Source organism: Lactuca sativa, chromosome 7, assembly GCF_002870075.4.
Source record: "Lactuca sativa cultivar Salinas chromosome 7, Lsat_Salinas_v11, whole genome shotgun sequence".
In the NCBI taxonomy this organism is placed as follows: domain Eukaryota; kingdom Viridiplantae; phylum Streptophyta; class Magnoliopsida; order Asterales; family Asteraceae; genus Lactuca; species Lactuca sativa.
The window spans coordinates 114,593,089-114,737,267 of NC_056629.2; positions in this window are offsets into that span (position 1 = coordinate 114,593,089).

A 144,179-nucleotide genomic window follows, 5' to 3' on the forward strand; every position below is an offset into this window, starting at 1 on the left:
CCACATTAAAAGTCTATGCAATTTAGTTCAATAAGCATTGTTTAATTCTTGAGTAGCTCAATAAAACTCGTCTTCGCAATTTAGGAAAGGTTTGAAGAGCATTGTTTAATTATCGAGTTACACAATAGAAGTCTATACATTTGAAGCAAAGCTCTAATGAGCATTGTTTCATTCTTGAGTTCCACCTTAGAAGTCTATGCAATTTAGCAAAGATTTCATGAGCGTTGTTTAATTCGTGAGTTCCACAACAGAAGTAGTCTTCGCGATTTAGCAAAGCTTTGATAAGCATGGTTTAATTCTTAAGTTCCACAATAGAAGTCTATGCAATTTAAGCAAGGCATTGACAAGAATTATTTCATTCTTTAGTTCCACATTAAAAGACAACACAATTTAGTTCAATAAGCATTGTTTAATTCTTGAGTACCTGAAGAAAAGTCGTCTTCACAATTTAGCAATGCTTTGAAGAGCATTGTTTAATTCTTGAGTTCCACAGTAGAAGTCTATACAATTTAAGCAAAGCTTGGATGAGCATTGTTTCATTCTTGAGTTCCACATTAGAAGTCTATGCAGTTTAGAAAAGATTTGATGAGCGTTGTTTGATTCTTAAATTCCATAATAGAAGTAATCTTTGCAATTTAGTAAAGCTTTGATGAGCATTTCTTTATTCTTGAGTTCCATAATAGAAGTCTACGCAATTTAAGCAAAGCTTTGACGAGCATTGTTTGATTTTTGAGTTCCACAATATAAGTCTATGCACTTTAAGAAAAGCATTGATGAGCATTGTTTAATTCTTGAGTTCCACAATAGAAGTAGTCTTTGCAATTTAACAAAGCTTTGATGAGAATTGCTTAAGTCTTGAGTTCCACAACAGAAGTGTCTGCAATTTATGCAAAGCTTTGTTGAGCATTGTTTCATTCTTGAGTTCCACATTAGAAGTCTATGCAATTTAGCAAAGCTTTGTTATGCATTGTTTTTTGAGTTCCACAATACAAGTAGTCTTCACAATTTAGCAAAGCTTTGATAAGCATTGTTTAATTCTTAAGTTCCATAATAGAAGTCTATGCAACTTAAGCAAGGCATTGATAAGAATTATTTCATTCTTTAGTTCCACATTAAAAGTCTATGCAATTTAGTTCAATAAGCATTGTTTAATTCTTGAGTAGCTCAATAAAACTCGTCTTCGCAATTTAGGAAAGGTTTGAAGAGCATTGTTTAATTATCGAGTTACACAATAGAAGTCTATACATTTGAAGCAAAGCTCTAATGAGCATTGTTTCATTCTTGAGTTCCACCTTAGAAGTCTATGCAATTTAGCAAAGATTTCATGAGCGTTGTTTAATTCGTGAGTTCCACAACAGAAGTAGTCTTCGCGATTTAGCAAAGCTTTGATAAGCATGGTTTAATTCTTAAGTTCCACAATAGAAGTCTATGCAATTTAAGCAAGGCATTGACAAGAATTATTTCATTCTTTAGTTCCACATTAAAAGACAACACAATTTAGTTCAATAAGCATTGTTTAATTCTTGAGTACCTGAAGAAAAGTCGTCTTCACAATTTAGCAATGCTTTGAAGAGCATTGTTTAATTCTTGAGTTCCACAGTAGAAGTCTATACAATTTAAGCAAAGCTTGGATGAGCATTGTTTCATTCTTGAGTTCCACATTAGAAGTCTATGCAGTTTAGAAAAGCTTTGATGAGCGTTGTTTGATTCTTAATTTCCATAATAGAAGTAATCTTTGCAATTTAGTAAAGCTTTGATGAGCATTTCTTTATTCTTGAGTTCCATAATAGAAGTCTACGCAATTTAAGCAAAGCTTTGACGAGCATTGTTTGATTTTTGAGTTCCACAATATAAGTCTATTCACTTTAAGAAAAGCATTGATGAGCATTGTTTAATTCTTGAGTTCCACAATAGAAGTAGTCTTTGCAATTTAACAAAGCTTTGATGAGAATTGCTTAAGTCTTGAGTTCCACAACAGAAGTGTCTGCAATTTATGCAAAGCTTTGTTGAGCATTGTTTCATTCTTGAGTTCCACATTAGAAGTCTATGCAATTTAGCAAAGCTTTGTTATGCATTGTTTTTTGAGTTCCACAATACAAGTAGTCTTCACAATTTAGCAAAGCTTTGATAAGCATTGTTTAATTCTTAAGTTCCATAATAGAAGTCTATGCAATTTAAGCAAGGCATTGATAAGAATTATTTCATTCTTTAGTTCCACATTAAAAGTCTATGCAATTTAGTTCAATAAGCATTGTTTAATTCTTGAGTAGCTCAATAAAACTCGTCTTCGCAATTTAGGAAAGGTTTGAAGAGCATTGTTTAATTATCGAGTTACACAATAGAAGTCTATACATTTGAAGCAAAGCTCTAATGAGCATTGTTTCATTCTTGAGTTCCACCTTAGAAGTCTATGCAATTTAGCAAAGATTTCATGAGCGTTGTTTAATTCGTGAGTTCCACAACAGAAGTAGTCTTCGCGATTTAGCAAAGCTTTGATAAGCATGGTTTAATTCTTAAGTTCCACAATAGAAGTCTATGCAATTTAAGCAAGGCATTGACAAGAATTATTTCATTCTTTAGTTCCACATTAAAAGACAACACAATTTAGTTCAATAAGCATTGTTTAATTCTTGAGTACCTGAAGAAAAGTCGTCTTCACAATTTAGCAATGCTTTGAAGAGCATTGTTTAATTCTTGAGTTCCACAGTAGAAGTCTATACAATTTAAGCAAAGCTTGGATGAGCATTGTTTCATTCTTGAGTTCCACATTAGAAGTCTATGCAGTTTAGAAAAGCTTTGATGAGCATTTCTTTATTCTTGAGTTCCATAATAGAAGTCTACGCAATTTAAGCAAAGCTTTGACGAGCATTGTTTGATTTTTGAGTTCCACAATATAAGTCTATTCACTTTAAGAAAAGCATTGATGAGCATTGTTTAATTCTTGAGTTCCACAATAGAAGTAGTCTTTGCAATTTAACAAAGCTTTGATGAGAATTGCTTAAGTCTTGAGTTCCACAACAGAAGTGTCTGCAATTTATGCAAAGCTTTGTTGAGCATTGTTTCATTCTTGAGTTCCACATTAGAAGTCTATGCAATTTAGCAAAGCTTTGTTATGCATTGTTTTTTGAGTTCCACAATACAAGTAGTCTTCACAATTTAGCAAAGCTTTGATAAGCATTGTTTAATTCTTAAGTTCCATAATAGAAGTCTATGCAATTTAAGCAAGGCATTGATAAGAATTATTTCATTCTTTAGTTCCACATTAAAAGTCTATGCAATTTAGTTCAATAAGCATTGTTTAATTCTTGAGTAGCTCAATAAAACTCGTCTTCGCAATTTAGGAAAGGTTTGAAGAGCATTGTTTAATTATCGAGTTACACAATAGAAGTCTATACATTTGAAGCAAAGCTCTAATGAGCATTGTTTCATTCTTGAGTTCCACCTTAGAAGTCTATGCAATTTAGCAAAGATTTCATGAGCGTTGTTTAATTCGTGAGTTCCACAACAGAAATAGTCTTCGCGATTTAGCAAAGCTTTGATAAGCATGGTTTAATTCTTAAGTTCCACAATAGAAGTCTATGCAATTTAAGCAAGGCATTGACAAGAATTATTTCATTCTTTAGTTCCACATTAAAAGACAACACAATTTAGTTCAATAAGCATTGTTTAATTCTTGAGTACCTGAAGAAAAGTCGTCTTCACAATTTAGCAATGCTTTGAAGAGCATTGTTTAATTCTTGAGTTCCACAGTAGAAGTCTATACAATTTAAGCAAAGCTTGGATGAGCATTGTTTCATTCTTGAGTTCCACATTAGAAGTCTATGCAGTTTAGAAAAGCTTTGATGAGCGTTGTTTGATTCTTAAATTCCATAATAGAAGTAATCTTTGCAATTTAGTAAAGCTTTGATGAGCATTTCTTTATTCTTGAGTTCCATAATAGAAGTCTACGCAATTTAAGCAAAGCTTTGACGAGCATTGTTTGATTTTTGAGTTCCACAATATAAGTCTATTCACTTTAAGAAAAGCATTGATGAGCATTGTTTAATTCTTGAGTTCCACAATAGAAGTAGTCTTTGCAATTTAACAAAGCTTTGATGAGAATTGCTTAAGTCTTGAGTTCCACAACAGAAGTGTCTGCAATTTATGCAAAGCTTTGTTGAGCATTGTTTCATTCTTGAGTTCCACATTAGAAGTCTATGCAATTTAGCAAAGCTTTGTTATGCATTGTTTTTTGAGTTCCACAATACAAGTAGTCTTCACAATTTAGCAAAGCTTTGATAAGCATTGTTTAATTCTTAAGTTCCATAATAGAAGTCTATGCAATTTAAGCAAGGCATTGATAAGAATTATTTCATTCTTTAGTTCCACATTAAAAGTCTATGCAATTTAGTTCAATAAGCATTGTTTAATTCTTGAGTAGCTCAATAAAACTCGTCTTCGCAATTTAGGAAAGGTTTGAAGAGCATTGTTTAATTATCGAGTTACACAATAGAAGTCTATACATTTGAAGCAAAGCTCTAATGAGCATTGTTTCATTCTTGAGTTCCACCTTAGAAGTCTATGCAATTTAGCAAAGATTTCATGAGCGTTGTTTAATTCGTGAGTTCCACAACAGAAGTAGTCTTCGCGATTTAGCAAAGCTTTGATAAGCATGGTTTAATTCTTAAGTTCCACAATAGAAGTCTATGCAATTTAAGCAAGGCATTGACAAGAATTATTTCATTCTTTAGTTCCACATTAAAAGACAACACAATTTAGTTCAATAAGCATTGTTTAATTCTTGAGTACCTGAAGAAAAGTCGTCTTCACAATTTAGCAATGCTTTGAAGAGCATTGTTTAATTCTTGAGTTCCACAGTAGAAGTCTATACAATTTAAGCAAAGCTTGGATGAGCATTGTTTCATTCTTGAGTTCCACATTAGAAGTCTATGCAGTTTAGAAAAGCTTTGATGAGCGTTGTTTGATTCTTAAATTCCATAATAGAAGTAATCTTTGCAATTTAGTAAAGCTTTGATGAGCATTTCTTTATTCTTGAGTTCCATAATAGAAGTCTACGCAATTTAAGCAAAGCTTTGACGAGCATTGTTTGATTTTTGAGTTCCACAATATAAGTCTATTCACTTTAAGAAAAGCATTGATGAGCATTGTTTAATTCTTGAGTTCCACAATAGAAGTAGTCTTTGCAATTTAACAAAGCTTTGATGAGAATTGCTTAAGTCTTGAGTTCCACAACAGAAGTGTCTGCAATTTATGCAAAGCTTTGTTGAGCATTGTTTCATTCTTGAGTTCCACATTAGAAGTCTATGCAATTTAGCAAAGCTTTGTTATGCATTGTTTTTTGAGTTCCACAATACAAGTAGTCTTCACAATTTAGCAAAGCTTTGATAAGCATTGTTTAATTCTTAAGTTCCATAATAGAAGTCTATGCAATTTAAGCAAGGCATTGATAAGAATTATTTCATTCTTTAGTTCCACATTAAAAGTCTATGCAATTTAGTTCAATAAGCATTGTTTAATTCTTGAGTAGCTCAATAAAACTCGTCTTCGCAATTTAGGAAAGGTTTGAAGAGCATTGTTTAATTATCGAGTTACACAATAGAAGTCTATACATTTGAAGCAAAGCTCTAATGAGCATTGTTTCATTCTTGAGTTCCACCTTAGAAGTCTATGCAATTTAGCAAAGATTTCATGAGCGTTGTTTAATTCGTGAGTTCCACAACAGAAGTAGTCTTCGCGATTTAGCAAAGCTTTGATAAGCATGGTTTAATTCTTAAGTTCCACAATAGAAGTCTATGCAATTTAAGCAAGGCATTGACAAGAATTATTTCATTCTTTAGTTCCACATTAAAAGACAACACAATTTAGTTCAATAAGCATTGTTTAATTCTTGAGTACCTGAAGAAAAGTCGTCTTCACAATTTAGCAATGCTTTGAAGAGCATTGTTTAATTCTTGAGTTCCACAGTAGAAGTCTATACAATTTAAGCAAAGCTTGGATGAGCATTGTTTCATTCTTGAGTTCCACATTAGAAGTCTATGCAGTTTAGAAAAGCTTTGATGAGCGTTGTTTGATTCTTAAATTCCATAATAGAAGTAATCTTTGCAATTTAGTAAAGCTTTGATGAGCATTTCTTTATTCTTGAGTTCCATAATAGAAGTCTACGCAATTTAAGCAAAGCTTTGACGAGCATTGTTTGATTTTTGAGTTCCACAATATAAGTCTATGCACTTTAAGAAAAGCATTGATGAGCATTGTTTAATTCTTGAGTTCCACAATAGAAGTAGTCTTTGCAATTTAACAAAGCTTTGATGAGAATTGCTTAAGTCTTGAGTTCCACAACAGAAGTGTCTGCAATTTATGCAAAGCTTTGTTGAGCATTGTTTCATTCTTGAGTTCCACATTAGAAGTCTATGCAATTTAGCAAAGCTTTGTTATGCATTGTTTTTTGAGTTCCACAATACAAGTAGTCTTCACAATTTAGCAAAGCTTTGATAAGCATTGTTTAATTCTTAAGTTCCATAATAGAAGTCTATGCAATTTAAGCAAGGCATTGATAAGAATTATTTCATTCTTTAGTTCCACATTAAAAGTCTATGCAATTTAGTTCAATAAGCATTGTTTAATTCTTGAGTAGCTCAATAAAACTCGTCTTCGCAATTTAGGAAAGGTTTGAAGAGCATTGTTTAATTATCGAGTTACACAATAGAAGTCTATACATTTGAAGCAAAGCTCTAATGAGCATTGTTTCATTCTTGAGTTCCACCTTAGAAGTCTATGCAATTTAGCAAAGATTTCATGAGCGTTGTTTAATTCGTGAGTTCCACAACAGAAGTAGTCTTCGCGATTTAGCAAAGCTTTGATAAGCATGGTTTAATTCTTAAGTTCCACAATAGAAGTCTATGCAATTTAAGCAAGGCATTGACAAGAATTATTTCATTCTTTAGTTCCACATTAAAAGACAACACAATTTAGTTCAATAAGCATTGTTTAATTCTTGAGTACCTGAAGAAAAGTCGTCTTCACAATTTAGCAATGCTTTGAAGAGCATTGTTTAATTCTTGAGTTCCACAGTAGAAGTCTATACAATTTAAGCAAAGCTTGGATGAGCATTGTTTCATTCTTGAGTTCCACATTAGAAGTCTATGCAGTTTAGAAAAGCTTTGATGAGCGTTGTTTGATTCTTAAATTCCATAATAGAAGTAATCTTTGCAATTTAGTAAAGCTTTGATGAGCATTTCTTTATTCTTGAGTTCCATAATAGAAGTCTACGCAATTTAAGCAAAGCTTTGACGAGCATTGTTTGATTTTTGAGTTCCACAATATAAGTCTATGCACTTTAAGAAAAGCATTGATGAGCATTGTTTAATTCTTGAGTTCCACAATAGAAGTAGTCTTTGCAATTTAACAAAGCTTTGATGAGAATTGCTTAAGTCTTGAGTTCCACAACAGAAGTGTCTGCAATTTATGCAAAGCTTTGTTGAGCATTGTTTCATTCTTGAGTTCCACATTAGAAGTCTATGCAATTTAGCAAAGCTTTGTTATGCATTGTTTTTTGAGTTCCACAATACAAGTAGTCTTCACAATTTAGCAAAGCTTTGATAAGCATTGTTTAATTCTTAAGTTCCATAATAGAAGTCTATGCAATTTAAGCAAGGCATTGATAAGAATTATTTCATTCTTTAGTTCCACATTAAAAGTCTATGCAATTTAGTTCAATAAGCATTGTTTAATTCTTGAGTAGCTCAATAAAACTCGTCTTCGCAATTTAGGAAAGGTTTGAAGAGCATTGTTTAATTATCGAGTTACACAATAGAAGTCTATACATTTGAAGCAAAGCTCTAATGAGCATTGTTTCATTCTTGAGTTCCACCTTAGAAGTCTATGCAATTTAGCAAAGATTTCATGAGCGTTGTTTAATTCGTGAGTTCCACAACAGAAGTAGTCTTCGCGATTTAGCAAAGCTTTGATAAGCATGGTTTAATTCTTAAGTTCCACAATAGAAGTCTATGCAATTTAAGCAAGGCATTGACAAGAATTATTTCATTCTTTAGTTCCACATTAAAAGACAACACAATTTAGTTCAATAAGCATTGTTTAATTCTTGAGTACCTGAAGAAAAGTCGTCTTCACAATTTAGCAATGCTTTGAAGAGCATTGTTTAATTCTTGAGTTCCACAGTAGAAGTCTATACAATTTAAGCAAAGCTTGGATGAGCATTGTTTCATTCTTGAGTTCCACATTAGAAGTCTATGCAGTTTAGAAAAGCTTTGATGAGCGTTGTTTGATTCTTAAATTCCATAATAGAAGTAATCTTTGCAATTTAGTAAAGCTTTGATGAGCATTTCTTTATTCTTGAGTTCCATAATAGAAGTCTACGCAATTTAAGCAAAGCTTTGACGAGCATTGTTTGATTTTTGAGTTCCACAATATAAGTCTATGCACTTTAAGAAAAGCATTGATGAGCATTGTTTAATTCTTGAGTTCCACAATAGAAGTAGTCTTTGCAATTTAACAAAGCTTTGATGAGAATTGCTTAAGTCTTGAGTTCCACAACAGAAGTGTCTGCAATTTATGCAAAGCTTTGTTGAGCATTGTTTCATTCTTGAGTTCCACATTAGAAGTCTATGCAATTTAGCAAAGCTTTGTTATGCATTGTTTTTTGAGTTCCACAATACAAGTAGTCTTCACAATTTAGCAAAGCTTTGATAAGCATTGTTTAATTCTTAAGTTCCATAATAGAAGTCTATGCAATTTAAGCAAGGCATTGATAAGAATTATTTCATTCTTTAGTTCCACATTAAAAGTCTATGCAATTTAGTTCAATAAGCATTGTTTAATTCTTGAGTAGCTCAATAAAACTCGTCTTCGCAATTTAGGAAAGGTTTGAAGAGCATTGTTTAATTATCGAGTTACACAATAGAAGTCTATACATTTGAAGCAAAGCTCTAATGAGCATTGTTTCATTCTTGAGTTCCACCTTAGAAGTCTATGCAATTTAGCAAAGATTTCATGAGCGTTGTTTAATTCGTGAGTTCCACAACAGAAGTAGTCTTCGCGATTTAGCAAAGCTTTGATAAGCATGGTTTAATTCTTTTTTTTTTTTTTTTTTTTTTTTTTTTTGAAAGAGCCAAAGCTCAGCAAACTTTATTAAAAAGAATAAAAGAATACAAACACCAATTTTCAATCAAATAACAAAAATATCCAGCCTATCCATAACCAACTACCAAACCACTTCCTAAGAATAAGAACTAACCACTCACAACCCCAATAAACCCTAAAATCCTTAAAGTTAGCCCTAGGACTTATTGAATGAGGGAAAAAAGGTAACTTCACCCCCTTGCACCTCCAAAAACTCCGATAACCATAAAAAAAATAGCAAGGGGTAAGGCCCTTAAAAAAACCCTCAGTCCAAAGACTAAACTTTAACGAAAATCCAATTAAGACCAAAATTCTCAACCAACAAATCACAAATAGAATCCAAACATAATTAAGACTATTAACCAAAATAACAATGCAATCCCAATTAATCTCCAATAGCTGATCAAATTTGCTTCTTCTGTCTCTTTTCCAATTCTTCTTTCTCCTCTTGAATTTCAGCAAGAAACTCCCATCCTTCTTATCACTAATGTCCATCTTCATCCACTGCAAAAGATTCCTGCAAAGAATACAAATCCCAACGAACCAAAAACCAATACCGAGACTCCAGAAATTCAGAATAAGTTTCAGACTTGACATGGCATCAATCACATGTCTAGGATTTTCAATTTGAATAATCTCACAAAGGATCATATCCAAATTAAAAATCCCATTGGTACAAGTCAAATGATTAGAGAGAGAACTCCCCAACCATAGACAATTTCCGTCAATTCCTTTGTAAAACCACTTATTCCAAAATTGCCCCCAGCTAAAACCAATACAAAGAATAAACTCAAAATAATTTCTCCACTGCCAACCCCAACTAAAGAACACTTCAACCGTCAACTTCCCAAATCTGATCCAGTAATTCATCTTTTATGTTTGTCCTTTCCATAAATGCCCCAATCCTTATAGATTCTTTTATTAATCAAATTATTATTATTCCTTAAATCCAACAGCTTTAATCTGATTTCATTCTCAATACAAGCTATCACTCCTTCAGCTGTTAGACTCTTCTTGTTAAAAATCCTAGCATTCCTTTCCTTCCAAATATGTGCTACACAACTCGCAAGAATACATTTATTAATTAAACTCTCACCTGTATCCTTGTACCACAGGTTACAGCACTTCAGAATCGTCTCATTCCAGCCACCCATCACCAATTTAATTCTCATCTTACCACAAAAATGTCTCCAAATACTTTGTGAAAATTCACAATTAAAGAAGAGATGATCATGAGAATCAGGTATAAGATTACAAAAAGGACAGAGGAGAATTCCTGTGGTTTCCCAAACTCTAACACGATCCTGAGTTTTCAATCTATTCAAGATAGCCATCCATAAAATGAAAGAATTTCTAGGAATGCCCTTACCATACCAAACGATATCCTTCCATGGCACCTTATTCCCAAAGTTGTTAATATCTCTCCACACTTGATTACACGAAAATTGCTTGTAATTACCCTCCTTATCTCTCCATCCAGCACCATCTCTCATATTAGGATCAATACAAAACATAGGAGCATCTTTTAGACCTGAAAATTTATCAACCCAATTTACAGGCCAACAATAAGTATCATAATCAAGCACATCACTAACCAAAGAAAAATCATTAAATCCATAGCTAAACCATTCTCTTCTTGGGATGATAGTGCTTAAAATACCTAAAGGATGCCACCAATCATGCCATAAAGAGGTGTTCCTCCCATTTCCCACACAAGCAACAATATGAGGTCTAACAATTTTTCTAATTTCCAAAAATCTCTTCCAGGTCCAGCTCATGCTTTTCTTTTGCATTATATCCCAAAAATTTCTCTTTCCAATGTAATAAGCTTTCACCCATTGCACCCATAAAGAATTTTTATTATTAACAACATTCCACACATGTTTTGCAAGTAAAGCATCATTCCATTTCCTTAAATTCTTAATCCCCAATCCTCCATAATCTTTAGGTTTACAAACATCATCCCATTTGACTTTAGCTTTCCCATTAACTTTTTCACCATTAGCCCATAAGAAGCTTCTACACATCTTTTCAATCTCTTTTATAGTTGCAATGGGGATTTTAAAAATTGAAGCCCAATACACATGAATAGAAGTCAACACAGAATTAATGAGCTGTAATCTTCCAGCAAACGATAATGTTTTGCATTTCCAGTTGAAAATTCTCATTCTAATCTTTTCTAACAACTTCTTGCAATCTCTTTCAAAAAGTTTAGTAACACACATAGGAACACCCAAGTATTTAAAAGGAAATTTCCCAACATCAAAAGGAAGAATTCCCAAAATTATTCTCCTCATATTCGGTTTAACACAACTGAAATAGATCTGGCTCTTTTCCATGCTAACCTTCAGCCCAGAAATATTTTTGAAATCATCAAGAGCTTCCCTTATGATTCTAGCCGAGTTCCCATTACCATAAGAAAAAACCAGAAGATCATCAGCAAAACATAAATGAGAAATGCTAAGCACCTCACACTTATTGTGATATTTAAAATTATGGCTGTCTTCTATTTTCTTACCAAGAATCTTATTGAAAACTTCCATCACTATAGTAAATAAGTAAGGTGATAGAGGATCACCCTGCCTAAGCCCCCTCTTTCCTTCAAAATACCCATGGTCTTCTCCATTAAAATTGATCATAAACCACGGGGAAGACACACAAGCCATAATCCATTGAATCATAATCGGATGAAATCCAAACCCTTTAAGACTTCTCTTAAGAAACTCCCAATCCACTGTATCATATGCTTTTTGAATATCAATTTTTAAGGTGCACTTTGGAACTCCCCTCTTGTTATTATATCCCACCATCAATTCCTGCGCAAGAAGTATATTATCCAAGATCGATCTTCCAGGAATGAAAGCAGATTGATTCTTACTAACAATTTTCCCCAAACAGCTTCTAATTCTATTCACTATAACCTTACTAATACATTTATACAAAGTATTGCAGCAGGCTATAGGTCTAAAATCAGCAACCTTCCTCGGCATATCCACTTTAGGAATTAAAATAACTCTCGTAGCATTTATCCCTTTAAGAAGCTTCCCTGTCCAAAAAAATTCTCTCACTGCTTTGCAAACCTCCGATCCAATAAAATTCCAGGCACTCTTGAAAAATTTTGAAGAATAACCATCAGGTCCTGGAGCTCGATTGTCATCAATTTCAAACATGGCAGCTTTAATTTCTTCATCAGTCACCACTCTGATCATATTAATAGCATCAGAACTGTCTAACCTGTTATTGAAAAGATCTTCATTTAATTCCGGTATAACAGTATCATCCTTACACCCCAAGAAAATTTTAAAATACGAAACAAATTTATCCTTCAAAGCAATTCCACTAACCCATCTTCCATCTTCATCCAAAACCCTCATAATTCTATTTTTATTGCCCCTACTCTTCACAATACTATGAAAAAATTTAGTATTATTATCACCTTCCTGAATCCATTTAATTTTAGCTCTTTGGAATAAAAGCTTCTCTTCATCATTACAAGCTTCATTAAATTTGAGCAATAGATCAGCATGCTCATTCCTAATCTTATGATCAAAAGGATTACAATCAATCTCCATTTGTTTACTTTCCAGATTTTTCCTTAGCTCCTGTATTCGCTTCCCATATCCTCTGTAGCTGTTACAAAGATCCCTACAATGTTTTTTAAGAATCTTCAATTTCTGACAAACCTTAAACATATAAAATCCTTCAATGTTTTCATCCCAAACTTTCTTGACCATAGGTAAAAATTCTTCCTTCTCAGTAATAAAATTAGCAAATCTGAAAGAAGGTCGCCATCTCATTTTACTCAATGGTATATTAAGAACAGCCGGACAGTGATCTGAAATTCGATAAGGCTTGAATATAGCATGAGCCAAAGGATAATCTGAAACAAACTTCAAATTAGTCATCACTCTATCCAATTTCTTCAGGAGACCCATACTTCCAGCAGGAGTTTTGTTCCAAGTAAATTGGAAACCAGTCGAATTCAGGTCCTCAATATCTAAACAGTTAATACATTCAATAAAGTCTTCAACACCTTTAGGAAAACTAGAACATCCTTCAGAATATTCCGAATGTTTTAAAGCCACATTGAAATCTCCTAAAAGTCCCCAAGCATCCTCTTTAACCACCATTTTATGTTTCTTCAGATTCTCCCATAAATCTCTTCTATCCAGATAATTGGAAGCAGCATAAATAAAAGACAAATACATGCTATAATTAGATTCACAGAATCTAACATAACAGTGAATAACTTGTCTAGATTGAGAAATCACCATCACATCCACAATTCTAGGATTCCATCCAACTATGATCCTAGTTCCAGCCTCGCAACAACTATTATTAGAAACCCAATCCCAATGTCCAAAAGTTTTAGCACAAACACTCTTGAGATTTAATATTTTGACATGGGTTTCAAGCACAGCACATATCCCCAGATTATTCTCCTTAATAACATCAATAACCTCTTTTTGCTTAACTCTTTTATTCAACCCTCTGATATTCCAAACACCTATCGACATCATTGGATAACAACATTATTCTTGACATTTACCACCTCAAATGCCTGAGAAAACTCACCTTTGCTGCTGCTTTTATTATCCCTTATGCTATCTATCTTATTTTCATTGTTAACCAATTCTAAATCTTCTTTTCTAATCCCCATAGAATGAATCAAATCATTATTCAAACCACTATCATCAAAAGTAGTTTGAACACAAGTCTGATTTTCAGAAATAACACCATTCTTATCTCCTCTATCATCCTCTTCCATTCCAATTATAACTTCCTCATCAAACACCCCCAAAATTTCAAAACTGTTTACATTGCTATTATCAGCTTTCTTAACCATCTTTTTATTCTCCTCTTTTTCGATAACATTCTTTTCACTTACTCCCTGTTTAATTCCTCCCTTATAGCTCCTATCATTATTATCATATTGCCCAGTTACCTTCTCGTATCTTTTATTTTTCTCCATATTCCAGTGACTTACCCCTTTATTGTTCACATACCCATTTTGCCCCCGTCCATTTCCACCTCTATTCCAATTTTGTCCCCTGAATTTATTTCCCGCTCTAGAAATATTATTCCTCCCATTGTATTTTTGATTAACATTATTAACTGAATTCATCAATGTTTTACTAGTACCTTCTCCATCTTTGACATTCTTATTTCTTTTATTCACAACTTCAATATACCCTTCATTATCAATCACAGATTTCCCTTTATCCTCCTTATTAATTCCATTATTCCCATTTTGTGCTGAATTACTACCCTTCATACTTGCCATACATATCTTGTCCATATGTCCATAAACCTTGCAATGGCTGCATCTAGAAGGCACCCAAGCATACTCCACTTCAAATCTTTGAATAACAGCCATATTAGTAACAAAATCCCAAGTTGAAACATCAATACTTTTCTTCCATTCTTTTCCAGCCGACATTTCAATTAAGATTCTAGCATAGGCATTCCTTCCCTTATGTTCCAAGCACATCTCTTCAGTAAATGAATCAAAAGCAAGAGGGATTCCCAATTTACTAGCAATAATACACAGATTCTCTCCACTCCATACTTCCAAAGGTAAATCATATATTTTGACCCAAACAGGAATCTTATCATGACTATTCTTAGTTAAAGTCAACCCTGGTCTCCACCTTTGAAGAAAAAGTGGCATATTATTGAACATTAGCCATGGACTCTCTTCCAAAACAGACAACATTCCCTGTTCATCACTAAATTTAAAGAAAAAAAATCCTTTATTATTCATAAACACCTCTTCAAGTCCCACATTCTTCCATAATCTTCTGACTTCTTTTTGTATCACTGGGAAAGCCAATTTCTTATCAATCATATACCCATAAAGAGTATTCACGAAAGGTATACTAGCACTCTTAAGATTTTCAATTGGGATAATAACAGGATCATCTTCATTACCTATTTCCCCAGGCATATATCTCACATCTATTTTACCTTTGTGTCTATTCCCCTTTAAAACACCAGCATAAGAATTCTCTAATTTCCCCTGCATATCACTTTCCTCCTTTTTGCCTTTATTAGCAGCTCCCAAAATAGAAGGAAGAGTACTAATACTATTGATTACAGTACCAGCCTCCACCTTCCCTTTATCTATAATATTACTCTTCTCTTTAGTCTCCTCTTCCATCATTATTTCCTCATCTTCACTGGACTCCTCTTCACTTGTTTCAACTTCCCCTTCCTCTTCAGAATTGCTGTCATCTTCATTAATGCCTTCATCCATATCAATTTGTTTAATCAAATTTGAAGTATCCATATCCATATTCTGTTTCATCCCATTATCATCTTCTTTCCCCACAGCCTTATCCTCCTTCAATTTACTAAGAAATTGAAACCCAACCCCTGGAATGAATTCTTCATTGTCAATGATACCCTTATCAACATCAGATCTAGATTCCCCAATTTTTTTATCATTCAAATTAGAACTGAATTGATTAGAATCATCACAGACGATAATGTTAGAATTAACTCTCAACATTTCATTTGTGACATTCTTCAAATCCGAAACATGATTCAATATTTCATCACTCGCTTTTGATCCATCCCAATTCTTCATAAGGTTAGCAGTATTACCTGAAGGAATATTACCCATGAATGATCCAATTGTCTGCATCTCTTCAGAACCTCCATTCTTCATTCCCTTTATAGAACTATCATTCCCAGTCAAAGAAATCTTAGAATCCACCTCCCACACTTTTACAGAATCCAAATCAACTTCAGTTTCTTCTTCTGAATCTTCCTCATCAAAGTACTCTTCAGCATCCATCGGAGATATCCCATCCACAATTTTCCGAGCTCTATTCTTAACTCTGAAAGCTTTCCCCTCCATTTTCCACTCAGCTTTACCAATTCCTGACGCAACAGCTCCAGAGACACTAGGCTTACGACGAGCTTTATAGATCGTAGCTGAAGATTGCTCAATAATTCCAGGCGGAACTAGATCCTTCACATCCACTTCAGTCTTAGTGTACCGAACAGTAGCACTTTTATCCGGAGGTTTAACCTTCACTTCCTTCAATCGATCCGATTTGGATGATGCTCCCATTAAGACAATGGAAATAGAAGAGAAATTGCTTCACCTAAATAAATGAAATACGTCGGAAAAGCAGCACCGATGAATCGAAACTAGATCGCACCACCGTCAGAAAGAATCAAGGGTAGAGAGAGAAAGTAGAGAGAGAAAGCGAAAAAGTTCAGCATGGTTTAATTCTTAAGTTCCACAATAGAAGTCTATGCAATTTAAGCAAGGCATTGACAAGAATTATTTCATTCTTTAGTTCCACATTAAAAGACAACACAATTTAGTTCAATAAGCATTGTTTAATTCTTGAGTACTTGAAGAAAAGTCGTCTTCACAATTTAGCAATGCTTTGAAGAGCATTGTTTAATTCTTGAGTTCCACAGTAGAAGTCTATACAATTTAAGCAAAGCTTGGATGAGCATTGTTTCATTCTTGAGTTCCACATTAGAAGTCTATGCAGTTTAGAAAAGATTTGATGAGCGTTGTTTGATTCTTAAATTCCATAATAGAAGTAATCTTTGCAATTTAGTAAAGCTTTGATGAGCATTTCTTTATTCTTGAGTTCCATAATAGAAGTCTACGCAATTTAAGCAAAGCTTTGACGAGCATTGTTTGATTTTTGAGTTCCACAATATAAGTCTATGCACTTTAAGAAAAGCATTGATGAGCATTGTTTAATTCTTGAGTTCCACAATAGAAGTAGTCTTTGCAATTTAACAAAGCTTTGATGAGAATTGCTTAAGTCTTGAGTTCCACAACAGAAGTGTCTGCAATTTATGCAAAGCTTTGTTGAGCATTGTTTCATTCTTGAGTTCCACATTAGAAGTCTATGCAATTTAGCAAAGCTTTGTTATGCATTGTTTTTTGAGTTCCACAATACAAGTAGTCTTCACAATTTAGCAAAGCTTTGATAAGCATTGTTTAATTCTTAAGTTCCATAATAGAAGTCTATGCAATTTAAGCAAGGCATTGATAAGAATTATTTCATTCTTTAGTTCCACATTAAAAGTCTATGCAATTTAGTTCAATAAGCATTGTTTAATTCTTGAGTAGCTCAATAAAACTCGTCTTCGCAATTTAGGAAAGGTTTGAAGAGCATTGTTTAATTATCGAGTTACACAATAGAAGTCTATACATTTGAAGCAAAGCTCTAATGAGCATTGTTTCATTCTTGAGTTCCACCTTAGAAGTCTATGCAATTTAGCAAAGATTTCATAAGCGTTGTTTAATTCGTGAGTTCCACAACAGAAGTAGTCTTCGCGATTTAGCAAAGCTTTGATAAGCATGGTTTAATTCTTAAGTTCCACAATAGAAGTCTATGCAATTTAAGCAAGGCATTGACAAGAATTATTTCATTCTTTAGTTCCACATTAAAAGACAACACAATTTAGTTCAATAAGCATTGTTTAATTCCTGAGTACCTGAAGAAAAGTCGTCTTCACAATTTAGCAATGCTTTGAAGAGCATTGTTTAATTCTTGAGTTCCACAGTAGAAGTCTATACAATTTAAGCAAAGCTTGGATGAGCATTGTTTCATTCTTGAGTTCCACATTAGAAGTCTATGCAGTTTAGAAAAGATTTGATGAGCGTTGTTTGATTCTTAAATTCCATAATAGAAGTAATCTTTGCAATTTAGTAAAGCTTTGATGAGCATTTCTTTATTCTTGAGTTCCATAATAGAAGTCTACGCAATTTAAGCAAAGCTTTGACGAGCATTGTTTGATTTTTGAGTTCCACAATATAAGTCTATGCACTTTAAGAAAAGCATTGATGAGCATTGTTTAATTCTTGAGTTCCACAATAGAAGTAGTCTTTGCAATTTAACAAAGCTTTGATGAGAATTGCTTAAGTCTTGAGTTCCACAACAGAAGTGTCTGCAATTTATGCAAAGCTTTGTTGAGCATTGTTTCATTCTTGAGTTCCACATTAGAAGTCTATGCAATTTAGCAAAGCTTTGTTATGCATTGTTTTTTGAGTTCCACAATACAAGTAGTCTTCACAATTTAGCAAAGCTTTGATAAGCATTGTTTAATTCTTAAGTTCCATAATAGAAGTCTATGCAATTTAAGCAAGGCATTGATAAGAATTATTTCATTCTTTAGTTCCACATTAAAAGTCTATGCAATTTAGTTCAATAAGCATTGTTTAATTCTTGAGTAGCTCAATAAAACTCGTCTTCGCAATTTAGGAAAGGTTTGAAGAGCATTGTTTAATTATCGAGTTACACAATAGAAGTCTATACATTTGAAGCAAAGCTCTAATGAGCATTGTTTCATTCTTGAGTTCCACCTTAGAAGTCTATGCAATTTAGCAAAGATTTCATGAGCGTTGTTTAATTCGTGAGTTCCACAACAGAAGTAGTCTTCGCGATTTAGCAAAGCTTTGATAAGCATGGTTTAATTCTTAAGTTCCACAATAGAAGTCTATGCAATTTAAGCAAGGCATTGACAAGAATTATTTCATTCTTTAGTTCCACATTAAAAGACAACACAATTTAGTTCAATAAGCATTGTTTAATTCTTGAGTACCTGAAGAAAAGTCGTCTTCACAATTTAGCAATGCTTTGAAGAGCATTGTTTAATTCTTGAGTTCCACAGTAGAAGTCTATACAATTTAAGCAAAGCTTGGATGAGCATTGTTTCATTCTTGAGTTCCACATTAGAAGTCTATGCAGTTTAGAAAAGATTTGATGAGCGTTGTTTGATTCTTAAATTCCATAATAGAAGTAATCTTTGCAATTTAGTAAAGCTTTGATGAGCATTTCTTTATTCTTGAGTTCCATAATAGAAGTCTACGCAATTTAAGCAAAGCTTTGACGAGCATTGTTTGATTTTTGAGTTCCACAATATAAGTCTATGCACTTTAAGAAAAGCATTGATGAGCATTGTTTAATTCTTGAGTTCCACAATAGAAGTAGTCTTTGCAATTTAACAAAGCTTTGATGAGAATTGCTTAAGTCTTGAGTTCCACAACAGAAGTGTCTGCAATTTATGCAAAGCTTTGTTGAGCATTGTTTCATTCTTGAGTTCCACATTAGAAGTCTATGCAATTTAGCAAAGCTTTGTTATGCATTGTTTTTTGAGTTCCACAATACAAGTAGTCTTCACAATTTAGCAAAGCTTTGATAAGCATTGTTTAATTCTTAAGTTCCATAATAGAAGTCTATGCAATTTAAGCAAGGCATTGATAAGAATTATTTCATTCTTTAGTTCCACATTAAAAGTCTATGCAATTTAGTTCAATAAGCATTGTTTAATTCTTGAGTAGCTCAATAAAACTCGTCTTCGCAATTTAGGAAAGGTTTGAAGAGCATTGTTTAATTATCGAGTTACACAATAGAAGTCTATACATTTGAAGCAAAGCTCTAATGAGCATTGTTTCATTCTTGAGTTCCACCTTAGAAGTCTATGCAATTTAGCAAAGATTTCATGAGCGTTGTTTAATTCGTGAGTTCCACAACAGAAGTAGTCTTCGCGATTTAGCAAAGCTTTGATAAGCATGGTTTAATTCTTAAGTTCCACAATAGAAGTCTATGCAATTTAAGCAAGGCATTGACAAGAATTATTTCATTCTTTAGTTCCACATTAAAAGACAACACAATTTAGTTCAATAAGCATTGTTTAATTCCTGAGTACCTGAAGAAAAGTCGTCTTCACAATTTAGCAATGCTTTGAAGAGCATTGTTTAATTCTTGAGTTCCACAGTAGAAGTCTATACAATTTAAGCAAAGCTTGGATGAGCATTGTTTCATTCTTGAGTTCCACATTAGAAGTCTATGCAGTTTAGAAAAGATTTGATGAGCGTTGTTTGATTCTTAAATTCCATAATAGAAGTAATCTTTGCAATTTAGTAAAGCTTTGATGAGCATTTCTTTATTCTTGAGTTCCATAATAGAAGTCTACGCAATTTAAGCAAAGCTTTGACGAGCATTGTTTGATTTTTGAGTTCCACAATATAAGTCTATGCACTTTAAGAAAAGCATTGATGAGCATTGTTTAATTCTTGAGTTCCACAATAGAAGTAGTCTTTGCAATTTAACAAAGCTTTGATGAGAATTGCTAAAGTCTTGAGTTCCACAACAGAAGTGTCTGCAATTTATGCAAAGCTTTGTTGAGCATTGTTTCATTCTTGAGTTCCACATTAGAAGTCTATGCAATTTAGCAAAGCTTTGTTATGCATTGTTTTTTGAGTTCCACAATACAAGTAGTCTTCACAATTTAGCAAAGCTTTGATAAGCATTGTTTAATTCTTAAGTTCCATAATAGAAGTCTATGCAATTTAAGCAAGGCATTGATAAGAATTATTTCATTCTTTAGTTCCACATTAAAAGTCTATGCAATTTAGTTCAATAAGCATTGTTTAATTCTTGAGTAGCTCAATAAAACTCGTCTTCGCAATTTAGGAAAGGTTTGAAGAGCATTGTTTAATTATCGAGTTACACAATAGAAGTCTATACATTTGAAGCAAAGCTCTAATGAGCATTGTTTCATTCTTGAGTTCCACCTTAGAAGTCTATGCAATTTAGCAAAGATTTCATGAGCGTTGTTTAATTCGTGAGTTCCACAACAGAAGTAGTCTTCGCGATTTAGCAAAGCTTTGATAAGCATGGTTTAATTCTTAAGTTCCACAATAGAAGTCTATGCAATTTAAGCAAGGCATTGACAAGAATTATTTCATTCTTTAGTTCCACATTAAAAGACAACACAATTTAGTTCAATAAGCATTGTTTAATTCCTGAGTACCTGAAGAAAAGTCGTCTTCACAATTTAGCAATGCTTTGAAGAGCATTGTTTAATTCTTGAGTTCCACAGTAGAAGTCTATACAATTTAAGCAAAGCTTGGATGAGCATTGTTTCATTCTTGAGTTCCACATTAGAAGTCTATGCAGTTTAGAAAAGATTTGATGAGCGTTGTTTGATTCTTAAATTCCATAATAGAAGTAATCTTTGTAATTTAGTAAAGCTTTGATGAGCATTTCTTTATTCTTGAGTTCCATAATAGAAGTCTACGCAATTTAAGCAAAGCTTTGACGAGCATTGTTTGATTTTTGAGTTCCACAATATAAGTCTATGCACTTTAAGAAAAGCATTGATGAGCATTGTTTAATTCTTGAGTTCCACAATAGAAGTAGTCTTTGCAATTTAACAAAGCTTTGATGAGAATTGCTTAAGTCTTGAGTTCCACAACAGAAGTGTCTGCAATTTATGCAAAGCTTTGTTGAGCATTGTTTCATTCTTGAGTTCCACATTAGAAGTCTATGCAATTTAGCAAAGCTTTGTTATGCATTGTTTTTTGAGTTCCACAATACAAGTAGTCTTCACAATTTAGCAAAGCTTTGATAAGCATTGTTTAATTCTTAAGTTCCATAATAGAAGTCTATGCAATTTAAGCAAGGCATTGATAAGAATTATTTCATTCTTTAGTTCCACATTAAAAGTCTATGCAATTTAGTTCAATAAGGATTGTTTAATTCTTGAGTAGCTCAATAAAACTCGTCTTCGCAATTTAGGAAAGGTTTGAAGAGCATTGTTTAATTATCGAGTTACACAATAGAAGTCTATACATTTGAAGCAAAGCTCTAATGAGCATTGTTTCATTCTTGAGTTCCACCTTAGAAGTCTATGCAATTTAGCAAAGATTTCATGAGCGTTGTTTAATTCGTGAGTTCCACAACAGAAGTAGTCTTCGCGATTTAGCAAAGCTTTGATAAGCATGGTTTAATTCTTTTTTTTTTTTTTTGAAAGAGCCAAAGCTCAGCAAACTTTATTAAAAAGAATAAAAGAATACAAACACCAATTTTCAATCAAATAACAAAAATATCCAGCCTATCCATAACCAACTACCAAACCACTTCCTAAGAATAAGAACTAACCACTCACAACCCCAATAAACCCTAAAATCCTTAAAGTTAGCCCTAGGACTTATTGAATGAGGGAAAAAAGGTAACTTCACCCCCTTGCACCTCCAAAAACTCCGATAACCATAAAAAAAATAGCAAGGGGTAAGGCCCTTAAAAAAACCCTCAGTCTAAAGACTAAACTTTAACGAAAATCCAATTAAGACCAAAATTCTCAACCAACAAATCACAAATAGAATCCAAACATAATTAAGACTATTAACCAAAATAACAATGCAATCCCAATTAATCTCCAATAGCTGATCAAATTTGCTTCTTCTGTCTCTTTTCCAATTCTTCTTTCTCCTCTTGAATTTCAGCAAGAAACTCCCATCCTTCTTATCACTAATGTCCATCTTCATCCACTGCAAAAGATTCCTGCAAAGAATACAAATCCCAACGAACCAAAAACCAATACCGAGACTCCAGAAATTCAGAATAAGTTTCAGACTTGACATGGCATCAATCACATGTCTAGGATTTTCAATTTGAATAATCTCACAAAGGATCATATCCAAATTAAAAATCCCATTGGTACAAGTCAAATGATTAGAGAGAGAACTCCCCAACCATAGACAATTTCCGTCAATTCCTTTGTAAAACCACTTATTCCAAAATTGCCCCCAGCTAAAACCAATACAAAGAATAAACTCAAAATAATTTCTCCACTGCCAACCCCAACTAAAGAACACTTCAACCGTCAACTTCCCAAATCTGATCCAGTAATTCATCTTTTATGTTTGTCCTTTCCATAAATGCCCCAATCCTTATAGATTCTTTTATTAATCAAATTATTATTATTCCTTAAATCCAACAGCTTTAATCTGATTTCATTCTCAATACAAGCTATCACTCCTTCAGCTGTTAGACTCTTCTTGTTAAAAATCCTAGCATTCCTTTCCTTCCAAATATGTGCTACACAACTCGCAAGAATACATTTATTAATTAAACTCTCACCTGTATCCTTGTACCACAGGTTACAGCACTTCAGAATCGTCTCATTCCAGCCACCCATCACCAATTTAATTCTCATCTTACCACAAAAATGTCTCCAAATACTTTGTGAAAATTCACAATTAAAGAAGAGATGATCATGAGAATCAGGTATAAGATTACAAAAAGGACAGAGGAGAATTCCTGTGGTTTCCCAAACTCTAACACGATCCTGAGTTTTCAATCTATTCAAGATAGCCATCCATAAAATGAAAGAATTTCTAGGAATGCCCTTACCATACCAAACGATATCCTTCCATGGCACCTTATTCCCAAAGTTGTTAATATCTCTCCACACTTGATTACACGAAAATTGCTTGTAATTACCCTCCTTATCTCTCCATCCAGCACCATCTCTCATATTAGGATCAATACAAAACATAGGAGCATCTTTTAGACCTGAAAATTTATCAACCCAATTTACAGGCCAACAATAAGTATCATAATCAAGCACATCACTAACCAAAGAAAAATCATTAAATCCATAGCTAAACCATTCTCTTCTTGGGATGATAGTGCTTAAAATACCTAAAGGATGCCACCAATCATGCCATAAAGAGGTGTTCCTCCCATTTCCCACACAAGCAACAATATGAGGTCTAACAATTTTTCTAATTTCCAAAAATCTCTTCCAGGTCCAGCTCATGCTTTTCTTTTGCATTATATCCCAAAAATTTCTCTTTCCAATGTAATAAGCTTTCACCCATTGCACCCATAAAGAATTTTTATTATTAACAACATTCCACACATGTTTTGCAAGTAAAGCATCATTCCATTTCCTTAAATTCTTAATCCCCAATCCTCCATAATCTTTAGGTTTACAAACATCATCCCATTTGACTTTAGCTTTCCCATTAACTTTTTCACCATTAGCCCATAAGAAGCTTCTACACATCTTTTCAATCTCTTTTATAGTTGCAATGGGGATTTTAAAAATTGAAGCCCAATACACATGAATAGAAGTCAACACAGAATTAATGAGCTGTAATCTTCCAGCAAACGATAATGTTTTGCATTTCCAGTTGAAAATTCTCATTCTAATCTTTTCTAACAACTTCTTGCAATCTCTTTCAAAAAGTTTAGTAACACACATAGGAACACCCAAGTATTTAAAAGGAAATTTCCCAACATCAAAAGGAAGAATTCCCAAAATTATTCTCCTCATATTCGGTTTAACACAACTGAAATAGATCTGGCTCTTTTCCATGCTAACCTTCAGCCCAGAAATATTTTTGAAATCATCAAGAGCTTCCCTTATGATTCTAGCCGAGTTCCCATTACCATAAGAAAAAACCAGAAGATCATCAGCAAAACATAAATGAGAAATGCTAAGCACCTCACACTTATTGTGATATTTAAAATTATGGCTGTCTTCTATTTTCTTACCAAGAATCTTATTGAAAACTTCCATCACTATAGTAAATAAGTAAGGTGATAGAGGATCACCCTGCCTAAGCCCCCTCTTTCCTTCAAAATACCCATGGTCTTCTCCATTAAAATTGATCATAAACCACGGGGAAGACACACAAGCCATAATCCATTGAATCATAATCGGATGAAATCCAAACCCTTTAAGACTTCTCTTAAGAAACTCCCAATCCACTGTATCATATGCTTTTTGAATATCAATTTTTAAGGTGCACTTTGGAACTCCCCTCTTGTTATTATATCCCACCATCAATTCCTGCGCAAGAAGTATATTATCCAAGATCGATCTTCCAGGAATGAAAGCAGATTGATTCTTACTAACAATTTTCCCCAAACAGCTTCTAATTCTATTCACTATAACCTTACTAATACATTTATACAAAGTATTGCAGCAGGCTATAGGTCTAAAATCAGCAACCTTCCTCGGCATATCCACTTTAGGAATTAAAATAACTCTCGTAGCATTTATCCCTTTAAGAAGCTTCCCTGTCCAAAAAAATTCTCTCACTGCTTTGCAAACCTCCGATCCAATAATATTCCAGGCACTCTTGAAAAATTTTGAAGAATAACCATCAGGTCCTGGAGCTCGATTGTCATCAATTTCAAACATGGCAGCTTTAATTTCTTCATCAGTCACCACTCTGATCATATTAATAGCATCAGAACTGTCTAACCTGTTATTGAAAAGATCTTCATTTAATTCCGGTATAACAGTATCATCCTTACACCCCAAGAAAATTTTAAAATACGAAACAAATTTATCCTTCAAAGCAATTCCACTAACCCATCTTCCATCTTCATCCAAAACCCTCATAATTCTATTTTTATTGCCCCTACTCTTCACAATACTATGAAAAAATTTAGTATTATTATCACCTTCCTGAATCCATTTAATTTTAGCTCTTTGGAATAAAAGCTTCTCTTCATCATTACAAGCTTCATTAAATTTGAGCAATAGATCAGCATGCTCATTCCTAATCTTATGATCAAAAGGATTACAATCAATCTCCATTTGTTTACTTTCCAGATTTTTCCTTAGCTCCTGTATTCGCTTCCCATATCCTCTGTAGCTGTTACAAAGATCCCTACAATGTTTTTTAAGAATCTTCAATTTCTGACAAACCTTAAACATATAAAATCCTTCAATGTTTTCATCCCAAACTTTCTTGACCATAGGTAAAAATTCTTCCTTCTCAGTAATAAAATTAGCAAATCTGAAAGAAGGTCGCCATCTCATTTTACTCAATGGTATATTAAGAACAGCCGGACAGTGATCTGAAATTCGATAAGGCTTGAATATAGCATGAGCCAAAGGATAATCTGAAACAAACTTCAAATTAGTCATCACTCTATCCAATTTCTTCAGGAGACCCATACTTCCAGCAGGTGTTTTGTTCCAAGTAAATTGGAAACCAGTCGAATTCAGGTCCTCAATATCTAAACAGTTAATACATTCAATAAAGTCTTCAACACCTTTAGGAAAACTAGAACATCCTTCAGAATATTCCGAATGTTTTAAAGCCACATTGAAATCTCCTAAAAGTCCCCAAGCATCCTCTTTAACCACCATTTTATGTTTCTTCAGATTCTCCCATAAATCTCTTCTATCCAGATAATTGGAAGCAGCATAAATAAAAGACAAATACATGCTATAATTAGATTCACAGAATCTAACATAACAGTGAATAACTTGTCTAGATTGAGAAATCACCATCACATCCACAATTCTAGGATTCCATCCAACTATGATCCTAGTTCCAGCCTCGCAACAACTATTATTAGAAACCCAATCCCAATGTCCAAAAGTTTTAGCACAAACACTCTTGAGATTTAATATTTTGACATGGGTTTCAAGCACAGCACATATCCCCAGATTATTCTCCTTAATAACATCAATAACCTCTTTTTGCTTAACTCCTTTATTCAACCCTCTGATATTCCAAACACCTATCGACATCATTGGATAACAACATTATTCTTGACATTTACCACCTCAAATGCCTGAGAAAACTCACCTTTGCTGCTGCTTTTATTATCCCTTATGCTATCTATCTTATTTTCATTGTTAACCAATTCTAAATCTTCTTTTCTAATCCCCATAGAATGAATCAAATCATTATTCAAACCACTATCATCAAAAGTAGTTTGAACACAAGTCTGATTTTCAGAAATAACACCATTCTTATCTCCTCTATCATCCTCTTCCATTCCAATTATAACTTCCTCATCAAACACCCCCAAAATTTCAAAACTGTTTACATTGCTATTATCAGCTTTCTTAACCATCTTTTTATTCTCCTCTTTTTCGATAACATTCTTTTCACTTACTCCCTGTTTAATTCCTCCCTTATAGCTCCTATCATTATTATCATATTGCCCAGATACCTTCTCGTATCTTTTATTTTTCTCCATATTCCAGTGACTTACCCCTTTATTGTTCACATACCCATTTTGCCCCCGTCCATTTCCACCTCTATTCCAATTTTGTCCCCTGAATTTATTTCCCGCTCTAGAAATATTATTCCTCCCATTGTATTTTTGATTAACATTATTAACTGAATTCATCAATGTTTTACTAGTACCTTCTCCATCTTTGACATTCTTATTTCTTTTATTCACAACTTCAATATACCCTTCATTATCAATCACAGATTTCCCTTTATCCTCCTTATTAATTCCATTATTCCCATTTTGTGCTGAATTACTACCCTTCATACTTGCCATACATATCTTGTCCATATGTCCATAAACCTTGCAATGGCTGCATCTAGAAGGCACCCAAGCCTACTCCACTTCAAATCTTTGAATAACAGCCATATTAGTAACAAAATCCCAAGTTGAAACATCAATACTTTTCTTCCATTCTTTTCCAGCCGACATTTCAATTAAGATTCTAGCATAGGCATTCCTTCCCTTATGTTCCAAGCACATCTCTTCAGTAAATGAATCAAAAGCAAGAGGGATTCCCAATTTACTAGCAATAATACACAGATTCTCTCCACTCCATACTTCCAAAGGTAAATCATATATTTTGACCCAAACAGGAATCTTATCATGACTATTCTTAGTTAAAGTCAACCCTGGTCTCCATCTTTGAAGAAAAAGTGGCATATTATTGAACATTAGCCATGGACTCTCTTCCAAAACAGACAACATCCCCTGTTCATCACTAAATTTAAAGAAAAAAAATCCTTTATTATTCATAAACACCTCTTCAAGTCCCACATTCTTCCATAATCTTCTGACTTCTTTTTGTATCACTGGGAAAGCCAATTTCTTATCAATCATATACCCATAAAGAGTATTCACGAAAGGTATACTAGCACTCTTAAGATTTTCAATTGGGATAATAACAGGATCATCTTCATTACCTATTTCCCCAGGCATATATCTCACATCTATTTTACCTTTGTGTCTATTCCCCTTTAAAACACCAGCATAAGAATTCTCTAATTTCCCCTGCATATCACTTTCCTCCTTTTTGCCTTTATTAGCAGCTCCCAAAATAGAAGGAAGAGTACTAATACTATTGATTACAGTACCAGCCTCCACCTTCCCTTTATCTATAATATTACTCTTCTCTTTAGTCTCCTCTTCCATCATTATTTCCTCATCTTCACTGGACTCCTCTTCACTTGTTTCAACTTCCCCTTCCTCTTCAGAATTGCTGTCATCTTCATTAATGCCTTCATCCATATCAATTTGTTTAATCAAATTTGAAGTATCCATATCCATATTCTGTTTCATCCCATTATCATCTTCTTTCCCCACAGCCTTATCCTCCTTCAATTTACTAAGAAATTGAAACCCAACCCCTGGAATGAATTCTTCATTGTCAATGATACCCTTATCAACATCAGATCTAGATTCCCCAATTTTTTTATCATTCAAATTAGAACTGAATTGATTAGAATCATCACAGACGATAATGTTAGAATTAACTCTCAACATTTCATTTGTGACATTCTTCAAATCCGAAACATGATTCAATATTTCATCACTCGCTTTTGATCCATCCCAATTCTTCATTAGGTTAGCAGTATTACCTGAAGGAATATTACCCATGAATGATCCAATTGTCTGCATCTCTTCAGAACCTCCATTCTTCATTCCCTTTATAGAACTATCATTCCCAGTCAAAGAAATCTTAGAATCCACCTCCCACACTTTTACAGAATCCAAATCAACTTCAGTTTCTTCTTCTGAATCTTCCTCATCAAAGTACTCTTCAGCATCCATCGGAGATATCCCATCCACAATTTTCCGAGCTCTATTCTTAACTCTGAAAGCTTTCCCCTCCATTTTCCACTCAGCTTTACCAATTCCTGACGCAACAGCTCCAGAGACACTAGGCTTACGACGAGCTTTATAGATCGTAGCTGAAGATTGCTCAATAATTCCAGGCGGAACTAGATCCTTCACATCCACTTCAGTCTTAGTGTACCGAACAGTAGCACTTTTATCCGGAGGTTTAACCTTCACTTCCTTCAATCGATCCGATTTGGATGATGCTCCCATTAAGACAATGGAAATAGAAGAGAAATTGCTTCACCAAAATAAATGAAATACGTCGGAAAAGCAGCACCGATGAATCGAAACTAGATCGCACCACCGTCAGAAAGAATCAAGGGTAGAGAGAGAAAGTAGAGAGAGAAAGCGAAAAAGTTAGCAGCATGGTTTAATTCTTAAGTTCCACAATAGAAGTCTATGCAATTTAAGCAAGGCATTGACAAGAATTATTTCATTCTTTAGTTCCACATTAAAAGACAACACAATTTAGTTCAATAAGCATTGTTTAATTCTTGAGTACCTGAAGAAAAGTCGTCTTCACAATTTAGCAATGCTTTGAAGAGCATTGTTTAATTCTTGAGTTCCACAGTAGAAGTCTATACAATTTAAGCAAAGCTTGGATGAGCATTGTTTCATTCTTGAGTTCCACATTAGAAGTCTATGCAGTTTAGAAAAGATTTGATGAGCGTTGTTTGATTCTTAAATTCCATAATAGAAGTAATCTTTGCAATTTAGTAAAGCTTTGATGAGCATTTCTTTATTCTTGAGTTCCATAATAGAAGTCTACGCAATTTAAGCAAAGCTTTGACGAGCATTGTTTGATTTTTGAGTTCCACAATATAAGTCTATGCACTTTAAGAAAAGCATTGATGAGCATTGTTTAATTCTTGAGTTCCACAATAGAAGTAGTCTTTGCAATTTAACAAAGCTTTGATGAGAATTGCTTAAGTCTTGAGTTCCACAACAGAAGTGTCTGCAATTTATGCAAAGCTTTGTTGAGCATTGTTTCATTCTTGAGTTCCACATTAGAAGTCTATGCAATTTAGCAAAGCTTTGTTATGCATTGTTTTTTGAGTTCCACAATACAAGTAGTCTTCACAATTTAGCAAAGCTTTGATAAGCATTGTTTAATTCTTAAGTTCCATAATAGAAGTCTATGCAATTTAAGCAAGGCATTGATAAGAATTATTTCATTCTTTAGTTCCACATTAAAAGTCTATGCAATTTAGTTCAATAAGCATTGTTTAATTCTTGAGTAGCTCAATAAAACTCGTCTTCGCAATTTAGGAAAGGTTTGAAGAGCATTGTTTAATTATCGAGTTACACAATAGAAGTCTATACATTTGAAGCAAAGCTCTAATGAGCATTGTTTCATTCTTGAGTTCCACCTTAGAAGTCTATGCAATTTAGCAAAGATTTCATGAGCGTTGTTTAATTCGTGAGTTCCACAACAGAAGTAGTCTTCGCGATTTAGCAAAGCTTTGATAAGCATGGTTTAATTCTTAAGTTCCACAATAGAAGTCTATGCAATTTAAGCAAGGCATTGACAAGAATTATTTCATTCTTTAGTTCCACATTAAAAGACAACACAATTTAGTTCAATAAGCATTGTTTAATTCCTGAGTACCTGAAGAAAAGTCGTCTTCACAATTTAGCAATGCTTTGAAGAGCATTGTTTAATTCTTGAGTTCCACAGTAGAAGTCTATACAATTTAAGCAAAGCTTGGATGAGCATTGTTTCATTCTTGAGTTCCACATTAGAAGTCTATGCAGTTTAGAAAAGATTTGATGAGCGTTGTTTGATTCTTAAATTCCATAATAGAAGTAATCTTTGCAATTTAGTAAAGCTTTGATGAGCATTTCTTTATTCTTGAGTTCCATAATAGAAGTCTACGCAATTTAAGCAAAGCTTTGACGAGCATTGTTTGATTTTTGAGTTCCACAATATAAGTCTATGCACTTTAAGAAAAGCATTGATGAGCATTGTTTAATTCTTGAGTTCCACAATAGAAGTAGTCTTTGCAATTTAACAAAGCTTTGATGAGAATTGCTTAAGTCTTGAGTTCCACAACAGAAGTGTCTGCAATTTATGCAAAGCTTTGTTGAGCATTGTTTCATTCTTGAGTTCCACATTAGAAGTCTATGCAATTTAGCAAAGCTTTGTTATGCATTGTTTTTTGAGTTCCACAATACAAGTAGTCTTCACAATTTAGCAAAGCTTTGATAAGCATTGTTTAATTCTTAAGTTCCATAATAGAAGTCTATGCAATTTAAGCAAGGCATTGATAAGAATTATTTCATTCTTTAGTTCCACATTAAAAGTCTATGCAATTTAGTTCAATAAGCATTGTTTAATTCTTGAGTAGCTCAATAAAACTCGTCTTCGCAATTTAGGAAAGGTTTGAAGAGCATTGTTTAATTATCGAGTTACACAATAGAAGTCTATACATTTGAAGCAAAGCTCTAATGAGCATTGTTTCATTCTTGAGTTCCACCTTAGAAGTCTATGCAATTTAGCAAAGATTTCATGAGCGTTGTTTAATTCGTGAGTTCCACAACAGAAGTAGTCTTCGCGATTTAGCAAAGCTTTGATAAGCATGGTTTAATTCTTAAGTTCCACAATAGAAGTCTATGCAATTTAAGCAAGGCATTGACAAGAATTATTTCATTCTTTAGTTCCACATTAAAAGACAACACAATTTAGTTCAATAAGCATTGTTTAATTCCTGAGTACCTGAAGAAAAGTCGTCTTCACAATTTAGCAATGCTTTGAAGAGCATTGTTTAATTCTTGAGTTCCACAGTAGAAGTCTATACAATTTAAGCAAAGCTTGGATGAGCATTGTTTCATTCTTGAGTTCCACATTAGAAGTCTATGCAGTTTAGAAAAGATTTGATGAGCGTTGTTTGATTCTTAAATTCCATAATAGAAGTAATCTTTGCAATTTAGTAAAGCTTTGATGAGCATTTCTTTATTCTTGAGTTCCATAATAGAAGTCTACGCAATTTAAGCAAAGCTTTGACGAGCATTGTTTGATTTTTGAGTTCCACAATATAAGTCTATGCACTTTAAGAAAAGCATTGATGAGCATTGTTTAATTCTTGAGTTCCACAATAGAAGTAGTCTTTGCAATTTAACAAAGCTTTGATGAGAATTGCTTAAGTCTTGAGTTCCACAACAGAAGTGTCTGCAATTTATGCAAAGCTTTGTTGAGCATTGTTTCATTCTTGAGTTCCACATTAGAAGTCTATGCAATTTAGCAAAGCTTTGTTATGCATTGTTTTTTGAGTTCCACAATACAAGTAGTCTTCACAATTTAGCAAAGCTTTGATAAGCATTGTTTAATTCTTAAGTTCCATAATAGAAGTCTATGCAATTTAAGCAAGGCATTGATAAGAATTATTTCATTCTTTAGTTCCACATTAAAAGTCTATGCAATTTAGTTCAATAAGCATTGTTTAATTCTTGAGTAGCTCAATAAAACTCGTCTTCGCAATTTAGGAAAGGTTTGAAGAGCATTGTTTAATTATCGAGTTACACAATAGAAGTCTATACATTTGAAGCAAAGCTCTAATGAGCATTGTTTCATTCTTGAGTTCCACCTTAGAAGTCTATGCAATTTAGCAAAGATTTCATGAGCGTTGTTTAATTCGTGAGTTCCACAACAGAAGTAGTCTTCGCGATTTAGCAAAGCTTTGATAAGCATGGTTTAATTCTTAAGTTCCACAATAGAAGTCTATGCAATTTAAGCAAGGCATTGACAAGAATTATTTCATTCTTTAGTTCCACATTAAAAGACAACACAATTTAGTTCAATAAGCATTGTTTAATTCCTGAGTACCTGAAGAAAAGTCGTCTTCACAATTTAGCAATGCTTTGAAGAGCATTGTTTAATTCTTGAGTTCCACAGTAGAAGTCTATACAATTTAAGCAAAGCTTGGATGAGCATTGTTTCATTCTTGAGTTCCACATTAGAAGTCTATGCAGTTTAGAAAAGATTTGATGAGCGTTGTTTGATTCTTAAATTCCATAATAGAAGTAATCTTTGTAATTTAGTAAAGCTTTGATGAGCATTTCTTTATTCTTGAGTTCCATAATAGAAGTCTACGCAATTTAAGCAAAGCTTTGACGAGCATTGTTTGATTTTTGAGTTCCACAATATAAGTCTATGCACTTTAAGAAAAGCATTGATGAGCATTGTTTAATTCTTGAGTTCCACAATAGAAGTAGTCTTTGCAATTTAACAAAGCTTTGATGAGAATTGCTTAAGTCTTGAGTTCCACAACAGAAGTGTCTGCAATTTATGCAAAGCTTTGTTGAGCATTGTTTCATTCTTGAGTTCCACATTAGAAGTCTATGCAATTTAGCAAAGCTTTGTTATGCATTGTTTTTTGAGTTCCACAATACAAGTAGTCTTCACAATTTAGCAAAGCTTTGATAAGCATTGTTTAATTCTTAAGTTCCATAATAGAAGTCTATGCAATTTAAGCAAGGCATTGATAAGAATTATTTCATTCTTTAGTTCCACATTAAAAGTCTATGCAATTTAGTTCAATAAGCATTGTTTAATTCTTGAGTAGCTCAATAAAACTCGTCTTCGCAATTTAGGAAAGGTTTGAAGAGCATTGTTTAATTATCGAGTTACACAATAGAAGTCTATACATTTGAAGCAAAGCTCTAATGAGCATTGTTTCATTCTTGAGTTCCACCTTAGAAGTCTATGCAATTTAGCAAAGATTTCATGAGCGTTGTTTAATTCGTGAGTTCCACAACAGAAGTAGTCTTCGCGATTTAGCAAAGCTTTGATAAGCATGGTTTAATTCTTAAGTTCCACAATAGAAGTCTATGCAATTTAAGCAAGGCATTGACAAGAATTATTTCATTCTTTAGTTCCACATTAAAAGACAACACAATTTAGTTCAATAAGCATTGTTTAATTCTTGAGTACCTGAAGAAAAGTCGTCTTCACAATTTAGCAATGCTTTGAAGAGCATTGTTTAATTCTTGAGTTCCACAGTAGAAGTCTATACAATTTAAGCAAAGCTTGGATGAGCATTGTTTCATTCTTGAGTTCCACATTAGAAGTCTATGCAGTTTAGAAAAGATTTGATGAGCGTTGTTTGATTCTTAAATTCCATAATAGAAGTAATCTTTGCAATTTAGTAAAGCTTTGATGAGCATTTCTTTATTCTTGAGTTCCATAATAGAAGTCTACGCAATTTAAGCAAAGCTTTGACGAGCATTGTTTGATTTTTGAGTTCCACAATATAAGTCTATGCACTTTAAGAAAAGCATTGATGAGCATTGTTTAATTCTTGAGTTCCACAATAGAAGTAGTCTTTGCAATTTAACAAAGCTTTGATGAGAATTGCTTAAGTCTTGAGTTCCACAACAGAAGTGTCTGCAATTTATGCAAAGCTTTGTTGAGCATTGTTTCATTCTTGAGTTCCACATTAGAAGTCTATGCAATTTAGCAAAGCTTTGTTATGCATTGTTTTTTGAGTTCCACAATACAAGTAGTCTTCACAATTTAGCAAAGCTTTGATAAGCATTGTTTAATTCTTAAGTTCCATAATAGAAGTCTATGCAATTTAAGCAAGGCATTGATAAGAATTATTTCATTCTTTAGTTCCACATTAAAAGTCTAAGCAATTTAGTTCAATAAGCATTGTTTAATTCTTGAGTAGCTCAATAAAACTCGTCTTCGCAATTTAGGAAAGGTTTGAAGAGCATTGTTTAATTATCGAGTTACACAATAGAAGTCTATACATTTGAAGCAAAGCTCTAATGAGCATTGTTTCATTCTTGAGTTCCACCTTAGAAGTCTATGCAATTTAGCAAAGATTTCATGAGCGTTGTTTAATTCGTGAGTTCCACAACAGAAGTAGTCTTCGCGATTTAGCAAAGCTTTGATAAGCATGGTTTAATTCTTAAGTTCCACAATAGAAGTCTATGCAATTTAAGCAAGGCATTGACAAGAATTATTTCATTCTTTAGTTCCACATTAAAAGACAACACAATTTAGTTCAATAAGCATTGTTTAATTCCTGAGTACCTGAAGAAAAGTCGTCTTCACAATTTAGCAATGCTTTGAAGAGCATTGTTTAATTCTTGAGTTCCACAGTAGAAGTCTATACAATTTAAGCAAAGCTTGGATGAGCATTGTTTCATTCTTGAGTTCCACATTAGAAGTCTATGCAGTTTAGAAAAGATTTGATGAGCGTTGTTTGATTCTTAAATTCCATAATAGAAGTAATCTTTGCAATTTAGTAAAGCTTTGATGAGCATTTCTTTATTCTTGAGTTCCATAATAGAAGTCTACGCAATTTAAGCAAAGCTTTGACGAGCATTGTTTGATTTTTGAGTTCCACAATATAAGTCTATGCACTTTAAGAAAAGCATTGATGAGCATTGTTTAATTCTTGAGTTCCACAATAGAAGTAGTCTTTGCAATTTAACAAAGCTTTGATGAGAATTGCTTAAGTCTTGAGTTCCACAACAGAAGTGTCTGCAATTTATGCAAAGCTTTGTTGAGCATTGTTTCATTCTTGAGTTCCACATTAGAAGTCTATGCAATTTAGCAAAGCTTTGTTATGCATTGTTTTTTGAGTTCCACAATACAAGTAGTCTTCACAATTTAGCAAAGCTTTGATAAGCATTGTTTAATTCTTAAGTTCCATAATAGAAGTCTATGCAATTTAAGCAAGGCATTGATAAGAATTATTTCATTCTTTAGTTCCACATTAAAAGTCTATGCAATTTAGTTCAATAAGCATTGTTTAATTCTTGAGTAGCTCAATAAAACTCGTCTTCGCAATTTAGGAAAGGTTTGAAGAGCATTGTTTAATTATCGAGTTACACAATAGAAGTCTATACATTTGAAGCAAAGCTCTAATGAGCATTGTTTCATTCTTGAGTTCCACCTTAGAAGTCTATGCAATTTAGCAAAGATTTCATGAGCGTTGTTTAATTCATGAGTTCCACAACAGAAGTAGTCTTCGCGATTTAGCAAAGCTTTGATAAGCATGGTTTAATTCTTAAGTTCCACAATAGAAGTCTATGCAATTTAAGCAAGGCATTGACAAGAATTATTTCATTCTTTAGTTCCACATTAAAAGACAACACAATTTAGTTCAATAAGCATTGTTTAATTCTTGAGTACCTGAAGAAAAGTCGTCTTCACAATTTAGCAATGCTTTGAAGAGCATTGTTTAATTCTTGAGTTCCACAGTAGAAGTCTATACAATTTAAGCAAAGCTTGGATGAGCATTGTTTCATTCTTGAGTTCCACATTAGAAGTCTATGCAGTTTAGAAAAGATTTGATGAGCGTTGTTTGATTCTTAAATTCCATAATAGAAGTAATCTTTGCAATTTAGTAAAGCTTTGATGAGCATTTCTTTATTCTTGAGTTCCATAATAGAAGTCTACGCAATTTAAGCAAAGCTTTGACGAGCATTGTTTGATTTTTGAGTTCCACAATATAAGTCTATGCACTTTAAGAAAAGCATTGATGAGCATTGTTTAATTCTTGAGTTCCACAATAGAAGTAGTCTTTGCAATTTAACAAAGCTTTGATGAGAATTGCTTAAGTCTTGAGTTCCACAACAGAAGTGTCTGCAATTTATGCAAAGCTTTGTTGAGCATTGTTTCATTCTTGAGTTCCACATTAGAAGTCTATGCAATTTAGCAAAGCTTTGTTATGCATTGTTTTTTGAGTTCCACAATACAAGTAGTCTTCACAATTTAGCAAAGCTTTGATAAGCATTGTTTAATTCTTAAGTTCCATAATAGAAGTCTATGCAATTTAAGCAAGGCATTGATAAGAATTATTTCATTCTTTAGTTCCACATTAAAAGTCTATGCAATTTAGTTCAATAAGCATTGTTTAATTCTTGAGTAGCTCAATAAAACTCGTCTTCGCAATTTAGGAAAGGTTTGAAGAGCATTGTTTAATTATCGAGTTACACAATAGAAGTCTATACATTTGAAGCAAAGCTCTAATGAGCATTGTTTCATTCTTGAGTTCCACCTTAGAAGTCTATGCAATTTAGCAAAGATTTCATGAGCGTTGTTTAATTCGTGAGTTCCACAACAGAAGTAGTCTTCGCGATTTAGCAAAGCTTTGATAAGCATGGTTTAATTCTTTTTTTTTTTTTGAAAGAGCCAAAGCTCAGCAAACTTTATTAAAAAGAATAAAAGAATACAAACACCAAAAATTCAAACAAAGTACAATAATAACCAGCCTATCCATAACCAACTACCAAACCACTTCCTAATACTAAGAACTAACCACTCACAACCCCAATAATCCCTAAATTCCTTAAAGTTAGCCCAAGGACTTATTGAAAGAGGGAAAAAAGGTAACTTCACCCCCTTGCTCCAACCAAACCTCCAAAAGATAAAGAAACCAAAGCAAGGGGTAAGGCCTTTAAAAAAACCCTCAGTCCATAAGCTAACCTTTAAGAAAAAAAACCTCAAGTTCAAAACCCACAAATCACAAATAACAAGGAAATCCCTATAAACTAATCCACAAAAAAACATAACATCACGGATAAAACAGGAATGCCCCAAACAACAAATAGACCCAAAGCTCCTGTCGCGACCCTTGTCCATAACATCCTTCAAAGTCTTCAACAGGAAATCCATAATCTCTCCACAACTATTGCCCACCACCAAACTTTGCTTCGCCTTTCTGCACCACAAACTCAAATAGAAACACAAAAAAATAATTCCAAAACACCAGTGAATCAAATTAAGTTTCATACTAGACATGGCATCAATCACATGTCTAGGATTCACTATTTGGATAATCTCAATTAAGATCATATCCAAACAGCAAATCCCATAGGTACAAGTCACATGATTAAAGAGTAAACTCTCCAACCAGCGACATATTCCGTCAATTCCTTTGTGCATATTTTTATTCCCAAAAAACCCCCACCAAATACCATTAATAACATCATCCTTATTTAACTGCCACCACTGCCAAACCCAAAACCATAACCAACCACACTCAAAACAGCAAAACCAGAAATTGATCTTCATTATTCAACATTCTCAATTCCCGAAATACCCCAGATCAAATAAACCTTATTATTGATCATTTTAACTCTTTTCTTTAATCCCATCAGCTTCAAACGAATCTCATTCTCAATTCTAGCTATAACCCCCTCAACTGATATTCTGCTGGAACCAAAAAGTCTAGCATTTCTCTCTCTCCAAATATTAGACACACAGCTAGCAAACATACATTTAATGATCAAATTCTCACCTGTCTTCATTTTAAGCATTCTGTTCAACATTAAAATAAGATCATTCCATTCAACCCTTTTCAAATTTAGCCCCACTTTACTGCAGAAATATTTCCAGATTCTAGAGGAATACTCACAATTAAAGAATAAATGGCTATGCGAATCAGGAACATTATCACAAAAAGGACACAGCAAATTACCAGCCAATTCCCATCCTCTAACCCTATCCTGAGTTTTTAATCTGTTCAGGACAGCCAGCCATAAAATAAAAGAGTTGCGAGGAATGCAATTATTATACCAAACAAGATTAAACCAAGGCACAATATCCCCAAAATTATTCAAATCATTCCACACCTGTTTGCAAGAGAATTTTCTGCATATACCTCCCTTATCCCTCCATCCAATAACATCATTCAAATTAGAATCAATACAAAACATAGGAGCTTCAGTCAATCCAGGGTACTTATTAACCCACTCAACCGGCCAAGAATACGACTCCAACTCAAGAACATCACAAACTAAAGCAGAATCACTAAGCCCATTACTAATCCACTCTCTCCTAGGAATAATGGCGCAAAGAATACCAATAGGATGCCACCAATCATGCCATAAAGAAGTGTTCCTCCCATTACCCACACAAGAAATAACATGAGGCCTAACAGTATTCCTTATCTCCAAAAATCTCTTCCATGTCCAGTTCATACTCTTTTTCTGCAGAATATCCCAAAAATTCCTGCTGCCAATATAATTGATTCTCACCCACTGCACCCACAGGGAATTTTTGTTATTAACCACATTCCAAACATGTTTAGCAAGTAAAGCATCATTCCATTTCCTCAAATTCTTTATTCCCAGCCCACCATACTCCTTAGGTTTACAAATATCAAGCCATTTAACTTTAGCTTTCCCTTTAACTATCTCACCATTAGCCCATAAAAAACTCCTGCACATCTTTTCAATCTCATTAATAGTAGCAATTGGAATTTTAAAAATAGAGGCCCAATAAACATGAATAGAAGTTAAAACCGAATTAATGAGTTGCAATCTGCCAGCAAAAGATAAGGTTTTACACTTCCAATTGAAAATTCTCAACTTAATCTTTTCAATCAACTTTTTACAATCTCTATCAAACAGTTTAGTAACACACATAGGAACCCCCAAATATTTAAATGGAAATTTCCCAACTTCATAAGGAAGAATACCCAAAATAATCCTTCTCATATTAGGCTTAACACAACTGAAATAAATCTGACTTTTTTCCATACTAACCTTCAGCCCTGAAATCTTATTGAAATCATCAAGGGCCTTCCTTATAATTCTGGCCGAATTCCCATTACCATAAGAAAAAATTAACAAATCATCAGCAAAACATAAATGGGAAATTCTGAGGCTCAAACACTTACTATGGAACTTAAAATTCAAAGAATCTTCAATAAGTTTACCCATAATAATATTGAAAACCTCCATAACTATAGTAAATAGGTAAGGAGATAAAGGATCTCCCTGCCTAAGCCCACGCTTTCCTTCAAAATACCCATGATCTTCACCATTAAAATTAAGCATGAACCACGGGGAAGAAACACAAGCCATAATCCATTTAACCATGACTGGATGAAACCCAAATCCCTGCAGAACTCTATTAAGAAAATCCCAATCCACCGTATCATAAGCCTTTTGTATATCAATCTTTATCGTACATTTAGGGGTACCTCTCTTTTTTTTGTACCCCACCATCAACTCCTGAGCAAGAAGAATATTGTCCAAAATAGATCTACCAGGAATAAAAGTTGATTGGTTATTACTAACAATATCACCCAAGCAATTTCTAATTCTATTTACTATAATCTTACTGATACACTTATAAAAAGTGTTACAGCAAGCTATAGGTCTAAAATCAGAAACTTTCCTCGGAACTTCAACTTTAGGGACCAGAACAATTCTCGTGGCATTAATCCCATTCAACAATTTACCAGTCCAAAAAAATTCTCTCACAGCCTTACACACATCTGGACCAACAATACTCCAAGCACTTTTAAAGAATTTCGAAGAATACCCATCAGGCCCAGGGGCACGATTGTCATCTATGTCAAACATCGCCAATTTAATTTCTTCATCAGTAACCACTCTAATCATATCAACAGCCACCCTACTGTCCAATTTTTTAGGAAAAAACTCATCATTTAAGCCTGATAAATCAGTATCATCCTTACATCCCAAAAACTTATTAAAATGAGACACAAATTTCTCTATCATAGCCTTCCCACTCACCCAACGACCATCTTCATTCAGAACCATCTGAATACGATTATTGATACCTCTACTTTTAACAATTTTGTGGAAGAATTTAGAGTTATTGTCCCCATCCTGTAACCATTTGATTTTAGCACGCTGAGCAAGAATCTTTTCTTCATCAATACAAGCAATATTAAAATCTAAGAGAATATTAGCATGCTCTTCCCTAATCTTGCAATCAAAAGGATTATTGTCAATATCTTGTTGTTTACACTCCAAATCCTTTCTTAACTTCTGTATTCTTTTTCCAGCTCCCCAATATTTATTACACATCTCCCTGCAATGTTTTTTGAGAATCTTCAACTTTTGTGTCACTTTAAACATAAAATACCCATCAATATTCTTATCCCAAACCTCCTTAACCAAAGGGAGAAATTCCTCCTTCTCAGAGATAAAATTCGCAAATCTAAAAGAAGGCTTCCACTTAACTTTGTTACCAGGAAAATTTAAGATAGCAGGGCAATGATCCGAATTTCTGTATGGTTTAAAGACAGCATGAGCAAGAGGATGGTTCAACATAAATTTTTGATTAACCATAACTCTATCAAGCTTCTTTAACAGCCCCATAAAGACAGCATGGTTTAATTCTTAAGTTCCACAATAGAAGTCTATGCAATTTAAGCAAGGCATTGACAAGAATTATTTCATTCTTTAGTTCCACATTAAAAGACAACACAATTTAGTTCAATAAGCATTGTTTAATTCCTGAGTACCTGAAGAAAAGTCGTCTTCACAATTTAGCAATGCTTTGAAGAGCATTGTTTAATTCTTGAGTTCCACAGTAGAAGTCTATACAATTTAAGCAAAGCTTGGATGAGCATTGTTTCATTCTTGAGTTCCACATTAGAAGTCTATGCAGTTTAGAAAAGATTTGATGAGCGTTGTTTGATTCTTAAATTCCATAATAGAAGTAATCTTTGCAATTTAGTAAAGCTTTGATGAGCATTTCTTTATTCTTGAGTTCCATAATAGAAGTCTACGCAATTTAAGCAAAGCTTTGACGAGCATTGTTTGATTTTTGAGTTCCACAATATAAGTCTATGCACTTTAAGAAAAGCATTGATGAGCATTGTTTAATTCTTGAGTTCCACAATAGAAGTAGTCTTTGCAATTTAACAAAGCTTTGATGAGAATTGCTTAAGTCTTGAGTTCCACAACAGAAGTGTCTGCAATTTATGCAAAGCTTTGTTGAGCATTGTTTCATTCTTGAGTTCCACATTAGAAGTCTATGCAATTTAGCAAAGCTTTGTTATGCATTGTTTTTTGAGTTCCACAATACAAGTAGTCTTCACAATTTAGCAAAGCTTTGATAAGCATTGTTTAATTCTTAAGTTCCATAATAGAAGTCTATGCAATTTAAGCAAGGCATTGATAAGAATTATTTCATTCTTTAGTTCCACATTAAAAGTCTATGCAATTTAGTTCAATAAGCATTGTTTAATTCTTGAGTAGCTCAATAAAACTCGTCTTCGCAATTTAGGAAAGGTTTGAAGAGCATTGTTTAATTATCGAGTTACACAATAGAAGTCTATACATTTGAAGCAAAGCTCTAATGAGCATTGTTTCATTCTTGAGTTCCACCTTAGAAGTCTATGCAATTTAGCAAAGATTTCATGAGCGTTGTTTAATTCGTGAGTTCCACAACAGAAGTAGTCTTCGCGATTTAGCAAAGCTTTGATAAGCATGGTTTAATTCTTAAGTTCCACAATAGAAGTCTATGCAATTTAAGCAAGGCATTGACAAGAATTATTTCATTCTTTAGTTCCACATTAAAAGACAACACAATTTAGTTCAATAAGCATTGTTTAATTCCTGAGTACCTGAAGAAAAGTCGTCTTCACAATTTAGCAATGCTTTGAAGAGCATTGTTTAATTCTTGAGTTCCATAGTAGAAGTCTATACAATTTAAGCAAAGCTTGGATGAACATTGTTTCATTCTTGAGTTCCACATTAGAAGTCTATGCAGTTTAGAAAAGCTTTGATGAGCGTTGTTTGATTCTTAAATTCCATAATAGAAGTAATCTTTGCAATTTAGTAAAGCTTTGATGAGCATTTCTTTATTCTTGAGTTCCATAATAGAAGTCTACGCAATTTAAGCAAACCTTTGACGAGCATTGTTTGATTTTTGAGTTCCACAATATAAGTCTATGCACTTTAAGAAAAGCATTGATGAGCATTGTTTAATTCTTGAGTTCCACAATAGAAGTAGTCTTTGCAATTTAACAAAGCTTTGATGAGAATTGCTTAAGTCTTGAGTTCCACAACAGAAGTGTCTGCAATTTATGCAAAGCTTTGTTGAGCATTGTTTCATTCTTGAGTTCCACATTAGAAGTCTATGCAATTTAGCAAAGCTTTGTTATGCATTGTTTTTTGAGTTCCACAATACAAGTAGTCTTCACAATTTAGCAAAGCTTTGATAAGCATTGTTTAATTCTTAAGTTCCATAATAGAAGTCTATGCAATTTAAGCAAGGCATTGATAAGAATTATTTCATTCTTTAGTTCCACATTAAAAGTCTATGCAATTTAGTTCAATAAGCATTGTTTAATTCTTGAGTAGCTCAATAAAACTCGTCTTCGCAATTTAGGAAAGGTTTGAAGAGCATTGTTTAATTATCGAGTTACACAATAGAAGTCTATACATTTGAAGCAAAGCTCTAATGAGCATTGTTTCATTCTTGAGTTCCACCTTAGAAGTCTATGCAATTTAGCAAAGATTTCATGAGCGTTGTTTAATTCGTGAGTTCCACAACAGAAGTAGTCTTCGCGATTTAGCAAAGCTTTGATAAGCATGGTTTAATTCTTAAGTTCCACAATAGAAGTCTATGCAATTTAAGCAAGGCATTGACAAGAATTATTTCATTCTTTAGTTCCACATTAAAAGACAACACAATTTAGTTCAATAAGCATTGTTTAATTCCTGAGTACCTGAAGAAAAGTCGTCTTCACAATTTAGCAATGCTTTGAAGAGCATTGTTTAATTCTTGAGTTCCATAGTAGAAGTCTATACAATTTAAGCAAAGCTTGGATGAGCATTGTTTCATTCTTGAGTTCCACATTAGAAGTCTATGCAGTTTAGAAAAGCTTTGATGAACGTTGTTTGATTCTTAAATTCCATAATAGAAGTAATCTTTGCAATTTAGTAAAGCTTTGATGAGCATTTCTTTATTCTTGAGTTCCATAATAGAAGTCTACGCAATTTAAGCAAAGCTTTGACGAGCATTGTTTGATTTTTGAGTTCCACAATATAAGTCTATGCACTTTAAGAAAAGCATTGATGAGCATTGTTTAATTCTTGAGTTCCACAATAGAAGTAGTCTTTGCAATTTAACAAAGCTTTGATGAGAATTGCTTAAGTCTTGAGTTCCACAACAGAAGTGTCTGCAATTTATGCAAAGCTTTGTTGAGCATTGTTTCATTCTTGAGTTCCACATTAGAAGTCTATGCAATTTAGCAAAGCTTTGTTATGCATTGTTTTTTGAGTTCCACAATACAAGTAGTCTTCACAATTTAGCAAAGCTTTGATAAGCATTGTTTAATTCTTAAGTTCCATAATAGAAGTCTATGCAATTTAAGCAAGGCATTGATAAGAATTATTTCATTCTTTAGTTCCACATTAAAAGTCTATGCAATTTAGTTCAATAAGCATTGTTTAATTCTTGAGTAGCTCAATAAAACTCGTCTTCGCAATTTAGGAAAGGTTTGAAGAGCATTGTTTAATTATCGAGTTACACAATAGAAGTCTATACATTTGAAGCAAAGCTCTAATGAGCATTGTTTCATTCTTGAGTTCCACCTTAGAAGTCTATGCAATTTAGCAAAGATTTCATGAGCGTTGTTTAATTCGTGAGTTCCACAACAGAAGTAGTCTTCGCGATTTAGCAAAGCTTTGATAAGCATGGTTTAATTCTTAAGTTCCACAATAGAAGTCTATGCAATTTAAGCAAGGCATTGACAAGAATTATTTCATTCTTTAGTTCCACATTAAAAGACAACACAATTTAGTTCAATAAGCATTGTTTAATTCTTGAGTACCTGAAGAAAAGTCGTCTTCACAATTTAGCAATGCTTTGAAGAGCATTGTTTAATTCTTGAGTTCCACAGTAGAAGTCTATACAATTTAAGCAAAGCTTGGATGAGCATTGTTTCATTCTTGAGTTCCACATTAGAAGTCTATGCAGTTTAGAAAAGCTTTGATGAGCGTTGTTTGATTCTTAAATTCCATAATAGAAGTAATCTTTGCAATTTAGTAAAGCTTTGATGAGCATTTCTTTATTCTTGAGTTCCATAATAGAAGTCTACGCAATTTAAGCAAAGCTTTGACGAGCATTGTTTGATTTTTGAGTTCCACAATATAAGTCTATGCACTTTAAGAAAAGCATTGATGAGCATTGTTTAATTCTTGAGTTCCACAATAGAAGTAGTCTTTGCAATTTAACAAAGCTTTGATGAGAATTGCTTAAGTCTTGAGTTCCACAACAGAAGTGTCTGCAATTTATGCAAAGCTTTGTTGAGCATTGTTTCATTCTTGAGTTCCACATTAGAAGTCTATGCAATTTAGCAAAGCTTTGTTATGCATTGTTTTTTGAGTTCCACAATACAAGTAGTCTTCACAATTTAGCAAAGCTTTGATAAGCATTGTTTAATTCTTAAGTTCCATAATAGAAGTCTATGCAATTTAAGCAAGGCATTGATAAGAATTATTTCATTCTTTAGTTCCACATTAAAAGTCTATGCAATTTAGTTCAATAAGCATTGTTTAATTCTTGAGTAGCTCAATAAAACTCGTCTTCGCAATTTAGGAAAGGTTTGAAGAGCATTGTTTAATTATCGAGTTACACAATAGAAGTCTATACATTTGAAGCAAAGCTCTAATGAGCATTGTTTCATTCTTGAGTTCCACCTTAGAAGTCTATGCAATTTAGCAAAGATTTCATGAGCGTTGTTTAATTCGTGAGTTCCACAACAGAAGTAGTCTTCGCGATTTAGCAAAGCTTTGATAAACATGGTTTAATTCTTAAGTTCCACAATAGAAGTCTATGCAATTTAAGCAAGGCATTGACAAGAATTATTTCATTCTTTAGTTCCACATTAAAAGACAACACAATTTAGTTCAATAAGCATTGTTTAATTCCTGAGTACCTGAAGAAAACTCGTCTTCACAATTTAGCAATGCTTTGAAGAGCATTGTTTAATTCTTGAGTTCCACAGTAGAAGTCTATACAATTTAAGCAAAGCTTGGATGAGCATTGTTTCATTCTTGAGTTCCACATTAGAAGTCTATGCAGTTTAGAAAAGCTTTGATGAGCGTTGTTTGATTCTTAAATTCCATAATAGAAGTAATCTTTGCAATTTAGTAAAGCTTTGATGAGCATTTCTTTATTCTTGAGTTCCATAATAGAAGTCTACGCAATTTAAGCAAAGCTTTGACGAGCATTGTTTGATTTTTGAGTTCCACAATATAAGTCTATGCACTTTAAGAAAAGCATTGATGAGCATTGTTTAATTCTTGAGTTCCACAATAGAAGTAGTCTTTGCAATTTAACAAAGCTTTGATGAGAATTGCTTAAGTCTTGAGTTCCACAACAGAAGTGTCTGCAATTTATGCAAAGCTTTGTTGAGCATTGTTTCATTCTTGAGTTCCACATTAGAAGTCTATGCAATTTAGCAAAGCTTTGTTATGCATTGTTTTTTGAGTTCCACAATACAAGTAGTCTTCACAATTTAGCAAAGCTTTGATAAGCATTGTTTAATTCTTAAGTTCCATAATAGAAGTCTATGCAATTTAAGCAAGGCATTGATAAGAATTATTTCATTCTTTAGTTCCACATTAAAAGTCTATGCAATTTAGTTCAATAAGCATTGTTTAATTCTTGAGTAGCTCAATAAAACTCGTCTTCGCAATTTAGGAAAGGTTTGAAGAGCATTGTTTAATTATCGAGTTACACAATAGAAGTCTATACATTTGAAGCAAAGCTCTAATGAGCATTGTTTCATTCTTGAGTTCCACCTTAGAAGTCTATGCAATTTAGCAAAGATTTCATGAACGTTGTTTAATTCGTGAGTTCCACAACAGAAGTAGTCTTCGCGATTTAGCAAAGCTTTGATAAGCATGGTTTAATTCTTAAGTTCCACAATAGAAGTCTATGCAATTTAAGCAAGGCATTGACAAGAATTATTTCATTCTTTAGTTCCACATTAAAAGACAACACAATTTAGTTCAATAAGCATTGTTTAATTCCTGAGTACCTGAAGAAAAGTCGTCTTCACAATTTAGCAATGCTTTGAAGAGCATTGTTTAATTCTTGAGTTCCACAGTAGAAGTCTATACAATTTAAGCAAAGCTTGGATGAGCATTGTTTCATTCTTGAGTTCCACATTAGAAGTCTATGCAGTTTAGAAAAGATTTGATGAGCGTTGTTTGATTCTTAAATTCCATAATAGAAGTAATCTTTGCAATTTAGTAAAGCTTTGATGAGCATTTCTTTATTCTTGAGTTCCATAATAGAAGTCTACGCAATTTAAGCAAAGCTTTGACGAGCATTGTTTGATTTTTGAGTTCCACAATATAAGTCTATGCACTTTAAGAAAAGCATTGATGAGCATTGTTTAATTCTTGAGTTCCACAATAGAAGTAGTCTTTGCAATTTAACAAAGCTTTGATGAGAATTGCTTAAGTCTTGAGTTCCACAACAGAAGTGTCTGCAATTTATGCAAAGCTTTGTTGAGCATTGTTTCATTCTTGAGTTCCACATTAGAAGTCTATGCAATTTAGCAAAGCTTTGTTATGCATTGTTTTTTGAGTTCCACAATACAAGTAGTCTTCACAATTTAGCAAAGCTTTGATAAGCATTGTTTAATTCTTAAGTTCCATAATAGAAGTCTATGCAATTTAAGCAAGGCATTGATAAGAATTATTTCATTCTTTAGTTCCACATTAAAAGTCTATGCAATTTAGTTCAATAAGCATTGTTTAATTCTTGAGTAGCTCAATAAAACTCGTCTTCGCAATTTAGGAAAGGTTTGAAGAGCATTGTTTAATTATCGAGTTACACAATAGAAGTCTATACATTTGAAGCAAAGCTCTAATGAGCATTGTTTCATTCTTGAGTTCCACCTTAGAAGTCTATGCAATTTAGCAAAGATTTCATGAGCGTTGTTTAATTCGTGAGTTCCACAACAGAAGTAGTCTTCGCGATTTAGCAAAGCTTTGATAAGCATGGTTTAATTCTTAAGTTCCACAATAGAAGTCTATGCAATTTAAGCAAGGCATTGACAAGAATTATTTCATTCTTTAGTTCCACATTAAAAGACAACACAATTTAGTTCAATAAGCATTGTTTAATTCCTGAGTACCTGAAGAAAAGTCGTCTTCACAATTTAGCAATGCTTTGAAGAGCATTGTTTAATTCTTGAGTTCCATAGTAGAAGTCTATACAATTTAAGCAAAGCTTGGATGAGCATTGTTTCATTCTTGAGTTCCACATTAGAAGTCTATGCAGTTTTGAAAAGATTTGATGAGCGTTGTTTGATTCTTAAATTCCATAATAGAAGTAATCTTTGCAATTTAGTAAAGCTTTGATGAGCATTTCTTTATTCTTGAGTTCCATAATAGAAGTCTACGCAATTTAAGCAAAGCTTTGACGAGCATTGTTTGATTTTTGAGTTCCACAATATAAGTCTATGCACTTTAAGAAAAGCATTGATGAGCATTGTTTAATTCTTGAGTTCCACAATAGAAGTAGTCTTTGCAATTTAACAAAGCTTTGATGAGAATTGCTTAAGTCTTGAGTTCCACAACAGAAGTGTCTGCAATTTATGCAAAGCTTTGTTGAGCATTGTTTCATTCTTGAGTTCCACATTAGAAGTCTATGCAATTTAGCAAAGCTTTGTTATGCATTGTTTTTTGAGTTCCACAATACAAGTAGTCTTCATAATTTAGCAAAGCTTTGATAAGCATTGTTTAATTCTTAAGTTCCATAATAGAAGTCTATGCAATTTAAGCAAGGCATTGATAAGAATTATTTCATTCTTTAGTTCCACATTAAAAGTCTATGCAATTTAGTTCAATAAGCATTGTTTAATTCTTGAGTAGCTCAATAAAACTCGTCTTCGCAATTTAGGAAAGGTTTGAAGAGCATTGTTTAATTATCGAGTTACACAATAGAAGTCTATACATTTGAAGCAAAGCTCTAATGAGCATTGTTTCATTCTTGAGTTCCACCTTAGAAGTCTATGCAATTTAGCAAAGATTTCATGAACGTTGTTTAATTCGTGAGTTCCACAACAGAAGTAGTCTTCGCGATTTAGCAAAGCTTTGATAAGCATGGTTTAATTCTTAAGTTCCACAATAGAAGTCTATGCAATTTAAGCAAGGCATTGACAAGAATTATTTCATTCTTTAGTTCCACATTAAAAGACAACACAATTTAGTTCAATAAGCATTGTTTAATTCCTGAGTACCTGAAGAAAAGTCGTCTTCACAATTTAGCAATGCTTTGAAGAGCATTGTTTAATTCTTGAGTTCCACAGTAGAAGTCTATACAATTTAAGCAAAGCTTGGATGAGCATTGTTTCATTCTTGAGTTCCACATTAGAAGTCTATGCAGTTTAGAAAAGATTTGATGAGCGTTGTTTGATTCTTAAATTCCATAATAGAAGTAATCTTTGCAATTTAGTAAAGCTTTGATGAGCATTTCTTTATTCTTGAGTTCCATAATAGAAGTCTACGCAATTTAAGCAAAGCTTTGACGAGCATTGTTTGATTTTTGAGTTCCACAATATAAGTCTATGCACTTTAAGAAAAGCATTGATGAGCATTGTTTAATTCTTGAGTTCCACAATAGAAGTAGTCTTTGCAATTTAACAAAGCTTTGATGAGAATTGCTTAAGTCTTGAGTTCCACAACAGAAGTGTCTGCAATTTATGCAAAGCTTTGTTGAGCATTGTTTCATTCTTGAGTTCCACATTAGAAGTCTATGCAATTTAGCAAAGCTTTGTTATGCATTGTTTTTTGAGTTCCACAATACAAGTAGTCTTCACAATTTAGCAAAGCTTTGATAAGCATTGTTTAATTCTTAAGTTCCATAATAGAAGTCTATGCAATTTAAGCAAGGCATTGATAAGAATTATTTCATTCTTTAGTTCCACATTAAAAGTCTATGCAATTTAGTTCAATAAGCATTGTTTAATTCTTGAGTAGCTCAATAAAACTCGTCTTCGCAATTTAGGAAAGGTTTGAAGAGCATTGTTTAATTATCGAGTTACACAATAGAAGTCTATACATTTGAAGCAAAGCTCTAATGAGCATTGTTTCATTCTTGAGTTCCACCTTAGAAGTCTATGCAATTTAGCAAAGATTTCATGAGCGTTGTTTAATTCGTGAGTTCCACAACAGAAGTAGTCTTCGCGATTTAGCAAAGCTTTGATAAGCATGGTTTAATTCTTAAGTTCCACAATAGAAGTCTATGCAATTTAAGCAAGGCATTGACAAGAATTATTTCATTCTTTAGTTCCACATTAAAAGACAACACAATTTAGTTCAATAAGCATTGTTTAATTCCTGAGTACCTGAAGAAAAGTCGTCTTCACAATTTAGCAATGCTTTGAAGAGCATTGTTTAATTCTTGAGTTCCATAGTAGAAGTCTATACAATTTAAGCAAAGCTTGGATGAGCATTGTTTCATTCTTGAGTTCCACATTAGAAGTCTATGCAGTTTAGAAAAGCTTTGATGAGCGTTGTTTGATTCTTAAATTCCATAATAGAAGTAATCTTTGCAATTTAGTAAAGCTTTGATGAGCATTTCTTTATTCTTGAGTTCCATAATAGAAGTCTACGCAATTTAAGCAAAGCTTTGACGAGCATTGTTTGATTTTTGAGTTCCACAATATAAGTCTATGCACTTTAAGAAAAGCATTGATGAGCATTGTTTAATTCTTGAGTTCCACAATAGAAGTAGTCTTTGCAATTTAACAAAGCTTTGATGAGAATTGCTTAAGTCTTGAGTTCCACAACAGAAGTGTCTGCAATTTATGCAAAGCTTTGTTGAGCATTGTTTCATTCTTGAGTTCCACATTAGAAGTCTATGCAATTTAGCAAAGCTTTGTTATGCATTGTTTTTTGAGTTCCACAATACAAGTAGTCTTCACAATTTAGCAAAGCTTTGATAAGCATTGTTTAATTCTTAAGTTCCATAATAGAAGTCTATGCAATTTAAGCAAGGCATTGATAAGAATTATTTCATTCTTTAGTTCCACATTAAAAGTCTATGCAATTTAGTTCAATAAGCATTGTTTAATTCTTGAGTAGCTCAATAAAACTCGTCTTCGCAATTTAGGAAAGGTTTGAAGAGCATTGTTTAATTATCGAGTTACACAATAGAAGTCTATACATTTGAAGCAAAGCTCTAATGAGCATTGTTTCATTCTTGAGTTCCACCTTAGAAGTCTATGCAATTTAGCAAAGATTTCATGAGCGTTGTTTAATTCGTGAGTTCCACAACAGAAGTAGTCTTCGCGATTTAGCAAAGCTTTGATAAGCATGGTTTAATTCTTAAGTTCCACAATAGAAGTCTATGCAATTTAAGCAAGGCATTGACAAGAATTATTTCATTCTTTAGTTCCACATTAAAAGACAACACAATTTAGTTCAATAAGCATTGTTTAATTCTTGAGTACCTGAAGAAAAGTCGTCTTCACAATTTAGCAATGCTTTGAAGAGCATTGTTTAATTCTTGAGTTCCACAGTAGAAGTCTATACAATTTAAGCAAAGCTTGGATGAGCATTGTTTCATTCTTGAGTTCCACATTAGAAGTCTATGCAGTTTAGAAAAGATTTGATGAGCGTTGTTTGATTCTTAAATTCCATAATAGAAGTAATCTTTGCAATTTAGTAAAGCTTTGATGAGCATTTCTTTATTCTTGAGTTCCATAATAGAAGTCTACGCAATTTAAGCAAAGCTTTGACGAGCATTGTTTGATTTTTGAGTTCCACAATATAAGTCTATGCACTTTAAGAAAAGCATTGATGAGCATTGTTTGAATCTTGAGTTCCACAATAGAAGTAGTCTTTGCAATTTAACAAAGCTTTGATGAGAATTGCTTATGTCTTGAGTTCCACAACAGAAGTGTCTGCAATTTATGCAAAGCTTTGTTGAGCATTGTTTCATTCTTGAGTTCCACATTAGAAGTCTATGCAATTTAGCAAAGCTTTGTTATGCATTGTTTTTTGAGTTCCACAATACAAGTAGTCTTCACAATTTAGCAAAGCTTTGATAAGCATTGTTTAATTCTTAAGTTCCATAATAGAAGTCTATGCAATTTAAGCAAGGCATTGATAAGAATTATTTCATTCTTTAGTTCCACATTAAAAGTCTATGCAATTTAGTTCAATAAGCATTGTTTAATTCTTGAGTAGCTCAATAAAACTCGTCTTCGCAATTTAGGAAAGGTTTGAAGAGCATTGTTTAATTATCGAGTTACACAATAGAAGTCTATACATTTGAAGCAAAGCTCTAATGAGCATTGTTTCATTCTTGAGTTCCACCTTAGAAGTCTATGCAATTTAGCAAAGATTTCATGAACGTTGTTTAATTCGTGAGTTCCACAACAGAAGTAGTCTTCGCGATTTAGCAAAGCTTTGATAAGCATGGTTTAATTCTTAAGTTCCACAATAGAAGTCTATGCAATTTAAGCAAGGCATTGACAAGAATTATTTCATTCTTTAGTTCCACATTAAAAGACAACACAATTTAGTTCAATAAGCATTGTTTAATTCCTGAGTACCTGAAGAAAAGTCGTCTTCACAATTTAGCAATGCTTTGAAGAGCATTGTTTAATTCTTGAGTTCCACAGTAGAAGTCTATACAATTTAAGCAAAGCTTGGATGAGCATTGTTTCATTCTTGAGTTCCACATTAGAAGTCTATGCAGTTTAGAAAAGATTTGATGAGCGTTGTTTGATTCTTAAATTCCATAATAGAAGTAATCTTTGCAATTTAGTAAAGCTTTGATGAGCATTTCTTTATTCTTGAGTTCCATAATAGAAGTCTACGCAATTTAAGCAAAGCTTTGACGAGCATTGTTTGATTTTTGAGTTCCACAATATAAGTCTATGCACTTTAAGAAAAGCATTGATGAGCATTGTTTAATTCTTGAGTTCCACAATAGAAGTAGTCTTTGCAATTTAACAAAGCTTTGATGAGAATTGCTTAAGTCTTGAGTTCCACAACAGAAGTGTCTGCAATTTATGCAAAGCTTTGTTGAGCATTGTTTCATTCTTGAGTTCCACATTAGAAGTCTATGCAATTTAGCAAAGCTTTGTTATGCATTGTTTTTTGAGTTCCACAATACAAGTAGTCTTCACAATTTAGCAAAGCTTTGATAAGCATTGTTTAATTCTTAAGTTCCATAATAGAAGTCTATGCAATTTAAGCAAGGCATTGATAAGAATTATTTCATTCTTTAGTTCCACATTAAAAGTCTATGCAATTTAGTTCAATAAGCATTGTTTAATTCTTGAGTAGCTCAATAAAACTCGTCTTCGCAATTTAGGAAAGGTTTGAAGAGCATTGTTTAATTATCGAGTTACACAATAGAAGTCTATACATTTGAAGCAAAGCTCTAATGAGCATTGTTTCATTCTTGAGTTCCACCTTAGAAGTCTATGCAATTTAGCAAAGATTTCATGAGCGTTGTTTAATTCGTGAGTTCCACAACAGAAGTAGTCTTCGCGATTTAGCAAAGCTTTGATAAGCATGGTTTAATTCTTAAGTTCCACAATAGAAGTCTATGCAATTTAAGCAAGGCATTGACAAGAATTATTTCATTCTTTAGTTCCACATTAAAAGACAACACAATTTAGTTCAATAAGCATTGTTTAATTCCTGAGTACCTGAAGAAAAGTCGTCTTCACAATTTAGCAATGCTTTGAAGAGCATTGTTTAATTCTTGAGTTCCATAGTAGAAGTCTATACAATTTAAGCAAAGCTTGGATGAGCATTGTTTCATTCTTGAGTTCCACATTAGAAGTCTATGCAGTTTAGAAAAGCTTTGATGAGCGTTGTTTGATTCTTAAATTCCATAATAGAAGTAATCTTTGCAATTTAGTAAAGCTTTGATGAGCATTTCTTTATTCTTGAGTTCCATAATAGAAGTCTACGCAATTTAAGCAAAGCTTTGACGAGCATTGTTTGATTTTTGAGTTCCACAATATAAGTCTATGCACTTTAAGAAAAGCATTGATGAGCATTGTTTAATTCTTGAGTTCCACAATAGAAGTAGTCTTTGCAATTTAACAAAGCTTTGATGAGAATTGCTTAAGTCTTGAGTTCCACAACAGAAGTGTCTGCAATTTATGCAAAGCTTTGTTGAGCATTGTTTCATTCTTGAGTTCCACATTAGAAGTCTATGCAATTTAGCAAAGCTTTGTTATGCATTGTTTTTTGAGTTCCACAATACAAGTAGTCTTCATAATTTAGCAAAGCTTTGATAAGCATTGTTTAATTCTTAAGTTCCATAATAGAAGTCTATGCAATTTAAGCAAGGCATTGATAAGAATTATTTCATTCTTTAGTTCCACATTAAAAGTCTATGCAATTTAGTTCAATAAGCATTGTTTAATTCTTGAGTAGCTCAATAAAACTCGTCTTCGCAATTTAGGAAAGGTTTGAAGAGCATTGTTTAATTATCGAGTTACACAATAGAAGTCTTATACATTTGAAGCAAAGCTCTAATGAGCATTGTTTCATTCTTGAGTTCCACCTTAGAAGTCTATGCAATTTAGCAAAGATTTCATGAACGTTGTTTAATTCGTGAGTTCCACAACAGAAGTAGTCTTCGCGATTTAGCAAAGCTTTGATAAGCATGGTTTAATTCTTAAGTTCCACAATAGAAGTCTATGCAATTTAAGCAAGGCATTGACAAGAATTATTTCATTCTTTAGTTCCACATTAAAAGACAACACAATTTAGTTCAATAAGCATTGTTTAATTCCTGAGTACCTGAAGAAAAGTCGTCTTCACAATTTAGCAATGCTTTGAAGAGCATTGTTTAATTCTTGAGTTCCACAGTAGAAGTCTATACAATTTAAGCAAAGCTTGGATGAGCATTGTTTCATTCTTGAGTTCCACATTAGAAGTCTATGCAGTTTAGAAAAGATTTGATGAGCGTTGTTTGATTCTTAAATTCCATAATAGAAGTAATCTTTGCAATTTAGTAAAGCTTTGATGAGCATTTCTTTATTCTTGAGTTCCATAATAGAAGTCTACGCAATTTAAGCAAAGCTTTGACGAGCATTGTTTGATTTTTGAGTTCCACAATATAAGTCTATGCACTTTAAGAAAAGCATTGATGAGCATTGTTTAATTCTTGAGTTCCACAATAGAAGTAGTCTTTGCAATTTAACAAAGCTTTGATGAGAATTGCTTAAGTCTTGAGTTCCACAACAGAAGTGTCTGCAATTTATGCAAAGCTTTGTTGAGCATTGTTTCATTCTTGAGTTCCACATTAGAAGTCTATGCAATTTAGCAAAGCTTTGTTATGCATTGTTTTTTGAGTTCCACAATACAAGTAGTCTTCACAATTTAGCAAAGCTTTGATAAGCATTGTTTAATTCTTAAGTTCCATAATAGAAGTCTATGCAATTTAAGCAAGGCATTGATAAGAATTATTTCATTCTTTAGTTCCACATTAAAAGTCTATGCAATTTAGTTCAATAAGCATTGTTTAATTCTTGAGTAGCTCAATAAAACTCGTCTTCGCAATTTAGGAAAGGTTTGAAGAGCATTGTTTAATTATCGAGTTACACAATAGAAGTCTATACATTTGAAGCAAAGCTCTAATGAGCATTGTTTCATTCTTGAGTTCCACCTTAGAAGTCTATGCAATTTAGCAAAGATTTCATGAGCGTTGTTTAATTCGTGAGTTCCACAACAGAAGTAGTCTTCGCGATTTAGCAAAGCTTTGATAAGCATGGTTTAATTCTTAAGTTCCACAATAGAAGTCTATGCAATTTAAGCAAGGCATTGACAAGAATTATTTCATTCTTTAGTTCCACATTAAAAGACAACACAATTTTGTTCAATAAGCATTGTTTAATTCCTGAGTACCTGAAGAAAAGTCGTCTTCACAATTTAGCAATGCTTTGAAGAGCATTGTTTAATTCTTGAGTTCCATAGTAGAAGTCTATACAATTTAAGCAAAGCTTGGATGAGCATTGTTTCATTCTTGAGTTCCACATTAGAAGTCTATGCAGTTTAGAAAAGCTTTGATGAGCGTTGTTTGATTCTTAAATTCCATAATAGAAGTAATCTTTGCAATTTAGTAAAGCTTTGATGAGCATTTCTTTATTCTTGAGTTCCATAATAGAAGTCTACGCAATTTAAGCAAAGCTTTGACGAGCATTGTTTGATTTTTGAGTTCCACAATATAAGTCTATGCACTTTAAGAAAAGCATTGATGAGCATTGTTTAATTCTTGAGTTCCACAATAGAAGTAGTCTTTGCAATTTAACAAAGCTTTGATGAGAATTGCTTAAGTCTTGAGTTCCACAACAGAAGTGTCTGCAATTTATGCAAAGCTTTGTTGAGCATTGTTTCATTCTTGAGTTCCACATTAGAAGTCTATGCAATTTAGCAAAGCTTTGTTATGCATTGTTTTTTGAGTTCCACAATACAAGTAGTCTTCATAATTTAGCAAAGCTTTGATAAGCATTGTTTAATTCTTAAGTTCCATAATAGAAGTCTATGCAATTTAAGCAAGGCATTGATAAGAATTATTTCATTCTTTAGTTCCACATTAAAAGTCTATGCAATTTAGTTCAATAAGCATTGTTTAATTCTTGAGTAGCTCAATAAAACTCGTCTTCGCAATTTAGGAAAGGTTTGAAGAGCATTGTTTAATTATCGAGTTACACAATAGAAGTCTATACATTTGAAGCAAAGCTCTAATGAGCATTGTTTCATTCTTGAGTTCCACCTTAGAAGTCTATGCAATTTAGCAAAGATTTCATGAACGTTGTTTAATTCGTGAGTTCCACAACAGAAGTAGTCTTCGCGATTTAGCAAAGCTTTGATAAGCATGGTTTAATTCTTAAGTTCCACAATAGAAGTCTATGCAATTTAAGCAAGGCATTGACAAGAATTATTTCATTCTTTAGTTCCACATTAAAAGACAACACAATTTAGTTCAATAAGCATTGTTTAATTCCTGAGTACCTGAAGAAAAGTCGTCTTCACAATTTAGCAATGCTTTGAAGAGCATTGTTTAATTCTTGAGTTCCACAGTAGAAGTCTATACAATTTAAGCAAAGCTTGGATGAGCATTGTTTCATTCTTGAGTTCCACATTAGAAGTCTATGCAGTTTAGAAAAGCTTTGATGAGCGTTGTTTGATTCTTAAATTCCATAATAGAAGTAATCTTTGCAATTTAGTAAAGCTTTGATGAGCATTTCTTTATTCTTGAGTTCCATAATAGAAGTGTACGCAATTTAAGCAAAGCTTTGACGAGCATTGTTTGATTTTTGAGTTCCACAATATAAGTCTATGCACTTTAAGAAAAGCATTGATGAGCATTGTTTAATTCTTGAGTTCCACAATAGAAGTAGTCTTTGCAATTTAACAAAGCTTTGATGAGAATTGCTTAAGTCTTGAGTTCCACAACAGAAGTGTCTGCAATTTATGCAAAGCTTTGTTGAGCATTGTTTCATTCTTGAGTTCCACATTAGAAGTCTATGCAATTTAGCAAAGCTTTGTTATGCATTGTTTTTTGAGTTCCACAATACAAGTAGTCTTCACAATTTAGCAAAGCTTTGATAAGCATTGTTTAATTCTTAAGTTCCATAATAGAAGTCTATGCAATTTAAGCAAGGCATTGATAAGAATTATTTCATTCTTTAGTTCCACATTAAAAGTCTATGCAATTTAGTTCAATAAGCATTGTTTAATTCTTGAGTAGCTCAATAAAACTCGTCTTCGCAATTTAGGAAAGGTTTGAAGAGCATTGTTTAATTATCGAGTTACACAATAGAAGTCTATACATTTGAAGCAAAGCTCTAATGAGCATTGTTTCATTCTTGAGTTCCACCTTAGAAGTCTATGCAATTTAGCAAAGATTTCATGAGCGTTGTTTAATTCGTGAGTTCCACAACAGAAGTAGTCTTCGCGATTTAGCAAAGCTTTGATAAGCATGGTTTAATTCTTAAGTTCCACAATAGAAGTCTATGCAATTTAAGCAAGGCATTGACAAGAATTATTTCATTCTTTAGTTCCACATTAAAAGACAACACAATTTAGTTCAATAAGCATTGTTTAATTCCTGAGTACCTGAAGAAAAGTCGTCTTCACAATTTAGCAATGCTTTGAAGAGCATTGTTTAATTCTTGAGTTCCATAGTAGAAGTCTATACAATTTAAGCAAAGCTTGGATGAGCATTGTTTCATTCTTGAGTTCCACATTAGAAGTCTATGCAGTTTAGAAAAGCTTTGATGAGCGTTGTTTGATTCTTAAATTCCATAATAGAAGTAATCTTTGCAATTTAGTAAAGCTTTGATGAGCATTTCTTTATTCTTGAGTTCCATAATAGAAGTCTACGCAATTTAAGCAAAGCTTTGACGAGCATTGTTTGATTTTTGAGTTCCACAATATAAGTCTATGCACTTTAAGAAAAGCATTGATGAGCATTGTTTAATTCTTGAGTTCCACAATAGAAGTAGTCTTTGCAATTTAACAAAGCTTTGATGAGAATTGCTTAAGTCTTGAGTTCCACAACAGAAGTGTCTGCAATTTATGCAAAGCTTTGTTGAGCATTGTTTCATTCTTGAGTTCCACATTAGAAGTCTATGCAATTTAGCAAAGCTTTGTTATGCATTGTTTTTTGAGTTCCACAATACAAGTAGTCTTCACAATTTAGCAAAGCTTTGATAAGCATTGTTTAATTCTTAAGTTCCATAATAGAAGTCTATGCAATTTAAGCAAGGCATTGATAAGAATTATTTCATTCTTTAGTTCCACATTAAAAGTCTATGCAATTTAGTTCAATAAGCATTGTTTAATTCTTGAGTAGCTCAATAAAACTCGTCTTCGCAATTTAGGAAAGGTTTGAAGAGCATTGTTTAATTATCGAGTTACACAATGTAAGTCTATACATTTGAAGCAAAGCTCTAATGAGCATTGTTTCATTCTTGAGTTCCACCTTAGAAGTCTATGCAATTTAGCAAAGATTTCATGAGCGTTGTTTAATTCGTGAGTTCCACAACAGAAGTAGTCTTCGCGGTTTAGCAAAGCTTTGATAAGCATGGTTTAATTCTTAAGTTCCACAATAGAAGTCTATGCAATTTAAGCAAGGCATTGACAAGAATTATTTCATTCTTTAGTTCCACATTAAAAGACAACACAATTTAGTTCAATAAGCATTGTTTAATTCTTGAGTACCTGAAGAAAAGTCGTCTTCACAATTTAGCAATGCTTTGAAGAGCATTGTTTAATTCTTGAGTTCCACAGTAGAAGTCTATACAATTTAAGCAAAGCTTGGATGAGCATTGTTTCATTCTTGAGTTCCACATTAGAAGTCTATGCAGTTTAGAAAAGCTTTGATGAGCGTTGTTTGATTCTTAAATTCCATAATAGAAGTAATCTTTGCAATTTAGTAAAGCTTTGATGAGCATTTCTTTATTCTTGAGTTCCATAATAGAAGTCTACGCAATTTAAGCAAAGCTTTGACGAGCATTGTTTGATTTTTGAGTTCCACAATATAAGTCTATGCACTTTAAGAAAAGCATTGATGAGCATTGTTTGATTCTTGAGTTCCACAATAGAAGTAGTCTTTGCAATTTAACAAAGCTTTGATGAGAATTGCTTAAGTCTTGAGTTCCACAACAGAAGTGTCTGCAATTTATGCAAAGCTTTGTTGAGCATTGTTTCATTCTTGAGTTCCACATTAGAAGTCTATGCAATTTAGCAAAGCTTTGTTATGCATTGTTTTTTGAGTTCCACAATACAAGTAGTCTTCACAATTTAGCAAAGCTTTGATAAGCATTGTTTAATTCTTAAGTTCCATAATAGAAGTCTATGCAATTTAAGCAAGGCATTGATAAGAATTATTTCATTCTTTAGTTCCACATTAAAAGTCTATGCAATTTAGTTCAATAAGCATTGTTTAATTCTTGAGTAGCTCAATAAAACTCGTCTTCGCAATTTAGGAAAGGTTTGAAGAGCATTGTTTAATTATCGAGTTACACAATAGAAGTCTATACATTTGAAGCAAAGCTCTAATGAGCATTGTTTCATTCTTGAGTTCCACCTTAGAAGTCTATGAAATTTAGCAAAGATTTCATGAGCGTTGTTTAATTCGTGAGTTCCACAACAGAAGTAGTCTTCGCGATTTAGCAAAGCTTTGATAAGCATGGTTTAATTCTTAAGTTCCACAATAGAAGTCTATGCAATTTAAGCAAGGCATTGACAAGAATTATTTCATTCTTTAGTTCCACATTAAAAGACAACACAATTTAGTTCAATAAGCATTGTTTAATTCTTGAGTACCTGAAGAAAAGTCGTCTTCACAATTTAGCAATGCTTTGAAGAGCATTGTTTAATTCTTGAGTTCCACAGTAGAAGTCTATACAATTTAAGCAAAGCTTGGATGAGCATTGTTTCATTCTTGAGTTCCACATTAGAAGTCTATGCAGTTTAGAAAAGCTTTGATGAGCGTTGTTTGATTCTTAAATTCCATAATAGAAGTAATCTTTGCAATTTAGTAAAGCTTTGATGAGCATTTCTTTATTCTTGAGTTCCATAATAGAAGTCTACGCAATTTAAGCAAAGCTTTGACGAGCATTGTTTGATTTTTGAGTTCCACAATATAAGTCTATGCACTTTAAGAAAAGCATTGATGAGCATTGTTTAATTCTTGAGTTCCACAATAGAAGTAGTCTTTGCAATTTAACAAAGCTTTGATGAGAATTGCTTAAGTCTTGAGTTCCACAACAGAAGTGTCTGCAATTTATGTAAAGCTTTGTTGAGCATTGTTTCATTCTTGAGTTCCACATTAGAAGTCTATGCAATTTAGCAAAGCTTTGTTATGCATTGTTTTTTGAGTTCCACAATACAAGTAGTCTTCACAATTTAGCAAAGCTTTGATAAGCATTGTTTAATTCTTAAGTTCCATAATAGAAGTCTATGCAATTTAAGCAAGGCATTGATAAGAATTATTTCATTCTTTAGTTCCACATTAAAAGTCTATGCAATTTAGTTCAATAAGCATTGTTTAATTCTTGAGTAGCTCAATAAAACTCGTCTTCGCAATTTAGGAAAGGTTTGAAGAGCATTGTTTAATTATCGAGTTACACAATAGAAGTCTATACATTTGAAGCAAAGCTCTAATGAGCATTGTTTCATTCTTGAGTTCCACCTTAGAAGTCTATGCAATTTAGCAAAGATTTCATGAGCGTTGTTTAATTCGTGAGTTCCACAATAGAAGTAGTCTTCGCGGTTTAGCAAAGCTTTGATAAGCATGGTTTAATTCTTAAGTTCCACAATAGAAGTCTATGCAATTTAAGCAAGGCATTGACAAGAATTATTTCATTCTTTAGTTCCACATTAAAAGACAACACAATTTAGTTCAATAAGCATTGTTTAATTCTTGAGTACCTGAAGAAAAGTCGTCTTCACAATTTAGCAATGCTTTGAAGAGCATTGTTTAATTCTTGAGTTCCATAGTAGAAGTCTATACAATTTAAGCAAAGCTTGGATGAGCATTGTTTCATTCTTGAGTTCCACATTAGAAGTCTATGCAGTTTAGAAAAGCTTTGATGAACGTTGTTTGATTCTTAAATTCCATAATAGAAGTAATCTTTGCAATTTAGTAAAGCTTTGATGAGCATTTCTTTATTCTTGAGTTCCATAATAGAAGTCTACGCAATTTAAGCAAAGCTTTGACGAGCATTGTTTGATTTTTGAGTTCCACAATATAAGTCTATGCACTTTAAGAAAAGCATTGATGAGCATTGTTTGAATCTTGAGTTCCACAATAGAAGTAGTCTTTGCAATTTAACAAAGCTTTGATGAGAATTGCTTATGTCTTGAGTTCCACAACAGAAGTGTCTGCAATTTATGCAAAGCTTTGTTGAGCATTGTTTCATTCTTGAGTTCCACATTAGAAGTCTATGCAATTTAGCAAAGCTTTGTTATGCATTGTTTTTTGAGTTCCACAATACAAGTAGTCTTCACAATTTAGCAAAGCTTTGATAAGCATTGTTTAATTCTTAAGTTCCATAATAGAAGTCTATGCAATTTAAGCAAGGCATTGATAAGAATTATTTCATTCTTTAGTTCCACATTAAAAGTCTATGCAATTTAGTTCAATAAGCATTGTTTAATTCTTGAGTAGCTCAATAAAACTCGTCTTCGCAATTTAGGAAAGGTTTGAAGAGCATTGTTTAATTATCGAGTTACACAATAGAAGTCTATACATTTGAAGCAAAGCTCTAATGAGCATTGTTTCATTCTTGAGTTCCACCTTAGAAGTCTATGCAATTTAGCAAAGATTTCATGAGCGTTGTTTAATTCGTGAGTTCCACAACAGAAGTAGTCTTCGCGATTTAGCAAAGCTTTGATAAGCATGGTTTAATTCTTAAGTTCCACAATAGAAGTCTATGCAATTTAAGCAAGGCATTGACAAGAATTATTTCATTCTTTAGTTCCACATTAAAAGACAACACAATTTAGTTCAATAAGCATTGTTTAATTCTTGAGTACCTGAAGAAAAGTCGTCTTCACAATTTAGCAATGCTTTGAAGAGCATTGTTTAATTCTTGAGTTCCACAGTAGAAGTCTATACAATTTAAGCAAAGCTTGGATGAGCATTGTTTCATTCTTGAGTTCCACATTAGAAGTCTATGCAGTTTAGAAAAGCTTTGATGAGCGTTGTTTGATTCTTAAATTCCATAATAGAAGTAATCTTTGCAATTTAGTAAAGCTTTGATGAGCATTTCTTTATTCTTGAGTTCCATAATAGAAGTCTACGCAATTTAAGCAAAGCTTTGACGAGCATTGTTTGATTTTTGAGTTCCACAATATAAGTCTATGCACTTTAAGAAAAGCATTGATGAGCATTGTTTGATTCTTGAGTTCCACAATAGAAGTAGTCTTTGCAATTTAACAAAGCTTTGATGAGAATTGCTTAAGTCTTGAGTTCCACAACAGAAGTGTCTGCAATTTATGCAAAGCTTTGTTGAGCATTGTTTCATTCTTGAGTTCCACATTAGAAGTCTATGCAATTTAGCAAAGCTTTGTTATGCATTGTTTTTTGAGTTCCACAATACAAGTAGTCTTCACAATTTAGCAAAGCTTTGATAAGCATTGTTTAATTCTTAAGTTCCATAATAGAAGTCTATGCAATTTAAGCAAGGCATTGATAAGAATTATTTCATTCTTTAGTTCCACATTAAAAGTCTATGCAATTTAGTTCAATAAGCATTGTTTAATTCTTGAGTAGCTCAATAAAACTCGTCTTCGCAATTTAGGAAAGGTTTGAAGAGCATTGTTTAATTATCGAGTTACACAATAGAAGTCTATACATTTGAAGCAAAGCTCTAATGAGCATTGTTTCATTCTTGAGTTCCACCTTAGAAGTCTATGCAATTTAGCAAAGATTTCATGAGCGTTGTTTAATTCGTGAGTTCCACAACAGAAGTAGTCTTCGCGGTTTAGCAAAGCTTTGATAAGCATGGTTTAATTCTTAAGTTCCACAATAGAAGTCTATGCAATTTAAGCAAGGCATTGACAAGAATTATTTCATTCTTTAGTTCCACATTAAAAGACAACACAATTTAGTTCAATAAGCATTGTTTAATTCTTGAGTACCTGAAGAAAAGTCGTCTTCACAATTTAGCAATGCTTTGAAGAGCATTGTTTAATTCTTGAGTTCCACAGTAGAAGTCTATACAATTTAAGCAAAGCTTGGATGAGCATTGTTTCATTCTTGAGTTCCACATTAGAAGTCTATGCAGTTTAGAAAAGCTTTGATGAGCGTTGTTTGATTCTTAAATTCCATAATAGAAGTAATCTTTGGAATTTAGTAAAGCTTTGATGAGCATTTCTTTATTCTTGAGTTCCATAATAGAAGTCTACGCAATTTAAGCAAAGCTTTGACGAGCATTGTTTGATTTTTGAGTTCCACAATATAAGTCTATGCACTTTAAGAAAAGCATTGATGAGCATTGTTTGATTCTTGAGTTCCACAATAGAAGTAGTCTTTGCAATTTAACAAAGCTTTGATGAGAATTGCTTAAGTCTTGAGTTCCACAACAGAAGTGTCTGCAATTTATGCAAAGCTTTGTTGAGCATTGTTTCATTCTTGAGTTCCACATTAGAAGTCTATGCAATTTAGCAAACCTTTGTTATGCATTGTTTTTTGAGTTCCACAATACAAGTAGTCTTCACAATTTAGCAAAGCTTTGATAAGCATTGTTTAATTCTTAAGTTCCATAATAGAAGTCTATGCAATTTAAGCAAGGCATTGATAAGAATTATTTCATTCTTTAGTTCCACATTAAAAGTCTATGCAATTTAGTTCAATAAGCATTGTTTAATTCTTGAGTAGCTCAATAAAACTCGTCTTCGCAATTTAGGAAAGGTTTGAAGAGCATTGTTTAATTATCGAGTTACACAATAGAAGTCTATACATTTGAAGCAAAGCTCTAATGAGCATTGTTTCATTCTTGAGTTCCACCTTAGAAGTCTATGCAATTTAGCAAAGATTTCATGAGCGTTGTTTAATTCGTGAGTTCCACAACAGAAGTAGTCTTCGCGATTTAGCAAAGCTTTGATAAGCATGGTTTAATTCTTAAGTTCCACAATAGAAGTCTATGCAATTTAAGCAAGGCATTGACAAGAATTATTTCATTCTTTAGTTCCACATTAAAAGACAACACAATTTAGTTCAATAAGCATTGTTTAATTCTTGAGTACCTGAAGAAAAGTCGTCTTCACAATTTAGCAATGCTTTGAAGAGCATTGTTTAATTCTTGAGTTCCACAGTAGAAGTCTATACAATTTAAGCAAAGCTTGGATGAGCATTGTTTCATTCTTGAGTTCCACATTAGAAGTCTATGCAGTTTAGAAAAGCTTTGATGAGCGTTGTTTGATTCTTAAATTCCATAATAGAAGTAATCTTTGCAATTTAGTAAAGCTTTGATGAGCATTTCTTTATTCTTGAGTTCCATAATAGAAGTCTACGCAATTTAAGCAAAGCTTTGACGAGCATTGTTTGATTTTTGAGTTCCACAATATAAGTCTATGCACTTTAAGAAAAGCATTGATGAGCATTGTTTAATTCTTGAGTTCCACAATAGAAGTAGTCTTTGCAATTTAACAAAGCTTTGATTAGAATTGCTTAAGTCTTGAGTTCCACAACAGAAGTGTCTGCAATTTATGCAAAGCTATGTTGAGCATTGTTTCATTCTTGAGTTCCACATTAGAAGTCTATGCAATTTAGCAAAGCTTTGTTATGCATTGTTTTTTGAGTTCCACAATACAAGTAGTCTTCACAATTTAGCAAAGCTTTGATAAGCATTGTTTAATTCTTAAGTTCCATAATAGAAGTCTATGCAATTTAAGCAAGGCATTGATAAGAATTATTTCATTCTTTAGTTCCACATTAAAAGTCTATGCAATTTAGTTCAATAAGCATTGTTTAATTCTTGAGTAGCTCAATAAAACTCGTCTTCGCAATTTAGGAAAGGTTTGAAGAGCATTGTTTAATTATCGAGTTACACAATAGAAGTCTATACATTTGAAGCAAAGCTCTAATGAGCATTGTTTCATTCTTGAGTTCCACCTTAGAAGTCTATGCAATTTAGCAAAGATTTCATGAGCGTTGTTTAATTCGTGAGTTCCACAACAGAAGTAGTCTTCGCGGTTTAGCAAAGCTTTGATAAGCATGGTTTAATTCTTAAGTTGCACAATAGAAGTCTATGCAATTTAAGCAAGGCATTGACAAGAATTATTTCATTCTTTAGTTCCACATTAAAAGACAACACAATTTAGTTCAATAAGCATTGTTTAATTCTTGAGTACCTGAAGAAAAGTCGTCTTCACAATTTAGCAATGCTTTGAAGAGCATTGTTTAATTCTTGAGTTCCACAGTAGAAGTCTATACAATTTAAGCAAAGCTTGGATGAGCATTGTTTCATTCTTGAGTTCCACATTAGAAGTCTATGCAGTTTAGAAAAGCTTTGATGAGCGTTGTTTGATTCTTAAATTCCATAATAGAAGTAATCTTTGCAATTTAGTAAAGCTTTGATGAGCATTTCTTTATTCTTGAGTTCCATAATAGAAGTCTACGCAATTTAAGCAAAGCTTTGACGAGCATTGTTTGATTTTTGAGTTCCACAATATAAGTCTATGCACTTTAAGAAAAGCATTGATGAGCATTGTTTAATTCTTGAGTTCCACAATAGAAGTAGTCTTTTCAATTTAACAAAGCTTTGATTAGAATTGCTTAAGTCTTGAGTTCCACAACAGAAGTGTCTGCAATTTATGCAAAGCTATGTTGAGCATTGTTTCATTCTTGAGTTCCACATTAGAAGTCTATGCAATTTAGCAAAGCTTTGTTATGCATTGTTTTTTGAGTTCCACAATACAAGTAGTCTTCACAATTTAGCAAAGCTTTGATAAGCATTGTTTAATTCTTAAGTTCCATAATAGAAGTCTATGCAATTTAAGCAAGGCATTGATAAGAATTATTTCATTCTTTAGTTCCACATTAAAAGTCTATGCAATTTAGTTCAATAAGCATTGTTTAATTCTTGAGTAGCTCAATAAAACTCGTCTTCGCAATTTAGGAAAGGTTTGAAGAGCATTGTTTAATTATCGAGTTACACAATAGAAGTCTATACATTTGAAGCAAAGCTCTAATGAGCATTGTTTCATTCTTGAGTTCCACCTTAGAAGTCTATGCAATTTAGCAAAGATTTCATGAGCGTTGTTTAATTCGTGAGTTCCACAACAGAAGTAGTCTTCGCGATTTAGCAAAGCTTTGATAAGCATGGTTTAATTCTTAAGTTCCACAATAGAAGTCTATGCAATTTAAGCAAGGCATTGACAAGAATTATTTCATTCTTTAGTTCCACATTAAAAGACAACACAATTTAGTTCAATAAGCATTGTTTAATTCTTGAGTACCTGAAGAAAAGTCGTCTTCACAATTTAGCAATGCTTTGAAGAGCATTGTTTAATTCTTGAGTTCCACAGTAGAAGTCTATACAATTTAAGCAAAGCTTGGATGAGCATTGTTTCATTCTTGAGTTCCACATTAGAAGTCTATGCAGTTTAGAAAAGATTTGATGAGCGTTGTTTGATTCTTAAATTCCATAATAGAAGTAATCTTTGCAATTTAGTAAAGCTTTGATGAGCATTTCTTTATTCTTGAGTTCCATAATAGAAGTCTACGCAATTTAAGCAAAGCTTTGACGAGCATTGTTTGATTTTTGAGTTCCACAATATAAGTCTATGCACTTTAAGAAAAGCATTGATGAGCATTGTTTAATTCTTGAGTTCCACAATAGAAGTAGTCTTTGCAATTTAACAAAGCTTTGATGAGAATTGCTTAAGTCTTGAGTTCCACAACAGAAGTGTCTGCAATTTATGCAAAGCTTTGTTGAGCATTGTTTCATTCTTGAGTTCCACATTAGAAGTCTATGCAATTTAGCAAAGCTTTGTTATGCATTGTTTTTTGAGTTCCACAATACAAGTAGTCTTCACAATTTAGCAAAGCTTTGATAAGCATTGTTTAATTCTTAAGTTCCATAATAGAAGTCTATGCAATTTAAGCAAGGCATTGATAAGAATTATTTCATTCTTTAGTTCCACATTAAAAGTCTATGCAATTTAGTTCAATAAGCATTGTTTAATTCTTGAGTACCTCAATAAAACTCGTCTTCGCAATTTAGGAAAGGTTTGAAGAGCATTGTTTAATTATCGAGTTACACAATAGAAGTCTATACATTTGAAGCAAAGCTCTAATGAGCATTGTTTCATTCTTTTTTTTTTTTTTTTTTTTTTTTTGAAAGAGCCAAAGCTCAGCAAACTTTATTAAAAAGAATAAAAGAATACAAACACCAAAAATTCAAACAAAGTACAATAATAACCAGCCTATCCATAACCAACTACCAAACCACTTCCTAATACTAAGAACTAACCACTCACAACCCCAATAATCCCTAAATTCCTTAAAGTTAGCCCAAGGACTTATTGAAAGAGGGAAAAAAGGTAACTTCACCCCCTTGCTCCAACCAAACCTCCAAAAGATAAAGAAACCAAAGCAAGGGGTAAGGCCTTTAAAAAAACCCTCAATCCATAAGCTAACCTTTAAGAAAAAAAACCACAAGTTCAAAACCCACAAATCACAAATAACAAGGAAATCCCTATAAACTAATCCACAAAAAAACATAACATCACGGATAAAACAGGAATGCCCCAAACAACAAATAGACCCAAAGCTCCTGTCGCGACCCTTGTCCATAACATCCTTCAAAGTCTTCAACAGGAAATCCATAATCTCTCCACAACTATTGCCCACCACCAACCTTTGCTTCGCCTTTCTGCACCACAAACTCAAATAGAAACACAAAAAAATAATTCCAAAACACCAGTGAATCAAATTAAGTTTCATACTAGACATGGCATCAATCACATGTCTAGGATTCACTATTTGGATAATCTCAATTAAGATCATATCCAAACAGCAAATCCCATAGGTACAAGTCACATGATTAAAGAGTAAACTCTCCAACCAGCGACATATTCCGTCAATTCCTTTGTGCATATTTTTATTCCCAAAAAACCCCCACCAAATACCATTAATAACATCATCCTTATTTAACTGCCACCACTGCCAAACCCAAAACCATAACCAACCACACTCAAAACAGCAAAACCAGAAATTGATCTTCATTATTCAACATTCTCAATTCCCGAAATACCCCAGATCAAATAAACCTTATTATTGATCATTTTAACTCTTTTCTTTAATCCCATCAGCTTCAAACGAATCTCATTCTCAATTCTAGCTATAACCCCCTCAACTGATATTCTGCTGGAACCAAAAAGTCTAGCATTTCTCTCTCTCCAAATATTAGACACACAGCTAGCAAACATACATTTAATGATCAAATTCTCACCTGTCTTCATTTTAAGCATTCTGTTCAACATTAAAATAAGATCATTCCATTCAACCCTTTTCAAATTTAGCCCCACTTTACTGCAGAAATATTTCCAGATTCTAGAGGAATACTCACAATTAAAGAATAAATGGCTATGCGAATCAGGAACATTATCACAAAAAGGACACAGCAAATTACCAGCCAATTCCCATCCTCTAACCCTATCCTGAGTTTTTAATCTGTTCAGGACAGCCAGCCATAAAATAAAAGAGTTACGAGGAATGCAATTATTATACCAAACAAGATTAAACCAAGGCACAATATCCCCAAAATTATTCAAATCATTCCATACCTGTTTGCAAGAGAATTTTCTGCATATACCTCCCTTATCCCTCCATCCAATAACATCATTCAAATTAGAATCAATACAAAACATAGGAGCTTCAGTCAATCCAGGGTACTTATTAACCCACTCAACCGGCCAAGAATACGACTCCAACTCAAGAACATCACAAACTAAAGCAGAATCACTAAGCCCATTACTAATCCACTCTCTCCTAGGAATAATGGCGCAAAGAATACCAATAGGATGCCACCAATCATGCCATAAAGAAGTGTTCCTCCCATTACCCACACAAGAAATAACATGAGGCCTAACAGTATTCCTTATCTCCAAAAATCTCTTCCATGTCCAGTTCATACTCTTTTTCTGCAGAATATCCCAAAAATTCCTGCTGCCAATATAATTGATTCTCACCCACTGCACCCACAGGGAATATTTGTTATTAACCACATTCCAAACATGTTTAGCAAGTAAAGCATCATTCCATTTCCTCAAATTCTTTATTCCCAGCCCACCATACTCCTTAGGTTTACAAATATCAAGCCATTTAACTTTAGCTTTCCCTTTAACTATCTCACCATTAGCCCATAAAAAACTCCTGCACATCTTTTCAATCTCATTTATAGTAGCAATTGGAATTTTAAAAATAGAGGCCCAATAAACATGAATAGAAGTTAAAACCGAATTAATGAGTTGCAATCTGCCAGCAAAAGATAAGGTTTTACACTTCCAATTGAAAATTCTCAACTTAATCTTTTCAATCAACTTTTTACAATCTCTATCAAACAGTTTAGTAACACACATAGGAACCCCCAAATATTTAAATGGAAATTTCCCAACTTCATAAGGAAGAATACCCAAAATAATCCTTCTCATATTAGGCTTAACACAACTGAAATAAATCTGACTTTTTTCCATACTAACCTTCAGCCCTGAAATCTTATTGAAATCATCAAGGGCCTTCCTTATAATTCTGGCCGAATTCCCATTACCATAAGAAAAAATTAACAAATCATCAGCAAAACATAAATGGGAAATTCTGAGGCTCAAACACTTACTATGGAACTTAAAATTCAAAGAATCTTCAATAAGTTTACCCATAATAATATTGAAAACCTCCATAACTATAGTAAATAGGTAAGGAGATAAAGGATCTCCCTGCCTAAGCCCACACTTTCCTTCAAAATACCCATGATCTTCACCATTAAAATTGAGCATGAACCACGGGGAAGAAACACAAGCCATAATCCATTTAACCATGACTGGATGAAACCCAAATCCCTGCAGAACTCTATTAAGAAAATCCCAATCCACCGTATCATAAGCCTTTTGTACATCAATCTTTATCGTACATTTAGGGGTACCTCTCTTTTTTTTGTACCCCACCATCAACTCCTGAGCAAGAAGAATATTGTCCAAAATAGATCTACCAGGAATAAAAGCTGATTGGTTATTACTAACAATATCACCCAAGCAATTTCTAATTCTATTTACTATAATCTTACTGATACATTTATAAAAAGTGTTACAGCAAGCTATAGGTCTAAAATCAGAAACTTTCCTCGGAACTTCAACTTTAGGGACCAGAACAATTCTCGTGGCATTAATCCCATTCAGCAATTTACCAGTCCAAAAAAATTCTCTCACAGCCTTACACACATCTGGACCAACAATACTCCAAGCACTTTTAAAAAATTTCGAAGAATACCCATCAGGCCCAGGGGCACGATTGTCATCTATGTCAAACATCGCCAATTTAATTTCTTCATCAGTAACCACTCTAATCATATCAACAGCCACCCTACTGTCCAATTTTTTAGGAAAAAACTCATCATTTAAGCCTGTCAAATCAGTATCATCCTTACATCCCAAAAACTTATTAAAATGAGACACAAATTTCTCTATCATAGCCTTCCCACTCACCCAACGACCATCTTCATTCAGAACCATCTGAATACGATTATTGATACCTCTGCTTTTAACAATTTTGTGGAAGAATTTAGAGTTATTGTCCCCATCCTGTAACCATTTGATTTTAGCACGCTGAGCAAGAATCTTTTCTTCATCAATACAAGCAATATTAAAATCTAAGAGAATATTAGCATGCTCTTCCCTAATCTTGCAATCAAAAGGATTATTGTCAATATCTTGTTGTTTACACTCCAAATCCTTTCTTAACTTCTGTATTCTTTTTCCAGCTCCCCAATATTTATTACACATCTCCCTGCAATGTTTTTTGAGAATCTTCAACTTTTGTGTCACTTTAAACATAAAATACCCATCAATATTCTTATCCCAAACCTCCTTAACCAAAGGGAGAAATTCCTCCTTCTCAGAGATAAAATTCGCAAATCTAAAAGAAGGCTTCCACTTTACTTTGTTACCAGGAAAATTTAAGATAGCAGGGCAATGATCCGAATTTCTGTATGGTTTAAAGACAGCATGAGCAAGAGGATGGTTCAACATAAATTTTTGATTAACCATAACTCTATCAAGCTTCTTTAACAGCCCCATATTACCCATAGGGGTTTTGTTCCAAGTAAACTGAAACCCATAAGACTTCAAGTCCTCCACTTCTATAAAACTCAAACAATCAACAAAATCTTCAACTCCTTTAGGAGTTCTAGAACAGCTTTCAGAATATTCCGAAGATTTTAAAGCAACATTAAAATCACCTAATAAACCCCAAGCTTCCCTATTAACAACCAAACTATGTTTTTTCAAATTATCCCAAAGCAATCTTCTTTCAATATAATTCGAAGCAGCATATATAAAAGACAAATACATGCCAATATCCGAATTACACAATTTCACATAACAATGAATAACCTGTTTGGATTGAGACAGCAGAATCACATCAAAAAGTCTCGGATTCCACCCCACAATTATTCTAGTACCAGCTTCACAACTATTATTATTAGATATCCAATCCCACTGCCCAAAAGTCTTAGCACAAACACTCTTGAGATTTAGAATTTTTACATGAGATTCAATCACAGCACAAATACCAAGGTTATTACACCTAATAACATCAATAACCTCCTTCTGTTTAACAGACTTATTCAATCCCCTAACATTCCAAGCACCAACAGACATCATTGGGAAAAAACAGAATTTCTGGCATTTACCTCCTCAAATGCCTGAGAACTCCCCAACTTACTGCTATTATTATCCGCCTCCAACTTATCTTTATTCACTTTATTACTTTCATTTCCTTTCTTCTTCCCCTCTCCCTTGATTGAAGACATCAATTTATTATTCTTGCTTTCATTAGAACCCATTTCACCTTCTTCACTATCAACATTTTGATTAGCAACAGTCTTCATAATCTTATCATCCTCTTCCATTTTATCCAATACTTCCTCTTCAATCTCTCCCAAAATTCCAAAGCTGTTTTTATTACTTAATCCCTCCCCTGTTTTATTCTCACTACCAATACTAACATTGCCCATCTCTTTCTTGTTATCCTTTCCCACTACAACCTGCTGCTTATTATTCTCCTTCAACCCCCGATTTCCTATATCATCTTTCCCATTAACAAACTTCTCATAATTTCTATTCTTTTCTAAATTCCAGTGACTTACTCCTTTATTACTCCAATTCCAATTTTGCCCTTTACCATTTCCACCTCTGCTCCCATTATTGCCTTTAGAAAAAATACCCCTTCTCCAATTCCCATTCTTTCCATTATTCTTCATATTATTAGATTGATAATTACCCACTTGAGATTTACTAGTGCCTTCACCATCAATGTTACCCATAACCTTTTTATATTTAACTTCTGTGAACCCATCCCCATTATCAACTTCCTTCCCTTTATTATTCTTTAGATTTCTCACTTCTTCATTATTATCCTCCTTCACAACATTCATAGCAGCAGCACAAACTTTATCTACATGCCCATAGACTTTGCAATGATTACATCTAGAAGGAATCCAAGCATATTCAACATCAAAACTTTGAATCACAGCAGAATTAGAAACAAAATCCCAAGTAGCAATATCAATCTTCTTTCTCCATTCCTTCCCAGCTGCCATTTCAACAAGAATTCTAGCATAAGCATTCCTTCCTTTATGTTCCAAACACATATCCTCAGTAAAGGAATCAAAAGCCAAAGGAATACCTATCTTACTAGCAATTCTACATAAGTTTTCACCACTCCAAACTTCCAAGGGCAAATCAAATATTTTAATCCAAACAGGAATTTTATCATGCTTGTTCTTAGTTAATGTCAAACCAGGCCTCCATCGTTGAAGAAATAAAGGCATATTATTAAACATTAACCAAGGACTACCCTCCAAAACAGATAACATCCCCTTTTCATCACTGAATTTAAAGAAGAAAAAACCTTTGCTGTTCATGAATACCTCTTCCAAACCCATATTCTTCCACAATCTTCTTACTTCTTTCTGAATAACAGGGAACGCCAACTTCTTGTCAATCATATAACCATAAAGAGTATTAGTAAATGGAATACTAGCATTCTTTAGATTCTCTAATGGAATTATTACAGGTCCATCATCTTCCCCATTCTCCCCTGGAATGAATCTAACATCTATTTTACCCTTATGTCTATTACCCTTTAACACTCCAGCATAAGAGTTCATCACATTCCCCTGCATTCCTCCATCCTCCTTATTACTATTCTTAGCATTTCCCAAAATAGAAGGAAGTAAATTAATGCTATTGATAACAGTACCTGATTTCTCATTGCAGTTATTACCCATATTACTCTTAGCATTAACCTCTTCTTCTATCTCATTTTCCTCTTCCCCACTAGAGTCATCCTCACTTGAATCATTATCCCCTTCCTCATCAGAAGTGTTATCATCTTCAGTATTACCTTCTATCTCCTTGTCTTTCTTTTCCAAATTTGACTTATCAACATCCATTTCCTGATTCTTTTCACTGTCTAAATCCTTCCCCACAGTCTTCTCCACCTTCAAATCACTAAGAAATTGAAAGCCAACCCCCGGAATAAATTCTTCACTACTGATAACAATCTTATCCCCATCATCTCTACACTTCACACCTTTATTCTCATCCAATTTAGAACTATCATGAATATTGATATCAATCACCTCAATGTTAGGATTCACCCTAATCATTTCATTCGTAACATTCTTCAATTCCATATTAGGATCCTGAACAGCATTACTCAATTTCGATCCATCCCAATTTTTCAACAAATTAGCAGTGCTACCTGAAGGAATAGAAACAACTTGATCTCCATCATTTTTTACCTCTCCAGTAGTTCCATACTTCAATTCCATCATATTGCTTTCAGATCTAGGAAAAGAGTTGATAGAGTCTGAATCCCAAGCTGATACTGATTCCAAATCATCTCCTGATACTTCTTCAAATCCTTCTTCAAAATCATAATCCTCAGTATCCATCGAAGTTAACCCATCCACCAGCTTACGGCCTCTATTCTTGACTCTGAAAGCTTTACCCTCCATTTTCCACTCAGCTTTACCAATTCCTGACGCAACAGCTCCAGAGACACTAGGCTTACGACGAGCTTTATAGATCGTAGCTGAAGATTGCTCAATAATTCCAGGCGGAATTAGATCCTTCACATCCACTTCAGTCTTAGTGAACCGGACAGCAGCACTTTTATCCGGAGGTTTTACCTTCACTTCCTTCAATCGATCCGATTTGGATGATGCTCCCATTAAGACAATGGAAATAGAAGAGAAATTGCTTCACCAAATTAAATGAAATACGTCGGAAAAGCAGCACCGATGAATCGAAACTAGATCGCACCACCGTCAGAAAGAATCAAGGGAAGAGAGAGAAAGTAGAGAGAGAAAGCGAAAAAGTCTAAGCATTGTTCCATTCTTACATTGTTTCATTCTTGAGTTCCACCTTAGAAGTCTATGCAATTTAGCAAAGATTTCATGAGCGTTGTTTAATTCGTGAGTTCCACAACAGAAGTAGTCTTCGCGATTTAGCAAAGCTTTGATAAGCATGGTTTAATTCTTAAGTTCCACAATAGAAGTCTATGCAATTTAAGCAAGGCATTGACAAGAATTATTTCATTCTTTAGTTCCACATTAAAAGACAACACAATTTAGTTCAATAAGCATTGTTTAATTCTTGAGTACCTGAAGAAAAGTCGTCTTCACAATTTAGCAATGCTTTGAAGAGCATTGTTTAATTCTTGAGTTCCACAGTAGAAGTCTATACAATTTAAGCAAAGCTTGGATGAGCATTGTTTCATTCTTGAGTTCCACATTAGAAGTCTATGCAGTTTAGAAAAGCTTTGATGAGCGTTGTTTGATTCTTAAATTCCATAATAGAAGTAATCTTTGCAATTTAGTAAAGCTTTGATGAGCATTTCTTTATTCTTGAGTTCCATAATAGAAGTCTACACAATTTAAGCAAAGCTTTGACGAGCATTGTTTGATTTTTGAGTTCCACAATATAAGTCTATGCACTTTAAGAAAAGCATTGATGAACATTGTTTAATTCTTGAGTTCCACAATAGAAGTAGTCTTTGCAATTTAACAAAGCTTTGATGAGAATTGCTTAAGTCTTGAGTTCCACAACAGAAGTGTCTGCAATTTATGCAAAGCTTTGTTGAGCATTGTTTCATTCTTGAGTTCCACATTAGAAGTCTATGCAATTTAGCAAAGCTTTGTTATGCACTGTTTTTTGAGTTCCACAATACAAGTAGTCTTCACAATTTAGCAAAGCTTTGATAAGCATTGTTTAATTCTTAAGTTCCATAATAGAAGTCTATGCAATTTAAGCAAGGCATTGATAAGAATTATTTCATTCTTTAGTTCCACATTAAAAGTCTATGCAATTTAGTTCAATAAGCATTGTTTAATTCTTGAGTAGCTCAATAAAACTCGTCTTCGCAATTTAGGAAAGGTTTGAAGAGCATTGTTTAATTATCGAGTTACACAATAGAAGTCTATACATTTGAAGCAAAGCTCTAATGAGCATTGTTTCATTCTTGAGTTCCACCTTAGAAGTCTATGCAATTTAGCAAAGATTTCATGAGCGTTGTTTAATTCGTGAGTTCCACAACAGAAGTAGTCTTCGCGATTTAGCAAAGCTTTGATAAGCATGGTTTAATTCTTAAGTTCCACAATAGAAGTCTATGCAATTTAAGCAAGGCATTGACAAGAATTATTTCATTCTTTAGTTCCACATTAAAAGACAACACAATTTAGTTCAATAAGCATTGTTTAATTCTTGAGTACCTGAAGAAAAGTCGTCTTCACAATTTAGCAATGCTTTGAAGAGCATTGTTTAATTCTTGAGTTCCACAGTAGAAGTCTATACAATTTAAGCAAAGCTTGGATGAGCATTGTTTCATTCTTGAGTTCCACATTAGAAGTCTATGCAGTTTAGAAAAGATTTGATGAGCGTTGTTTGATTCTTAAATTCCATAATAGAAGTAATCTTTGCAATTTAGTAAAGCTTTGATGAGCATTTCTTTATTCTTGAGTTCCATAATAGAAGTCTACGCAATTTAAGCAAAGCTTTGACGAGCATTGTTTGATTTTTGAGTTCCACAATATAAGTCTATGCACTTTAAGAAAAGCATTGATGAGCATTGTTTAATTCTTGAGTTCCACAATAGAAGTAGTCTTTGCAATTTAACAAAGCTTTGATGAGAATTGCTTAAGTCTTGAGTTCCACAACAGAAGTGTCTGCAATTTATGCAAAGCTTTGTTGAGCATTGTTTCATTCTTGAGTTCCACATTAGAAGTCTATGCAATTTAGCAAAGCTTTGTTATGCATTGTTTTTTGAGTTCCACAATACAAGTAGTCTTCACAATTTAGCAAAGCTTTGATAAGCATTGTTTAATTCTTAAGTTCCATAATAGAAGTCTATGCAATTTAAGCAAGGCATTGATAAGAATTATTTCATTCTTTAGTTCCACATTAAAAGTCTATGCAATTTAGTTCAATAAGCATTGTTTAATTCTTGAGTAGCTCAATAAAACTCGTCTTCGCAATTTAGGAAAGGTTTGAAGAGCATTGTTTAATTATCGAGTTACACAATAGAAGTCTATACATTTGAAGCAAAGCTCTAATGAGCATTGTTTCATTCTTGAGTTCCACCTTAGAAGTCTATGCAATTTAGCAAAGATTTCATGAGCGTTGTTTAATTCGTGAGTTCCACAACAGAAGTAGTCTTCGCGGTTTAGCAAAGCTTTGATAAGCATGGTTTAATTCTTAAGTTCCACAATAGAAGTCTATGCAATTTAAGCAAGGCATTGACAAGAATTATTTCATTCTTTAGTTCCACATTAAAAGACAACACAATTTAGTTCAATAAGCATTGTTTAATTCTTGAGTACCTGAAGAAAAGTCGTCTTCACAATTTAGCAATGCTTTGAAGAGCATTGTTTAATTCTTGAGTTCCACAGTAGAAGTCTATACAATTTAAGCAAAGCTTGGATGAGCATTGTTTCATTCTTGAGTTCCACATTAGAAGTCTATGCAGTTTAGAAAAGCTTTGATGAGCGTTGTTTGATTCTTAAATTCCATAATAGAAGTAATCTTTGCAATTTAGTAAAGCTTTGATGAGCATTTCTTTATTCTTGAGTTCCATAATAGAAGTCTACGCAATTTAAGCAAAGCTTTGACGAGCATTGTTTGATTTTTGAGTTCCACAATATAAGTCTATGCACTTTAAGAAAAGCATTGATGAGCATTGTTTAATTCTTGAGTTCCACAATAGAAGTAGTCTTTGCAATTTAACAAAGCTTTGATGAGAATTGCTTAAGTCTTGAGTTCCACAACAGAAGTGTCTGCAATTTATGCAAAGCTTTGTTGAGCATTGTTTCATTCTTGAGTTCCACATTAGAAGTCTATGCAATTTAGCAAAGCTTTGTTATGCATTGTTTTTTGAGTTCCACAATACAAGTAGTCTTCACAATTTAGCAAAGCTTTGATAAGCATTGTTTAATTCTTAAGTTCCATAATAGAAGTCTATGCAATTTAAGCAAGGCATTGATAAGAATTATTTCATTCTTTAGTTCCACATTAAAAGTCTATGCAATTTAGTTCAATAAGCATTGTTTAATTCTTGAGTAGCTCAATAAAACTCGTCTTCGCAATTTAGGAAAGGTTTGAAGAGCATTGTTTAATTATCGAGTTACACAATAGAAGTCTATACATTTGAAGCAAAGCTCTAATGAGCATTGTTTCATTCTTGAGTTCCACCTTAGAAGTCTATGCAATTTAGCAAAGATTTCATGAGCGTTGTTTAATTCGTGAGTTCCACAACAGAAGTAGTCTTCGCGGTTTAGCAAAGCTTTGATAAGCATGGTTTAATTCTTAAGTTCCACAATAGAAGTCTATGCAATTTAAGCAAGGCATTGACAAGAATTATTTCATTCTTTAGTTCCACATTAAAAGACAACACAATTTAGTTCAATAAGCATTGTTTAATTCTTGAGTACCTGAAGAAAAGTCGTCTTCACAATTTAGCAATGCTTTGAAGAGCATTGTTTAATTCTTGAGTTCCACAGTAGAAGTCTATACAATTTAAGCAAAGCTTGGATGAGCATTGTTTCATTCTTGAGTTCCACATTAGAAGTCTATGCAGTTTAGAAAAGCTTTGATGAGCGTTGTTTGATTCTTAAATTCCATAATAGAAGTAATCTTTGCAATTTAGTAAAGCTTTGATGAGCATTTCTTTATTCTTGAGTTCCATAATAGAAGTCTACGCAATTTAAGCAAAGCTTTGACGAGCATTGTTTGATTTTTGAGTTCCACAATATAAGTCTATGCACTTTAAGAAAAGCATTGATGAGCATTGTTTAATTCTTGAGTTCCACAATAGAAGTAGTCTTTGCAATTTAACAAAGCTTTGATTAGAATTGCTTAAGTCTTGAGTTCCACAACAGAAGTGTCTGCAATTTATGCAAAGCTATGTTGAGCATTGTTTCATTCTTGAGTTCCACATTAGAAGTCTATGCAATTTAGCAAAGCTTTGTTATGCATTGTTTTTTGAGTTCCACAATACAAGTAGTCTTCACAATTTAGCAAAGCTTTGATAAGCATTGTTTAATTCTTAAGTTCCATAATAGAAGTCTATGCAATTTAAGCAAGGCATTGATAAGAATTATTTCATTCTTTAGTTCCACATTAAAAGTCTATGCAATTTAGTTCAATAAGCATTGTTTAATTCTTGAGTAGCTCAATAAAACTCGTCTTCGCAATTTAGGAAAGGTTTGAAGAGCATTGTTTAATTATCGAGTTACACAATAGAAGTCTATACATTTGAAGCAAAGCTCTAATGAGCATTGTTTCATTCTTGAGTTCCACCTTAGAAGTCTATGCAATTTAGCAAAGATTTCATGAGCGTTGTTTAATTCGTGAGTTCCACAACAGAAGTAGTCTTCGCGATTTAGCAAAGCTTTGATAAGCATGGTTTAATTCTTAAGTTCCACAATAGAAGTCTATGCAATTTAAGCAAGGCATTGACAAGAATTATTTCATTCTTTAGTTCCACATTAAAAGACAACACAATTTAGTTCAATAAGCATTGTTTAATTCTTGAGTACCTCAAGAAAAGTCGTCTTCACAATTTAGCAATGCTTTGAAGAGCATTGTTTAATTCTTGAGTTCCACAGTAGAAGTCTATACAATTTAAGCAAAGCTTGGATGAGCATTGTTTCATTCTTGAGTTCCACATTAGAAGTCTATGCAGTTTAGAAAAGATTTGATGAGCGTTGTTTGATTCTTAAATTCCATAATAGAAGTAATCTTTGCAATTTAGTAAAGCTTTGATGAGCATTTCTTTATTCTTGAGTTCCATAATAGAAGTCTACGCAATTTAAGCAAAGCTTTGACGAGCATTGTTTGATTTTTGAGTTCCACAATATAAGTCTATGCACTTTAAGAAAAGCATTGATGAGCATTGTTTAATTCTTGAGTTCCACAATAGAAGTAGTCTTTGCAATTTAACAAAGCTTTGATGAGAATTGCTTAAGTCTTGAGTTCCACAACAGAAGTGTCTGCAATTTATGCAAAGCTTTGTTGAGCATTGTTTCATTCTTGAGTTCCACATTAGAAGTCTATGCAATTTAGCAAAGCTTTGTTATGCATTGTTTTTTGAGTTCCACAATACAAGTAGTCTTCACAATTTAGCAAAGCTTTGATAAGCATTGTTTAATTCTTAAGTTCCATAATAGAAGTCTATGCAATTTAAGCAAGGCATTGATAAGAATTATTTCCTTCTTTAGTTCCACATTAAAAGTCTATGCAATTTAGTTCAATAAGCATTGTTTAATTCTTGAGTACCTCAATAAAACTCGTCTTCGCAATTTAGGAAAGGTTTGAAGAGCATTGTTTAATTATCGAGTTACACAATAGAAGTCTATACATTTGAAGCAAAGCTCTAATGAGCATTGTTTCATTCTTGAGTTCCACCTTAGAAGTCTATGCAATTTAGCAAAGATTTCATGAGCGTTGTTTAATTCGTGAGTTCCACAACAGAAGTAGTCTTCGCGATTTAGCAAAGCTTTGATAAGCATGGTTTAATTCTTAAGTTCCACAATAGAAGTGTATGCAATTTAAGCAAGGCATTGACAAGAATTATTTCATTCTTTAGTTCCACATTAAAAGACAACACAATTTAGTTCAATAAGCATTGTTTAATTCTTGAGTACCTGAAGAAAAGTCGTCTTCACAATTTAGCAATGCTTTGAAGAGCATTGTTTAATTCTTGAGTTCCACAGTAGAAGTCTATACAATTTAAGCAAAGCTTGGATGAGCATTGTTTCATTCTTGAGTTCCACATTAGAAGTCTATGCAGTTTAGAAAAGCTTTGATGAGCGTTGTTTGATTCTTAAATACCATAATAGAAGTAATCTTTGCAATTTAGTAAAGCTTTGATGAGCATTTCTTTATTCTTGAGTTCCATAATAGAAGTCTACGCAATTTAAGCAAAGCTTTGACGAGCATTGTTTGATTTTTGAGTTCCACAATATAAGTCTATGCACTTTAAGAAAAGCATTGATGAGCATTGTTTAATTCTTGAGTTCCACAATAGAAGTAGTCTTTGCAATTTAACAAAGCTTTGATGAGAATTGCTTAAGTCTTGAGTTCCACAACAGAAGTGTCTGCAATTTATGCAAAGCTTTGTTGAGCATTGTTTCATTCTTGAGTTCCACATTAGAAGTCTATGCAATTTAGCAAAGCTTTGTTATGCATTGTTTTTTGAGTTCCACAATACAAGTAGTCTTCACAATTTAGCAAAGCTTTGATAAGCATTGTTTAATTCTTAAGTTCCATAATAGAAGTCTATGCAATTTAAGCAAGGCATTGATAAGAATTATTTCATTCTTTAGTTCCACATTAAAAGTCTATGCAATTTAGTTCAATAAGCATTGTTTAATTCTTGAGTAGCTCAATAAAACTCATCTTCGCAATTTAGGAAAGGTTTGAAGAGCATTGTTTAATTATCGAGTTACACAATAGAAGTCTATACATTTGAAGCAAAGCTCTAATGAGCATTGTTTCATTCTTGAGTTCCACCTTAGAAGTCTATGCAATTTAGCAAAGATTTCATGAGCGTTGTTTAATTCGTGAGTTCCACAACAGAAGTAGTCTTCGCGGTTTAGCAAAGCTTTGATAAGCATGGTTTAATTCTTAAGTTCCACAATAGAAGTCTATGCAATTTAAGCAAGGCATTGACAAGAATTATTTCATTCTTTAGTTCCACATTAAAAGACAACACAATTTAGTTCAATAAGCATTGTTTAATTCTTGAGTACCTGAAGAAAAGTCGTCTTCACAATTTAGCAATGCTTTGAAGAGCATTGTTTAATTCTTGAGTTCCACAGTAGAAGTCTATACAATTTAAGCAAAGCTTGGATGAGCATTGTTTCATTCTTGAGTTCCACATTAGAAGTCTATGCAGTTTAGAAAAGCTTTGATGAGCGTTGTTTGATTCTTAAATTCCATAATAGAAGTAATCTTTGCAATTTAGTAAAGCTTTGATGAGCATTTCTTTATTCTTGAGTTCCATAATAGAAGTCTACGCAATTTAAGCAAAGCTTTGACGAGCATTGTTTGATTTTTGAGTTCCACAATATAAGTCTATGCACTTTAAGAAAAGCATTGATGAGCATTGTTTAATTCTTGAGTTCCACAATAGAAGTAGTCTTTGCAATTTAACAAAGCTTTGATTAGAATTGCTTAAGTCTTGAGTTCCACAACAGAAGTGTCTGCAATTTATGCAAAGCTATGTTGAGCATTGTTTCATTCTTGAGTTCCACATTAGAAGTCTATGCAATTTAGCAAAGCTTTGTTATGCATTGTTTTTTGAGTTCCACAATACAAGTAGTCTTCACAATTTAGCAAAGCTTTGATAAGCATTGTTTAATTCTTAAGTTCCATAATAGAAGTCTATGCAATTTAAGCAAGGCATTGATAAGAATTATTTCCTTCTTTAGTTCCACATTAAAAGTCTATGCAATTTAGTTCAATAAGCATTGTTTAATTCTTGAGTACCTCAATAAAACTCGTCTTCGCAATTTAGGAAAGGTTTGAAGAGCATTGTTTAATTATCGAGTTACACAATAGAAGTCTATACATTTGAAGCAAAGCTCTAATGAGCATTGTTTCATTCTTGAGTTCCACCTTAGAAGTCTATGCAATTTAGCAAAGATTTCATGAGCGTTGTTTAATTCGTGAGTTCCACAACAGAAGTAGTCTTCGCGATTTAGCAAAGCTTTGATAAGCATGGTTTAATTCTTAAGTTCCACAATAGAAGTCTATGCAATTTAAGCAAGGCATTGACAAGAATTATTTCATTCTTTAGTTCCACATTAAAAGACAACACAATTTAGTTCAATAAGCATTGTTTAATTCTTGAGTACCTGAAGAAAAGTCGTCTTCACAATTTAGCAATGCTTTGAAGAGCATTGTTTAATTCTTGAGTTCCACAGTAGAAGTCTATACAATTTAAGCAAAGCTTGGATGAGCATTGTTTCATTCTTGAGTTCCACATTAGAAGTCTATGCAGTTTAGAAAAGCTTTGATGAGCGTTGTTTGATTCTTAAATTCCATAATAGAAGTAATCTTTGCAATTTAGTAAAGCTTTGATGAGCATTTCTTTATTCTTGAGTTCCATAATAGAAGTCTACGCAATTTAAGCAAAGCTTTGACGAGCATTGTTTGATTTTTGAGTTCCACAATATAAGTCTATGCACTTTAAGAAAAGCATTGATGAGCATTGTTTAATTCTTGAGTTCCACAATAGAAGTAGTCTTTGCAATTTAACAAAGCTTTGATGAGAATTGCTTAAGTCTTGAGTTCCACAACAGAAGTGTCTGCAATTTATGCAAAGCTTTGTTGAGCATTGTTTCATTCTTGAGTTCCACATTAGAAGTCTATGCAATTTAGCAAAGCTTTGTTATGCATTGTTTTTTGAGTTCCACAATACAAGTAGTCTTCACAATTTAGCAAAGCTTTGATAAGCATTGTTTAATTCTTAAGTTCCATAATAGAAGTCTATGCAATTTAAGCAAGGCATTGATAAGAATTATTTCATTCTTTAGTTCCACATTAAAAGTCTATGCAATTTAGTTCAATAAGCATTGTTTAATTCTTGAGTAGCTCAATAAAACTCGTCTTCGCAATTTAGGAAAGGTTTGAAGAGCATTGTTTAATTATCGAGTTACACAATAGAAGTCTATACATTTGAAGCAAAGCTCTAATGAGCATTGTTTCATTCTTGAGTTCCACCTTAGAAGTCTATGCAATTTAGCAAAGATTTCATGAGCGTTGTTTAATTCGTGAGTTCCACAACAGAAGTAGTCTTCGCGATTTAGCAAAGCTTTGATAAGCATGGTTTAATTCTTAAGTTCCACAATAGAAGTCTATGCAATTTAAGCAAGGCATTGACAAGAATTATTTCATTCTTTAGTTCCACATTAAAAGACAACACAATTTAGTTCAATAAGCATTGTTTAATTCTTGAGTACCTGAAGAAAAGTCGTCTTCACAATTTAGCAATGCTTTGAAGAGCATTGTTTAATTCTTGAGTTCCACAGTAGAAGTCTATACAATTTAAGCAAAGCTTGGATGAGCATTGTTTCATTCTTGAGTTCCACATTAGAAGTCTATGCAGTTTAGAAAAGCTTTGATGAGCGTTGTTTGATTCTTAAATTCCATAATAGAAGTAATCTTTGCAATTTAGTAAAGCTTTGATGAGCATTTCTTTATTCTTGAGTTCCATAATAGAAGTCTACGCAATTTAAGCAAAGCTTTGACGAGCATTGTTTGATTTTTGAGTTCCACAATATAAGTCTATGCACTTTAAGAAAAGCATTGATGAGCATTGTTTAATTCTTGAGTTCCACAATAGAAGTAGTCTTTGCAATTTAACAAAGCTTTGATTAGAATTGCTTAAGTCTTGAGTTCCACAACAGAAGTGTCTGCAATTTATGCAAAGCTATGTTGAGCATTGTTTCATTCTTGAGTTCCACATTAGAAGTCTATGCAATTTAGCAAAGCTTTGTTATGCATTGTTTTTTGAGTTCCACAATACAAGTAGTCTTCACAATTTAGCAAAGCTTTGATAAGCATTGTTTAATTCTTAAGTTCCATAATAGAAGTCTATGCAATTTAAGCAAGGCATTGATAAGAATTATTTCATTCTTTAGTTCCACATTAAAAGTCTATGCAATTTAGTTCAATAAGCATTGTTTAATTCTTGAGTAGCTCAATAAAACTCGTCTTCGCAATTTAGGAAAGGTTTGAAGAGCATTGTTTAATTATCGAGTTACACAAAAGAAGTCTATACATTTGAAGCAAAGCTCTAATGAGCATTGTTTCATTCTTGAGTTCCACCTTAGAAGTCTATGCAATTTAGCAAAGATTTCATGAGCGTTGTTTAATTCGTGAGTTCCACAACAGAAGTAGTCTTCGCGATTTAGCAAAGCTTTGATAAGCATGGTTTAATTCTTAAGTTCCACAATAGAAGTCTATGCAATTTAAGCAAGGCATTGACAAGAATTATTTCATTCTTTAGTTCCACATTAAAAGACAACACAATTTAGTTCAATAAGCATTGTTTAATTCTTGAGTACCTCAAGAAAAGTCGTCTTCACAATTTAGCAATGCTTTGAAGAGCATTGTTTAATTCTTGAGTTCCACAGTAGAAGTCTATACAATTTAAGCAAAGCTTGGATGAGCATTGTTTCATTCTTGAGTTCCACATTAGAAGTCTATGCAGTTTAGAAAAGATTTGATGAGCGTTGTTTGATTCTTAAATTCCATAATAGAAGTAATCTTTGCAATTTAGTAAAGCTTTGATGAGCATTTCTTTATTCTTGAGTTCCATAATAGAAGTCTACGCAATTTAAGCAAAGCTTTGACGAGCATTGTTTGATTTTTGAGTTCCACAATATAAGTCTATGCACTTTAAGAAAAGCATTGATGAGCATTGTTTAATTCTTGAGTTCCACAATAGAAGTAGTCTTTGCAATTTAACAAAGCTTTGATGAGAATTGCTTAAGTCTTGAGTTCCACAACAGAAGTGTCTGCAATTTATGCAAAGCTTTGTTGAGCATTGTTTCATTCTTGAGTTCCACATTAGAAGTCTATGCAATTTAGCAAAGCTTTGTTATGCATTGTTTTTTGAGTTCCACAATACAAGTAGTCTTCACAATTTAGCAAAGCTTTGATAAGCATTGTTTAATTCTTAAGTTCCATAATAGAAGTCTATGCAATTTAAGCAAGGCATTGATAAGAATTATTTCATTCTTTAGTTCCACATTAAAAGTCTATGCAATTTAGTTCAATAAGCATTGTTTAATTCTTGAGTAGCTCAATAAAACTCGTCTTCGCAATTTAGGAAAGGTTTGAAGAGCATTGTTTAATTATCGAGTTACACAATAGAAGTCTATACATTTGAAGCAAAGCTCTAATGAGCATTGTTTCATTCTTGAGTTCCACCTTAGAAGTCTATGCAATTTAGCAAAGATTTCATGAGCGTTGTTTAATTCGTGAGTTCCACAACAGAAGTAGTCTTCGCGATTTAGCAAAGCTTTGATAAGCATGGTTTAATTCTTAAGTTCCACAATAGAAGTCTATGCAATTTAAGCAAGGCATTGACAAGAATTATTTCATTCTTTAGTTCCACATTAAAAGACAACACAATTTAGTTCAATAAGCATTGTTTAATTCTTGAGTACCTGAAGAAAAGTCGTCTTCACAATTTAGCAATGCTTTGAAGAGCATTGTTTAATTCTTGAGTTCCACAGTAGAAGTCTATACAATTTAAGCAAAGCTTGGATGAGCATTGTTTCATTCTTGAGTTCCACATTAGAAGTCTATGCAGTTTAGAAAAGCTTTGATGAGCGTTGTTTGATTCTTAAATTCCATAATAGAAGTAATCTTTGCAATTTAGTAAAGCTTTGATGAGCATTTCTTTATTCTTGAGTTCCATAATAGAAGTCTACGCAATTTAAGCAAAGCTTTGACGAGCATTGTTTGATTTTTGAGTTCCACAATATAAGTCTATGCACTTTAAGAAAAGCATTGATGAACATTGTTTAATTCTTAAGTTCCACAATAGAAGTAGTCTTTGCAATTTAACAAAGCTTTGATTAGAATTGCTTAAGTCTTGAGTTCCACAACAGAAGTGTCTGCAATTTATGCAAAGCTATGTTGAGCATTGTTTCATTCTTGAGTTCCACATTAGAAGTCTATGCAATTTAGCAAAGCTTTGTTATGCATTGTTTTTTGAGTTCCACAATACAAGTAGTCTTCACAATTTAGCAAAGCTTTGATAAGCATTGTTTAATTCTTAAGTTCCATAATAGAAGTCTATGCAATTTAAGCAAGGCATTGATAAGAATTATTTCATTCTTTAGTTCCACATTAAAAGTCTATGCAATTTAGTTCAATAAGCATTGTTTAATTCTTGAGTAGCTCAATAAAACTCGTCTTCGCAATTTAGGAAAGGTTTGAAGAGCATTGTTTAATTATCGAGTTACACAATAGAAGTCTATACATTTAAAGCAAAGCTCTAATGAGCATTGTTTCATTCTTGAGTTCCACCTTAGAAGTCTATGCAATTTAGCAAAGATTTCATGAGCGTTGTTTAATTCGTGAGTTCCACAACAGAAGTAGTCTTCGCGATTTAGCAAAGCTTTGATAAGCATGGTTTAATTCTTAAGTTCCACAATAGAAGTCTATGCAATTTAAGCAAGGCATTGACAAGAATTATTTCATTCTTTAGTTCCACATTAAAAGACAACACAATTTAGTTCAATAAGCATTGTTTAATTCTTGAGTACCTCAAGAAAAGTCGTCTTCACAATTTAGCAATGCTTTGAAGAGCATTGTTTAATTCTTGAGTTGCACAGTAGAAGTCTATACAAATTAAACAAAGCTTGGATGAGCATTGTTTCATTCTTGAGTTCCACATTAGAAGTCTATGCAATTTAGAAAAGCTTTGATGAGAGTTGTTTGATTCTTAAATTCCATAATAGAAGTAGTCTTTGCAATTTAATAAAGCTTTGATGAGCATTTCTTTATTCTTGAGTTCCATAATAGAAGTCTACGCAATTTAAGCAAAGCTTTGACGAGCATTGTTTGATTTTTGAGTTCCACAATATAAGTCTATGCACTTTAAGAAAAGCATTGATGAGCATTGTTTAATTCTTGAGTTCCACAATAGAAGTAGTCTTTGCAATTTAACAAAGCTTTGATGAGAATTGCTTAAGTCTTGAGTTCCACAACAGAAGTGTCTGCAATTGATGCAAAGCTTTGTTGAGCATTGTTTCATTCTTGAGTTCCACATTAGAAGTCTATGCAATTTAGCAAAGCTTTGTTATGCATTGTTTTTTGAGTTCCACAATACAAGTAGTCTTCACAATTTAGCAAAGCTTTGATAAGCATTGTTTAATTCTTAAGTTCCATAATAGAAGTCTATGCAATTTAAGCAAGGCATTGATAAGAATTATTTCATTCTTTAGTTCCACATTAAAAGTCTATGCAATTTAGTTCAATAAGCATTGTTTAATTCTTGAGTAGCTCAATAAAACTCGTCTTCGCAATTTAAGAAAGGTTTGAAGAGCATTGTTTAATTATCGAGTTACACAATAGAAGTCTATACATTTGAAGCAAAGCTCTAATGAGCATTGTTTCATTCTTGAGTTCCACCTTAGAAGTCTATGCAATTTAGCAAAGATTTCATGAGCGTTGTTTAATTCGTGAGTTCCACAACAGAAGTAGTCTTCGCGATTTAGCAAAGCTTTGATAAGCATGGTTTAATTCTTAAGTTCCACAATAGAAGTCTATGCAATTTAAGCAAGGCATTGACAAGAATTATTTCATTCTTTAGTTCCACATTAAAAGACAACACAATTTAGTTCAATAAGCATTGTTTAATTCTTGAGTACCTGAAGAAAAGTCGTCTTCACAATTTAGCAATGCTTTGAAGAGCATTGTTTAATTCTTGAGTTCCACAGTAGAAGTCTATACAATTTAAGCAAAGCTTGGATGAGCATTGTTTCATTCTTGAGTTCCACATTAGAAGTCTATGCAGTTTAGAAAAGCTTTGATGAGCGTTGTTTGATTCTTAAATTCCATAATAGAAGTAATCTTTGCAATTTAGTAAAGCTTTGATGAGCATTTCTTTATTCTTGAGTTCCATAATAGAAGTCTACGCAATTTAAGCAAAGCTTTGACGAGCATTGTTTGATTTTTGAGTTCCACAATATAAGTCTATGCACTTTAAGAAAAGCATTGATGAGCATTGTTTAATTCTTGAGTTCCACAATAGAAGTAGTCTTTGCAATTTAACAAAGCTTTGATTAGAATTGCTTAAGTCTTGAGTTCCACAACAGAAGTGTCTGCAATTTATGCAAAGCTATGTTGAGCATTGTTTCATTCTTGAGTTCCACATTAGAAGTCTATGCAATTTAGCAAAGCTTTGTTATGCATTGTTTTTTGAGTTCCACAATACAAGTAGTCTTCACAATTTAGCAAAGCTTTGATAAGCATTGTTTAATTCTTAAGTTCCATAATAGAAGTCTATGCAATTTAAGCAAGGCATTGATAAGAATTATTTCATTCTTTAGTTCCACATTAAAAGTCTATGCAATTTAGTTCAATAAGCATTGTTTAATTCTTGAGTAGCTCAATAAAACTCGTCTTCGCAATTTAGGAAAGGTTTGAAGAGCATTGTTTAATTATCGAGTTACACAATAGAAGTCTATACATTTGAAGCAAAGCTCTAATGAGCATTGTTTCATTCTTGAGTTCCACCTTAGAAGTCTATGCAATTTAGCAAAGATTTCATGAGCGTTGTTTAATTCGTGAGTTCCACAACAGAAGTAGTCTTCGCGATTTAGCAAAGCTTTGATAAGCATGGTTTAATTCTTAAGTTCCACAATAGAAGTCTATGCAATTTAAGCAAGGCATTGACAAGAATTATTTCATTCTTTAGTTCCACATTAAAAGACAACACAATTTAGTTCAATAAGCATTGTTTAATTCTTGAGTACCTGAAGAAAAGTCGTCTTCACAATTTAGCAATGCTTTGAAGAGCATTGTTTAATTCTTGAGTTCCACAGTAGAAGTCTATACAAATTAAGCAAAGCTTGGATGAGCATTGTTTCATTCTTGAGTTCCACATTAGAAGTCTATGCAGTTTAGAAAAGCTTTGATGAGCGTTGTTTGATTCTTAAATTCCATAATAGAAGTAGTCTTTGCAATTTAGTAAAGCTTTGATGAGCATTTCTTTATTCTTGAGTTCCATAATAGAAGTCTACGCAATTTAAGCAAAGCTTTGACGAGCATTGTTTGATTTTTGAGTTCCACAATATAAGTCTATGCACTTTAAGAAAAGCATTGATGAGCATTGTTTAATTCTTGAGTTCCACAATAGAAGTAGTCTTTGCAATTTAACAAAGCTTTGATGAGAATTGCTTAAGTCTTGAGTTCCACAACAGAAGTGTCTGCAATTTATGCAAAGCTTTGTTGAGCATTGTTTCATTCTTGAGTTCCACATTAGAAGTCTATGCAATTTAACAAAGCTTTGTTATGCATTGTTTTTTGAGTTCCACAATACAAGTAGTCTTCACAATTTAGCAAAGCTTTGATAAGCATTGTTTAATTCTTAAGTTCCATAATAGAAGTCTATGCAATTTAAGCAAGGCATTGATAAGAATTATTTCATTCTTTAGTTCCACATTAAAAGTCTATGCAATTTAGTTCAATAAGCATTGTTTAATTCTTGAGTAGCTCAATAAAACTCGTCTTCGCAATTTAGGAAAGGTTTGAAGAGCATTGTTTAATTATCGAGTTACACAATAGAAGTCTATACATTTGAAGCAAAGCTCTAATGAGCATTGTTTCATTCTTGAGTTCCACCTTAGAAGTCTATGCAATTTAGCAAAGATTTCATGAGCGTTGTTTAATTCGTGAGTTCCACAACAGAAGTAGTCTTCGCGATTTAGCAAAGCTTTGATAAGCATGGTTTAATTCTTAAGTTCCACAATAGAAGTCTATGCAATTTAAGCAAGGCATTGACAAGAATTATTTCATTCTTTAGTTCCACATTAAAAGACAACACAATTTAGTTCAATAAGCATTGTTTAATTCTTGAGTACCTGAAGAAAAGTCGTCTTCACAATTTAGCAATGCTTTGAAGAGCATTGTTTAATTCTTGAGTTGCACAGTAGAAGTCTATACAAATTAAGCAAAGCTTGGATGAGCATTGTTTCATTCTTGAGTTCCACATTAGAAGTCTATGCAATTTAGAAAAGCTTTGATGAGAGTTGTTTGATTCTTAAATTCCATAATAGAAGTAGTCTTTGCAATTTAATAAAGCTTTGATGAGCATTTCTTTATTCTTGAGTTCCATAATAGAAGTCTACGCAATTTAAGCAAAGCTTTGACGAGCATTGTTTGATTTTTGAGTTCCACAATATAAGTCTATGCACTTTAAGAAAAGCATTGATGAGCATTGTTTAATTCTTGAGTTCCACAATAGAAGTAGTCTTTGCAATTTAACAAAGCTTTGATGAGAATTGCTTAAGTCTTGAGTTCCACAACAGAAGTGTCTGCAATTTATGCAAAGCTTTGTTGAGCATTGTTTCATTCTTGAGTTCCACATTAGAAGTCTATGCAATTTAGCAAAGCTTTGTTATGCATTGTTTTTTGAGTTCCACAATACAAGTAGTCTTCACAATTTAGCAAAGCTTTGATAAGCATTGTTTAATTCTTAAGTTCCATAATAGAAGTCTATGCAATTTAAGCAAGGCATTGATAAGAATTATTTCATTCTTTAGTTCCACATTAAAAGTCTATGCAATTTAGTTCAATAAGCATTGTTTAATTCTTGAGTAGCTCAATAAAACTCGTCTTCGCAATTTAGGAAAGGTTTGAAGAGCATTGTTTAATTATCGAGTTACACAATAGAAGTCTATACATTTGAAGCAAAGCTCTAATGAGCATTGTTTCATTCTTGAGTTCCACCTTAGAAGTCTATGCAATTTAGCAAAGATTTCATGAGCGTTGTTTAATTCGTGAGGTCCACAACAGAAGTAGTCTTCGCGATTTAGCAAAGCTTTGATAAGCATGGTTTAATTCTTAAGTTCCACAATAGAAGTCTATGCAATTTAAGCAAGGCATTGACAAGAATTATTTCATTCTTTAGTTCCACATTAAAAGACAACACAATTTAGTTCAATAAGCATTGTTTAATTCTTGAGTACCTGAAGAAAAGTCGTCTTCACAATTTAGCAATGCTTTGAAGAGCATTGTTTAATTCTTGAGTTCCACAGTAGAAGTCTATACAATTTAAGCAAAGCTTGGATGAGCATTGTTTCATTCTTGAGTTCCACATTAGAAGTCTATGCAGTTTAGAAAAGCTTTGATGAGCGTTGTTTGATTCTTAAATTCCATAATAGAAGTAATCTTTGCAATTTAGTAAAGCTTTGATGAGCATTTCTTTATTCTTGAGTTCCATAATAGAAGTCTACGCAATTTAAGCAAAGCTTTGACGAGCATTGTTTGATTTTTGAGTTCCACAATATAAGTCTATGCACTTTAAGAAAAGCATTGATGAGCATTGTTTAATTCTTGAGTTCCACAATAGAAGTAGTCTTTGCAATTTAACAAAGCTTTGATGAGAATTGCTTAAGTCTTGAGTTCCACAACAGAAGTGTCTGCAATTTATGCAAAGCTTTGTTGAGCATTGTTTCATTCTTGAGTTCCACATTAGAAGTCTATGCAATTTAGCAAAGCTTTGTTATGCATTGTTTTTTGAGTTCCACAATACAAGTAGTCTTCACAATTTAGCAAAGCTTTGATAAGCATTGTTTAATTCTTAAGTTCCATAATAGAAGTCTATGCAATTTAAGCAAGGCATTGATAAGAATTATTTCATTCTTTAGTTCCACATTAAAAGTCTATGCAATTTAGTTCAATAAGCATTGTTTAATTCTTGAGTAGCTCAATAAAACTCGTCTTCGCAATTTAGGAAAGGTTTGAAGAGCATTGTTTAATTATCGAGTTACACAATAGAAGTCTATACATTTGAAGCAAAGCTCTAATGAGCATTGTTTCATTCTTGAGTTCCACCTTAGAAGTCTATGCAATTTAGCAAAGATTTCATGAGCGTTGTTTAATTCGTGAGGTCCACAACAGAAGTAGTCTTCGCGATTTAGCAAAGCTTTGATAAGCATGGTTTAATTCTTAAGTTCCACAATAGAAGTCTATGCAATTTAAGCAAGGCATTGACAAGAATTATTTCATTCTTTAGTTCCACATTAAAAGACAACACAATTTAGTTCAATAAGCATTGTTTAATTCTTGAGTACCTGAAGAAAAGTCGTCTTCACAATTTAGCAATGCTTTGAAGAGCATTGTTTAATTCTTGAGTTCCACAGTAGAAGTCTATACAATTTAAGCAAAGCTTGGATGAGCATTGTTTCATTATTGAGTTCCACATTAGAAGTCTATGCAGTTTAGAAAAGCTTTGATGAGCGTTGTTTGATTCTTAAATTCCATAATAGAAGTAATCTTTGCAATTTAGTAAAGCTTTGATGAGCATTTCTTTATTCTTGAGTTCCATAATAGAAGTCTACGCAATTTAAGCAAAGCTTTGACGAGCATTGTTTGATTTTTGAGTTCCACAATATAAGTCTATGCACTTTAAGAAAAGCATTGATGAGCATTGTTTAATTCTTGAGTTCCACAATAGAAGTAGTCTTTGCAATTTAACAAAGCTTTGATTAGAATTGCTTAAGTCTTGAGTTCCACAACAGAAGTGTCTGCAATTTATGCAAAGCTATGTTGAGCATTGTTTCATTCTTGAGTTCCACATTAGAAGTCTATGCAATTTAGCAAAGCTTTGTTATGCATTGTTTTTTGAGTTCCACAATACAAGTAGTCTTCACAATTTAGCAAAGCTTTGATAAGCATTGTTTAATTCTTAAGTTCCATAATAGAAGTCTATGCAATTTAAGCAAGGCATTGATAAGAATTATTTCATTCTTTAGTTCCACATTAAAAGTCTATGCAATTTAGTTCAATAAGCATTGTTTAATTCTTGAGTAGCTCAATAAAACTCGTCTTCGCAATTTAGGAAAGGTTTGAAGAGCATTGTTTAATTATCGAGTTACACAATAGAAGTCTATACATTTGAAGCAAAGCTCTAATGAGCATTGTTTCATTCTTGAGTTCCACCTTAGAAGTCTATGCAATTTAGCAAAGATTTCATGAGCGTTGTTTAATTCGTGAGTTCCACAACAGAAGTAGTCTTCGCGATTTAGCAAAGCTTTGATAAGCATGGTTTAATTCTTAAGTTCCACAATAGAAGTCTATGCAATTTAAGCAAGGCATTGACAAGAATTATTTCATTCTTTAGTTCCACATTAAAAGACAACACAATTTAGTTCAATAAGCATTGTTTAATTCTTGAGTACCTCAAGAAAAGTCGTCTTCACAATTTAGCAACGCTTTGAAGAGCATTGTTTAATTCTTGAGTTGCACAGTAGAAGTCTATACAAATTAAGCAAAGCTTGGATGAGCATTGTTTCATTCTTGAGTTCCACATTAGAAGTCTATGCAATTTAGAAAAGCTTTGATGAGAGTTGTTTGATTCTTAAATTCCATAATAGAAGTAGTCTTTGCAATTTAGTAAAGCTTTGATGAGCATTTCTTTATTCTTGAGTTCCATAATAGAAGTCTACGCAATTTAAGCAAAGCTTTGACGAGCATTGTTTGATTTTTGAGTTCCACAATATAAGTCTATGCACTTTAAGAAAAGCATTGATGAGCATTGTTTAATTCTTGAGTTCCACAATAGAAGTAGTCTTTGCAATTTAACAAAGCTTTGATTAGAATTGCTTAAGTCTTGAGTTCCACAACAGAAGTGTCTGCAATTTATGCAAAGCTATGTTGAGCATTGTTTCATTCTTGAGTTCCACATTAGAAGTCTATGCAATTTAGCAAAGCTTTGTTATGCATTGTTTTTTGAGTTCCACAATACAAGTAGTCTTCACAATTTAGCAAAGCTTTGATAAGCATTGTTTAATTCTTAAGTTCCATAATAGAAGTCTATGCAATTTAAGCAAGGCATTGATAAGAATTATTTCATTCTTTAGTTCCACATTAAAAGTCTATGCAATTTAGTTCAATAAGCATTGTGTAATTCTTGAGTAGCTCAATAAAACTCGTCTTCGCAATTTAGGAAAGGTTTGAAGAGCATTGTTTAATTATCGAGTTACACAATAGAAGTCTATACATTTGAAGCAAAGCTCTAATGAGCATTGTTTCATTCTTGAGTTCCACCTTAGAAGTCTATGCAATTTAGCAAAGATTTCATGAGCGTTGTTTAATTCGTGAGTTCCACAACAGAAGTAGTCTTCGCGATTTAGCAAAGCTTTGATAAGCATGGTTTAATTCTTAAGTTCCACAATAGAAGTCTATGCAATTTAAGCAAGGCATTGACAAGAATTATTTCATTCTTTAGTTCCACATTAAAAGACAACACAATTTAGTTCAATAAGCATTGTTTAATTCTTGAGTACCTGAAGAAAAGTCGTCTTCACAATTTAGCAATGCTTTGAAGAGCATTGTTTAATTCTTGAGTTCCACATTAGAAGTCTATACAATTTAAGCAAAGCTTGGATGAGCATTGTTTCATTCTTGAGTTCCACATTAGAAGTCTATGCAGTTTAGAAAAGCTTTGATGAGCATTGTTTGATTCTTAAATTCCATAATAGAAGTAATCTTTGCAATTTAGTAAAGCTTTGATGAGCATTTCTTTATTCTTGAGTTCCATAATAGAAGTCTACGCAATTTAAGCAAAGCTTTGACGAGCATTGTTTGATTTTTGAGTTCCACAATATAAGTCTATGCACTTTAAGAAAAGCATTGATGAGCATTGTTTAATTCTTGAGTTCCACAATAGAAGTAGTCTTTGCAATTTAACAAAGCTTTGATTAGAATTGCTTAAGTCTTGAGTTCCACAACAGAAGTGTCTGCAATTTATGCAAAGCTATGTTGAGCATTGTTTCATTCTTGAGTTCCACATTAGAAGTCTATGCAATTTAGCAAAGCTTTGTTATGCATTGTTTTTTGAGTTCCACAATACAAGTAGTCTTCACAATTTAGCAAAGCTTTGATAAGCATTGTTTAATTCTTAAGTTCCATAATAGAAGTCTATGCAATTTAAGCAAGGCATTGATAAGAATTATTTCATTCTTTAGTTCCACATTAAAAGTCTATGCAATTTAGTTCAATAAGCATTGTGTAATTCTTGAGTAGCTCAATAAAACTCGTCTTCGCAATTTAGGAAAGGTTTGAAGAGCATTGTTTAATTATCGAGTTACACAATAGAAGTCTATACATTTGAAGCAAAGCTCTAATGAGCATTGTTTCATTCTTGAGTTCCACCTTAGAAGTCTATGCAATTTAGCAAAGATTTCATGAGCGTTGTTTAATTCGTGAGTTCCACAACAGAAGTAGTCTTCGCGATTTAGCAAAGCTTTGATAAGCATGGTTTAATTCTTAAGTTCCACAATAGAAGTCTATGCAATTTAAGCAAGGCATTGACAAGAATTATTTCATTCTTTAGTTCCACATTAAAAGACAACACAATTTAGTTCAATAAGCATTGTTTAATTCTTGAGTACCTGAAGAAAAGTCGTCTTCACAATTTAGCAATGCTTTGAAGAGCATTGTTTAATTCTTGAGTTCCACATTAGAAGTCTATACAATTTAAGCAAAGCTTGGATGAGCATTGTTTCATTCTTGAGTTCCACATTAGAAGTCTATGCAGTTTAGAAAAGCTTTGATGAGCATTGTTTGATTCTTAAATTCCATAATAGAAGTAATCTTTGCAATTTAGTAAAGCTTTGATGAGCATTTCTTTATTCTTGAGTTCCATAATAGAAGTGTACGCAATTTAAGCAAAGCTTTGACGAGCATTGTTTGATTTTTGAGTTCCACAATATAAGTCTATGCACTTTAAGAAAAGCATTGATGAGCATTGTTTAATTCTTGAGTTCCACAATAGAAGTAGTCTTTGCAATTTAACAAAGCTTTGATGAGAATTGCTTAAGTCTTGAGTTCCACAACAGAAGTGTCTGCAATTTATGCAAATCTTTGTTGAGCATTGTTTCATTCTTGAGTTCCACATTAGAAGTCTATGCAATTTAGCAAAGCTTTGTTATGCATTGTTTTTTGAGTTCCACAATACAAGTAGTCTTCACAATTTAGCAAAGCTTTGATAAGCATTGTTTAATTCTTAAGTTCCATAATAGAAGTCTATGCAATTTAAGCAAGGCATTGATAAGAATTATTTCATTCTTTAGTTCCACATTAAAAGTCTATGCAATTTAGTTCAATAAGCATTGTTTAATTCTTGAGTACCTCAATAAAACGTGTCTTCGCAATTTAGGAAAGGTTTGAAGAGCATTGTTTAATTATTGAGTTACACAATAGAAGTCTATACATTTTAAGCAAAGCTCTAATGAGCATTGTTTCATTCTTAAGTTCCACCTTAGAAGTCTATGCAATTTAGCAAAGATGTCATGAGCGTTGTTTAATTCGTGAGTTCCACAACAGAAGTAGTCTTCGCGATTTAGCAAAGCTTTGATAAGCATGGTTTAATTCTTAAGTTCCACAATAGAAGTCTATGCAATTTAAGCAAGGCATTGACAAGAATTATTTCATTCTTTAGTTCCACATTAAAAGACAACATAATTTAGTTCAATAAGCATTGTTTAATTCTTGAGTACCTCAAGAAAAGTCGTCTTCACAATTTAGCAATGCTTTGAAGAGCATTGTTTAATTCTTGAGTTGCACAGTAGAAGTCTATACAAATTAAGCAAAGCTTGGATGAGCATTGTTTCATTCTTGAGTTCCACATTAGAAGTCTATGCAATTTAGAAAAGCTTTGATGAGAGTTGTTTGATTCTTAAATTCCATAATAGAAGTAGTCTTTGCAATTTAATAAAGCTTTGATAAGCATTTCTTTATTCTTGAGTTCCATAATAGAAGTCTACGCAATTTAAGCAAAGCTTTGACGAGCATTGTTTGATTTTTGAGTTCCACAATATAAGTCTATGCACTTTAAGAAAAGCATTGATGAGCATTGTTTAATTCTTGAGTTCCACAATAGAAGTAGTCTTTGCAATTTAACAAAGCTTTGATGAGAATTGCTTAAGTCTTGAGTTCCACAACAGAAGTGTCTGCAATTTATGCAAAGCTTTGTTGAGCATTGTTTCATTCTTGAGTTCCACATTAGAAGTCTATGCAATTTAGCAAAGCTTTGTTATGCATTGTTTTTTGAGTTCCACAATACAAGTAGTCTTCACAATTTAGCAAAGCTTTGATAAGCATTGTTTAATTCTTAAGTTCCATAATAGAAGTCTATGCAATTTAAGCAAGGCATTGATAAGAATTATTTCATTCTTTAGTTCCACATTAAAAGTCTATGCAATTTAGTTCAATAAGCATTGTTTAATTCTTGAGTAGCTCAATAAAACTCGTCTTCGCAATTTAGGAAAGGTTTGAAGAGCATTGTTTAATTATCGAGTTACACAATAGAAGTCTATACATTTGAAGCAAAGCTCTAATGAGCATTGTTTCATTCTTGAGTTCCACCTTAGAAGTCTATGCAATTTAGCAAAGATTTCATGAGCGTTGTTTAATTCGTGAGTTCCACAACAGAAGTAGTCTTCGCGATTTAGCAAAGCTTTGATAAGCATGGTTTAATTCTTAAGTTCCACAATAGAAGTCTATGCAATTTAAGCAAGGCATTGACAAGAATTATTTCATTCTTTAGTTCCACATTAAAAGACAACACAATTTAGTTCAATAAGCATTGTTTAATTCTTGAGTACCTGAAGAAAAGTCGTCTTCACAATTTAGCAATGCTTTGAAGAGCATTGTTTAATTCTTGAGTTCCACAGTAGAAGTCTATACAATTTAAGCAAAGCTTGGATGAGCATTGTTTCATTATTGAGTTCCACATTAGAAGTCTATGCAGTTTAGAAAAGCTTTGATGAGCGTTGTTTGATTCTTAAATTCCATAATAGAAGTAATCTTTGCAATTTAGTAAAGCTTTGATGAGCATTTCTTTATTCTTGAGTTCCATAATAGAAGTCTACGCAATTTAAGCAAAGCTTTGACGAGCATTGTTTGATTTTTGAGTTCCACAATATAAGTCTATGCACTTTAAGAAAAGCATTGATGAGCATTGTTTAATTCTTTTTTTTTTGAAAGAGCCAAAGCTCAGCAAACTTTATTAAAAAGAATAAAAGAATACAAACACCAAAAATTCAAACAAAGTACAATAATAACCAGCCTATCCATAACCAACTACCAAACCACTTCCTAATACTAAGAACTAACCACTCACAACCCCAATAATCCCTAAATTCCTTAAAGTTAGCCCAAGGACTTATTGAAAGAGGGAAAAAAGGTAACTTCACCCCCTTGCTCCAACCAAACCTCCAAAAGATAAAGAAACCAAAGCAAGGGGTAAGGCCTTTAAAAAAACCCTCAATCCATAAGCTAACCTTTAAGAAAAAAAACCACAAGTTCAAAACCCACAAATCACAAATAACAAGGAAATCCCTATAAACTAATCCACAAAAAAACATAACATCACGGATAAAACAGGAATGCCCCAAACAACAAATAGACCCAAAGCTCCTGTCGCGACCCTTGTCCATAACATCCTTCAAAGTCTTCAACAGGAAATCCATAATCTCTCCACAACTATTGCCCACCACCAACCTTTGCTTCGCCTTTCTGCACCACAAACTCAAATAGAAACACAAAAAAATAATTCCAAAACACCAGTGAATCAAATTAAGTTTCATACTAGACATGGCATCAATCACATGTCTAGGATTCACTATTTGGATAATCTCAATTAAGATCATATCCAAACAGCAAATCCCATAGGTACAAGTCACATGATTAAAGAGTAAACTCTCCAACCAGCGACATATTCCGTCAATTCCTTTGTGCATATTTTTATTCCCAAAAAACCCCCACCAAATACCATTAATAACATCATCCTTATTTAACTGCCACCACTGCCAAACCCAAAACCATAACCAACCACACTCAAAACAGCAAAACCAGAAATTGATCTTCATTATTCAACATTCTCAATTCCCGAAATACCCCAGATCAAATAAACCTTATTATTGATCATTTTAACTCTTTTCTTTAATCCCATCAGCTTCAAACGAATCTCATTCTCAATTCTAGCTATAACCCCCTCAACTGATATTCTGCTGGAACCAAAAAGTCTAGCATTTCTCTCTCTCCAAATATTAGACACACAGCTAGCAAACATACATTTAATGATCAAATTCTCACCTGTCTTCATTTTAAGCATTCTGTTCAACATTAAAATAAGATCATTCCATTCAACCCTTTTCAAATTTAGCCCCACTTTACTGCAGAAATATTTCCAGATTCTAGAGGAATACTCACAATTAAAGAATAAATGGCTATGCGAATCAGGAACATTATCACAAAAAGGACACAGCAAATTACCAGCCAATTCCCATCCTCTAACCCTATCCTGAGTTTTTAATCTGTTCAGGACAGCCAGCCATAAAATAAAAGAGTTGCGAGGAATGCAATTATTATACCAAACAAGATTAAACCAAGGCACAATATCCCCAAAATTATTCAAATCATTCCATACCTGTTTGCAAGAGAATTTTCTGCATATACCTCCCTTATCCCTCCATCCAATAACATCATTCAAATTAGAATCAATACAAAACATAGGAGCTTCAGTCAATCCAGGGTACTTATTAACCCACTCAACCGGCCAAGAATACGACTCCAACTCAAGAACATCACAAACTAAAGCAGAATCACTAAGCCCATTACTAATCCACTCTCTCCTAGGAATAATGGCGCAAAGAATACCAATAGGATGCCACCAATCATGCCATAAAGAAGTGTTCCTCCCATTACCCACACAAGAAATAACATGAGGCCTAACAGTATTCCTTATCTCCAAAAATCTCTTCCATGTCCAGTTCATACTCTTTTTCTGCAGAATATCCCAAAAATTCCTGCTGCCAATATAATTGATTCTCACCCACTGCACCCACAGGGAATTTTTGTTATTAACCACATTCCAAACATGTTTAGCAAGTAAAGCATCATTCCATTTCCTCAAATTCTTTATTCCCAGCCCACCATACTCCTTAGGTTTACAAATATCAAGCCATTTAACTTTAGCTTTCCCTTTAACTATCTCACCATTAGCCCATAAAAAACTCCTGCACATCTTTTCAATCTCATTTATAGTAGCAATTGGAATTTTAAAAATAGAGGCCCAATAAACATGAATAGAAGTTAAAACCGAATTAATGAGTTGCAATCTGCCAGCAAAAGATAAGGTTTTACACTTCCAATTGAAAATTCTCAACTTAATCTTTTCAATCAACTTTTTACAATCTCTATCAAACAGTTTAGTAACACACATAGGAACCCCCAAATATTTAAATGGAAATTTCCCAACTTCATAAGGAAGAATACCCAAAATAATCCTTCTCATATTAGGCTTAACACAACTGAAATAAATCTGACTTTTTTCCATACTAACCTTCAGCCCTGAAATCTTATTGAAATCATCAAGGGCCTTCCTTATAATTCTGGCCGAATTCCCATTACCATAAGAAAAAATTAACAAATCATCAGCAAAACATAAATGGGAAATTCTGAGGCTCAAACACTTACTATGGAACTTAAAATTCAAAGAATCTTCAATAAGTTTACCCATAATAATATTGAAAACCTCCATAACTATAGTAAATAGGTAAGGAGATAAAGGATCTCCCTGCCTAAGCCCACGCTTTCCTTCAAAATACCCATGATCTTCACCATTAAAATTGAGCATGAACCACGGGGAAGAAACACAAGCCATAATCCATTTAACCATGACTGGATGAAACCCAAATCCCTGCAGAACTCTATTAAGAAAATCCCAATCCACCGTATCATAAGCCTTTTGTACATCAATCTTTATCGTACATTTAGGGGTACCTCTCTTTTTTTTGTACCCCACCATCAACTCCTGAGCAAGAAGAATATTGTCCAAAATAGATCTACCAGGAATAAAAGTTGATTGGTTATTACTAACAATATCACCCAAGCAATTTCTAATTCTATTTACTATAATCTTACTGATACATTTATAAAAAGTGTTACAGCAAGCTATAGGTCTAAAATCAGAAACTTTCCTCGGAACTTCAACTTTAGGGACCAGAACAATTCTCGTGGCATTAATCCCATTCAGCAATTTACCAGTCCAAAAAAATTCTCTCACAGCCTTACACACATCTGGACCAACAATACTCCAAGCACTTTTAAAAAATTTCGAAGAATACCCATCAGGCCCAGGGGCACGATTGTCATCTATGTCAAACATCGCCAATTTAATTTCTTCATCAGTAACCACTCTAATCATATCAACAGCCACCCTACTGTCCAATTTTTTAGGAAAAAACTCATCATTTAAGCCTGTCAAATCAGTATCATCCTTACATCCCAAAAACTTATTAAAATGAGACACAAATTTCTCTATCATAGCCTTCCCACTCACCCAACGACCATCTTCATTCAGAACCATCTGAATACGATTATTGATACCTCTGCTTTTAACAATTTTGTGGAAGAATTTAGAGTTATTGTCCCCATCCTGTAACCATTTGATTTTAGCACGCTGAGCAAGAATCTTTTCTTCATCAATACAAGCAATATTAAAATCTAAGAGAATATTAGCATGCTCTTCCCTAATCTTGCAATCAAAAGGATTATTGTCAATATCTTGTTGTTTACACTCCAAATCCTTTCTTAACTTCTGTATTCTTTTTCCAGCTCCCCAATATTTATTACACATCTCCCTGCAATGTTTTTTGAGAATCTTCAACTTTTGTGTCACTTTAAACATAAAATACCCATCAATATTCTTATCCCAAACCTCCTTAACCAAAGGGAGAAATTCCTCCTTCTCAGAGATAAAATTCGCAAATCTAAAAGAAGGCTTCCACTTTACTTTGTTACCAGGAAAATTTAAGATAGCAGGGCAATGATCCGAATTTCTGTATGGTTTAAAGACAGCATGAGCAAGAGGATGGTTCAACATAAATTTTTGATTAACCATAACTCTATCAAGCTTCTTTAACAGCCCCATATTACCCATAGGGGTTTTGTTCCAAGTAAACTGAAACCCATAAGACTTCAAGTCCTCCACTTCTATAAAACTCAAACAATCAACAAAATCTTCAACTCCTTTAGGAGTTCTAGAACAGCTTTCAGAATATTCCGAAGATTTTAAAGCAACATTAAAATCACCTAATAAACCCCAAGCTTCCCTATTAACAACCAAACTATGTTTTTTCAAATTATCCCAAAGCAATCTTCTTTCAATATAATTCGAAGCAGCATATATAAAAGACAAATACATGCCAATATCCGAATTACACAATTTCACATAACAATGAATAACCTGTTTGGATTGAGACAGCAGAATCACATCAAAAAGTCTCGGATTCCACCCCACAATTATTCTAGTACCAGCTTCACAACTATTATTATTAGATATCCAATCCCACTGCCCAAAAGTCTTAGCACAAACACTCTTGAGATTTAGAATTTTTACATGAGATTCAATCACAGCACAAATACCAAGGTTATTACACCTAATAACATCAATAACCTCCTTCTGTTTAACAGACTTATTCAATCCCCTAACATTCCAAGCACCAACAGACATCATTGGGAAAAAACAGAATTTCTGGCATTTACCTCCTCAAATGCCTGAGAACTCCCCAACTTACTGCTATTATTATCCGCCTCCAACTTATCTTTATTCACTTTATTACTTTCATTTCCTTTCTTCTTCCCCTCTCCCTTGATTGAAGACATCAATTTATTATTCTTGCTTTCATTAGAACCCATTTCACCTTCTTCACTATCAACATTTTGATTAGCAACAGTCTTCATAATCTTATCATCCTCTTCCATTTTATCCAATACTTCCTCTTCAATCTCTCCCAAAATTCCAAAGCTGTTTTTATTACTTAATCCCTCCCCTGTTTTATTCTCACTACCAATACTAACATTGCCCATCTCTTTCTTGTTATCCTTTCCCACTACAACCTGCTGCTTATTATTCTCCTTCAACCCCCGATTTCCTATATCATCTTTCCCATTAACAAACTTCTCATAATTTCTATTCTTTTCTAAATTCCAGTGACTTACTCCTTTATTACTCCAATTCCAATTTTGCCCTTTACCATTTCCACCTCTGCTCCCATTATTGCCTTTAGAAAAAATACCCCTTCTCCAATTCCCATTCTTTCCATTATTCTTCATATTATTAGATTGATAATTACCCACTTGAGATTTACTAGTGCCTTCACCATCAATGTTACCCATAACCTTTTTATATTTAACTTCTGTGAACCCATCCCCATTATCAACTTCCTTCCCTTTATTATTCTTTAGATTTCTCACTTCTTCATTATTATCCTCCTTCACAACATTCATAGCAGCAGCACAAACTTTATCTACATGCCCATAGACTTTGCAATGATTACATCTAGAAGGAATCCAAGCATATTCAACATCAAAACTTTGAATCACAGCAGAATTAGAAACAAAATCCCAAGTAGCAATATCAATCTTCTTTCTCCATTCCTTCCCAGCTGCCATTTCAACAAGAATTCTAGCATAAGCATTCCTTCCTTTATGTTCCAAACACATATCCTCAGTAAAGGAATCAAAAGCCAAAGGAATACCTATCTTACTAGCAATTCTACATAAGTTTTCACCACTCCAAACTTCCAAGGGCAAATCAAATATTTTAATCCAAACAGGAATTTTATCATGCTTGTTCTTAGTTAATGTCAAACCAGGCCTCCATCGTTGAAGAAATAAAGGCATATTATTAAACATTAACCAAGGACTACCCTCCAAAACAGATAACATCCCCTTTTCATCACTGAATTTAAAGAAGAAAAAACCTTTGCTGTTCATGAATACCTCTTCCAAACCCATATTCTTCCACAATCTTCTTACTTCTTTCTGAATAACAGGGAACGCCAACTTCTTGTCAATCATATAACCATAAAGAGTATTAGTAAATGGAATACTAGCATTCTTTAGATTCTCTAATGGAATTATTACAGGTCCATCATCTTCCCCATTCTCCCCTGGAATGAATCTAACATCTATTTTACCCTTATGTCTATTACCCTTTAACACTCCAGCATAAGAGTTCATCACATTCCCCTGCATTCCTCCATCCTCCTTATTACTATTCTTAGCATTTCCCAAAATAGAAGGAAGTAAATTAATGCTATTGATAACAGTACCTGATTTCTCATTGCAGTTATTACCCATATTACTCTTAGCATTAACCTCTTCTTCTATCTCATTTTCCTCTTCCCCACTAGAGTCATCCTCACTTGAATCATTATCCCCTTCCTCATCAGAAGTGTTATCATCTTCAGTATTACCTTCTATCTCCTTGTCTTTCTTTTCCAAATTTGACTTATCAACATCCATTTCCTGATTCTTTTCACTGTCTAAATCCTTCCCCACAGTCTTCTCCACCTTCAAATCACTAAGAAATTGAAAGCCAACCCCCGGAATAAATTCTTCACTACTGATAACAATCTTATCCCCATCATCTCTACACTTCACACCTTTATTCTCATCCAATTTAGAACTATCATGAATATTGATATCAATCACCTCAATGTTAGGATTCACCCTAATCATTTCATTCGTAACATTCTTCAATTCCATATTAGGATCCTGAACAGCATTACTCAATTTCGATCCATCCCAATTTTTCAACAAATTAGCAGTGTTACCTGAAGGAATAGAAACAACTTGATCTCCATCATTTTTTACCTCTCCAGTAGTTCCATACTTCAATTCCATCATATTGCTTTCAGATCTAGGAAAAGAGTTGATAGAGTCTGAATCCCAAGCTGATACTGATTCCAAATCATCTCCTGATACTTCTTCAAATCCTTCTTCAAAATCATAATCCTCAGTATCCATCGAAGTTAACCCATCCACCAGCTTACGGCCTCTATTCTTGACTCTGAAAGCTTTACCCTCCATTTTCCACTCAGCTTTACCAATTCCTGACGCAACAGCTCCAGAGACACTAGGCTTACGACGAGCTTTATAGATCGTAGCTGAAGATTGCTCAATAATTCCAGGCGGAATTAGATCCTTCACATCCACTTCAGTCTTAGTGAACCGGACAGCAGCACTTTTATCCGGAGGTTTTACCTTCACTTCCTTCAATCGATCCGATTTGGATGATGCTCCCATTAAGACAATGGAAATAGAAGAGAAATTGCTTCACCAAATTAAATGAAATACGTCGGAAAAGCAGCACCGATGAATCGAAACTAGATCGCACCACCGTCAGAAAGAATCAAGGGAAGAGAGAGAAAGTAGAGAGAGAAAGCGAAAAAGTCTAGCCCGCATTAGCATTGTTAGCATTGTTTAATTCTTGAGTTCCACAATAGAAGTAGTCTTTGCAATTTAACAAAGCTTTGATTAGAATTGCTTAAGTCTTGAGTTCCACAACAGAAGTGTCTGCAATTTATGCAAAGCTATGTTGAGCATTGTTTCATTCTTGAGTTCCACATTAGAAGTCTATGCAATTTAGCAAAGCTTTGTTATGCATTGTTTTTTGAGTTCCACAATACAAGTAGTCTTCACAATTTAGCAAAGCTTTGATAAGCATTGTTTAATTCTTAAGTTCCATAATAGAAGTCTATGTAATTTAAGCAAGGCATTGATAAGAATTATTTCATTCTTTAGTTCCACATTAAAAGTCTATGCAATTTAGTTCAATAAGCATTGTTTAATTCTTGAGTAGCTCAATAAAACTCGTCTTCGCAATTTAGGAAAGGTTTGAAGAGCATTGTTTAATTATCGAGTTACACAATAGAAGTCTATACATTTGAAGCAAAGCTCTAATGAGCATTGTTTCATTCTTGAGTTCCACCTTAGAAGTCTATGCAATTTAGCAAAGATTTCATGAGCGTTGTTTAATTCGTGAGTTCCACAACAGAAGTAGTCTTCGCGATTTAGCAAAGCTTTGATAAGCATGGTTTAATTCTTTTTTTTTTTTTTTTTTTTTGAAAAGAGCCAAAGCTCAGCAAAATTTATTAAAAAGAATAAAAGAATACAAATACATAAAAAATAAAAAACAAACAAACCCCTAACCAAACCAACCTATCCATAACCAACTCCCCATCCACTTTTTAAACATGTCTACTAAGCTCCAAAAGTCCCAAAAAACCTTAATGTTTATATGCTTATACCAAGGACTTATTAGAAGTGGGAAAAAAGGTAACTTCACCCCATTGCAAAAACCACCCCACCAATCACCATTAAGACCAAAGCAAGGGGTAAGGCCCTTAAAAAAACCCACAGTCCAAAAGTGAAAACATAACAAATAACCCCATAAAAGATCAAACCCAAACATCCTACATACAAAATTAAAGTACCAAAAAATACAAAAAATATAACCCAAAATCCACTGCAAAAGCATCAAGAACTCATTCCAGCAACTTCTGTCAACTTTCAGCCCTTGTATCCCTCCTTTATTGTACTCTCTTTTATCCTTCATCCTCCAAATGTGACTCAACATAATGGCCTTCCTGCAATCAACATTCGTACTATCCAAATTCACTACAAACAGCTTCATAATCAGCTTCGTAACTCCTTTTCTGCACACATAAAAAAACCCACACTGGACTACACAATACCACCATATTATCAAACCCAGTTGCATACTTGACATGGCATCAATCACATGTCTAGGATTTTCCATTTGAATAATCTCAATTAAGATCATATCCAAACAAAAAATCCCAAAGGTACATATCACAAAATTCAAGAGCAAGCTCTTAAACCAGTGAATTAATCCGTCAATTCCTTGAAACCCGTCAATTCCTTTGAACCTATCATTCCGAAAAAACCCCCAATACAAACCTCCCATAAGAACAGTCAAACAATTCAACATCTCCATATTATCCCAATCCTCAAAACAAACAGGATCACAACAGCTACTCCTAACAAAGAAATTCAAAAAACCCATCAATTTTTTCCAAAAATACCCCATATCTGTAAAATTTCCCTGCTGACCATAACATTCATCTTCCTCAACCCTAATAACTTCAATTGAATTTCTTTCTCAATACACAAAATAACTCCTTCATTCGATTTTCTCAATTTACTAAAAATTCTTGAATTTCTTTCTTTCCAAATGTGAGAAACACAGCTAGCAAACACCCATTTTTTGATCAAAATCTCAATAGATCTCGAATTTAAGACTGAAGACAATTTAAGAACAAGATCATTCCAATTAGAATAAGAAATGTCAATTCCAGCCTTAGAACAACAATGTTTCCATATACTATGCGTGAATTCACATTGAAAGAAAAGATGATCATGAGAATCAGGAATTTTTAAACAGAAAGGACATAGTAAAGAACCTGATTTCTCCCAGCATTTAACTCGATCTTGAGTTTTCAGACGATTCAGAACAGCAAGCCATAAAATAAATGCATTCCTGGGAATACAATTACTATACCAAACACAGCTAACCCACTTGACTTTACTTCCAAAATTATTGATATCTCTCCAAACTTGCTTGCAAGAAAATTTTTTATTCACACCATTCATATCCCTCCAAACAGTAATATCCTTTTGATTACCAATATTACAAAACATGGGAGCATCTTTCAGACCAGGAAAATTTATTACCCAATCAACAGGCCATCTATAAGTATCATTAGTCAAAACATCACTGACTAAAGAATTTTCACTAAATCCATTTCTAAACCAATCCCTCCTTGATATAATTGTACTTAATATGCCAATTGGGTGCCACCAATCATGCCATAAAGAAGTATTTCTACCATCACCAACACATGAGACAATATGATGTCTAACAGTTTTTCTCAATTCCAAAAATCTTTTCCAAGTCCAATTCATGCTTTTCTTCTGCCAAATTTCCCAGAAATTTCCATCACCAATGTAGTTTTCTCTCACCCACTGAACCCACAGAGACTTCTTGTTACTGATCAGATTCCAAATGTGTTTAATTAATAAAGCATCATTCCAGAATCTTAAGTCTTTAATTCCCAGCCCCCCATTTATTTTTGGCTTACAAACATCACTCCATTTAACTTTAGCTTTTCCTCTAACCACTTCTCCATTAGCCCACAGAAAGTTTCTACAAATCATTTCAATCTCCCTAATAGTAGCAATAGGAATTTTGAAAATTGAAGCCCAATACACATGAATAGAAGTCAGGACAGAATTTATGAGCTGTAATCTTCCAGCAAAAGAAAGCATCTTGTTTTTCCAATTACACACTCTCAATTTAATCTTATCAACAAGAGCAAAACAATCTCTTTTGAAAAGCATATTCACACACATGGGAATCCCAAGGTATTTAAAAGGAATTTTACCAATGTCAAAAGGTAAAATTCCCAAAATAATCCTTCTCATGTTTGGCTTCACACAGCTAAAAAAAATTTGGCTTTTTTCCATGCTAGCTTTCAAACCAGAAACAGAATAAAAATCGTCAAGGGCAGCTTTTATGACTCTAGCAGAATTGCCATTACCAAAAGAAAACACCAACAAATCATCTGCAAAACATAAGTGTGTAATCCTCTGAGAATCACACTTGCAATGAAATTTGAAACATTGGCTTTCTTCAATTTTCTTCACCAGGATTAGATTAAAAACCTCCATAACCAACGTGAATAAGTAGGGAGATAGAGGATCTCCTTGCCTTAATCCCCTCTTTCCTTCAAAATATCCATGGTCTTCACCATTAAAATTCAGCATAAACCAAGGGGAAGAAGTGCATGCCATAATCCAATTAACCATGACAGGATGAAATCCAAATCCAATAAGAATTCTATTAAGAAATTTCCAGTCAACAGTATCATAGGCCTTTTGTATATCAATCTTTAAGGTACATTTAGGCATTCCTTTTTTATTTTTGTATCCCACCATCAATTCTTGAGCAAGGAGAATATTGTCAAGAATTGATCTTCCTTGAATAAAAGCAGATTGGTTATGACTAACTATATCACTTAAGCTGCCCCTTATTCTGTTTACTATTATTTTACTGATACATTTATAAAAAATGTTGCAGCAGGCAATAGGCCGAAAATCAGTAACTTTCCTTGGTTCTTCCACTTTAGGAATCAACACAATCCTAGTAGCATTAATACCCTTCAATAATTTTCCTGTCCAGAAAAATTCCCTCACAGCTTTACAAATATCTGTCCCAATAATACTCCAAGCACTCTTAAAAAACTTAGAGGAAAACCCATCAGGACCAGGAGCATGATTGTCAGCAATATCAAACATAGCTACTTTAACTTCTTCATCTGTGACCACTCTTATCATATTCATTGCCACTTTTTTATCCAACTTATTAATAAAAAACTCATTATTAAGTATAGACAAATCAGTGGCAACTTCACATCCCAAGAAATTCTTAAAATGATTAATAAATTTCTCTTTCATAGCCTTCCCCCTGATCCATCTTCCATCTTCATCAAGCACCATCAAAATCCGATTCCTGTTAATCCTGCTTTTCAAACAACTGTGAAAAAACTTAGTGTTATTATCCCCATCAGAAAGCCATTTGATCTTAGATCTTTGAGAAAGCAGCTTTTCTTCATCATTACAAGCAACATTATATTCAAAAAGAATATTAGCATGCTCCTCCCGATATGAAGCATTAAACGGCTCCTGATCAATTTTCAACTGAATATTTCCCAATTGCTCCCTTAGATCCTTAATTTTCCTTCCTGACCCTCTGAACTTACTACACATCTGTTTACACTGACTCTTCAACATTTTCAGTTTCTGAGTAACTTTGAACATAAAAAAGCCTTCAATATTTGAGGACCAGATATCCTTCACCATAGGCAGAAATTCTTCTTTATCCGCAATGAAATTAGCAAATCTAAAGGAAGCTTTCCATCTCAATTTATCATTAGGAATGAAAAGAATAGCAGGACAGTGATCAGAAGTTCTGTATGGTTTAAATGCAGCATAAGCTGAAGGATAATCAGAAATAAATTTCGTGTTGACCATAATCCTATCCAGCTTCTTTAAAATTCCTTTATTCCCAGAAGGCGATTTATTCCAAGTGAATTGAAACCCAGTGCTATTCAAATCTTCAACTTCAATAAAATTGATACATTCTCGAAAATCATCAACTCCTTTCAGACATCTCGAGCATCCTTCCGAATAATCGGAATCTTTTAACACAACATTGAAATCACCCAAAATACACCAAGCTTCCTTTTTCACAGTTAAGCTGAATTTTTTCAAATCTTCCCATAAAACCCTTCTTTCAATATAACCGGAAGCAGCATAGATGAAGGAAAAAACATGCTATAATTAGAACCAGAAAATTTGACAAAGCAATGAATCACCTGTTTCGATTGAGATAAAACCATAACATCAAATAATTTTGGATCCCATCCAACAATTATTCTAGTACCAACATCACACTGTTTGTTATTAGAAACCCAATCCCAGTTTCCAAAAGATTTACTACACACATTCTTTAAATTTGAAATTTTGACATGGGATTCAACAACAGCACACATTCCCAGCTTATTATCCCTTATAACATCCATAACCTCTTTTTGCTTAACAGCTTTATTTAACCCCCTAACATTCCAAACACCAATCGACATCATTGACTAATAACATGATTTTTGGCATTTACCACCTCAAATGCCTGAGATAATCCACTAATACTACTGCTATCATTATTCCTCTTGCTATCCATCTTCTTTTCAGCATTAACCATCACAAGATCTTCATTGCTAATGCCCATGTTATGAATCTCATTATATTTCAATCTGTTGTCATCAGTAGCAGAGAGAGTGCAATTCAGATCATCAAATTGAACACCAATTTTATCTCTTTTATCATCCTTTTCCATTCCAATTATAGCTTCCTCATCAATCAATCCCAAAACTTCAAAGCTATTTTTATTGCTGCTATCAGTTTCCTTATCACTCTTCTTAATCTCAGCCATATCATTGACATTCTTCTTTATAGTCACCTGTCTTTTATCTCCATTATTTACCTGGTCATTATTATTATACTGTCCAGAACCCATCTTCTCAAATTTTTTATTCTTCTCCAAATTCCAATGCCCCACTCCTTTGTTATTCCAATTCCCATTTTGTCCCCAACCATTTCCACTTTTGTTCCCATATTGACCCCTAAACTTATTCCCCACTCTTGAGAAATTACTCTTCCCTTTATTTTTCTGATTACCTATATTAGCAGCTTTCCACATAGAATTGCTTGTACCTTCTCCATCTTTAATAATTTTATTTTTCCTATTAGTAAATTCTGTAAATCCTTCATCATCAATCACATTTTTCCCTTTATCTTCCTTGCTAATCCCACTGCCACCATTTTGCATAGATTTAGCACCCATCATACTAGCCATACAGACCTTATCTATGTGCCCAAACACTTTACAATGACTGCACCTAGATGGCATCCAAGCATATTCCACATCAAAGCTTTGAATAACAACAGAATTAGTAACAAAATCCCACGTTGAGATATCAATGTTTCTTTTCCATTCTTTATCAGCTGACATTTCGATAAGGATCCTAGCATAAGCATTTCTCCCTTTATGTTCCAAACACATCTCCTCAGTAAAAGAATCAAACGCAAGAGGAATTCCCAATTTACTAGCAATAATGCACAGATTATCCCCACTCCAAACTTCCAAAGGTAAGTCATAAATCTTGACCCAAACCGGAATCTTATCATGTCTATTTTTAGTTAAAGTCAAACCTGGTCTCCATCTTTGTAGAAATAAAGGCATATTATTGAACATTAGCCATGGACTTCCTTCAAGAATAGATAACATCCCTTGTTCATCACTGAATTTAAAAAAGAAGAATCCTTTATTATTCATGAATACCTCTTCAAGACCCACATTCTTCCATAGCCTTCTTACCTCCTTTTGAATCACTGGAAAAGCCAATTTCTTATCAATCATATATCCATATAAAGTATTCACATAAGGAATACTCGCATTTTTTAGATTTTCAATTGGGATAATAACAGGACCATCTTCTTCACCTTTTTCCCCTGGAATATATCTAACATCAATCTTACCCTTATGCCTATTCCCTTTTAACACACCAGCATAAGAGTTCTTTAAATTCCCCTGCACATCCTTCTCCATCGAATTTCCAATTTTAGCTGCTCCCAAAATAGAAGGAAAGGTATTAATACTATTAATAACAGTGCCTGCAACCAAATTCCCATTATTATCATTACTAATATTATTAATATCCTCCTCCTCCATCATTATTTCCTCATCTTCACTAGTTTCCTCCTCACTTGAATCAACTTCCCCCTCTTCATCTTCTGAACTCTCTTCTTCATTATCATCTCCCAACTTATTCTCCTTCTTATCCACTTTCAAATCATCCATATCCATATTCTGAATTATACCCTTATCAACTCCCTTTCCCACCTGTCCTTCTTCCTTCAATTCATTCAGAAACTGAAATCCCACTCCTGGAATGAAATCTTCATTGTTATTAGCCCTTTTCTTCCCATCAGTTATTATCTTCACAACTTCATTATCTTCCCTATTAGAGTTATTCTGAATTTTAACATCCATCACCGATATGGTAGGGTTCACATTAACCATTTCACTAGTAACATTCTTCAATTCAGAGATTGGACTCAAAACTTCATTATTCATCATCAACCCATCCCAATTTTTCATCAAATTAGCAGTATTACCAGTTGGGATAGAAATAACATGAGAACTTACCTTTTTAGAATCACCAGATAACCCTTTCTTCAATTCCTTCTCCTTCCCATCATATCCCGGTATAGAAATGTTAGAATCCGACTCAAAAACTGATACAGATTCCGATTCTTCTCCCGTTTCCTCTTCTGAACCATCTTCATTGAAGAACTCTTCAGTATCCATCGGAGCTAATTTATCCACCTTCTTCCTAGCTCTGTTCTTAATCCTGAAAGATTTCCCCTCCATTTTCCATCCCGCTTTGCTAATCACATGGTTTAATTCTTAAGTTCCACAATAGAAGTCTATGCAATTTAAGCAAGGCATTGACAAGAATTATTTCATTCTTTAGTTCCACATTAAAAGACAACACAATTTAGTTCAATAAGCATTGTTTAATTCTTGAGTACCTGAAGAAAAGTCGTCTTCACAATTTAGCAATGCTTTGAAGAGCATTGTTTAATTCTTGAGTTCCACAGTAGAAGTCTATACAATTTAAGCAAAGCTTGGATGAGCATTGTTTCATTATTGAGTTCCACATTAGAAGTCTATGCAGTTTAGAAAAGCTTTGATGAGCGTTGTTTGATTCTTAAATTCCATAATAGAAGTAATCTTTGCAATTTAGTAAAGCTTTGATGAGCATTTCTTTATTCTTGAGTTCCATAATAGAAGTCTACGCAATTTAAGCAAAGCTTTGACGAGCATTGTTTGATTTTTGAGTTCCACAATATAAGTCTATGCACTTTAAGAAAAGCATTGATGAGCATTGTTTAATTCTTGAGTTCCACAATAGAAGTAGTCTTTGCAATTTAACAAAGCTTTGATTAGAATTGCTTAAGTCTTGAGTTCCACAACAGAAGTGTCTGCAATTTATGCAAAGCTATGTTGAGCATTGTTTCATTCTTGAGTTCCACATTAGAAGTCTATGCAATTTAGCAAAGCTTTGTTATGCATTGTTTTTTGAGTTCCACAATACAAGTAGTCTTCACAATTTAGCAAAGCTTTGATAAGCATTGTTTAATTCTTAAGTTCCATAATAGAAGTCTATGTAATTTAAGCAAGGCATTGATAAGAATTATTTCATTCTTTAGTTCCACATTAAAAGTCTATGCAATTTAGTTCAATAAGCATTGTTTAATTCTTGAGTAGCTCAATAAAACTCGTCTTCGCAATTTAGGAAAGGTTTGAAGAGCATTGTTTAATTATCGAGTTACACAATAGAAGTCTATACATTTGAAGCAAAGCTCTAATGAGCATTGTTTCATTCTTGAGTTCCACCTTAGAAGTCTATGCAATTTAGCAAAGATTTCATGAGCGTTGTTTAATTCGTGAGTTCCACAACAGAAGTAGTCTTCGCGATTTAGCAAAGCTTTGATAAGCATGGTTTAATTCTTAAGTTCCACAATAGAAGTCTATGCAATTTAAGCAAGGCATTGACAAGAATTATTTCATTCTTTAGTTCCACATTAAAAGACAACACAATTTAGTTCAATAAGCATTGTTTAATTCTTGAGTACCTGAAGAAAAGTCGTCTTCACAATTTAGCAATGCTTTGAAGAGCATTGTTTAATTCTTGAGTTCCACAGTAGAAGTCTATACAATTTAAGCAAAGCTTGGATGAGCATTGTTTCATTCTTGAGTTCCACATTAGAAGTCTATGCAGTTTAGAAAAGCTTTGATGAGCGTTGTTTGATTCTTAAATTCCATAATAGAAGTAATCTTTGCAATTTAGTAAAGCTTTGATGAGCATTTCTTTATTCTTGAGTTCCATAATAGAAGTGTACGCAATTTAAGCAAAGCTTTGACGAGCATTGTTTGATTTTTGAGTTCCACAATATAAGTCTATGCACTTTAAGAAAAGCATTGATGAGCATTGTTTAATTCTTGAGTTCCACAATAGAAGTAGTCTTTGCAATTTAACAAAGCTTTGATGAGAATTGCTTAAGTCTTGAGTTCCACAACAGAAGTGTCTGCAATTTATGCAAAGCTATGTTGAGCATTGTTTCATTCTTGAGTTCCACATTAGAAGTCTATGCAATTTAGCAAAGCTTTGTTATGCATTGTTTTTTGAGTTCCACAATACAAGTAGTCTTCACAATTTAGCAAAGCTTTGATAAGCATTGTTTAATTCTTAAGTTCCATAATAGAAGTCTATGCAATTTAAGCAAGGCATTGATAAGAATTATTTCATTCTTTAGTTCCACATTAAAAGTCTATGCAATTTAGTTGAATAAGCATTGTTTAATTCTTGAGTAGCTCAATAAAACTCGTCTTCGCAATTTAGGAAAGGTTTGAAGAGCATTGTTTAATTATCGAGTTACACAATAGAAGTCTATACATTTGAAGCAAAGCTCTAATGAGCATTGTTTCATTCTTGAGTTCCACCTTAGAAGTCTATGCAATTTAGCAAAGATTTCATGAGCGTTGTTTAATTCGTGAGTTCCACAACAGAAGTAGTCTTCGCGATTTAGCAAAGCTTTGATAAGCATGGTTTAATTCTTAAGTTCCACAATAGAAGTCTATGCAATTTAAGCAAGGCATTGACAAGAATTATTTCATTCTTTAGTTCCACATTAAAAGACAACACAATTTAGTTCAATAAGCATTGTTTAATTCTTGAGTACCTGAAGAAAAGTCGTCTTCACAATTTAGCAATGCTTTGAAGAGCATTGTTTAATTCTTGAGTTCCACAGTAGAAGTCTATACAATTTAAGCAAAGCTTGGATGAGCATTGTTTCATTCTTGAGTTCCACATTAGAAGTCTATGCAGTTTAGAAAAGCTTTGATGAGCGTTGTTTGATTCTTAAATTCCATAATAGAAGTAATCTTTGCAATTTAGTAAAGCTTTGATGAGCATTTCTTTATTCTTGAGTTCCATAATAGAAGTCTACGCAATTTAAGCAAAGCTTTGACGAGCATTGTTTGATTTTTGAGTTCCACAATATAAGTCTATGCACTTTAAGAAAAGCATTGATGAGCATTGTTTAATTCTTGAGTTCCACAATAGAAGTAGTCTTTGCAATTTAACAAAGCTTTGATGAGAATTGCTTAAGTCTTGAGTTCCACAACAGAAGTGTCTGCAATTTATGCAAAGCTTTGTTGAGCATTGTTTCATTCTTGAGTTCCACATTAGAAGTCTATGCAATTTAGCAAAGCTTTGTTATGCATTGTTTTTTGAGTTCCACAATACAAGTAGTCTTCACAATTTAGCAAAGCTTTGATAAGCATTGTTTAATTCTTAAGTTCCATAATAGAAGTCTATGCAATTTAAGCAAGGCATTGATAAGAATTATTTCATTCTTTAGTTCCACATTAAAAGTCTATGCAATTTAGTTCAATAAGCATTGTTTAATTCTTGAGTAGCTCAATAAAACTCGTCTTCGCAATTTAGGAAAGGTTTGAAGAGCATTGTTTAATTATCGAGTTACACAATAGAAGTCTATACATTTGAAGCAAAGCTCTAATGAGCATTGTTTCATTCTTGAGTTCCACCTTAGAAGTCTATGCAATTTAGCAAAGATTTCATGAGCGTTGTTTAATTCGTGAGTTCCACAACAGAAGTAGTCTTCGCGATTTAGCAAAGCTTTGATAAGCATGGTTTAATTCTTAAGTTCCACAATAGAAGTCTATGCAATTTAAGCAAGGCATTGACAAGAATTATTTCATTCTTTAGTTCCACATTAAAAGACAACACAATTTAGTTCAATAAGCATTGTTTAATTCTTGAGTACCTGAAGAAAAGTCGTCTTCACAATTTAGCAATGCTTTGAAGAGCATTGTTTAATTCTTGAGTTCCATAGTAGAAGTCTATACAATTTAAGCAAAGCTTGGATGAGCATTGTTTCATTCTTGAGTTCCACATTAGAAGTCTATGCAGTTTAGAAAAGCTTTGATGAGCGTTGTTTGATTCTTAAATTCGATAATAGAAGTAATCTTTGCAATTTAGTAAAGCTTTGATGAGCATTTCTTTATTCTTGAGTTCCATAATAGAAGTGTACGCAAGTTAAGCAAAGCTTTGACGAGCATTGTTTGATTTTTGAGTTCCACAATATAAGTCTATGCACTTTAAGAAAAGCATTGATGAGCATTGTTTAATTCTTGAGTTCCACAATAGAAGTAGTCTTTGCAATTTAACAAAGCTTTGATTAGAATTGCTTAAGTCTTGAGTTCCACAACAGAAGTGTCTGCAATTTATGCAAAGCTATGTTGAGCATTGTTTCATTCTTGAGTTCCACATTAGAAGTCTATGCAATTTAGCAAAGCTTTGTTATGCATTGTTTTTTGAGTTCCACAATACAAGTAGTCTTCACAATTTAGCAAAGCTTTGATAAGCATTGTTTAATTCTTAAGTTCCATAATAGAAGTCTATGCAATTTAAGCAAGGCATTGATAAGAATTATTTCATTCTTTAGTTCCACATTAAAAGTCTATGCAATTTAGTTCAATAAGCATTGTTTAATTCTTGAGTAGCTCAATAAAACTCGTCTTCGCAATTTAGGAAAGGTTTGAAGAGCATTGTTTAATTATCGAGTTACACAATAGAAGTCTATACATTTGAAGCAAAGCTCTAATGAGCATTGTTTCATTCTTGAGTTCCACCTTAGAAGTCTATGCAATTTAGCAAAGATTTCATGAGCGTTGTTTAATTCGTGAGTTCCACAACAGAAGTAGTCTTCGCAATTTAGCAAAGCTTTGATAAGCATGGTTTAATTCTTAAGTTCCACAATAGAAGTCTATGCAATTTAAGCAAGGCATTGACAAGAATTATTTCATTCTTTAGTTCCACATTAAAAGACAACACAATTTAGTTCAATAAGCATTGTTTAATTCTTGAGTACCTGAAGAAAAGTCGTCTTCACAATTTAGCAATGCTTTGAAGAGCATTGTTTAATTCTTGAGTTCCACAGTAGAAGTCTATACAATTTAAGCAAAGCTTGGATGAGCATTGTTTCATTCTTGAGTTCCACATTAGAAGTCTATGCAGTTTAGAAAAGCTTTGATGAGCGTTGTTTGATTCTTAAATTCCATAATAGAAGTAATCTTTGCAATTTAGTAAAGCTTTGATGAGCATTTCTTTATTCTTGAGTTCCATAATAGAAGTCTACGCAATTTAAGCAAAGCTTTGACGAGCATTGTTTGATTTTTGAGTTCCACAATATAAGTCTATGCACTTTAAGAAAAGCATTGATGAGCATTGTTTAATTCTTGAGTTCCACAATAGAAGTAGTCTTTGCAATTTAACAAAGCTTTGATGAGAATTGCTTAAGTCTTGAGTTCCACAACAGAAGTGTCTGCAATTTATGTAAAGCTTTGTTGAGCATTGTTTCATTCTTGAGTTCCACATTAGAAGTCTATGCAATTTAGCAAAGCTTTGTTATGCATTGTTTTTTGAGTTCCACAATACAAGTAGTCTTCACAATTTAGCAAAGCTTTGATAAGCATTGTTTAATTCTTAAGTTCCATAATAGAGGTCTATGCAATTTAAGCAAGGCATTGATAAGAATTATTTCATTCTTTAGTTCCACATTAAAAGTCTATGCAATTTAGTTCAATAAGCATTGTTTAATTCTTGAGTAGCTCAATAAAACTCGTCTTCGCAATTTAGGAAAGGTTTGAAGAGCATTGTTTAATTATCGAGTTACACAATAGAAGTCTATACATTTGAAGCAAAGCTCTAATGAGCATTGTTTCATTCTTGAGTTCCACCTTAGAAGTCTATGCAATTTAGCAAAGATTTCATGAGCGTTGTTTAATTCGTGAGTTCCACAACAGAAGTAGTCTTCGCGATTTAGCAAAGCTTTGATAAGCATGGTTTAATTCTTAAGTTCCACAATAGAAGTCTATGCAATTTAAGCAAGGCATTGACAAGAATTATTTCATTCTTTAGTTCCACATTAAAAGACAACACAATTTAGTTCAATAAGCATTGTTTAATTCTTGAGTACCTGAAGAAAAGTCGTCTTCACAATTTAGCAATGCTTTGAAGAGCATTGTTTAATTCTTTTTTTTTTTTTTTTTTGAAAGAGCCAAAGCTCAGCAAACTTTATTAAAAAGAATAAAAGAATACAAACACCAAAAATTCAAACAAAGTACAATAATAACCAGCCTATCCATAACCAACTACCAAACCACTTCCTAATACTAAGAACTAACCACTCACAACCCCAATAATCCCTAAATTCCTTAAAGTTAGCCCAAGGACTTATTGAAAGAGGGAAAAAAGGTAACTTCACCCCCTTGCTCCAACCAAACCTCCAAAAGATAAAGAAACCAAAGCAAGGGGTAAGGCCTTTAAAAAAACCCTCAGTCCATAAGCTAACCTTTAAGAAAAAAAACCTCAAGTTCAAAACCCACAAATCACAAATAACAAGGAAATCCCTATAAACTAATCCACAAAAAAACATAACATCACGGATAAAACAGGAATGCCCCAAACAACAAATAGACCCAAAGCTCCTGTCGCGACCCTTGTCCATAACATCCTTCAAAGTCTTCAACAGGAAATCCATAATCTCTCCACAACTATTGCCCACCACCAAACTTTGCTTCGCCTTTCTGCACCACAAACTCAAATAGAAACACAAAAAAATAATTCCAAAACACCAGTGAATCAAATTAAGTTTCATACTAGACATGGCATCAATCACATGTCTAGGATTCACTATTTGGATAATCTCAATTAAGATCATATCCAAACAGCAAATCCCATAGGTACAAGTCACATGATTAAAGAGTAAACTCTCCAACCAGCGACATATTCCGTCAATTCCTTTGTGCATATTTTTATTCCCAAAAAACCCCCACCAAATACCATTAATAACATCATCCTTATTTAACTGCCACCACTGCCAAACCCAAAACCATAACCAACCACACTCAAAACAGCAAAACCAGAAATTGATCTTCATTATTCAACATTCTCAATTCCCGAAATACCCCAGATCAAATAAACCTTATTATTGATCATTTTAACTCTTTCCTTTAATCCCATCAGCTTCAAACGAATCTCATTCTCAATTCTAGCTATAACCCCCTCAACTGATATTCTGCTGGAACCAAAAAGTCTAGCATTTCTCTCTCTCCAAATATTAGACACACAGCTAGCAAACATACATTTAATGATCAAATTCTCACCTGTCTTCATTTTAAGCATTCTGTTCAACATTAAAATAAGATCATTCCATTCAACCCTTTTCAAATTTAGCCCCACTTTACTGCAGAAATATTTCCAGATTCTAGAGGAATACTCACAATTAAAGAATAAATGGCTATGCGAATCAGGAACATTATCACAAAAAGGACACAGCAAATTACCAGCCAATTCCCATCCTCTAACCCTATCCTGAGTTTTTAATCTGTTCAGGACAGCCAGCCATAAAATAAAAGAGTTGCGAGGAATGCAATTATTATACCAAACAAGATTAAACCAAGGCACAATATCCCCAAAATTATTCAAATCATTCCATACCTGTTTGCAAGAGAATTTTCTGCATATACCTCCCTTATCCCTCCATCCAATAACATCATTCAAATTAGAATCAATACAAAACATAGGAGCTTCAGTCAATCCAGGGTACTTATTAACCCACTCAACCGGCCAAGAATACGACTCCAACTCAAGAACATCACAAACTAAAGCAGAATCACTAAGCCCATTACTAATCCACTCTCTCCTAGGAATAATGGCGCAAAGAATACCAATAGGATGCCACCAATCATGCCATAAAGAAGTGTTCCTCCCATTACCCACACAAGAAATAACATGAGGCCTAACAGTATTCCTTATCTCCAAAAATCTCTTCCATGTCCAGTTCATACTCTTTTTCTGCAGAATATCCCAAAAATTCCTGCTGCCAATATAATTGATTCTCACCCACTGCACCCACAGGGAATTTTTGTTATTAACCACATTCCAAACATGTTTAGCAAGTAAAGCATCATTCCATTTCCTCAAATTCTTTATTCCCAGCCCACCATACTCCTTAGGTTTACAAATATCAAGCCATTTAACTTTAGCTTTCCCTTTAACTATCTCACCATTAGCCCATAAAAAACTCCTGCACATCTTTTCAATCTCATTAATAGTAGCAATTGGAATTTTAAAAATAGAGGCCCAATAAACATGAATAGAAGTTAAAACCGAATTAATGAGTTGCAATCTGCCAGCAAAAGATAAGGTTTTACACTTCCAATTGAAAATTCTCAACTTAATCTTTTCAATCAACTTTTTACAATCTCTATCAAACAGTTTAGTAACACACATAGGAACCCCCAAATATTTAAATGGAAATTTCCCAACTTCATAAGGAAGAATACCCAAAATAATCCTTCTCATATTAGGCTTAACACAACTGAAATAAATCTGACTTTTTTCCATACTAACCTTCAGCCCTGAAATCTTATTGAAATCATCAAGGGCCTTCCTTATAATTCTGGCCGAATTCCCATTACCATAAGAAAAAATTAACAAATCATCAGCAAAACATAAATGGGAAATTCTGAGGCTCAAACACTTACTATGGAACTTAAAATTCAAAGAATCTTCAATAAGTTTACCCATAATAATATTGAAAACCTCCATAACTATAGTAAATAGGTAAGGAGATAAAGGATCTCCCTGCCTAAGCCCACGCTTTCCTTCAAAATACCCATGATCTTCACCATTAAAATTGAGCATGAACCACGGGGAAGAAACACAAGCCATAATCCATTTAACCATGACTGGATGAAACCCAAATCCCTGCAGAACTCTATTAAGAAAATCCCAATCCACCGTATCATAAGCCTTTTGTACATCAATCTTTATCGTACATTTAGGGGTACCTCTCTTTTTTTTGTACCCCACCATCAACTCCTGAGCAAGAAGAATATTGTCCAAAATAGATCTACCAGGAATAAAAGCTGATTGGTTATTACTAACAATATCACCCAAGCAATTTCTAATTCTATTTACTATAATCTTACTGATACATTTATAAAAAGTGTTACAGCAAGCTATAGGTCTAAAATCAGAAACTTTCCTCGGAACTTCAACTTTAGGGACCAGAACAATTCTCGTGGCATTAATCCCATTCAGCAATTTACCAGTCCAAAAAAATTCTCTCACAGCCTTACACACATCTGGACCAACAATACTCCAAGCACTTTTAAAAAATTTCGAAGAATACCCATCAGGCCCAGGGGCACGATTGTCATCTATGTCAAACATCGCCAATTTAATTTCTTCATCAGTAACCACTCTAATCATATCAACAGCCACCCTACTGTCCAATTTTTTAGGAAAAAACTCATCATTTAAGCCTGACAAATCAGTATCATCCTTACATCCCAAAAACTTATTAAAATGAGACACAAATTTCTCTATCATAGCCTTCCCACTCACCCAACGACCATCTTCATTCAGAACCATCTGAATACGATTATTGATACCTCTGCTTTTAACAATTTTGTGGAAGAATTTAGAGTTATTGTCCCCATCCTGTAACCATTTGATTTTAGCACGCTGAGCAAGAATCTTTTCTTCATCAATACAAGCAATATTAAAATCTAAGAGAATATTAGCATGCTCTTCCCTAATCTTGCAATCAAAAGGATTATTGTCAATATCTTGTTGTTTACACTCCAAATCCTTTCTTAACTTCTATATTCTTTTTCCAGCTCCCCAATATTTATTACACATCTCCCTGCAATGTTTTTTGAGAATCTTCAACTTTTGTGTCACTTTAAACATAAAATACCCATCAATATTCTTATCCCAAACCTCCTTAACCAAAGGGAGAAATTCCTCCTTCTCAGAGATAAAATTCGCAAATCTAAAAGAAGGCTTCCACTTTACTTTGATACCAGGAAAATTTAAGATAGCAGGGCAATGATCCGAATTTCTGTATGGTTTAAAGACAGCATGAGCAAGAGGATGGTTCAACATAAATTTTTGATTAACCATAACTCTATCAAGCTTCTTTAACAGCCCCATATTACCCATAGGGGTTTTGTTCCATGTAAACTGAAACCCATAAGACTTCAAGTCCTCCACTTCTATAAAACTCAAACAATCAACAAAATCTTCAACTCCTTTAGGAGTTCTAGAACAGCTTTCAGAATATTCCGAAGGTTTTAAAGCAACATTAAAATCACCTAATAAACCCCAAGCTTCCCTATTAACAACCAAACTATGTTTTTTCAAATTATCCCAAAGCAATCTTCTTTCAATATAATTCGAAGCAGCATATATAAAAGACAAATACATGCCAATATCCGAATTACACAATTTCACATAACAATGAATAACCTGTTTGGATTGAGACAGCAGAATCACATCAAAAAGTCTCGGATTCCACCCCACTATTATTCTAGTACCAGCTTCACAACTATTATTATTAGATATCCAATCCCACTGCCCAAAAGTCTTAGCACAAACACTCTTGAGATTTAAAATTTTGACATGAGATTCAATCACAGCACAAATACCAAGGTTATTACACCTAATAACATCAATAACCTCCTTCTGCTTAACAGACTTATTCAATCCCCTAACATTCCAAGCACCAACAGACATCATTGGGAAAAAAAAGAATTTTTGGCATTTACCTCCTCAAATGCCTGAGAACTCCCCAACTTACTGCTATTATTATCCGCCTCCAACTTATCTTTATTCACTTTATTACTTTCATTTCCTTTCTTCTTCCCCTCTCCCTTGATTGAAGACATCAATTTATTATTCTTGCTTTCATTAGAACCCATTTCACCTTCACCACTATCAACATTTTGATTAGCAACAGTCTTCATAATCTTATCATCCTCTTCCATTTTATCCAATACTTCCTCTTCAATCTCTCCCAAAATTCCAAAGCTGTTTTTATTACTTAATCCCTCCCCTGTTTTATTCTCACTACCAATACTAACATTGCCCATCTCTGTCTTGTTATCCTTTTCCACTACAACCTGCTGCTTATTATTCTCCTTCAACCCCCGATTTCCTATATCATCTTTCCCATTAACAAACTTCTCATAATTTCTATTCTTTTCTAAATTCCAGTGACTTACTCCTTTATTACTCCAATTCCAATTTTGCCCTTTACCATTTCCACCTCTGCTCCCATTATTGCCTTTAGAAAAAATACCCCTTCTCCAATTCCCATTCTTTCCATTATTCTTCATATTATTTGATTGATAATTACCCACTTGAGATTTACTAGTGCCTTCACCATCAATGTTACCCATAACCTTTTTATATTTAACTTCTGTGAAACCATCCCCATTAACAACTTCCTTCCCTTTATTATTCTTTAGATTTCTCACTTCTTCATTATTATCCTCCTTCACAACATTCATAGCAGCAGCACAAACTTTATCTACATGCCCATAGACTTTGCAATGATTACATCTAGAAGGAATCCAAGCATATTCAACATCAAAACTTTGAATCACAGCAGAATTAGAAACAAAATCCCAAGTAGCAATATCAATCTTCTTTCTCCATTCCTTCCCAGCTGCCATTTCAACAAGAATTCTAGCATAAGCATTCCTTCCTTTATGTTCCAAACACATATCCTCAGTAAAGGAATCAAAAGCCAAAGGAATACCTATCTTACTAGCAATTCTACATAAGTTTTCACCACTCCAAACTTCCAAGGGCAAATCAAATATTTTAATCCAAACAGGAATTTTATCATGCTTGTTCTTAGTTAATGTCAAACCAGGCCTCCATCGTTGAAGAAATAAAGGCATATTATTAAACATTAACCAAGGACTACCCTCCAAAACAGATAACATCCCCTTTTCATCACTGAATTTAAAGAAGAAAAAACCTTTGTTGTTCATGAATACCTCTTCCAAACCCATATTCTTCCACAATCTTCTTACTTCTTTCTGAATAACAGGGAACGCCAACTTCTTGTCAATCATATAACCATAAAGAGTATTAGTAAAAGGAATACTAGCATTCTTTAGATTCTCTAATGGAATTATTACAGGTCCATCCTCTTCCCCATTCTCCCCTGGAATGAATCTAACATCTATTTTACCCTTATGTCTATTACCCTTTAACACTCCAGCATAAGAGTTCATCACATTCCCCTGCATTCCTCCATCCTCCTTATTACTATTCTTAGCATTTCCCAAAATAGAAGGAAGTAAATTAATGCTATTGATAACAGTACCTGATTTCTCATTGCAGTTATTACCCATATTACTCTTAGCATTAACCTCTTCTTCTATCTCATTTTCCTCTTCCCCTCTAGAATCATCCTCACTTGAATCATTATCCCCTTCCTCATCAGAAGTGTCATCATCTTCAGTATTACCTTCTATCTCCTTGTCTTTCTTTTCCAAATTTGACTTATCAACATCCATTTCCTGATTCTTTTCACTGTCTAAATCCTTCCCCACAGTCTTCTCCACCTTCAGATCACTAAGAAATTGAAAGCCAACCCCCGGAATAAATTCTTCACTACTGATAACAATCTTATCCCCATCAGCTCTACACTTCACACCTTTATTCTCATCCAATTTAGAACTATCATGAATATTGATATCAATCACCTCAATGTTAGGATTCACCCTAATCATTTCATTCGTAACATTCTTCAATTCCATATTAGGATCCTGAACAGCATTACTCAATTTTGATCCATCCCAATTTTTCAACAAATTAGCAGTGTTACCTGAAGGAATAGAAACAACTTGATCTCCATCATTTTTTACCTCTCCAGTAGTTCCATACTTCAATTCCATCATATTGCTCTCAGATCTAGGAAAAGAGCTGATAGAGTCTGAATCCCAAACTGATACTGATTCCAAATCATCTCCTGATACTTCTTCAAATCCTTCTTCAAAATCATAATCCTCAGTATCCATCGAAGTTAACCCATCCACCAACTTACGGCCTCTATTCTTGACTCTGAAAGCTTTACCCTCCATTTTCCACTCAGCTTTACCAATTCCTGACGCAACAGCTCCAGAGACACTAGGCTTACGACGAGCTTTATAGATCGTAGCTGAAGATTGCTCAATAATTCCAGGCGGAATTAGATCCTTCACATCCACTTCAGTCTTAGTGAACCGGACAGCAGCACTTTTATCCGGAGGTTTTACCTTCACTTCCTTCAATCGATCCGATTTGGATGATGCTCCCATTAAGACAATGGAAATAGAAGAGAAATTGCTTCACCAAATTAAATGAAATACGTCGGAAAAGCAGCACCGATGAATCGAAACTAGATCGCACCACCGTCAGAAAGAATCAAGGGAAGAGAGAGAAAGTAGAGAGAGAAAGCGAAAAAGTTTTAGCATAGCATTATCAACGTTTAATTCTTAGCATTGTTTAATTCTTGAGTTCCACAGTAGAAGTCTATACAATTTTAGCAAAGCTTGGATGAGCATTGTTTCATTCTTGAGTTCCACATTAGAAGTCTATGCAGTTTAGAAAAGCTTTGATGAGCGTTGTTTGATTCTTAAATTCCATAATAGAAGTAATCTTTGCAATTTAGTAAAGCTTTGATGAGCATTTCTTTATTCTTGAGTTCCATAATAGAAGTCTACGCAATTTAAGCAAAGCTTTGACGAGCATTGTTTGATTTTTGAGTTCCACAATATAAGTCTATGCACTTTAAGAAAAGCATTGATGAGCATTGTTTAATTCTTGAGTTCCACAATAGAAGTAGTCTTTGCAATTTAACAAAGCTTTGATGAGAATTGCTTAAGTCTTGAGTTCCACAACAGAAGTGTCTGCAATTTATGCAAAGCTTTGTTGAGCATTGTTTCATTCTTGAGTTCCACATTAGAAGTCTATGCAATTTAGCAAAGCTTTGTTATGCATTGTTTTTTGAGTTCCACAATACAAGTAGTCTTCACAATTTAGCAAAGCTTTGATAAGCATTGTTTAATTCTTAAGTTCCATAATAGAAGTCTATGCAATTTAAGCAAGGCATTGATAAGAATTATTTCATTCTTTAGTTCCACATTAAAAGTCTATGCAATTTAGTTCAATAAGCATTGTTTAATTCTTGAGTAGCTCAATAAAACTCGTCTTCGCAATTTAGGAAATGTTTGAAGAGCATTGTTTAATTATCGAGTTACACAATAGAAGTCTATACATTTGAAGCAAAGCTCTAATGAGCATTGTTTCATTCTTGAGTTCCACCTTAGAAGTCTATGTAATTTAGCAAAGATTTCATGAGCGTTGTTTAATTCGTGAGTTCCACAACAGAAGTAGTCTTCGCGATTTAGCAAAGCTTTGATAAGCATGGTTTAATTCTTAAGTTCCACAATAGAAGTCTATGCAATTTAAGCAAGGCATTGACAAGAATTATTTCATTCTTTAGTTCCACATTAAAAGACAACACAATTTAGTTCAATAAGCATTGTTTAATTCTTGAGTACCTGAAGAAAAGTCGTCTTCACAATTTAGCAATGCTTTGAAGAGCATTGTTTAATTCTTGAGTTCCACAGTAGAAGTCTATACAATTTAAGCAAAGCTTGGATGAGCATTGTTTCATTCTTGAGTTCCACATTAGAAGTCTATGCAGTTTAGAAAAGCTTTGATGAGCGTTGTTTGATTCTTAAATTCCATAATAGAAGTAATCTTTGCAATTTAGTAAAGCTTTGATGAGCATTTCTTTATTCTTGAGTTCCATAATAGAAGTCTACGCAATTTAAGCAAAGCTTTGACGAGCATTGTTTGATTTTTGAGTTCCACAATATAAGTCTATGCACTTTAAGAAAAGCATTGATGAGCATTGTTTAATTCTTGAGTTCCACAATAGAAGTAGTCTTTGCAATTTAACAAAGCTTTGATGAGAATTGCTTAAGTCTTGAGTTCCACAACAGAAGTGTCTGCAATTTATGCAAAGCTTTGTTGAGCATTGTTTCATTCTTGAGTTCCACATTAGATGTCTATGCAATTTAGCAAAGCTTTGTTATGCATTGTTTTTTGAGTTCCACAATACAAGTAGTCTTCACAATTTAGCAAAGCTTTGATAAGCATTGTTTAATTCTTAAGTTCCATAATAGAAGTCTATGCAATTTAAGCAAGGCATTGATAAGAATTATTTCATTCTTTAGTTCCACATTAAAAGTCTATGCAATTTAGTTCAATAAGCATTGTTTAATTCTTGAGTACCTCAATAAAACGTGTCTTCGCAATTTAGGAAAGGTTTGAAGAGCATTGTTTAATTATTGAGTTACACAATAGAAGTCTATACATTTTAAGCAAAGCTCTAATGAGCATTGTTTCATTCTTAAGTTCCACCTTAGAAGTCTATGCAATTTAGCAAAGATTTCATGAGCGTTGTTTAATTCGTGAGTTCCACAACAGAAGTAGTCTTCGCGATTTAGCAAAGCTTTGATAAGCATGGTTTAATTCTTAAGTTCCACAATAGAAGTCTATGCAATTTAAGCAAGGCATTGACAAGAATTATTTCATTCTTTAGTTCCACATTAAAAGACAACACAATTTAGTTCAATAAGCATTGTTTAATTCTTGAGTACCTCAAGAAAAGTCGTCTTCACAATTTAGCAATGCTTTGAAGAGCATTGTTTAATTCTTGAGTTGCACAGTAGAAGTCTATACAAATTAAGCAAAGCTTGGATGAGCATTGTTTCATTCTTGAGTTCCACATTAGAAGTCTATGCAATTTAGAAAAGCTTTTATGAGAGTTGTTTGATTCTTAAATTCCATAATAGAAGTAGTCTTTGCAATTTAATAAAGCTTTGATGAGCATTTCTTTATTCTTGAGTTCCATAATAGAAGTCTACGCAATTTAAGCAAAGCTTTGACGAGCATTGTTTGATTTTTGAGTTCCACAATATAAGTCTATGCACTTTAAGAAAAGCATTGATGAGCATTGTTTAATTCTTGAGTTCCACAATAGAAGTAGTCTTTGCAATTTAACAAAGCTTTGATGAGAATTGCTTAAGTCTTGAGTTCCACAACAGAAGTGTCTGCAATTTATGCAAAGCTTTGTTGAGCATTGTTTCATTCTTGAGTTCCACATTAGAAGTCTATGCAATTTAGCAAAGCTTTGTTATGCATTGTTTTATGAGTTCCACAATACAAGTAGTCTTCACAATTTAGCAAAGCTTTGATAAGCATTGTTTAATTCTTAAGTTCCATAATAGAAGTCTATGCAATTTAAGCAAGGCATTGATAAGAATTATTTCATTCTTTAGTTCCACATTAAAAGTCTATGCAATTTAGTTCAATAAGCATTGTTTAATTCTTGAGTAGCTCAATAAAACTCGTCTTCGCAATTTAGGAAAGGTTTGAAGAGCATTGTTTAATTATCGAGTTACATAATAGAAGTCTATACATTTGAAGCAAAGCTCTAATGAGCATTGTTTCATTCTTGAGTTCCACCTTAGAAGTCTATGCAATTTAGCAAAGATTTCATGAGCGTTGTTTAATTCGTGAGTTCCACAACAGAAGTAGTCTTCGCGATTTAGCAAAGCTTTGATAAGCATGGTTTAATTCTTAAGTTCCACAATAGAAGTCTATGCAATTTAAGCAAGGCATTGACAAGAATTATTTCATTCTTTAGTTCCACATTAAAAGACAACACAATTTAGTTCAATAAGCATTGTTTAATTCTTGAGTACCTGAAGAAAAGTCGTCTTCACAATTTAGCAATGCTTTGAAGAGCATTGTTTAATTCTTGAGTTCCACAGTAGAAGTCTATACAATTTAAGCAAAGCTTGGATGAGCATTGTTTCATTCTTGAGTTCCACATTAGAAGTCTATGCAGTTTAGAAAAGCTTTGATGAGCGTTGTTTGATTCTTAAATTCCATAATAGAAGTAATCTTTGCAATTTAGTAAAGCTTTGATGAGCATTTCTTTATTCTTGAGTTCCATAATAGAAGTCTACGCAATTTAAGCAAAGCTTTGACGAGCATTGTTTGATTTTTGAGTTCCACAATATAAGTCTATGCACTTTAAGAAAAGCATTGATGAGCATTGTTTAATTCTTGAGTTCCACAATAGAAGTAGTCTTTGCAATTTAACAAAGCTTTGATGAGAATTGCTTAAGTCTTGAGTTCCACAACAGAAGTGTCTGCAATTTATGTAAAGCTTTGTTGAGCATTGTTTCATTCTTGAGTTCCACATTAGAAGTCTATGCAATTTAGCAAAGCTTTGTTATGCATTGTTTTTTGAGTTCCACAATACAAGTAGTCTTCACAATTTAGCAAAGCTTTGATAAGCATTGTTTAATTCTTAAGTTCCATAATAGAGGTCTATGCAATTTAAGCAAGGCATTGATAAGAATTATTTCATTCTTTAGTTCCACATTAAAAGTCTATGCAATTTAGTTCAATAAGCATTGTTTAATTCTTGAGTAGCTCAATAAAACTCGTCTTCGCAATTTAGGAAAGGTTTGAAGAGCATTGTTTAATTATCGAGTTACACAATAGAAGTCTATACATTTGAAGCAAAGCTCTAATGAGCATTGTTTCATTCTTGAGTTCCACCTTAGAAGTCTATGCAATTTAGCAAGGATTTCATGAGCGTTGTTTAATTCGTGAGTTCCACAACAGAAGTAGTCTTCGCGATTTAGCAAAGCTTTGATAAGCATGGTTTAATTCTTAAGTTCCACAATAGAAGTCTATGCAATTTAAGCAAGGCATTGACAAGAATTATTTCATTCTTTAGTTCCACATTAAAAGACAACACAATTTAGTTCAATAAGCATTGTTTAATTCTTGAGTACCTGAAGAAAAGTCGTCTTCACAATTTAGCAATGCTTTGAAGAGCATTGTTTAATTCTTGAGTTCCACAGTAGAAGTCTATACAATTTTAGCAAAGCTTGGATGAGCATTGTTTCATTCTTGAGTTCCACATTAGAAGTCTATGCGGTTTAGAAAAGCTTTGATGAGCGTTGTTTGATTCTTAAATTCCATAATAGAAGTAATCTTTGCAATTTAGTAAAGCTTTGATGAGCATTTCTTTATTCTTGAGTTCCATAATAGAAGTCTACGCAATTTAAGCAAAGCTTTGACGAGCATTGTTTGATTTTTGAGTTCCACAATATAAGTCTATGCACTTTAAGAAAAGCATTGATGAGCATTGTTTAATTCTTGAGTTCCACAATAGAAGTAGTCTTTGCAATTTAACAAAGCTTTGATGAGAATTGCTTAAGTCTTGAGTTCCACAACAGAAGTGTCTGCAATTTATGCAAAGCTTTGTTGAGCATTGTTTCATTCTTGAGTTCCACATTAGAAGTCTATGCAATTTAGCAAAGCTTTGTTATGCATTGTTTTATGAGTTCCACAATACAAGTAGTCTTCACAATTTAGCAAAGCTTTGATAAGCATTGTTTAATTCTTAAGTTCCATAATAGAAGTCTATGCAATTTAAGCAAGGCATTGATAAGAATTATTTCATTCTTTAGTTCCACATTAAAAGTCTATGCAATTTAGTTCAATAAGCATTGTTTAATTCTTGAGTAGCTCAATAAAACTCGTCTTCGCAATTTAGGAAAGGTTTGAAGAGCATTGTTTAATTATCGAGTTACACAATAGAAGTCTATACATTTGAAGCAAAGCTCTAATGAGCATTGTTTCATTCTTGAGTTCCACCTTAGAAGTCTATGCAATTTAGCAAAGATTTCATGAGCGTTGTTTAATTCGTGAGTTCCACAACAGAAGTAGTCTTCGCGATTTAGCAAAGCTTTGATAAGCATGGTTTAATTCTTAAGTTCCACAATAGAAGTCTATGCAATTTAAGCAAGGCATTGACAAGAATTATTTCATTCTTTAGTTCCACATTAAAAGACAACACAATTTAGTTCAATAAGCATTGTTTAATTCTTGAGTACCTGAAGAAAAGTCGTCTTCACAATTTAGCAATGCTTTGAAGAGCATTGTTTAATTCTTGAGTTCCACAGTAGAAGTCTATACAATTTAAGCAAAGCTTGGATGAGCATTGTTTCATTCTTGAGTTCCACATTAGAAGTCTATGCAGTTTAGAAAAGCTTTGATGAGCGTTGTTTGATTCTTAAATTCCATAATAGAAGTAATCTTTGCAATTTAGTAAAGCTTTGATGAGCATTTCTTTATTCTTGAGTTCCATAATAGAAGTCTACGCAATTTAAGCAAAGCTTTGACGAGCATTGTTTGATTTTTGAGTTCCACAATATAAGTCTATGCACTTTAAGAAAAGCATTGATGAGCATTGTTTAATTCTTGAGTTCCACAATAGAAGTAGTCTTTGCAATTTAACAAAGCTTTGATGAGAATTGCTTAAGTCTTGAGTTCCACAACAGAAGTGTCTGCAATTTATGTAAAGCTTTGTTGAGCATTGTTTCATTCTTGAGTTCCACATTAGAAGTCTATGCAATTTAGCAAAGCTTTGTTATGCATTGTTTTTTGAGTTCCACAATACAAGTAGTCTTCACAATTTAGCAAAGCTTTGATAAGCATTGTTTAATTCTTAAGTTCCATAATAGAGGTCTATGCAATTTAAGCAAGGCATTGATAAGAATTATTTCATTCTTTAGTTCCACATTAAAAGTCTATGCAATTTAGTTCAATAAGCATTGTTTAATTCTTGAGTAGCTCAATAAAACTCGTCTTCGCAATTTAGGAAAGGTTTGAAGAGCATTGTTTAATTATCGAGTTACACAATAGAAGTCTATACATTTGAAGCAAAGCTCTAATGAGCATTGTTTCATTCTTGAGTTCCACCTTAGAAGTCTATGCAATTTAGCAAGGATTTCATGAGCGTTGTTTAATTCGTGAGTTCCACAACAGAAGTAGTCTTCGCGATTTAGCAAAGCTTTGATAAGCATGGTTTAATTCTTAAGTTCCACAATAGAAGTCTATGCAATTTAAGCAAGGCATTGACAAGAATTATTTCATTCTTTAGTTCCACATTAAAAGACAACACAATTTAGTTCAATAAGCATTGTTTAATTCTTGAGTACCTGAAGAAAAGTCGTCTTCACAATTTAGCAATGCTTTGAAGAGCATTGTTTAATTCTTGAGTTCCACAGTAGAAGTCTATACAATTTTAGCAAAGCTTGGATGAGCATTGTTTCATTCTTGAGTTCCACATTAGAAGTCTATGCAGTTTAGAAAAGCTTTGATGAGCGTTGTTTGATTCTTAAATTCCATAATAGAAGTAATCTTTGCAATTTAGTAAAGCTTTGATGAGCATTTCTTTATTCTTTTTTTTTTTTTTTTGAAAGAGCCAAAGCTCAGCAAACTTTATTAAAAAGAATAAAAGAATACAAACACCAAAAATTCAAACAAAGTACAATAATAACCAGCCTATCCATAACCAACTACCAAACCACTTCCTAATACTAAGAACTAACCACTCACAACCCCAATAATCCCTAAATTCCTTAAAGTTAGCCCAAGGACTTATTGAAAGAGGGAAAAAAGGTAACTTCACCCCCTTGCTCCAACCAAACCTCCAAAAGATAAAGAAACCAAAGCAAGGGGTAAGGCCTTTAAAAAAACCCTCAATCCATAAGCTAACCTTTAAGAAAAAAAACCACAAGTTCAAAACCCACAAATCACAAATAACAAGGAAATCCCTATAAACTAATCCACAAAAAAACATAACATCACGGATAAAACAGGAATGCCCCAAACAACAAATAGACCCAAAGCTCCTGTCGCGACCCTTGTCCATAACATCCTTCAAAGTCTTCAACAGGAAATCCATAATCTCTCCACAACTATTGCCCACCACCAACCTTTGCTTCGCCTTTCTGCACCACAAACTCAAATAGAAACACAAAAAAATAATTCCAAAACACCAGTGAATCAAATTAAGTTTCATACTAGACATGGCATCAATCACATGTCTAGGATTCACTATTTGGATAATCTCAATTAAGATCATATCCAAACAGCAAATCCCATAGGTACAAGTCACATGATTAAAGAGTAAACTCTCCAACCAGCGACATATTCCGTCAATTCCTTTGTGCATATTTTTATTCCCAAAAAACCCCCACCAAATACCATTAATAACATCATCCTTATTTAACTGCCACCACTGCCAAACCCAAAACCATAACCAACCACACTCAAAACAGCAAAACCAGAAATTGATCTTCATTATTCAACATTCTCAATTCCCGAAATACCCCAGATCAAATAAACCTTATTATTGATCATTTTAACTCTTTTCTTTAATCCCATCAGCTTCAAACGAATCTCATTCTCAATTCTAGCTATAACCCCCTCAACTGATATTCTGCTGGAACCAAAAAGTCTAGCATTTCTCTCTCTCCAAATATTAGACACACAGCTAGCAAACATACATTTAATGATCAAATTCTCACCTGTCTTCATTTTAAGCATTCTGTTCAACATTAAAATAAGATCATTCCATTCAACCCTTTTCAAATTTAGCCCCACTTTACTGCAGAAATATTTCCAGATTCTAGAGGAATACTCACAATTAAAGAATAAATGGCTATGCGAATCAGGAACATTATCACAAAAAGGACACAGCAAATTACCAGCCAATTCCCATCCTCTAACCCTATCCTGAGTTTTTAATCTGTTCAGGACAGCCAGCCATAAAATAAAAGAGTTGCGAGGAATGCAATTATTATACCAAACAAGATTAAACCAAGGCACAATATCCCCAAAATTATTCAAATCATTCCATACCTGTTTGCAAGAGAATTTTCTGCATATACCTCCCTTATCCCTCCATCCAATAACATCATTCAAATTAGAATCAATACAAAACATAGGAGCTTCAGTCAATCCAGGGTACTTATTAACCCACTCAACCGGCCAAGAATACGACTCCAACTCAAGAACATCACAAACTAAAGCAGAATCACTAAGCCCATTACTAATCCACTCTCTCCTAGGAATAATGGCGCAAAGAATACCAATAGGATGCCACCAATCATGCCATAAAGAAGTGTTCCTCCCATTACCCACACAAGAAATAACATGAGGCCTAACAGTATTCCTTATCTCCAAAAATCTCTTCCATGTCCAGTTCATACTCTTTTTCTGCAGAATATCCCAAAAATTCCTGCTGCCAATATAATTGATTCTCACCCACTGCACCCACAGGGAATTTTTGTTATTAACCACATTCCAAACATGTTTAGCAAGTAAAGCATCATTCCATTTCCTCAAATTCTTTATTCCCAGCCCACCATACTCCTTAGGTTTACAAATATCAAGCCATTTAACTTTAGCTTTCCCTTTAACTATCTCACCATTAGCCCATAAAAAACTCCTGCACATCTTTTCAATCTCATTTATAGTAGCAATTGGAATTTTAAAAATAGAGGCCCAATAAACATGAATAGAAGTTAAAACCGAATTAATGAGTTGCAATCTGCCAGCAAAAGATAAGGTTTTACACTTCCAATTGAAAATTCTCAACTTAATCTTTTCAATCAACTTTTTACAATCTCTATCAAACAGTTTAGTAACACACATAGGAACCCCCAAATATTTAAATGGAAATTTCCCAACTTCATAAGGAAGAATACCCACAATAATCCTTCTCATATTAGGCTTAACACAACTGAAATAAATCTGACTTTTTTCCATACTAACCTTCAGCCCAGAAATCTTATTGAAATCATCAAGGGCCTTCCTTATAATTCTGGCCGAATTCCCATTACCATAAGAAAAAATTAACAAATCATCAGCAAAACATAAATGGGAAATTCTGAGGCTCAAACACTTACTATGGAACTTAAAATTCAAAGAATCTTCAATAAGTTTACCCATAATAATATTGAAAACCTCCATAACTATAGTAAATAGGTAAGGAGATAAAGGATCTCCCTGCCTAAGCCCACGCTTTCCTTCAAAATACCCATGATCTTCACCATTAAAATTGAGCATGAACCACGGGGAAGAAACACAAGCCATAATCCATTTAACCATGACTGGATGAAACCCAAATCCCTGCAGAACTCTATTAAGAAAATCCCAATCCACCGTATCATAAGCCTTTTGTACATCAATCTTTATCGTACATTTAGGGGTACCTCTCTTTTTTTTGTACCCCACCATCAACTCCTGAGCAAGAAGAATATTGTCCAAAATAGATCTACCAGGAATAAAAGCTGATTGGTTATTACTAACAATATCACCCAAGCAATTTCTAATTCTATTTACTATAATCTTACTGATACATTTATAAAAAGTGTTACAGCAAGCTATAGGTCTAAAATCAGAAACTTTCCTCGGAACTTCAACTTTAGGGACCAGAACAATTCTCGTGGCATTAATCCCATTCAGCAATTTACCAGTCCAAAAAAATTCTCTCACAGCCTTACACACATCTGGACCAACAATACTCCAAGCACTTTTAAAAAATTTCGAAGAATACCCATCAGGCCCAGGGGCACGATTGTCATCTATGTCAAACATCGCCAATTTAATTTCTTCATCAGTAACCACTCTAATCATATCAACAGCCACCCTACTGTCCAATTTTTTAGGAAAAAACTCATCATTTAAGCCTGTCAAATCAGTATCATCCTTACATCCCAAAAACTTATTAAAATGAGACACAAATTTCTCTATCATAGCCTTCCCACTCACCCAACGACCATCTTCATTCAGAACCATCTGAATACGATTATTGATACCTCTGCTTTTAACAATTTTGTGGAAGAATTTAGAGTTATTGTCCCCATCCTGTAACCATTTGATTTTAGCACGCTGAGCAAGAATCTTTTCTTCATCAATACAAGCAATATTAAAATCTAAGAGAATATTAGCATGCTCTTCCCTAATCTTGCAATCAAAAGGATTATTGTCAATATCTTGTTGTTTACACTCCAAATCCTTTCTTAACTTCTGTATTCTTTTTCCAGCTCCCCAATATTTATTACACATCTCCCTGCAATGTTTTTTGAGAATCTTCAACTTTTGTGTCACTTTAAACATAAAATACCCATCAATATTCTTATCCCAAACCTCCTTAACCAAAGGGAGAAATTCCTCCTTCTCAGAGATAAAATTCGCAAATCTAAAAGAAGGCTTCCACTTTACTTTGTTACCAGGAAAATTTAAGATAGCAGGGCAATGATCCGAATTTCTGTATGGTTTAAAGACAGCATGAGCAAGAGGATGGTTCAACATAAATTTTTGATTAACCATAACTCTATCAAGCTTCTTTAACAGCCCCATATTACCCATAGGGGTTTTGTTCCAAGTAAACTGAAACCCATAAGACTTCAAGTCCTCTACTTCTATAAAACTCAAACAATCAACAAAATCTTCAACTCCTTTAGGAGTTCTAGAACAGCTTTCAGAATATTCCGAAGATTTTAAAGCAACATTAAAATCACCTAATAAACCCCAAGCTTCCCTATTAACAACCAAACTATGTTTTTTCAAATTATCCCAAAGCAATCTTCTTTCAATATAATTCGAAGCAGCATATATAAAAGACAAATACATGCCAATATCCGAATTACACAATTTCACATAACAATGAATAACCTGTTTGGATTGAGACAGCAGAATCACATCAAAAAGTCTCGGATTCCACCCCACAATTATTCTAGTACCAGCTTCACAACTATTATTATTAGATATCCAATCCCACTGCCCAAAAGTCTTAGCACAAACACTCTTGAGATTTAGAATTTTTACATGAGATTCAATCACAGCACAAATACCAAGGTTATTACACCTAATAACATCAATAACCTCCTTCTGTTTAACAGACTTATTCAATCCCCTAACATTCCAAGCACCAACAGACATCATTGGGAAAAAACAGAATTTCTGGCATTTACCTCCTCAAATGCCTGAGAACTCCCCAACTTACTGCTATTATTATCCGCCTCCAACTTATCTTTATTCACTTTATTACTTTCATTTCCTTTCTTCTTCCCCTCTCCCTTGATTGAAGACATCAATTTATTATTCTTGCTTTCATTAGAACCCATTTCACCTTCTTCACTATCAACATTTTGATTAGCAACAGTCTTCATAATCTTATCATCCTCTTCCATTTTATCCAATACTTCCTCTTCAATCTCTCCCAAAATTCCAAAGCTGTTTTTATTACTTAATCCCTCCCCTGTTTTATTCTCACTACCAATACTAACATTGCCCATCTCTTTCTTGTTATCCTTTCCCACTACAACCTGCTGCTTATTATTCTCCTTCAACCCCCGATTTCCTATATCATCTTTCCCATTAACAAACTTCTCATAATTTCTATTCTTTTCTAAATTCCAGTGACTTACTCCTTTATTACTCCAATTCCAATTTTGCCCTTTACCATTTCCACCTCTGCTCCCATTATTGCCTTTAGAAAAAATACCCCTTCTCCAATTCCCATTCTTTCCATTATTCTTCATATTATTAGATTGATAATTACCCACTTGAGATTTACTAGTGCCTTCACCATCAATGTTACCCATAACCTTTTTATATTTAACTTCTGTGAACCCATCCCCATTATCAACTTCCTTCCCTTTATTATTCTTTAGATTTCTCACTTCTTCATTATTATCCTCCTTCACAACATTCATAGCAGCAGCACAAACTTTATCTACATGCCCATAGACTTTGCAATGATTACATCTAGAAGGAATCCAAGCATATTCAACATCAAAACTTTGAATCACAGCAGAATTAGAAACAAAATCCCAAGTAGCAATATCAATCTTCTTTCTCCATTCCTTCCCAGCTGCCATTTCAACAAGAATTCTAGCATAAGCATTCCTTCCTTTATGTTCCAAACACATATCCTCAGTAAAGGAATCAAAAGCCAAAGGAATACCTATCTTACTAGCAATTCTACATAAGTTTTCACCACTCCAAACTTCCAAGGGCAAATCAAATATTTTAATCCAAACAGGAATTTTATCATGCTTGTTCTTAGTTAATGTCAAACCAGGCCTCCATCGTTGAAGAAATAAAGGCATATTATTAAACATTAACCAAGGACTACCCTCCAAAACAGATAACATCCCCTTTTCATCACTGAATTTAAAGAAGAAAAAACCTTTGCTGTTCATGAATACCTCTTCCAAACCCATATTCTTCCACAATCTTCTTACTTCTTTCTGAATAACAGGGAACGCCAACTTCTTGTCAATCATATAACCATAAAGAGTATTAGTAAATGGAATACTAGCATTCTTTAGATTCTCTAATGGAATTATTACAGGTCCATCATCTTCCCCATTCTCCCCTGGAATGAATCTAACATCTATTTTACCCTTATGTCTATTACCCTTTAACACTCCAGCATAAGAGTTCATCACATTCCCCTGCATTCCTCCATCCTCCTTATTACTATTCTTAGCATTTCCCAAAATAGAAGGAAGTAAATTAATGCTATTGATAACAGTACCTGATTTCTCATTGCAGTTATTACCCATATTACTCTTAGCATTAACCTCTTCTTCTATCTCATTTTCCTCTTCCCCACTAGAGTCATCCTCACTTGAATCATTATCCCCTTCCTCATCAGAAGTGTTATCATCTTCAGTATTACCTTCTATCTCCTTGTCTTTCTTTTCCAAATTTGACTTATCAACATCCATTTCCTGATTCTTTTCACTGTCTAAATCCTTCCCCACAGTCTTCTCCACCTTCAAATCACTAAGAAATTGAAAGCCAACCCCCGGAATAAATTCTTCACTACTGATAACAATCTTATCCCCATCATCTCTACACTTCACACCTTTATTCTCATCCAATTTAGAACTATCATGAATATTGATATCAATCACCTCAATGTTAGGATTCACCCTAATCATTTCATTCGTAACATTCTTCAATTCCATATTAGGATCCTGAACAGCATTACTCAATTTCGATCCATCCCAATTTTTCAACAAATTAGCAGTGTTACCTGAAGGAATAGAAACAACTTGATCTCCATCATTTTTTACCTCTCCAGTAGTTCCATACTTCAATTCCATCATATTGCTTTCAGATCTAGGAAAAGAGTTGATAGAGTCTGAATCCCAAGCTGATACTGATTCCAAATCATCTCCTGATACTTCTTCAAATCCTTCTTCAAAATCATAATCCTCAGTATCCATCGAAGTTAACCCATCCACCAGCTTACGGCCTCTATTCTTGACTCTGAAAGCTTTACCCTCCATTTTCCACTCAGCTTTACCAATTCCTGACGCAACAGCTCCAGAGACACTAGGCTTACGACGAGCTTTATAGATCGTAGCTGAAGATTGCTCAATAATTCCAGGCGGAATTAGATCCTTCACATCCACTTCAGTCTTAGTGAACCGGACAGCAGCACTTTTATCCGGAGGTTTTACCTTCACTTCCTTCAATCGATCCGATTTGGATGATGCTCCCATTAAGACAATGGAAATAGAAGAGAAATTGCTTCACCAAATTAAATGAAATACGTCGGAAAAGCAGCACCGATGAATCGAAACTAGATCGCACCACCGTCAGAAAGAATCAAGGGAAGAGAGAGAAAGTAGAGAGAGAAAGCGAAAAAGTCTATTCAGCATTGTTTAGCATTTCTTTATTCTTGAGTTCCATAATAGAAGTCTACGCAATTTAAGCAAAGCTTTGACGAGCATTGTTTGATTTTTGAGTTCCACAATATAAGTCTATGCACTTTAAGAAAAGCATTGATGAGCATTGTTTAATTCTTGAGTTCCACAATAGAAGTAGTCTTTGCAATTTAACAAAGCTTTGATTAGAATTGCTTAAGTCTTGAGTTCCACAACAGAAGTGTCTGCAATTTATGCAAAGCTATGTTGAGCATTGTTTCATTCTTGAGTTCCACATTAGAAGTCTATGCAATTTAGCAAAGCTTTGTTATGCATTGTTTTTTGAGTTCCACAATACAAGTAGTCTTCACAATTTAGCAAAGCTTTGATAAGCATTGTTTAATTCTTAAGTTCCATAATAGAAGTCTATGCAATTTAAGCAAGGCATTGATAAGAATTATTTCATTCTTTAGTTCCACATTAAAAGTCTATGCAATTTAGTTCAATAAGCATTGTTTAATTCTTGAGTAGCTCAATAAAACTCGTCTTCGCAATTTAGGAAAGGTTTGAAGAGCATTGTTTAATTATCGAGTTACACAATAGAAGTCTATACATTTGAAGCAAAGCTCTAATGAGCATTGTTTCATTCTTGAGTTCCACCTTAGAAGTCTATGCAATTTAGCAAAGATTTCATGAGCGTTGTTTAATTCGTGAGTTCCACAACAGAAGTAGTCTTCGCAATTTAGCAAAGCTTTGATAAGCATGGTTTAATTCTTAAGTTCCACAATAGAAGTCTATGCAATTTAAGCAAGGCATTGACAAGAATTATTTCATTCTTTAGTTCCACATTAAAAGACAACACAATTTAGTTCAATAAGCATTGTTTAATTCTTGAGTACCTCAAGAAAAGTCGTCTTCACAATTTAGCAATGCTTTGAAGAGCATTGTTTAATTCTTGAGTTCCACAGTAGAAGTCTATACAATTTAAGCAAAGCTTGGATGAGCATTGTTTCATTCTTGAGTTCCACATTAGAAGTCTATGCAGTTTAGAAAAGCTTTGATGAGCGTTGTTTGATTCTTAAATTCCATAATAGAAGTAATCTTTGCAATTTAGTAAAGCTTTGATGAGCATTTCTTTATTCTTGAGTTCCATAATAGAAGTCTACGCAATTTAAGCAAAGCTTTGACGAGCATTGTTTGATTTTTGAGTTCCACAATATAAGTCTATGCACTTTAAGAAAAGCATTGATGAGCATTGTTTAATTCTTGAGTTCCACAATAGAAGTAGTCTTTGCAATTTAACAAAGCTTTGATGAGAATTGCTTAAGTCTTGAGTTCCACAACAGAAGTGTCTGCAATTTATGTAAAGCTTTGTTGAGCATTGTTTCATTCTTGAGTTCCACATTAGAAGTCTATGCAATTTAGCAAAGCTTTGTTATGCATTGTTTTTTGAGTTCCACAATACAAGTAGTCTTCACAATTTAGCAAAGCTTTGATAAGCATTGTTTAATTCTTAAGTTCCATAATAGAGGTCTATGCAATTTAAGCAAGGCATTGATAAGAATTATTTCATTCTTTAGTTCCACATTAAAAGTCTATGCAATTTAGTTCAATAAGCATTGTTTAATTCTTGAGTAGCTCAATAAAACTCGTCTTCGCAATTTAGGAAAGGTTTGAAGAGCATTGTTTAATTATCGAGTTACACAATAGAAGTCTATACATTTGAAGCAAAGCTCTAATGAGCATTGTTTCATTCTTGAGTTCCACCTTAGAAGTCTATGCAATTTAGCAAAGATTTCATGAGCGTTGTTTAATTCGTGAGTTCCACAACAGAAGTAGTCTTCGCGATTTAGCAAAGCTTTGATAAGCATGGTTTAATTCTTAAGTTCCACAATAGAAGTCTATGCAATTTAAGCAAGGCATTGACAAGAATTATTTCATTCTTTAGTTCCACATTAAAAGACAACACAATTTAGTTCAATAAGCATTGTTTAATTCTTGAGTACCTCAAGAAAAGTCGTCTTCACAATTTAGCAATGCTTTGAAGAGCATTGTTTAATTCTTGAGTTGCACAGTAGAAGTCTATCCAAATTAAGCAAAGCTTGGATGAGCATTGTTTCATTCTTGAGTTCCACATTAGAAGTCTATGCAATTTAGAAAAGCTTTGATGAGAGTTGTTTGATTCTTAAATTCCATAATAGAAGTAGTCTTTGCAATTTAATAAAGCTTTGATGAGCATTTCTTTATTCTTGAGTTCCATAATAGAAGTGTACGCAATTTAAGCAAAGCTTTGACGAGCATTGTTTGATTTTTGAGTTCCACAATATAAGTCTATGCACTTTAAGAAAAGCATTGATGAGCATTGTTTAATTCTTGAGTTCCACAATAGAAGTAGTCTTTGCAATTTAACAAAGCTTTGATGAGAATTGCTTAAGTCTTGAGTTCCACAACAGAAGTGTCTGCAATTTATGCAAAGCTTTGTTGAGCATTGTTTCATTCTTGAGTTCCACATTAGAAGTCTATGCAATTTAGCAAAGCTTTGTTATGCATTGTTTTTTGAGTTCCACAATACAAGTAGTCTTCACAATTTAGCAAAGCTTTGATAAGCATTGTTTAATTCTTAAGTTCCATAATAGAAGTCTATGCAATTTAAGCAAGGCATTGATAAGAATTATTTCATTCTTTAGTTCCACATTAAAAGTCTATGCAATTTAGTTCAATAAGCATTGTTTAATTCTTGAGTAGCTCAATAAAACTCGTCTTCGCAATTTAGGAAAGGTTTGAAGAGCATTGTTTAATTATCGAGTTACACAATAGAAGTCTATACATTTGAAGCAAAGCTCTAATGAGCATTGTTTCATTCTTGAGTTCCACCTTAGAAGTCTATGCAATTTAGCAAAGATTTCATGAGCGTTGTTTAATTCGTGAGTTCCACAACAGAAGTAGTCTTCGCGATTTAGCAAAGCTTTGATAAGCATGGTTTAATTCTTAAGTTCCACAATAGAAGTCTATGCAATTTAAGCAAGGCATTGACAAGAATTATTTCATTCTTTAGTTCCACATTAAAAGACAACACAATTTAGTTCAATAAGCATTGTTTAATTCTTGAGTACCTGAAGAAAAGTCGTCTTCACAATTTAGCAATGCTTTGAAGAGCATTGTTTAATTCTTGAGTTCCACAGTAGAAGTCTATACAATTTAAGCAAAGCTTGGATGAGCATTGTTTCATTCTTGAGTTCCACATTAGAAGTCTATGCAGTTTAGAAAAGCTTTGATGAGCGTTGTTTGATTCTTAAATTCCATAATAGAAGTAATCTTTGCAATTTAGTAAAGCTTTGATGAGCATTTCTTTATTCTTGAGTTCCATAATAGAAGTGTACGCAATTTAAGCAAAGCTTTGACGAGCATTGTTTGATTTTTGAGTTCCACAATATAAGTCTATGCACTTTAAGAAAAGCATTGATGAGCATTGTTTAATTCTTGAGTTCCACAATAGAAGTAGTCTTTGCAATTTAACAAAGCTTTGATGAGAATTGCTTAAG